The 101,292-nt window shown below is 40.9% G+C and overlaps 5 protein-coding genes across 6 annotated transcripts; 4 read left to right on the top strand and 1 right to left on the bottom strand.

The window, feature by feature from the left end:
- Positions 1–499: 499 nt before the first annotated feature.
- Positions 500–14,193, bottom strand: LOC111217552 (serine/threonine-protein kinase 17A-like). 2 transcript variants are annotated; one of them, XM_022739469.1, is made up of 7 exons: positions 13,847–14,193; positions 10,012–10,224; positions 5,433–5,577; positions 4,548–4,674; positions 4,395–4,443; positions 3,884–4,063; positions 500–3,083 (listed from the first exon to the last, which is right to left on the bottom strand). In XM_022739469.1, exons 1-7 carry the CDS (start codon positions 13,957–13,959, stop codon positions 2,783–2,785), a joined length of 1,128 nt encoding a protein of 375 aa, XP_022595190.1. In that variant the 5' UTR covers positions 13,960–14,193; the 3' UTR covers positions 500–2,782. The 2 variants fall into 2 exon arrangements, with proteins under 2 accessions (XP_022595190.1, XP_022595191.1); XM_022739470.1 differs by lacking the exon at positions 10,012–10,224.
- A 20,283-nt stretch (positions 14,194–34,476) lies between these two features.
- On the top strand, positions 34,477–37,790 carry hsd17b1 (hydroxysteroid 17-beta dehydrogenase 1). The gene is made up of 6 exons (XM_022739590.1): positions 34,477–34,637; positions 35,319–35,480; positions 35,559–35,738; positions 35,905–35,998; positions 36,121–36,304; positions 37,058–37,790. Exons 1-6 carry the CDS (start codon positions 34,541–34,543, stop codon positions 37,211–37,213), a joined length of 873 nt encoding a protein of 290 aa, XP_022595311.1. The 5' UTR covers positions 34,477–34,540; the 3' UTR covers positions 37,214–37,790.
- A 1,758-nt stretch (positions 37,791–39,548) lies between these two features.
- On the top strand, positions 39,549–43,558 carry LOC111217533 (coenzyme Q-binding protein COQ10 homolog, mitochondrial-like). Its single transcript, XM_022739447.1, has 5 exons — positions 39,549–39,764; positions 40,063–40,215; positions 40,689–40,881; positions 41,507–41,608; positions 42,317–43,558. Exons 1-5 carry the CDS (start codon positions 39,661–39,663, stop codon positions 42,464–42,466), a joined length of 702 nt encoding a protein of 233 aa, XP_022595168.1. The 5' UTR covers positions 39,549–39,660; the 3' UTR covers positions 42,467–43,558.
- Positions 43,559–43,659: 101 nt separating this feature from the next.
- LOC111217534 (complement C1q-like protein 2) lies at positions 43,660–44,778 on the top strand. Its single transcript, XM_022739448.1, has 3 exons — positions 43,660–43,931; positions 44,036–44,170; positions 44,270–44,778. Exons 1-3 carry the CDS (start codon positions 43,706–43,708, stop codon positions 44,554–44,556), a joined length of 648 nt encoding a protein of 215 aa, XP_022595169.1. The 5' UTR covers positions 43,660–43,705; the 3' UTR covers positions 44,557–44,778.
- A 440-nt stretch (positions 44,779–45,218) lies between these two features.
- LOC111217535 (ADP-ribosylation factor 1-like) lies at positions 45,219–54,057 on the top strand. The gene is made up of 5 exons (XM_022739449.1): positions 45,219–45,317; positions 49,699–49,908; positions 50,029–50,139; positions 50,282–50,406; positions 51,883–54,057. Exons 2-5 carry the CDS (start codon positions 49,764–49,766, stop codon positions 52,042–52,044), a joined length of 543 nt encoding a protein of 180 aa, XP_022595170.1. The 5' UTR covers positions 45,219–45,317; positions 49,699–49,763; the 3' UTR covers positions 52,045–54,057.
- The last annotated feature ends 47,235 nt before the right edge of the window (positions 54,058–101,292 follow it).

Consider the following 101,292-nt stretch of genomic DNA (forward strand, 5'->3'; position numbering starts at 1 on the left):
GCATGAGCGTGAAAAGACAGAAAGAGACAAACTTTACGACAGTGGAAAACATTACTCTGTGTTCCTCTTCACAGGATGCTGGCATTTCCTGTTCTGAGAGACTGCTGGATATTTGTGGAGGACTGGCTCAAGAGAATACTTTTTATTTTCTTTGTGACACACTGTTTCTGTAAATAGATACACTGAGAGCAAAAGCAGATGCTTCAGCAGCAATATGATGGCATGGGTAATCTGTTTTGGTATGAGATCTGCTTTTCTACTGACTACGCACACAAAGGTGAACTATTAAAGTCAAGCAAACAAACATCATCAGCACTGGGCGCAATGAGAAATGGGATCACAAGACACAGGGTTTATAGAGGGATGACAGCATAAAGTGGCGTGATACAAAAATGCGAGTAATGGTTTCCAGGGATCCTCCAAAGGGTCGTCAGATCAATCTTAGGGATCTCAAGTGATTGACAAGAAAGAGCTTTTTTTTTTCTCTATTGTTGCTTTTTATTATAAAAGATTTACCAAGTCAGACTTCTGAAAACTATTCAAATAAAGCAATCTGTGCTAAGAATATTGATCTTTGTTTAAAAAACCCACCAAGTGTGTGATGAGGGGTCACTAGAATACATTGCTTCACTTTGATCACAAGCCTGAAAGGTTGCGAACCACTATGTGTGTATATATTTCAGTCTGCAAAGCACATGCATGGATTTTGGCGTTTCATTTGTAAGCGGGAGTGAACAAGGCACAGCCAAACAGTTTTGAAGCTGCACTTACGGCACAACTGAGTTTTGAGCTAAATGCTAACATCAGCTATGCTAATACACTGTTGCTAAGCAGGTATAGCCTAATGTTTGTTATAGTTTAGTTTAGCATGTTAACATTTGCTAATAAGCACCAAACTTGGCTGATGGTGATGGGAATGTTGGGATGTTACATTTTTGATCTGATGATGGTGCCACCAGAGGAAAGTCATTATGATTCATCATTTGAGGGTCATGTATACATGTGTAAATGCTCATGACAATCCATCTATCCGTTGTTGACATATAATCTGAACCAGAATGGTTGACAAGTGACACACAAAGTGACAGACGACATTAATTTGCTGCTTTAAAAAGAATCACACAGACATTAGAGTTTGATACAAAATGCACATGTATTTTTTTTTCTTAGTTACATTTTGCAATGCATGCCATCATCATTTATTCATTTTAACATAACGTCCAAAAAGGACAAGTGCAAACCGGCCTGAAATTCATAAGCAGAAAACAACAAGAATAAGTAAAATTTAACGTACAAAATAAGACAGGATATAATGCTGTTAACATTCATACAATGGTAAAAAAAAAAAAAAAAAAAAGACAAAAAACAAAAACAAAACAAAAAACCCAAGTTATCTTTACAGATTAATTTTAATACTAACTCACAATATACATTTCAGTACTTTTGAGAAATTCTTATTTCTCTGCTCCCGAGTATCTGAAGGCAAATATCACATATTTATACAACTCTGGGCTCTTCAGTTGACCATGTCATTGTTCATCTGTTACAATTCAAATAACAAAAGTGAACTGTTCTGAACTTTCAGCCCCGACTGTTCCCTCTTTCCATGACTGATGTTTTCACAATATTTAAAAAGAGCATGTAATCTAATGGCAGCATCGCAGTTAAGTACAAAAAAAAAAAAAAAAAATTGTGCAACTTGTGCAATAGCCAAAAAAAAAAAAAAGATCCAAGTCAAACTTTAAACTCCAATATGATCACAGAAGTGAGGTTGAAAAAGTGGCACTTTGTGAAAAAAACAAAAAGGTCATGTGACAAAAAACAGTGGATGGTGGAGAATGGTGGTTAATATGTACAGTACATTGTGACAGCTGACTGTGCTTAATGAGCCTTTGGTTTCTTACGATTACACGGAAGTTCCAATAACAAAGTAAAAAAAAAAAAAAAAAAAGTGCTCAAGATTGTCCTTAAAAAAATAAGAATGCTACCATGTCCACCTCAAACTCAGGCACTGATGTGGCTTTGTGTATGTAAGGAGCTGAAGTGGTAGAACAAACACACATAAATAAACACACAAAAGAGTGGGACAGTTAACGTCCGACTTCAGCGTAGGTGCTGTCCATCGCTTTAATTCCTTTGTTAAGTAGAACCATCTGTCAAAACCCTTTACTTCCTTCAAGAAAACTCATCACAGAAGGTATGTCTGGGTCAGCTGAAGCATAACTTGTTTTGATGAGAGCACACAGTGAGTGAAGTCATTTCCCAAGGAAGCAAGAGGCTGCCTGTCCTCCTTAAAAGGCTAATTGGGTAAGAAAGAGAAACCAGTGTGCGTGCAGGGTTGAACTAGTCACAGTATTAAGCCGAGTCCGGTTCAGTTCTGTCACTTTTTAAGGCAGCAGTGCAGTCCTGCGACACAGCCCTTGTGTGTCTTCTCCCACTCTTTTCCCCTGCATCCTCATTCCTCTCACATTCCCGCCGTGCAATCATAAATCAGCATGGAGTAGCATGTATTATTTCTCTCTCACACACACACACACACACACACACACACACACACACACACACACACACACACACACACACACAGACAGAGGTATCAAACTACACACAGCCCAGCTCACAGACATCACAGCAGTAGAAGCAGCCAGCAGCAGGCATACAGCATCCATATAGCATGGCCCTGTGTCCGATCCAGACCAAGAAGCTGCAGGCTCACTGGCTCTCAGCGTCTGCTCCGTTCAGTTTGAATTTGTTCAGTTTCTTTCCACCTGTGAAGCGTCATTCAGCAGATCAGCTCCTGCTGTATTTCAGGCAGCGTGGGGAAGGGGGGATCGCTGAAGGAGAAGGTGTCACGGCCCGTCTTCAGCCCACCCTGGGTGAGGTATGACCCGATCAAGCCCAGCTCAGGGGAGGGAGCCGGGCTCTCGGGCTCCGACTCGGACTGGCTCGTCTCTGGCTCGTCCAAGGAGGATGCCGGCCTGGTGTGGAGGTGCGGGTGGGAGTGGGAGTGGGAGTGGGAGTGGGAGTGGGGGAGCGGGTTCAGCCAGGGGTGGTTGAGGCATTCTTCTGCCGTGGCTCTCTTCCTGTACACACAAACACAATAACACTGGATGAGTGGAAATTCCCAAAGAGTTTACATAACCAATGGATTGCCTGGATCTTCCGATTCACTCAATCCATTCTCTTGCAGATGTCGGCCATATTCCTTTTCAACATTTGGTTTGGAAAACCACAAAAAAAAAGCACTTTTTTTTGCTCTCAAGATTTTTCCCCCCTCCATCTCTCGCCGATTACTCAAACTCTGAGGAATCTTCCACTTTTTCCAATGCCACCACTAATCTGCTGCAGTTAAATGATACTGACTGGAGATTATGGCTCTGGATGCGAGACAGAGGCTGCTGCTACTTTACATCAACAAATTGTGCTGATGAATTAAGGACTCAGTGTTGGAGCTCTCAATCAGAATTAGGGTTAGAGTTCATTAGAAGTAGTGTTACATCGCTTCCCGTGGAAATCACTTTAGTTTAACAATGTTTTTTTTTTTTTTTTTTAACATGGTGACACTTAAAGCTGATGCGTCAGTGTTTGGTGTAACATCAAAATGAACACACAGGCATCATTTTTGTAACGAGGTGAGCTTGCAACCACCATTTGCAAAAAAAAGGAAATGTTTTGTTGCCTAAGTGACGCAAATCTTCTTACCACACACACACACACACACACACTCATTTAGACGCACACAGATGTACTTCCGTGCTGTATTAACCTGACTCACATCCTTGGTGTGTAAATCAGCTCGAAGTGATGCTGATGGAAATTTTTGCAGCTTTAGCTACAATCAGAGCATCTGATCATTTTCATTACTAAGGTAAAACAGCCTCACCTGGGGTTTTTAACTAACAAGGACTTGATGAAGTCAACAGCCAGGGAGGAGATTCCTTCAAACGTGTCTTGCGAGTAGTCCACGTTGACTTGGGAGATGTTGAGGAATGTCTCCTGCTTGCTGTCACCCTGGAAGGGAGACTCGCCTGTCAGCATGACATAGGTCAGTACCCCGATACTCCTGGCAGAGAGGGAGGGAGAAAGGGGAGGGAGGTAATGAGGTAATGTGTCATATTTGATGGTTACAGAATTTGTTTTGTGACACACTGTGGCACAACAGATCTGGCTGTCTTACACTATGCTGCCGTCATGAATTAACTAGAAGTATGAAGCAAAGACGATCTAATGGTCAAAGGTCTAGACATAAAACTGTTGTCTGCATGCGAGGGAGGTGATGTCACTGTGCTGAATATGTCTTTATTCCGGGTAACAAAGCACAAACTAAATGACTTCTGCATGGCATCCATGAAAATGGGTGGAAATAGTCTCATTAACTACAGTAGCACACTTACCACATGTCTGTAGCAGTGCTGATGGGTTCATAGCTCAGGATCTCTGGTGCTGCAACACAAACACATGGCTGCAATTAGTCATGATAAATGAGACTCAGATTGAAAAGACACAGGTGATTCTCTGTTTTTTAAGGACTTAAAACCAGGACTCACCCACGTACTCTGGGGTACCAAGGATCTCCCTGACCTCTGTGATGTTGTCCATGCATCTGGACAAGCCGAAGTCCACGATACGAATGTCACCGATAGGCCTGGCGCTGGTCAGCAAGATGTTCTGGGGCTGGAGATGACAAAAACACAGGTTAGACAGAGGTACGTTACATAAGGACTAATGATTATTCAAGAAGTCTGAGGTCATTAATTATATGTTACTGTGACTGAGTCAAAGCCTTTGAGGTAACTGGTCCCAAGAGGATCCGGGCTCTGGTTTGTCAGTGAGCGTACTAGTTGCTCCTCTGAGCTAAGATCATCCATTAAGCCTATCAGACGAAACTGAAAACAGGTAGGGTAGTCCTGCCAACCACTTGGTTTGAGTGTGCAAATACTCTAGTGTACGTACAACTGTGTTAATTCTGGGTCAGACTGGCTTAATGCCAGAGCTGGTTGGAGCATTTGAGATAAACACAAGAGGAGAAAACAGGCCTGGGCCACTTAAGTCTATCAAACCACAAGAGCGACTGAAGAGAACATGAGATTCACCTCTTGAAAACGCTACCTCACACTACAGCGTGTCATTATACACCTACATGTTCTACAAAATTGTGTAACGTGTAATGAGAAACCAGACGCTTGGTTAATTTTTCAACACACTTCGGTAGACTGAAAGCCTCCATGATGGCTTCCTTTTTTACTTCAGGGTCTATTTAAGAAAACACGATAGGTCAGTGACGTTCCTTTGCCGAATGATTCCTTGTGGGAACAGGGTCGTAACACACTGAATGAGCTGTTCTTGCATAACAGAAATCATATCTCCCTCAGTCTCCCCCCTCGAGGGAATACGTTGCCCTATATTGTCATATAATGTTTCGGTGTGCTTACTTTCAGATCCAGATGCACCACATTGTTTCGGTGCAGGAAGGCTACTCCGTTGAGGATCTGCTTGGCCAGCCGGATCACATCTTTCTCTGTGAAGGCGTCGTCGTTATCAGCAACACACTGGTCGAAGATTTCGCCACCGGCGGCGCTGGAAGGAAAGCACAGGAAGGGAAACTGAGAAAACAAAACATGGATAAGATGTGAAGAAAACAAGTGTACATGGATAGCCACCAAGTGGAGTTTAGTTTGGCTCGCTTTCATTTTTGATTATAAATTTTAACTTGTCATAATAAATTGCACCTTAAACTGTACATATACGCCCTTCCTTTCAGTTGACAATGGTAAATTCAAACCCATCCCATAAGTACAATTTTAGTGAACAAGCCTCAAAATCATTTCCAGTTCCTTTATAATTACAGAACTGCCCGTCTCCTCATTAGTGTACTTTGGCTTGGAGGAACAAAGTCTGTCCACATCTACACACTGCATGTGAGTCCAACGTGAATCAATATCATTTTTGGTACTCCGCCTTTGCATGTACTTTCCCCTCCTCAGGAATATTACTGGCGATAACAACGGCCATATCTGCTTTCAGCACATTCAGATAACAGCTTATATATCCTGATGTATTGCCAGTTAACTTAATAAATCAAAACAGGGGAAATAAAGATGCCGGAGAAGGTGCATAAAGGGCGGCAGGGAAATAGTGTCAGGTTGGTAACTAAATACTGTACCGTATGAGCCTCAGCCTGAATATTTTTCTGCTTGTTTGCACAAAATAAATTACGCATCAGGGATTATCCTTTTTTTGGAATTTAGTAATCAAACATCTCAGTGGTGACTTCTCACATTTTTGCGAATCAAATAGTCGGATTCATCCTGCCCAGTCTTGCTGCGCTTGTGTAACAGCGTTAGGTTAAGTGGAGACATGGTGGATTTACGTTAGATACTCCATCAGTCAGATCGATGCCTGAAGCTGACAGTTCGCTTAAAAAAAAAAAAAAAAAAAACTAGAACCATGTGTGGGGGATTTAGATGGCGCACATGCTTTTTATCTTCAGAGGAAAACTTTTTGTGACCAGGCCCTAGGCATGTATGTTACATAACCAGCCCCCCCCCCCCCGTTAGCCTCCTAACCCTGTGCTCTTTACTATCCTCAGCTGTGAAAATAGCACATGTTTTGTTGGATTTTGAGGATATCCGTCAATGGTCCTTATAATCTTTATTTTGCTCGCAGCACCAAATACTTGACCTGCCACCTACCCCACTTGTAACAAACATGCTCAACCCCACCTAACAACCCCCAGAGAGTCCCAGAGCAGCAGAGACTTACAGTGAAACTCTGCACTTAATCTGTTTACATTGATCTGCTCATGTATACCAAATGTAAGCAAGCCGGGTGTTAGTGTTTTCATTTGGGAGAGGAAATGAAAGAGGTTTGATGGACGCTTTTGATTTTATTGATGTTAACCTTTAATGCCTCATATTGAGTCTGTGTTATATCCAGAATGAACTTGAATCTGTCAACTTAACATGGATCTGACCTGTAAGCATTTAGCGTACCTGTCTGAGCAATTAAAGACTTGACGTGACGGAGTATTTTAATAGCTTCATTAAGCTGTCAGCAGAGTGTCTGAAAGGATTGAAAATCTCGATAAAGACCATCTTGTTTAAGTTCACACAGACTGCACACATTCTGGCCAAGCACTTAAGAATGATCCGATACTTCCCTGAACTCTAAATATTGTCTCTGCACTCACCCTCCCTCCCTCCAGGAGAGTTAATGTACTCACTACTTCAGTGTGTAGACAGACATCCTCCCCTGCACCAGCACCACAAGATTGAACCCACTGGAACCAACATGAGTGGGGGCATAAAGATTCGAGAACAGATGAGCCTCGATCTCTTACCTCGATCTATTACGTGGGAAAAACTATTTTCTCTATCTTACAATCAAACTCCTTTTAGTTATTTTATCTGGTCCAAGCTATTCTTGGCTATCCACCAAGCTTAGGTGCTCATTGACGTCACCTTAACAGCAACCTGTCAACCAGCTTCCGCAAGCCTAACCTGTCTGTTGGCTGAATTTTCTGGACAGCACTTCTGCTCCAGTGTACTAGTCCAATTATAGTCCACTGAGGACATTAGTGCTCTGGGTTAAAGCACACGCGAGGAGGGATTTTGAAACAAAAATTTACATGAAACATGGCTCTCTAAAGAAATTTAAAAGAGGAAATTATATGAAATTTAATGTTAAGGAGAATCATGCAACTTAAAAGATGCAAATGTGGCGAAAACTGAACACAGATTTTATGATTGTGAAACCCTTTAGCTTTACAGAACACCTGACATTTAAAGAGCTGGGGGTTTGTGATTTTGTCTTAGAGTTTCAATTCCTTTAGCCATACAGCTGACTTCATATTAAACCTTTTAGGCAGCTGAATAAGATTCATCACTTTCCTGCAGTACAAAAAAAGCTGGATAAGTAGGAGTATGCCTCATGGTGAACTCATCGTTTTTAGCTACTGTGCACAAAAAAAAAAAAAGTTTCAGAGGCTCAGAGGTGATGCATGTTCATTTTTCATCAAAGTGGCCATCTCTCAAACTAGTCATTATGCTGGGCTGTTCTGTGGTACTGACGCACGCCGGAGCTTCACTTTAAAAGATGATTAGAATTCACTTCTCGCTTCCATTTCTCTGACAAGAGAAGGATGTGGTTGTGGCTACAAGAAGTGTGTGTGTGTGTGTGTGTGTGTGTGTGTGTGTGTGTGTGTGTGTGTGTGTGTGTGTGTGTGTGTGTATGTGTCTGTATGTATGCGTGCGTGCGTGCAACACTTTATACCAGCGTGGTGGTGTGCTACTTTTGGGAGCTTTGCTTGCTGCTCACATTTAAACCCACAGGAAATGGAAAATGGTTTGCAATTTCTTGAAACTCATGCTGAGGTCAGACGGTTTTTGAGATGCAGCCTTTCAGTGGCCGAGGGTCTTGCTATGAGTAGCTTTTAAGGGCAAATACAGTACAATATATAATAACTGACAAAAGCATGAGCTGGTATTTTAAAACCGAGCTCGTTTGAATATTGTGCGCATGCAGGCTGCCTGATTTGACGCTCAAAGACTGCAGCTCCATTTGGCAGCTGGAGAGGAACCGTGGACCAGTGGTGACTGACCTCCTGCTATGTTTTCTCTGCAGGCATGCAGGGGTGAACTGTGGTGCTACTTCCCCTTTCACACTTCAGTCAGAGGTCAAACACAGCCCCACAGAAAGGCTTTTGTTCTGCAGAGGCATTCCACGTCTGGGGTGAGGATGACAAGCGAGGAGCGGGCAAGGAGAGGGTTTCCTGCCTGAGCAGCGACCGAGGGTCATGGTAACGTGGTTCAAGTGTAATTGCCCGGTGTTATCTCCCTGTAATGAGGCGAGCGAGGTAATTAAGATGCTAAGTGTCCCTTCCAAATCCTAATTAAAGGCCGTCACTAGATGCATCATGTCATTTAACACCCAACCCACGACAGACCAGAACCAGACGGCCAGGATGACCTAACAGCGTCACTGAACGAGCAGCTCGTCTCAGCCAGTTCGCCTGCACTTTCAAAATCGCAACAGTCAAACAAACCGTCCAGAGTACTGAGCAATAAGTTCTCACAGTATGGTTAAACTGACTCATTTACGGCTCTATATTGTCATTTTCACACAGTGCAGTTATGCCACATTGGTATTTAAAGTGACACTTCCTGACAGCATTGAGCTGAGGTGTTGAGCAGAGCCTGTTTTGAGACGAGCAACGAACCACAAAGAGACGAGAGAGACAATTTCCATTTAAGGCAGAGTTTATGTCACAATAGCGAGAGGCTCTGCATTTCATTTCACACATGTATGTTTTTTTTTTTTTCTTTTTGAGGTGAGACAGAGTCAGTGAGTGACATGCAGTGACATTCTCAGCAACTAGCACATAACTCTAAGCCGGGAAGTAATTAGAAGTTGTTTTCTTTTTTTGGTTTTTTTTGCCGTTGCTCTCAGATCAGTTAAAAGCTGACGATTCACATGAAAAGACGTAAGCAGTGACATTCTCATCATGCAAAATGCAGGATGTTGCATGATGTGATTTGATGCGTGGTTTTCCCCAGTCAAAGACTTCTTAAAAAAAAAAAAAACATCAAAGTTGCTTATCAATTAGAAATGAATGAATGTCAGAGAAAGTTCTTTGGAAGCCAGATCAGTGGGTTAGAGTCCCTCAGACACTCTGCATGAGAGAAAAGTTTATGGTGAGCAATAAAAAGGATATTCATCTCCCTAATGATTGAGAACCTAATCATTTTTATTCCAGTTTTCCTGGCATGGGCCAAACGCCAGGAAAGTGAGGAAAGTTTAAAAGGCCATTAAATGACCATAATGATTTTCTTCTCATATCAGTGGCGGTGCAAGCCAGGGCTGGGCGTGTGCATGAGGGTCTGAACACAAACAAATTCTGGAGTCTGACAGGAAGGACTGTTCAAATGTGATGTGTTTTTTTGTGAACTTTTAAAAGACTTTCATGTTTTTTTTTTTTTTGTTTGTTTTTTTCTGTAATGCTTAATGTCTTACCACTCAAGAACAAGGATGATTTCAGTGTTGGTTTCGTAGACCTCATGCAGTGCCACCACATAGGGGTTTGCCTTGGCCGACTCCAGCACGGCAATCTCATTCAAGATGTCCATGCGGCAGTCCGCGCCCTTCCGTCGCTTTCGCAGGAACTTGGCAGCGTACTGCTTCCCCGATGCCTTCTCAATGCACGTCTTCACTACCGCAAACTTTCCCCTGGGAAACAAAGAGGGGAGAGAGAGCGAGAGAGCGATTAGTGAGGAGACGGAGTAATCGCAACCACATTACTGGCTTTTTCAAATAGATCTGGTCAGAGATGGTTCTATTCTGTATCCAAGTGGTCCAATGGGACCACTGGATCGTATTTAGGTCATTTAAAACTGCAGCAAATGAAAGGCTAAAATTACTGGACACACTCATCACAGTTACACTGCTATGAGGTGAAACCCAGATTACAGAGCGAGACGTTTTGGAAATGCCCACCGACAAGCCACGAGTGCAACACTGTAGGCGAGGTTAAAGAACAGTTCAGAGATAAGGAGTTTAAGTGGCATCGTTTGAAAAAATACAGACACTGCTATTGACCACTGATATGCTCAGCTGAGGAGGCGTCATTAGACATTCGGTAACGATTTCCCCCACTTCTCCTCCTTTTCCTTTAGCCTTCAGGAGGGTCTGACAGCAGGCAGATAAGGCTGACAGTTTTGGCAAGAGCTGCTGAATAGTGGGCAGGGACCTGATAAGGCTAATACCACTTCACAGGTCAAGCAAAAAACAAAGAGATGCAACAGCGTCGTTGCTCAATGTCACTGGTAAAGCATGAGATGGAAAATAAAAAAAGAACATCCACTTTTACAACCACATCACTACCCTTCATTTTACTGCAAATACACTCATGTATACACTAGATTCACAGCAGGTGTTAAGGGTCAGCCGTGGGTGTGGGCAGGATGTCCGATGTGTGCAGAATTGCCTCTCTGTGTCAAGCAGACCATAATCACCAGCCGTCCCCTCCCAGGCTGATAATGAGGCCTTGTCCATTTCCCTTTCTTCACAGCTGACAGCAGCAGGGACAAATGGAATTGTGTTGACGCCTCCGCCCAGACCCTTGGCCAGAGCCAGTGCTTCTCCTTTGACAGTCGTACAAAAGCTGACCAGTCGGTTAACACAGCAGCCCCGAGACCAGGACCACCCAACCTGACCACAGCAGGGTAGGCCAAGCGGTGGGGGGGGGGGTAACTGCTGTTACAGTCAGATTGGAGCCTGAGCAGCATACCAGAATGGATATTGCAACCTCAACATCTATATCCAACTTACATCTCAGTGTTTTAATGAGCTACACAACACAGATACACTGCAACAGTCTTAGGAGCAGTGAACACAGGATGTGAAAAGATGACTGTGAACTGTGCAGAATCTAAATGAAGTCAGAACGGTCCAGTCAGCATGGTGCCAGTCATTTTCCCACACAGTGTTACTCCAAGCCCACTGTGCTTGCGGACCAAAAACAGCAACTGTTCTGGCCAGAGCCTGGTTCTGTTTTGGCTACCGCCCCGGCTGCTGTGGGGGCCTGTTCCTTCTCTTTTGCCTTTTCCCAGTCTTGCAGAATGGTGACGACTCATTGTGCAGAATGAAAAGGCAAAACCCGTCAGAGCCTTTTTATCCTTAATTAGCCAAGTTCAGAGCAACTCACTGTGGGCTGGGAACTACATATGGAGTGAAAAGGAATGAGCGCTGGCCACGGAAAGGAGCAACAGGAGGCCTTTCAAAGGCTGACAACAGGTCAGAGGTTACTTAACACGGCCATCTTCCAGCCGGCTATGTTCACACTCTGCTATGTTACTAGAAAGATGCACAGAGCGTCCTGGTTAAAACATCATAGGACTTTAAAGTATTTTATACTTTATATATCCATTTCATTTTTTGAGTTAAAACACACGGTAACAGTAGAAAAGCTCTCAGCTAAACTCTGACTAACACTGATGGATGCTTTCTCAAGCATCCTGTCTAGCTCCACAAATACAGTTATGCAGATCAAACAGCTCATTTGCAGGCTTATCCTCAATTGAATCAGTCTGAAACTAGCCTGTCATCATCATCATCACCATCAACTTTACTGTGACAAACTAATTCCTCCCCAGAGGTGGAGATGGTGATAATTTGATTGAGAAACCAGTTTCCTGTGGTGTCTGCGTTTTTTTTTTTTTTTGCTCTCTCAGTGGGGCACTGACTCATGTCTGAAGTGCAGTGAAAAATGACAACTCTCATTTGCCTGCTTCACAGACAGCCTGACACGCAACATGAGTTCTTCTTCCTGCTTTCAAGCTGGCCACAACATTTTATTGTATACAGTTCTGCAGGGGATCACAGCTCATGATGCAAAACTTGACAATGACAGGGCTTTTGAAAATGAGGCCGATGAGCCTTATTGTTTCTGCCAACTTCAAGAGAGCTGAAAGAAGCAGTGGGCGGAAGAATTCAACAAGTAATTCTAATATGATCAACATCCCTCCTAATGTACAGAGTGTATAGCTGATCTCCTGGCATGCAGCGCTATGTACATTCCTCCCCTTAATGCGATTATGAGGCCTGATCTCAAGATGTTGTTGGGTCGGAGTCATGAGAAGAGGAGGAAAGACGGATGAAGGGTTGAAGTATGAGGGTGAGGGGGTGTTTAGAAGCTGTTGTGGTCTAAACTACACAGGCAATCTCACCATGAGTTGTGGCTGCTGTCCCACGATATCCTATGGTGTCCTACAAGAAAACTCAACCCAGAGGACTCTTTATTTAGCCTGTCTTCCACCACAGAGCAGCAAATTTACAGTGAAAATGGGGAATTACAGAGACAGATGCAGAACTGGCCCGAGTCGTAATCAAACAGCTGTTGCATTTAATGGAACCCAAGACGTCCACTGTGGTTACTCGCCTTAATTCAAAAAAATGCCTTCTGGGGGAAAAAGTCATTAATGTCTGGCATGCTGGGGAATCCCAGCTTTCATGGCCCTGAAGTCAGTGTCTCAAATCTACATATCAATCAGCGTGACACCCAAAATGCATTAGGTTAAAGAGAGAGACAGAGAAGTGTCTGATGGTGCATATTTCATGCTGCATCTCCCAGGCAAACAAGTATGGGACAGAAAACTGTCAGGAAAGTGAATCCTTTGAGTCTATAAATCATATGTGTTAGTGTTAACATTATATAATAATATATATAGCTCTCTCATTTGTGCTCTTGCATATTTTCTCACTTAATATCACATTCAGAATATGACCCCAGACTAATACTAAAATTTGGAAGTAATTTTCACCACCACATGCGCCAGGATCTATTAGAGGTGAGCATCAACAGAGACAGTAACGCAGTTTGTGAAGTTTAGAGATACAGATACTAATATGATGCTTTCATTCTTCCTACATTCTCATACCCCCCCCTCCCCCCCCCCCCCCCCCAAATCTACCAAAACTTTCACCAAGCATCATCTTCACATAAACGTATTACTGTCCTCCTCACAGGATCAGAATGTCCTCAAATGTTCTCAGCTTCTTTCAGCCAAGACGCACAAGAGCGCGTAAAACATTGCGCATTCCGGGTGCCAGAGTGCGTTTCCATCAGCGCATTTACCCCGGGATGGAATGCGGGACTGGAAATGTTCACTTAACACGCTTTCTATTAACACGTGCAGGGAACAAATCTAACACGATTAACTCGATTTGACATAAGCTTATCAAGATATTGTGAGGGGAAATGCAGCCAGTCATCACACGAACAAACGCAGCACACACATTAGTTTTCTCATCAATGAACGCTGGAAACTGCTCATGCGATTAACACACTCACCTGCCCAGTTCTTTTCCGACCAAGTCGTAGCTGGCAGTGAACGGGTCAGCTCTTATCCTCGTGTGGATCTTTGTCACCATTCCTTTTTTACTCATCGTTGCTGGATCTGGCATTGAAGTCTCGCCTTGAAGTAAAACAATCTTCCTCCACCGAAAGAACAAAACAACTCAAGATACAACAAGGACGACTTTCTGATCCGATCAAGTCAAAACTCGCATGATATGGAAAAAAAAAGAAAAAAGAGTCGATTAGAGCCAACAGCAGCTGTGTGTCAAACCACCGGGAGATAATCCAGTCTGAGCGCGTCCCGAAACGGGAGGATGATGCCCTGCAGGAGCGTGACACAGTCGGTGCGGTGAATTAGTTTGAGTGCTACTACACATTCCTGACAATAAACTCCTTGTCAGGGCCGGCCCCCTGCGATGACGCTCAGCTGTGGAAGCCAATGAGTTTGCTGAAGAGGACGGAACCGAGGTGCGAGCCAGCTGGCAAGTGGTGCGCTCAAGTGACAGCGAAGGGCTTACTAGTGCAGGTACAAAAACATAAACAAACACCTTTATCAGTAGCTTGATAGTTATTAGGATGATTTAATAAAATTGTGATAATGAGTAAACATGGTCAAACAGTCTATTAGTTGTAAAGTGTCAGTTTAGATTTGTACACATTTGTCAACCTTAAAGCACTTAATGGTGACCTATCCTCGTCCTTGACTACATATATTAACCTTTTTCCTAACCCCATATTCTATTTATTCAACCCAATCTTACTCAGAGAAGAAACATAAAGTGCCAGCAAAACATAGTGTTCTTATTCGCGTGCACAAACATACCCTTACAATCAGTTTAGGCATTTCTGACGTGATCGCTGGTATGTGTTTTCCTGCTGCTTGTACTGGGCTTGGCTGTGCTGCAGGTGAGGCTCAACTGTTTTTCTCACACGACGCCCATGAATGTGAAGATGCCCTTGGGTTATGAGAGCTTTGTCAACTCATTGAACCTGCGTGCCATTAAGGAAGAATTCAACGCATGCCATTAGATAACTTGTCACTTGGTTTTTGATGTACGGGTGCTACAATTTCTTTTTCTGGTCAATATAAAAACAAGGCAATGAGGAAATGTTGGTGCTGGTATTTATGGCCCGCAGAGAGGGACCAGTGTGACGTTGACCTGGACTCCATGGGAAATGTGTCACCTAAGCTCCAGGGGCTTGCGAAGCTAAAAAAAAACCGTGAAGATGTTAGAAAGACCGAGGCCTGGAATGACCCCAAGCAAACAGAACAGCACCCCGCCATCCTCACAGACAGACACACACACACACACAGACACACACACACACACACACAAATACAGCAAACCGTCCGCTGCTGAGAGTCAATCCCACACACTAAGGGAACTAGTGGTGGAGTCTGTGGTTTTGGCCCATAGTTTACACCTCGTGTAGAGAAGACATGTGAGACATGTGAGACATTTGTCTTCCTCAAAAGCATTGTTGTGACTACTAGCAGTAGGTAATACAGCCTGACTCGTGCAGGATGTCATTGCCATCTATAGAGCTACAGCTAACAGTTATTTCCATTATGGATTATTCTTTAGATTGATCGTTTAGATCATAAAAGATTTGAGAAAATGTCTTCAGACATTTTTTCAGCAATCTCTTCATCATAATGGCAGGCACATACTAAAGAAGGGAGAGACTCATACCAGCCTGTGTTCTTCATGTTCCTAAATGAGGAGATGAGTATTTGTGCTGGGATGACAGTATGACACGTTGCTCATGCACTGGTTTTATGTCCCATGGCTGAGCACATTGCAAGTGTTCAGTCACATGCCCTACATAGCTGTTATCTATCGCACAGAGCAGGATTTGTCCGATCTTACCACACCAAAGCTAATTTTGTTGCCACAAACAGCAACTGATGTAAAAGAGACCTATTGAGAGTGGACATTCCTCAGGCCATACCGAGTCATTAGCGTCCAGCGACAAAGTTACATAACCTGTTACGCCTCCTCAAATTGTTACCTTAAGTCTAAGCGAGCCCTCTCTTGAAGCCTTGACCCTCTTTCTCTGCCAGCCTTCCCCTTAAAGCCGGGGGTCAGAGTTCAGAGGAGCCACGTTAGTGAGGGAACGCTACCGGGCCCCCGGAGACTTAATGAAAACACATACCAGTGAATTAGGCTGCCAGCCTGCAGTTAAGCTAACATAAATATGAGAAGTTCAGCCATGACCTGGGGAACGCGAACACTTTCCGAGCCACTAGAACAAATAGGCCTAGTCATGACTGGGTCAGAAAACATGGCTCTTATTTATTTATTTATTTTTTGTTTTTTTTTTAACAAGACCTCAGCTGCAGCTAAAGCCTGGGTCTGTTCCAAAAAAGTGTCCAAGATATGGATCTGATTGATGTGAACGGGGGAGTTTAATGCCTTTAAGTAGGGTAGAAGGGTATGTGATAATATTTCAACTTTTGCCTGAATTGTATATAGTGAAAAATTATCTTTGGCCTATCCAGTAATGGAATTAGATGACATTCATTGTGGTCCAGCGGGCATCTCATCCTTACACAGGCTGCATAATCAGAGGAGCTGCCATCATGACAGAGAGCCGCTGAAGAGCCGGAGAAGGTGAAAGGTTTGCGGGGTCGAGGAGCAGAGGGAGGCAGGTTAAAGAAGTGACGATTGCAGGATCAGGGTAAAAGTACACTATTAAACTCTCTTATGACTCCCTTAGGTAAATGTGTTAGAGAGACAGACAGTCTCTTGTCCGCAGTTTCAGAGATATCCTATCTCTCCTATCGTTTATGTTGCCCAAGGGAGTGTTAAAAAGAGAGGAGGAGGGGGGGATCTCATTATGTAAGTTCTTCTCCTGTGTCTCTGTGATACCGTGCTGTTAAATGTTTGCTGCTGTTCATTTATAAGGCTGCTTGGAGGCCTCTGCAGTTATGTTAAGATCTCCGACTTCGATAACATCTCAGACTTCTCCTTTCTGTTTCCACCCTTTGCTTATAACCCAGAGAAGAAAGTCTGCCATCATCCAGCACCAGCAAATGTCTGAGTGATGAGGTGTCCTTGCGAGACATGAGTTTTGCAGATGAGGGTGAATCAGCTCTCACTGATAAAAATGCTTCTGAGTCTCTTTCATCGCTTTCTTTCCCTTGTTTTGCTCCATTTCTGAGTGAGAACACCTGATGGCTGCTGATAGTCACTCTCACACAAGCAGCATTTCGTGAGAATGAAAAAGCCATCAACCTCTCATTGGAAATTTGCCTTGTTAACAAGGCCTGAAAGATGACATCTGCAAAGCTTCAAAATGCTGAATCCTTACAGAGCATGATTGCTAGCTGTCTCTGTTTATGGTTCTTAGTTATAAACCATTGTTTACGCAGAGAGAGGATTTCATTTAATGAATAGGTTCAGACTCAGGAGACCCATACTAGGTAATCTCACCTCAGTCGATAAGCGTTCCTCGTCTTCTTTGGCTGCTCATGCAGGGTATGAGTACATATCTTATCTGTCATGTGTTGTGCAATTTGTAATTAACAAGCAGCTGATGTGCTGGCAAAAAAAAAGAAAAAAAAAGCTCCAAGTCTCTGCACCACTGGCAAACGCTAATTTGCCCAGGTGCATAGCATATGTGTTACCACTTACAGGGTTAGGGAAAGCTAACAACATGGCGATTTAATATATGATGTCATGCATTCATTAGCTCTATAAATCATCTGTGCAGTGGTGTAATGGTGGTGAGCCTAGGTCACACACTGGTGTGATCTCTAATTCGTTTGCAGTGACCTCAGTGTAAAGCAGTCTGAATGGAGCGGCAAAGGTCCCACACCTCATAAAACTAAACAGCCCAATAGCTCCAGTTGATTTAGATGCTTAACACACCACCCATGTCTTAACCCCTTCTTTCCCCCTCCTACTACTACTACAACTGCTGCTGGTACTCCTGCCACAACAACCACTGTGGTTTACAGAAAAAGGACAAACATCCCCTCTGTGGCCTGATGGGAGGATCAGTGGGTTCCCAAACACTGGTGCTGGAAGTCATTCACCCTCGAGACTTCAGGATGACGTGCAGAGCTGATGCTCGAACAGTATTAGAAGATCAGTTCCTAATCCTTTTGGCAACAGAGAAACTCATTGAAGGAGGGATAAAAATAAGACATGAGAATAGGCTCGAGATCTCTTTGCCTTGTTTGTAATCTAAAGGCAACAAATGGCAAAGAGGCCTCAGAAGGGAAGCGATGTGTGGCCTCGCTGTTGTTGTCGGTTGTCATGTTATTTTATAATGGGAAGTTGGAGCTTTAGAGTCAGAGTTTTTCCATGATGTGAAGTCAATGGTCATTTATAATGTTTGTGAATAAAGATAACAAGATTTTTTTTTTTTTTAATCTAAGAAGTAAAGTGTGTTTTCAAATGGTGTTTTCAATCTTCTGCATAAAGAGTCATCATATTTTGTTTATTTGGATGCAGGGCACGTTATGATTTGTATTTCCTCTTTATGTTTTTATGTTTAAAGAAAAGAAAGAAGATCAGAACTGTCTCTCACATGTTTTCATTCATACAAATCACACAATGAAAAAATGATAATGAATGCATTTATAAATAATACTAACACTAACAAGTAGGAATGGACTGGCTAGAACAGACATCCTATAATATGACTTTCTCTTGACCACTGCAACCATGTAAGAACTTTGCAGAATGTACAGTAGGCTGTATGGCGTCAGTGAGTTATAGCGTGTGTTCAGTTTCAAATTGACATGTTTGGCTCAGCTGAGAAACAGTCAATATTTCTATACTTAATAAGTTCTCTCCAGGTTTCTCACGACTCACATGGCCCTGCCTCTACTTTAAACCTCTGTTCCAGAAGGAAACCTGCACCATGATGTCTCATGTGAGCAAGTGAACATGTTTTTCAACTCCTCTGGATCCCAGCAGAGCATCACTTGTCAAATGCCTCCCTCCAGGCTCACATGCATACATTGATGCATGCTCTGATTGCATCTCTGTTACAAATTAGCCAAAAAAAAACAACAGGCCTATTTGACAGCATTGGTGTTAAAATGAGCAACAGGAGTGAAGTCAGCTACCTCTTCAGTGTACTAATATTTTCAAAGGGGCGACACTTATGGATGTTAATCAAATGCGAGCAGCTGGTTTTGGTTCATCTCTCCTGACCAGGAAACCAATGGGGAAAAATTGACACAGTGCTCAGGATAAATGCAGCAGATGGGAAACACTGAGGAAAGACAAAGTAGGGCACTGGGAACGCTTGTGTTTAAATTGCAGGTCCACTGATTGCAGTGGAAAGCTTGAGTGTGAACTACACATCTTTTTTTTTTTTTTGCCCGCAAATATGACATTTTTTTCATTGCAGCAACTGATTTGATCTCTCTCAGCCCACGCTGTGTGCGTTGGTGCAAAACAGCAGCAGCACAGGAAGAGAGGGATGAGGCAGAGAGAAGATGAAAGCTGTTCTCAGGTAGAGGCAGAGGAGACGTTTTGCCACATCCTGCCCTTACTTTCTGGCAGGAATTCATAACTACAGCTGTGCACATGTCTGCTAGACACGGTTTGCACAGAAAGGCAGTGATTGTGGTGAAGAGCTTATTTCCCTCGGGCAAAAAATACACAAAAAGAGAGTAAACATGTACGACACTGGCAGATGAATTAGTAAGACTATAGCGTAAGTGATAGTGTGACAAAAGCACAAAGCAATCACATGGGATAAAAGGTATTAGATCTTCTTTATCACAACAACAAAGTATAGAATAGAAGAAGCATGTTGTTGAGCTCTGTCTGGCTGACTCCACATGCAAACAGCTTAACAAAGCTTTGGCCAAAATAGCTGCATGCATATTTAGATATAACACCACCCTAAAGACTGTAAAGGGTGGGTGTGGGCATTAACAGATGCAACCAGTCTCTGGACAGACACACAGCACGGACGGACCAACTTAGAAACTGAAAGGGCTTTCTCAGCTGTTGCTTCTGTCTCTGGCCTCCTACCCCCCCCCCCCCCCCCCCCCCCTCACAGCCACATCATTGTTTCATTAATCCATCCAACAACAGGCACATAAAGTCTTTCACAGCTCAATTCACTGTACATGCTTTATGCCAAACAATGCTTGCATTATTCAGATAGTATCAAAAGGGATTAAACACCACTTTGGCAATTGAATACCCGGCACCTTCTTGGAACAGATGAAAAAAACACTGGCCAGCGTGGCCCTGCACCCGTCGCCATCCATCAGACGCTTATCTGTGCAGGTCGGTTGCCAAAACAAATTACTGTTGTCTCAGTTGGGGCTTGATGACATGGGAAAAATAAAGTTGTAAAAAAAAAAAAATTTGCAACTGCAGTCTGACCGTAATGAACATAATTTCCCTGCAACTCGAGATAAAAACGGTTTTACTCCTTTCTGAGATGCTAAGATAAATCTAAAATTAGTCAGCAGGGGTCTGGGAGAATATTAAAACTGCTCAAACGTGAAGGAGAGTGATAGAAGACATGCCAGCTGGTAGAAGAGAAGATGAGAGAAGGAAACAGAGGAAAGGGGGGAAGCAGAGAAATCCTTCAGGAATGTCTGACTCAGGAGAGAAATGGAAAAAATGTATTTTAATTGGAAAGTGAACATGTGAGGTGGAGAGAGGTATTAAGAAATAAGGTTGTCTTCAGCTGTCAGACAGAAATAACAGAGAGAAAAAACATGACAAGAAACAAAGAAAAATTGAAGGGGAGAATGAAGACAATGGAACACTTATGATGCTTTATAGGAAGTCCTTTTGTAAACCCTTAAATTAAGAATTGTAAACAAGTATTTGAACATGCACAAAGAAAATGATTGTCTGCAAGGAAATCAGCAACGGTCATTCGATAACATTTCTGTGCTACTTTGTTGTGGCAAAGTCTTGCCAAGGGAATTTCCTGATTATTTTTTAATAGTGGGTTTGTTTAAAAGGAAATATTTCCCCACACAGTTATCGGACATGGCAGATGGACACATGATACCTCTGGGAAATATGTATTAAAAGTACAATATGTGCTCCTTCGACTTGAAAACCATGCTTTGCACTTAAACCTGCAGCCTCTGTCAGTGAGCCTCCAGTCTGAATAAAACAAATCTAACTGGTGCTGCATTTACGCCGCACTGGGTACAACCCACGGCCCAGCGACTCCAGTAGCAGCAGGTAGACGCAACCATATGTCATCTGAGGCATGGCAGGGGCCAAAGGTCAGCTTGCTACTAATGATTACCTGCTGAACCGTGCCGCTTCAGTTGTCCTGTGTTTGTTTGCGTAGCCGTGGTGACAGTGCAACAAGCCGGGGCATTGAAAATACACACAGGCACACACACGCACACACACCTCCCATCAACACCATGCCAGCTGCTATAAGAGGACAGAAATAAATAAATAAATAAAATTCTATGTGAAACAATATAAACTCTTGCTAAACGCTTATCAAATAAAACACACTGTTGGCTCAAGAGTTTCCTTACTTCAAAAATTTTCCTCATGTTATTCTCTGTGAGTGGGAGGAGGAGTTTGCTTTAAACCAGGCCAAGCAGATTTTTAAAGAGGCTAGTCTTGTCCTTATATTCATCCCACCACAAAGCCATCAGGGAGAGCTTTGTGGTTTTGGTTTATAGGAAGGTCTCAACTTCAAATGAGGTGAAAGACGGGCAGAAATCATACCAGACCTCATAAAACATACAACGGTAACGATTTTGTGAGGTGAAAACCGCACAAAATCTCATGAGCTGAAAGGTCACAGCTTTGTATGAGATCACCCACAGCACTCCACTGTGTATTAATTAATGCTTACTCTACCAGTTCACACTGCGCCGAATAAAGCCAGAGGTTTGTGCACCGGTGTGTGTTTGGCTGTGCATATACGTGTGATTTGTGTTTGCCTGTTTCCGAGTGTGCTCTTGTTGGTGTTTTGTGTTTGTCCACATGTAATCAGCAGGCAGCTTGCTTTGTCGCTGTGTGGCCTTTTGTGATGTGCACGAGGTAGGGGGCTAGGGGAGGTTTGGGTCAAAGGTCAGACAAAATGGATGATCTTCTCCTTTGCTGTAAATGTCACACTTTGTGGCCATTCTTGTATTAATACTGTGAACAGGTGCACTGTGTAATTCAGGAAATAATATCATTTGTTATGTGCTAAAAAGAACTGTAGCTGCTAAGCTTAGCTTTACTTAGCAGAAAAGCTGAAAACAGGGGGAAACAGCCTGGCTCTGCATGAAAAAGACTGTAGCTTTATATTTAACAGGCAGACATGACAGTGGTATCAGTCTTTCCATCTACTTCCTTTCCAAAACAGGAAGTTTTGCATTTTATTATGTTATGTTATTATTTTCATGTGTGTCATATTGTCATTATTCAGCCTTGTTTGTTTGATTGTTTCTCTTTTTGAGGTTGCTAGTGATCAAATAAGAGATGAACTCCATTGAAGGTTGTTCAACCAAAAAGATTTCTTTCCACAACATGACAAAGATTGACTTCACAAACAATATACTAACAATTACACTTTAAACTTCTAGTTAAAATTCACTGTCCTGAAGGTGGTGATAGAAATGCCATAGGTATAAATTCAAAAGTATTTATGAGTGTGAGGAAACTCAACAAGTGTCTAAAATGTAAATGGTTCAACCTCTGGGGAGAATTCATTTGTTGAATAAATTTTATGGGCCCTTAAGATTATGATATTTCTTCTTCTTCACTCAGAATCAAACTGTTGGAATGAACAATATATAAGGCAAATCCAGCCATAAGATTTTGATATACCTTGACTTGGACCAAAGCGAAACTGTGTCCTGACAGTGGTGGCAGGAGGTGAGGGGATCAACAGGTTATAGGAATCATACAGGGACCATGAATAGCCAAACCCGATTTCATGGAAATCATGGCCTGAACAGAAAGCAAAAAAAAAAACACAAAACACAAACTTGCATTATACAATGACCTTTGTTTATTTACCTGATCCACTGCTGAGAGATCTATCTTCTCAACTTCCTGCAAAGCCTCAGAGAGGTGAAATAATGATGAAGAGGCTCCTGCCCTCCTCTTCCACAGAAATCATCCATTCCATTCTGTTGCACTGGCTGTGGCCCTGTATCCTGCTACTGTTTTCCTGTGTTTTGATCTCATTCACACAAACAAATACTCATACTACAGCCTCACTAAATCCAGAGAGCAGCTTGAATCCCCCTTGAACCTAAATGAGAATCCGGCTGCTCATCCGCTCCCATAATTTTGTATTCTGTTTCCACTTTCTTTAGTTCTTTGCCCCAACAAGACCTCCCAGAGAGACACCTCAACTAAAGTGTGTAAACCCACATGTGTGTGTACGTGTCTGTTTCCACCAGCGTAGCAATCGCAGCTATGACTTATAGCTTGCGTTGACAGCCAGTTATTCATGCGTGTCACTAGGCCTCTGTGTTAAAACTGCTTTATTTATTGCCCACCTCAGCTTTTCAGCCGATCACATCACAAATCAGACAAGTGACTCAAAGCCAGCAATGAATTAAACATTTCCAAACATGCTTTTCTCTTACAATCTAATTTTCCCCAGGACGGGATTTGTTCTGCCTTTTAACAGAAGTGAACATTTTACACTCCTGTTTTACAACCCGGCGAAGGATTTTTTAAGTGCACATGTACAGCTGGCAACAGAAGATGTAAATGTAAAATAAATTGCCCTTTAAATAATATGTAAAGAGTTGGAGAGTGTCCATCTTTCAGTGGTCTGTAGCTCCTTCCTCACACTGAATGGGAACATAAAACACTCTGGCAGGCATTCAGATTCAGAGTTAGCCGCCCTCCAGCCCAATGTCTGTGGCCATGCTAAGGGCGTGTCCCCACTTTGATGGGACACCCACCCCTGACTGGCCCTCCTCTAATCCTAAACCCTGAAACCCCACAAATAAAAGCAAGGGTTAGCACCATCTGTCAGGTTTTAACACAATCTTCCTAATCAATTCCAGTCATTTGTCTGGGAATTTGAATATAATGTATATGTGGGGTTCATGATCTTTGCACGTTTTGTCTGGTGAAGTTGGATTTTCACATTTGGTCACAAATCTTACTCATCTTTATCTTCATTCATAGCCTTGTATTTATTATAGACAGTGCCTCTTGTGTTGACAGACACTGAATTGCCCCTTTGTCTCTCTTCCTCGTCTATTGAGTGAAGTGTCTGCTGGAGAGGGGACCATCATCACTGTGGGATGGGGTTATTTGGTTCAGTGCGACTATTCGCCTCTCTGGTCATAACTCTGAGCTCAGTGAACATGTTTCTCACACCCCTCACTCCAGCTGGGGGGGGGGGGGACAGGAAGCGACTCAGTCTGCCACTGAGGCCACTGAGCTGTTTTGTCTCGTGAGCGTCGCGATGGCAATGCGTAGGGTCGCCAAGCATGCAGCACCCAGATGCTGGACCTCGAGGAATCCCCCCGCTGATGCAAGGCCAGGCCAGAGGAATCTGCTGCCACATCCCTGTTAAACCAGAGGCAAGACTCAGACTCCAGCACTGAGTCAGATGACTTATTTGCAAACTGCAGGTCCACTTATCGCTTTACTGGAAAAACAACCTCAGGACATCATCTACTGTTTTATATCACATGATATCATTACAAAAATGTAAATCTAAATCTAAATAAGGAAGTTCTTTGTATAAACATTTCAGATATCATGATATATACATGTTTGCAGCAATTACTATGAAAAACAACCTTCCCTAAATCTAGTCTGACATCTCTCTCATCTTAGAGTTTTCCAGCACCTTTGATGTTGCTTCAACTTTGTCTGGAGTGTAATGTTAACGAGGAGAACAGCATATGTCCACTGCAGTACATGATCCGAAGCACTGATCAAAGACCCCAGAGACAGATCAGTCATAAGATCTGGCGGAGTTTACTGTGAGACTCAGACAGCCAGGACAGTCATGAATTAAATAGATTCAAAGATCACATGGATGAGGCTCAGAAGAGTGTCTCCTCATTGCATTTATGCATGTAAACTCCCAGAAAATTAAAATGTGCACATGTATTCAAAGCTAAATTTATCTCTTTTTATCTACTAATGATTTTCTCAGACAGTGTTTGTAAGTGCAAGTAGATCCTGATATGATCAGCTAAAGTAGACTCATGTTTTAGTCATCCATGACTTCCTTTGTCTTATTTGCAACTGCAGACTTGATAACTTATTTTAACATTTTACTCAGCTGCTAATGAGCCATCATGCCTTTTTCCATTTCCATTTTCTGCCAATTCATACTTCTGCTCTAGAACATTTCAGAGGGAAATATTTTTTTTACTCTACTATAGTTATCTGCCCATCTTGCCACTTTCTGATAGCGACTCACTGTAGCCTCCAACCTGCCCCTCAAGACGTAGCGCTGCTCAGAGGGCGTATTATAACCTCTTGTCTTGTAAAGGCAACAAGTGCCGAAGCTCTTGTCAAGTAACAACCACCACCACCTGCTCCTGGCAAGAAATCATGTTCGGCGGCAGACAAAATTTATAAATATCCAATATTTCACAATATAAGCAAAGATTAGAGAAATTTTTTTTTAAAAATGAGTACAAATGCATAATCAACCGTCTTCTACGTTTTGGAAGGGGCAGAACTTTTATTTTATATACTTTTAAATACTTTTAGCTGATAATACAATTGAAAGTTTGAATGTGGAGTCTTTTTACATGTTGGTAATCATTATGCATTATGCAACAAAGGAGCATTTGTGATGCAATAAACAACAAGTTAAAAAGTACATCAAAATGCTGGAGGGTTTTCAATAACCTGGCAACACCCAAATTTGAATAAAGACTAGTAATTATCAGTCTATGACACAGCAGTGATCTGTCAACATTGAGAAAGCCATTAGGTAGAATTTTAACCTTGTAACTTATGAGAAAAGTGATTCCTACTCTTTCCACAAAAGGTCATGGATATGTCATGAGTCAGAATCAAACAACAGCATTAATTGGCAGAACGGCTTCAATTTATTTTAAGTATCAGGGCGTGAAGGCCAATCGTACCACCCATACTGTCAGACAGACAAATCCAGACACAAGAATGAGCCCTAAACAAGGAAGGAATGTGAAGGTGAGTTCATACCAGCTTGATGAACAGAAACTAAGGGAAGCATTACTGAGAGTCAAACTGGCCCATCAGCTCAGTTTTAATGCCCATATTAGGCCGAAATGCCATGTGGCGTTCCCAACATGCCTGTCTTGAAGATCGTCATTCTTGTCACTCCCAGAAATCTACTTGATTTCTTGGCTTGGCATAGTCACAAAAAAAACCATCTTACATAACCAGCAGCTAATAATCATGTGTTTCGGCTCCGCTCCTCCTCCTGCTACGTCATTTGCTGCTTCCACAGAAGTCAGCTTTCTCAACCTAAATTATAGGCCAAAAAGTCCTTATGTAATAATTACTAAGTATGATAAACTGTCAGCAAAAGTGTTCGCCCCAGATACAGTTGAGTGACCTGCTTATGTTGGAGGACTTCTACAGTTCCTGGAGGACCATTGAGCGCAGTACGTTTCCCATAGCTTTCTTCTGACCTTTGTTCTGTCATCTCATAACCATATAATGCTGTCTACCAGAAGGATGTCTGACAAATTCACCAGCATGTCACAGTGACCCTTTCTATCTCTGTCGAAATGTACCTTAGCCTTTAACTCTCCCTCTAATCACTTTAAAAGACAGCAGCATTAGAGCGTGGGGGGACTGTTAATACAAGAGGAGGAAGACAGGAGAAGCTCTGAACCGCATTAGCAATAAAAATGAAAGGCCACTGAAATGACAAAATATGGAGTGATGTGTGATAAGCACGTAGCACCATTTACAGCAAGCCCTAGCACACTTAAGGGACTTGGCTCCCGATCGTGGTCATTTTTTTTATGAAGGAAATTATGTTGAGAGGTGATAAGAGCCAGATGGTCCTTGGGAATGTTTTGCACATGCATCCTCAGCTCAGACTGGGAGGCTGTGTAGAAAAAGTGAATTCACATAATCCACTGTTTATTTAAGATCAAAACTCTGTGCAAATATATAACTCTCTGTGTATTGTTAGATTTTAAGAGGCATACTAATCTTCTTTAATTTGCTATTCTTTTGAGCAATTATGCTTTTTGACTTTTACTAGCTCTTCCACATTAACAGCATCATATTTTACACAGCAGGGTGAGATAATGTATGGGATAACCACAAGGAGCCTTCAAAGTCAGAAAAGAAGAGAAATCAATCCAGGCAATGATAAGCATATTGTTGCCTATAATCCTTTATAAAAAAAAAAATCAGTGTGATATTCAGTCTGATTAGAAATAATAAGCTTACTTTTGTTTAAAATATATGTGGTTGTCAGACTTTGCTGGCATGGTTACCAGAATAAATTTTTGGCCTTTATACATTAAAAAACAGAAACATTAACCAATGCACAGTATCGCGTTGCTATATGAAATATTGCTACATACAGATATCTGTGCATTTTAATAACCTCAAATGTCACTTTAAACCTCTTAAAAATTTCCCTTAGTGAGTTTACTTTCACCATCTGTTGTAAATTGTAATTGATAGGAACCACAGCAGGAAGTGAAGAAAAGCAAACAACGCATACAGCATGTAACCCAAATACTCTAAGCAGGTGGATTTACAGTATGTGACAGATACTAGGTGGAGTTTTATCTTTAGCTTTTAATGCAGGGCAAGGCTATCTTTGTTTCACTGCAGCTTTCTCTCACATGTAGCATGAACCAAACCGTTGAGGCCTCAACCAATGAGAACACCACCACAGTATCTGAAAAAAGTAGACAGTCATGTTAGAAATGAAGACGGACAACATTTCTCTCCATTCAGGTGTTTGTCGAGGTAATAACAAGGATTAGCTCTCCACTGTGGGAGTGCGGGGCATACTGAGCTTGTGCCAAGAGCAGATGACAAAGGACGCTGAGGAAATATGAGCCTCCGAAAGCGTCAATTAGAGAACGTGGGAGAAAAAAAAATACAGCTCACAGTGATAAGCATGTAGCAGGTTTGCATGCCACAGGTGTAAAACTTTGTGTCACTGTGTGTTCTTTGCGAACTGCAAGTCGAGGCAGTGATTATGCAACCCTGGTACTGGCTGGCAATCTGGGGTGCGTTCTCATAATTTTCTAAGGGAACAGTCATTAACAGAGTAACTGCCAAGGTTTCACTGCAGCAAGCTTATGCAAGCTAGAAAAATAGGTGGGGTGTCTTTGACCAGGAGTAAAAAGAAAGAAAACAGCAACAATGGGGCAAGATGTCATTATCATCAGGTCTGAGGACTGAATATGTTAACTGCAGAGCATGCTACTTTCCTTTTGGGTCAACTGTATGCATTTGAGAGTCAAGGGAAGTGGGTTTGGTAAACATCTGCACATGTGAACAGATGAAAGCGCTTCGGAAAAATAGAGGCTGTGGCACGTGTGAGCGCAAAATGCAAATGAAAATGTTGCAGTGTTTTTTTTTTTTTTAAAGGTGTTTAATGTGTGGTGGTTGTTTACAGCATGTGTGTGGGAAGATCTGAGAAGGAAGTCTTACCCCTTACTCTCATGTATGCTGACACAATGCATCGTGTTACATCAACACACTTAGTTACAGTGTGTCCAAACCCAGCTGTAAACAGAGGGTATCCAGGTAACCAGGTGGTGGGTGGAGTGCGCCGCTGATTTCATCAGTGTCTGCGGGAAGGCAAGAATGCACATGGAGAAGCATTATTTAGATATGATTCAGACCAAAGAGAGAGAGAAAGGCAGGGACTTTGGGGCATAGACAGAAAGAGGAAGAAAGAGAAAGGAAGTGCTAACTGTAAGGGCAAAAATATACCTGTTAACATGAGAACTGTGCAAAGAGAGAGAGGTAGTGCTAAAGCATGACTGCATTTACTGCCGAGAAGTCTTTTTTACGCGAAATTGGGTACATACCAGAGTGGCTGAGTCACTTGGTGTGCCCCAACACACAACCCATCACTTGATTTCACCACATCACAGGTGAGGCACTGATGCATGGAGTGCCTGGCATTCTGCACCTGGAGCTAAAAGAGAGAGAGCCAAGAAACAAAAGATAAAACATTGGAGTGTGTGCTACTGGACAGTCTCAATACATCAACCGAATACTTTTTTTTAAGTATATTTTTTGGGCTTTTTTATGCCTTTATTTGATAGTACAGTAGAGAGACAGGAAATGGGGAGGTAGAGAGAGGGGGAATGACACACAGCAAAGGCCGTCCGATGCGGGACTCGAACCAGGGCCAACTGCAGCGAGGACTGTAGCCTCTACACATGGGGCGCCTGCTTAGACCACTATGCCACTCGACGTCCCATCCACTGAATATTTAAGGAATATAATGTACAATAGTCTGCTGTCTCCAACTGTTGTGTCCCAGCCACACCATGGATTTGACCCAGCAAACCTCTACTGATGAGATCTGCACTCAGACAGTCAAAATGTTCTTGTGTATGTTATCTAATGAGCTATATCTCGCAACAGAACAAGCCTCCGATACAAAGTTCAGATATGTTTGTGCCTGTCGAACAAACAAAGGTACCCATGATGGTGCAGCTGCAGGAGCTGTGTACAGACATTGAAATTGCCCTCCTTTGACCTCCAGCTTAAGTTATGACTAAGATATCAACGCTCTGAGCTAAATACAGGTCAGGTCTAGTCCCCTGACAGACTTGAGTGCCTGAAGGCCCAGATAGGAACAGGGACAGGACGTTCCCCCAGTATAACAGCGAGAAAGAATGCCTTGAGCGGTGGATTCAAAACAGAGGGGACATTTCCCATGACACAATCCCTGCCATTTCCTGGAGCTCTGAGGTTTTGTATACAAACGGGTCCTGAGGAATGCTAAACCGGCAGGTCAGGCAGTGGCCCTCAGGGTTACAGCTGACGTAAAGCCTCACATCCAGCAGAATGCTATAAACCCTGCACAACCTCATACTGTATATCAAAAGCTCTGGGAAAATATACATGTATAAAATATGATGCACTAATCCCCTCCCATGACAGGACCTGTGTGACTTTGCTCTGCAATAGATGTTTGGCCAGACCCCTCCCTTGTGCCCACAGCAATATTGTAATGTTATTGCACTTTGAAATATTGATGACTATATATTTGTGTCTCTCTGTCCTGACTTTGCACAGATGAATCACAGACTTAATAATGCTTTCAGACAGATTGCACCATTTCTCTCTTCCCTAAGAATAAAACTTGCATGTAAGTGCAGTTCTAATTTTTTTTTAATGTAGGAATGAATCTTTCAGCTATGATGCTTGGTGGTTTCAAGGAATTCTATTTTGTAGATCAGAAATTGAAAATGTGCTGATTCTGCCTCTGTACACTGTATGGCTGTTCAGAACCATTCATACTTTCCACACATCTTCTCCTGTTTCAGCCATGATGATTTTACCAGAGAGAAGCAAGCCCTAGTCCCTCTATGTTACCTTGTGAAAGATACACTGTGCATTTCTCAGGCTCTCTCTTTACACTTTATTGAAGTAAACCTGCCATATACAATCCATGGTTGTCACAAAAGAACGATTTGTCAGAGCCACATCTCTCATCGGTAGGTGGTTTATAATCAAACACATAAAGTTATAGCTCTTTGGTTTGGGTTTTTATCATTCTGGATTAGATTCTCAGAGGAGGGAATTCTTTCAATCTCACACTCCAGTCCCAGTTGTCCTGTATGCTGGATGGGTTTCACAGAACAGGGGATACTTTCTCCTTACCATATATCCCTGCAACATTTAATATAAGAGTCCTGTGTCTAATGGCAACACACATCAGCACAAAACCTCTCTCAAACATTGACAGTTTACTTTGGAAATTTACGTAGCAGATATGCATACATATAATAGTGAAAAAGAAAAAATTCTGGGAAGACACCAGAAATAACATGTCTCCAGGCAAATCATTTTGTAAGTAGAAGAGTTGAGAGACTACAGACTTGCATGAATTATTACAGCCATAGCTGAGGAAAGGGATATGGATTAAATGTATCTACTGCGTGATGAGAAGAGAGGCAGAAAAAGGTCACAGACAGTAACTCTACCTCATCAGATGCAGACACATAGTCATAATCACAAAATCCATCAAGTCTAGACCAGAGCAGTCAAACAGTGGTTTTACAAAGTGAAACACAACCTCTCAGACAGGTAGAGGGGAATCAATTTGATATCAGATGAGAAATCTGCAGTAACATGAACCAATTGGCATGGGGACAACATGAGACAAAAACACCAGTAAAAATATTAAGTTTATGTCAAATTTCTGTCTTCTAAGAGACACTAGTCTTATTGTTATTGTAGCATTCATCAGCATTTATTGTGTGACTTTAGAAATTGGCAAGAGTGGTTTCACTGAACAAAATGACAAAGGATAATGTGACCTGCTTAACACACAGTCACGGGATCTCAAAATTGGGTTACTTGTCCAATAGATGTATGAAAAATGAAAGATTTGGTGTATCATTTCATAATGTGAGTGATCAGGTGGTTTCCAAACTTTTGCCAGACATACCCCCACAGCCATCCAGTATCCTTTCATCGACATCAGAGTCATGTCCCAAATATGTTAAGTTGAACATTATTTAACTATCAATGATATGAGAATGTCTTTGGCTGGTTAAGGCTCCATATATGCCACTTGGCGTGGCAGAAGCTGGGTGTTTCAACCAAATAGCTATTTCAACCATTTATTCATTACTTTTAGCTACCCATTTATCCATAATTTGCTTCAACCAGTCCATTACACTTACTACCATATCCATTATTTTTAACATTTTAGCATTAGCTAACTATTTCAACCATTTATAAATTTATTTTAGCATTAGCTAACTACTTCCAACCATCTATCTGTTATTTTAACTAAACTACTAACTATTTCAATGATATATCCATTACTTTTAGCTAACTAACGTATTTTAACTTGTTTGGTAACTATTTTTCATGCATGCCAGTTGTAACTCAGTATGTAAATACGTATGACTGAGCTACTCCACAATCCCTTGTATCTGCCAAAGAAAGCAGCCTTGCTAAGTTATGTAGAGTATCTTGTTATTATACTCTCTTTTTTTTTTTTAGATGAGCAACAAGTTTGAGTTTACCAGATTCAAAAGCCCATTAAACTGACTCAGGCAAACATCTCCGATAAATGTAAGATCTGACATAATTCAGTTCAGTTGAAATGCCTCCAGTAAAATTAACCTCATATAACTTTGTTGCCAGGTATAGCGTGACATTTCAGGCTCATCATATCTACCACAACACGACTTCAGCTGTTTCACTTCTGCTCATCAGTCTCACATGGGACATCCTGTCGAGTACATCTGCTTCTTCAGTGTTATTACAAACCTTGCATTGTGTCTACGCCATGCACTTATTACATGTGTCTGTCCTGGAATAGCACAGCACAATGTGACTCACTTGGTCTGGTCCTCCACAGGGTGAGCACATGAACAGACTCACACCAGAAAGCTCTCATGCTTTTTTCCTCCTGAAGCAGTAGCAGATACCCTTTTCATTGTTTGCACTGCTGTCACAGAGCAGAATCCATGACTGCTCCATCTCATGCATTTCCCCCTTGAGCACGAGGCTGGCCTGCTGCCTCCACCAGTTCCAACAAACACTTTACTTTTCTCCCCAGAAATGCCACAAAGACACACAGCTGTGCACGTGGGATGTCCTTGCTCTTTCCCCTGAGCAGCTGTAAGGTCTTCATAAAGTCTGTTTACACTCAGTGCTGTGGGCCAAGCTTGCTCAGGAGGTGTTTTAAAGGCTTTTCCAGACCACTGTGCACCTCCACTCGACCTTCACTTGCTAATTACTGGGCCACAGGCACAAGGAAGGCCACCTGTAGCAGAAAGCAGCCCAAGCGCACAAGACCATGGAACCATAGACTAGACCATGCTGTCAGGACAGACTCAGAGAAAATGAATAGATGAAGTGCAGCCCGACAGATGTTTTTACTTTGTACAGGTAAGAAAGAGGAATTTAGAGACAGAAAGCTCAATATAGAATAAAATGAACGAAACACTCTATGCCATAAAACACTGAAAACTTGGCAACATCTTAGGTCAAGTAAGTTCAAGATTTGTAACAATGCTTGGGAGTTGTAGATATTTGAAAGAGGTTCAAGGCCTGCTGTTATCTGTCCCACAGACTCTGGGAGCCCAGCCAAGCTGATGCCATCTCAAGGGGAGGAATGCAACAAAATGGCAGGAAATTCCTACTTGGTTTGCTTCCATCTGCAGAACAAATTCTTTCAAATCAGGCCTCTGAAACGCATAAAGATGCAAGTGTTTTTTTTTAATGGTCAGAATCTTAGCTGTAGTGCACATGGGATGGTAACCAGTTAAATGCAGAAACAAGATGACAACAAGGCAACGGGAGAGGATTTACTGTTTATGAGGCATGTTCACCACATAAACATTGGCTTTAAATTGAAGCTGAGCTGAAGTTTCATGCAAGAAGCATCTTAACAGAGAAAGCACAGAATTACCTGAGAATGGTTAACATTTCTTTTACACAATAATTCATCCAAGCCCAGCAGAGTGTCAAGTATTTTTTGACAGCTCATAATACTAAGATGCTATGTTCATGATTACTACTTTTACACAAATTCTAAGACATCTGTACCAAAGAACAAAAGACTAAGCTGTGGTCAAAAGAAAAGCCAACTGTACCTGAGGCTTTGGCGCCACCTAGTGAAATCTCACTCACATGCACATGATGTTAGTGCCCTGTAATTGCACCACAAATTTTCCAGTTGCTCCTATGAACTTGAATGATGGATTACTTGAACTGCATAATAGACACTTCTGGACCTGGGCTTTGGTTGGAATCTCTTTACAATGGGCCAAGTTTCCTCTTAGTTCCCATTCTGTACAACTACATTTGATTTGCAGATTTGCAGATTTGCAATGCCTTTGTTTGAAATGTCTAAATCCTAAAACCCTGTGATTGCAGTTGACAAGACCTATTAAGATTCATTTAGATACTGAAACAGATCTTAGTTTAGCCCTTGAGTCTCCTCATCTTGAAACCATTGACCTCCCCGCCCTTTCTCTCCTGTCTCAAAGACTCTATTTTAACACAGTTTGCCCACTTAGCAGCTTTATCAGAGCTTTCATCAAATAAAGCAAATAAAGGCTGTGACATGCAATTGAAAACTCATTGCTGTCAACTGTTCTGAGCCTCTGTTGCCTGAAATATTTTCACTCAACTCAAGCCTGTGAAAAGGTCTTCAAATCAGAAATTGTTTGTGAGCAACATAGTGATTTCCCTCCTCAATCCCTTTAACTGTGCTTCTTGGTGGCCGCTCTCAGCCTCACTCTCTGGATGTTATCAGTGGAGCACTCAGAGGTCAGTATGGCTTTATTCATGACCGAGTACAGGCCTGGTATCTTGATGTTTTGTTGCCACCTGCTGCTCATGTCAGTGGTGCATGCACACAATGTTTCCCACACATACATAGATTAAAAAAAAAAATCAAACTATACAAGGTCATGAGAAAAACGGGAGGAGACCATCTGGCTGATAACAGACAGATTTTCACATGCCCCCAACCCATCCCATTATCTGGCCCAATTCAAAGGTGTCTTCCTCACTTTGCTCCTGCTGCTCTCTACTGAAGCAGAGTATTGGTGAGTCGGGCTCCATGGACAAGAAGGTGGTGCTGATCACAGGCTGCTCCTCGGGAATCGGTCTCAGCCTGGCTGTCCGTCTGGCATCTGACCCTGAAAAAACATTCAAAGGTAACAGGAGCTGACATCTACCCACCATGGTGTTTTTTTTATGTATTTCCAAGAGAGCTTGCACTGGGTTGATGTTAAGGACCTTTAAACCACACTGAGACACTCTATAGTATGTAATATTGTGCCATACACTCATGAAGCACTTTATTAGGAACTCCATACCAATACTGAGTGTTATGGAATATCTTAGTGTGATTGTATTTGTAAGTTGTCTTCTTATTGTAATGGGAAAAATTTTATCCATCATATGTGTGCTCTCATGTAACCTAATTTTAACCTCTTTGTAGTTCAAGGTAAAGGAGTAGTTCTTCATCTGCATTCAGGTTTTGTCTCCTGAGAATTTATAGCTAGATGCCGGATACTCCCAACTCTCAGCTAGAGGAGGATACTCCCATGTTTACCATAGTAGAAAAGACTGGGATTGTTCTCATTTCAGACTTTGTGGGGACCATTGATCTCTGTACTCAGCCCATTTGCATATGCTAAGTTGAATTAAAACCACAAAGACAGGCCTGAGTCTTTACCTTTTGTAAGGTTTCCACAACACTGGGTAGAGCCTTTCTTTGCTCTCAAAATAGCTTCAGTTCTTTGTGCATGCATGGAGTCCACATGATGTTGGAAACATTCCTTTGAGATTCTCTTCCGTGTTGACATGATTGATTCTGTTGATTGGTTCTGTAGTCTATGCCACAATGAGGAACCTGGCCAAGAAAGAGCGCCTTTTAGAGTGTGTGAAAGGCCTGCACAAAGACACCTTGGACATTCTCCAAATGGATGTGACGGACCGGCAGTCAATTCTGGATGCGAGGGACAGGGTTGTGGAGAAACGACTGGACATTCTGGGTATGACATAGTGTCTGTGTGTTGTGATTAGGATTGCAATTTGTGTGTGTTAATGAGCTTTATCCTTACTACTTACAGTGTGTAATGCTGGTGTGGGTTTGATGGGGCCCCTGGAGCTGCAGTCCTCGGACTCGATGAGGCAAATTTTGGAGGTCAACATCTTAGGTACCATCCAGACCATCCAGGCTTTCCTACCAGAGATGAAGGCTCAGAGCCAGGGCCGCATTCTGGTCACGGGCAGCACCGAAGGGCTTCACGGTGAGACAAGCAAATGGTTGAGGAGTCACTGAATGTCAACAGAGTTCCACGTGTGCAGTTTCTGTAATGATTTGATAGAAATCATGTAAACAAACCAAGTTAAGACTTGATGCCATGCATGACATTGCCAAAATAACCCATCTTGATGCTTAATGCACTCTCACAGGTCTCCCTTTTAATGAGGTGTACTGTGCCAGTAAATTTGCAATAGAGGGAGCATGTGAGAGTTTGGCCGTCCTCCTGCAAAACTTCAATATCCAGTGAGTTTTAAAGTTCGCTGCATCTTGCACCCTGAGTTTAGAGACTGTTGAGTGTATATAGTTTTTGAACAGTTATTATTGATGACAAGGAGAGATTATTGACCTCATCCTTCATCCTGCAGTGTCAGTCTCATTGAGTGTGGTCCAGTCAACACAGACTTCCTGGTCAACATGCAGAAGGCAGAGCTTGGGAATACTTCTCTCCAACAGGTTGATACCAAGACAGTCAGCCTCTATGAAAAATACCTGCAGCACTGTGACTCTGTTTTCCAAAACGCAGCACAGGACACTGAGGACATTGTAAAGGTATGTTGAACGATTACAGCAGGTCATAACTGCATTAGTAAAATGTATTGATGAAGAACAGTTAATTTCTGAAATGCAGTTTTAGCTACTTATGCACAGTTTTGTCTGCAGGCTGGCACATAATCCTGTATCTATAGCGTTTGACTTTTTGTTTTCAATAAATAAAAAAAATCCATAGATTAAAAACAAAATCTGTATTCTAAATCAATTGATGGGCTGGAAAAGATGTTGATAGTATAGTTAGTTGTAGTTCAAGATTTTATTAATTAGTATATATTAGTATATATAGATATATATAAATATATATCTATATATCTATATATATCTATATATGCTAATATATATACTGATATACACATATATAATCCACTTCATCCAGCTATAACATTAAAATACATCATTTAAATGCATTAATAATAATCATTTAATAATGTAAGAATAAATCACCAACGGGAGCTATTCTGTGTATTAAGTACTTTTACTTTCTATACTTGAAATGCTTACTTAATTTTTTTCTGCAAATACTTTCATATTTTATGTTAATGTTTATGTAAATATTTACTTGAATTTTTTTTTGAATAATGGACTTTTGTAGTTATAAATTTTTGTACTGTTACTTTTACTTCAGTTGAAGGCTAAGAATATAGATATACAGTATATGTAGAACAGGTTTATCACAACAAATATGTAAAATTCAGTGTCAATATGAGAACAGCTCTACATCTCACTGTTTTGTTTGTTTTTGTGTGCAAGGTATTTCTAGATGCCATCCAGTCCCCCAGCCCCACGTTCAGATATTTCACCAGTGGTGGTGTTCCACCTCTGACCCAATTGAAGATAACAGAGCCAGATGGCTCACAGTGCATCCGTGCTATGAGCAAAATAATCTTCTCAGTTGAGGAACAATAACTGCTATGCATGCAAAGCTCCACTTCATGCACTTCCTCCACTCTTGCTCTTCCTTTATTTTATGTGTAGATGTTGATATTTAGCTGTTTTAGTTTAGATTTCTGGGATAAAGTTGATGCCCTCTGATTGACTGTTGTTGCTCAACTGGAAAGGGCAGTGAGTTCACACAAGGGTGTAACTCAACACTTCTATGTTTTGTATGTCACTTATGAAAAGTTATATTCCTTATTAAAAAAAAGGATAAAAATGGAGATTATGTTTTATATTTTGAGTAATACAGCAGCTTCAGCATTCCAGACATTTGATAGTGCTCTCACACTCACACTGGGGGGCATATTTTCCTTGGGATGTTTCTGGACACATTGTTAAGTGAAAACACTCACAAGAATTTACTTATGTAAATTATAATTGGCCATTTTAAGCAAACTCCCAAAAGCATTGAAAGCAATGTGCTTGATTTTTGTATGAATGAATGATACTGAAAGTTGTCTTTCTTTTCTGTTGTTGGCTTTACCTCTTATCTTAAATTTCCCATATAGTCATGAATGAATAAAATGCTTCAAATGAACTAAACTTGCAGATTGTACTGTGCAGGTGTTCATGTTGTTGTCGCCCCTGTGACTTAACTTTCTCTGAATATTAAATAGTCAAGGTAGGTCTCACAAGGTATATGTCACAAGTATTTATTGTATGTCAAAAATTTATGAAACTACATAATAATCAGGAAATGCAGTATGTGATTGAAACAGAGCAAACCCTTTTTTTTTAGCAACCTTCAAACAGCTGGTCTAGTTTGAAAGTGCCCTCTCACCTAGAAATTGATTCTCTCTGTGTTCTCTGGTCCTTTGTACATACTGGAACAAAAAAGAGAGATGGCCTCATTTATTCTAAGGTGATTAGATTTCAATATGTCTTGATATGTATTTTTAATCTTTGAAAGGAATCCTTATGGGTCTTTGTCAGACAGGTTTTTTTAGAAAAGTCATCAAAAGTGATATTTTGTACACTGGGAGACATATTTTAAATCTACACATACAATTACGTTCATTGATCGCTTGGATGAAGACCTGTCAATGATTAATACATCTGTTAAAAAGCAAGTGAGCTAGAAACGTAGACTTTGACGTCCTCACAAACCAGTGACATCAATAGAGTGACTTCATCAAACGTGTAGGATAGTTAAGTGAATTTAGTGAATATCCCACAAAGACAAATAAGCATAAACAAACAAAAAAATCTAATAGAAACACTGCAATTCAAGATGTATGCAATTTAGAATGACCTCTACTAGCCTTCCTTTTCATTAGAAATCTAAAAGAGGTCATTTAAAGTCTATGGACCATTAGGAAATGTCTTTTAAAACTTTCTGAATTGTTGTAAGTAAGTTGTAAGGAGGATTTTAACCAGCTTCAGTTAGGCTTTCCACTGAATCACTGATCTGTTCAAAGTTTAAGGATCAAAGCTTGATCGAGCGCCAGCTGGAACAGTAGCTGTGTAACTTTTGGCTGGGCTGTTAAGCCCTCGAGTATGTTCTCTTACAACCTGAGACAGGTTATCTTGTCTGCACATCGACGTGTTACGCTTGCGGCCAATCTTTGATAGGATTAACTGAGGTTCTAAAATCCCCCATGAACAAGTGCCCTAATTCCAGTCTGAAGATCCTGAAATGGATCCTGCACTTCCAGTTCTTACTGTGTTACCACACAGCCACTAGTACAGCAGCAATTAGAGGTGTCAGCCTCTTAGAGCCTGTAGTATTATGCAGATCAATATAATGAGAGTTAAGTAAAAGCTGTTGTAAAACATACTAATATGAAACTTAGTTTTCCTAAACCTCTCTCCTACTATCAGTCTATGCTTTAAAGTGTTTCAGATAGGTGATCCTCCATTGAACATTGCTACAGTAAATTTTTTCTGTGCATGTGATGACTTTCATTCCAGTGTGGCACCAAAGTCCAGGTTGATCATGTGCATAGCGTGTGCTTGCTGGACTCATCGCTCACTACCTCAGCCACACACTATCATGTAGACTTTGGTTTGTTCACAGAAACATCTCAAACCCTGTGTACCCAACTGTCAAACATGTACTTCAATACTGTGTGTGTCCACTTCACATGAGGAAACAAATGTGTATTTTCTTTTCATTAATATCTGGATGGCAAGAGTGAACCATTTAATAAAGTCAGTGCATGACTCATATAAGTCCTGAATCACGTGTTCACCTATTACTGGTTAATCTCAACTTTTAAACTTTTTCGACCTTTCTCCCTGATTGGCCAGAGCCAATAGCGCCTCCCGTTACGTCACTACTGTCCTTAATGGTCAAGTGCAGCGATTTGTTCAGTCTGAACAACGTTGAGTTGCTGTTGTTGCTGCTGCGGTTAAAAACACAGTCGTCTCTCTAAAGAACTCGTATTAGCTTTTTTTGTGTGTGTGTAAACTTCACAATGGCGAACAAAACGACACCTCTTCTCTTCAAAGCGCTGCTGGACATGTCTGAAGTCCACTCCTCGAAAGTTGTGCGAGGAAACACTAAAGGAGCAAATTTCAGGTGAGTCACATTAGGACTTTCCCGCAGAGATGTGTACAGGTAGACGGAATGCTAAGTTAAATTCATATTCTTTAAATTGAGTTATTTTATTACTCAGAATGGTAGACTCAACACAGTGTTTTGAGAAAGGTGCAACACTTACACACTTAACATAAATTACATACGAGGTAAGCTCATAGACTGAATGCACAGGAAAATGCTGAACTGATCAGTCTGGTGGCTGGTACAGGTCCTCCTAAGTGAACCAGGGCACAATTCATCAATGTCTTCTCATGCATACAACTTCCTCCCCCCTCAGACACTTGGGATCCTGTGGGGCCCTGGCAGTGAGGAGGAGCAGCCTGCCCATCAGCCCCGCCACCTCCATCTGCATCCCCAGCCGCAGCTTCATCAACCTGGCTCTTCCTATCAGCTCCCGCAGGATGGAGTACACCGAGTGCCGGACATTAGGGTGAGTGCCCTGATGTAATATGTGATAAAACAACTAGAACAAGAAAACAGTAACTCACTAAAAAAAGAATTTAGTTTGACAAACTGAGCAATTTGAAGACATAGCCTTGGGCTCTGGGAAATGATGAATATCATTTTTCACTATTACTATTACTATCCTTAGGATTTATAGACAGAATGATTAATCAATTAATTGAGAATTTTTTTAAGATTCATTTTAATGAAAACAATTTCTAGTTGCAGCCCCAGTTGAGAGCATTATATATTAATAAAAAACACTGAAAATAGAGCTTTGATAAATATTAAACAAAAAAACATGTAAAGATAAACCTTAAAAATGGTACCAGAATACGCAAAACTGAGCATTAAATAGAAATGAAAAACAACTTTAAGAATTAAACTCACAACTCTATATCACCGTAGCAACATCATCTCATTGGATGTGCCTTTGTCTGCTTGTCATTGTGTGCTCAGGTATACTCCAGAGCAGATGTACAAGGTGGTGGCCAGTGTGGACCAGTACCACCACTTTGTTCCCTGGTGCAAGAAGTCTCGGGTGGCGAAGGGACAAAATGGTGATGTCCGGGCGGAGCTCGAAATAGGTTTTCCCCCCATCGTGGAGCGCTACACCTCTGAGGTCACAGTTGTCCCAAACCATCAAGTCAGAGTAAGTCCTGGTCCTGGTAGATCCAGAAAATAATCATTACAAATACATTCTTATTTCCTCAAACACAAAAAATCTACATTTAAGGCTTTAGGTTTTCACATTTTTGAACAGTGAGCAGCCCCCTCGTGCTGCAAAGTCTCTTCTCTTCCCAATGTTTGTGCCATTTTTGGCACCTGGATTTACGTGAATTACTTCCCATAATTCTGCAAATCACAGCTGGGAAGTGAAAGTGAAATTTGTGAAAATGCTTAAGAAAAAGTAGCTGTAATTTGTGTTGAATAGAAAAGTGACATCAATGCAGTGGAAGTTTTCTCTGGACCAGCATGAGCAGGCATTAGGGGAAGTGCAGCTTTCACATTTACATCTCTCAGCTGCAGTGGCTTCCTATTGGTCCCGCCATACCATCCTATTTCACGTTACAAATGTGTATTTCTTCTTATCTTTGCATCATGCACAGGATTGTAGATATAATGTCAGTTTTCAACAACAGATGTCTTGATTCTTGATTCTGGGCTCCTCCAGAGAGCAGAGAGATGAAAACCGCTTTGTCTGGACTTTGAGACAGGGTATGCTCATTGCCTTTTAGCAATCAATGATAAGTAAATGTTCATTTGTTTTGAAACAGGCTGTGTGCACTGATGGATCCCTATTCAGCCACCTTGAAACAACATGGAGGTTTGCCCCTGGAGCCAAAGACCTACCAGACTCATGCAAAGTGGATTTCTATGTAAGTGTATAAGATTGTATTATGTGATATTATGATTAAATTAATATCTGACCCTGAGAGCCACAAGGACATCAGGTCTTTGCAGCACCCACAGTAGTCGGAGATATTGAGACAAGGGGAAAAGTAGAATAATGTAAAGAATGGCTGGGAAGAAAACAGTGACAGCAAATCCATGAAATGAACAACCCAAATCAGGTTACATGTTTAAGGACAGACTAATTCCAAGTCTTCGCTTCTGTACTGTTGTGAGTGGATTACCAACTGAAAGGAAGTGTTGAGTAAAATCTCATTATGCTCTAAATTTAGCCTTGAGTAGCATGCTGGTGTTCCTGGAGGGCTGAAATAGCTGTCAGGGCAGGGAACAGTGTTAAAGAGCCGCTGACAGGAGTTAAACCCTAATGTTGGCTCAGATTACCTCAGGGTCAGCCAGGAAGTAGTTAGATTTCAATGGAACACGTTAAATAAAGGATGCTGTGGGAATGATTATCAGTGAACATTTAAAGAAAGTAAAGTCTGACTGTTAAAAAACAACTTTTAAATCAGACAAAGATGTTTTGTGTTGTGATTTTCACCTCAGACAACAACCAGAGAACTGACAGTGATGTGTCTAGATACTTGCAAGCAATCAATTTAACTCATAGGTGAATTAACAAAGAGTCTATTAAACAGTAAGGTAACATATTTTTCCCCCTCCTGTATCCCCTACAGGTGTCATTTGAGTTCAAGTCCATTCTGCACTCTCAGCTGGCCAGCGTGTTCTTTGACGAAGTGGTGAAGCAGATGGTCAGTGCCTTTGAGTCACGGGCGGCAACACTTTACAGGAACCAGCAGGTGTCACTGAGGAGGCGGTCTACATGAGGCAACCCTACCCTCTATCCACATCCACTCGGACCTTTAAACAAACCCTGCCAGCCTGCTGCTCATACCTACAGTCAACACTTGTTTTACACAGGAGACAGGATCTTTTCAGATTCTTTTTGCACTGACTCATATCCTATTCTTGAGTTGACATGCACAGGAAATATACTTAAAACTATTTATTTATAAGCCACAAACTAATTTATTTATTTTCTTGTACTTATATATTTATTTTACAGTTAGGAATAAATGCATTGTTTTCAATTATCATTTTGTTTTTTTTTTTAATTCTGGGATAATGTACAGTCAAGTGACTGCTGCTCAGTGCTGAAACATCTAAAAGGGTTCAGAGCTTTTTCCTGTCTGGCATTATTTCCGTCAGTGGAAATTAAAAAGCTCTTGTTGTGTGGTAAACATGTGTCCAAGCATTTCATCTGAAACTGCTTACTCCTTGTTATGTCTGGCCAAAGGTGTGGGAAAAAAAGCATGTGCTTTCAGGACCAGTTGTATAAGCAAAGTACCACTGACCTGAGGCTACAGTCAATACTTCCTTCCTAACCAGGTCCCTGTTAAAACTGAAATGCTGTGGCTATATGCAGCCTATATTCAAAAACTTCATTTAAACTACATTTAGTCCAGTTTTAAAATTTTCTTTTCAGCTGAATTACAATCACCCTCAAAAGATGTTGAAAAATCATTAGACCTATTTATTGATCAATGTCTTGTGTGTTTAGAGGTTAACACAGTTTTCTTTATTTTTATTTACAGCAATTAATGTACGTCATGGTCTGTTACATGTTGAGAAACCTCTAAAAGGAAATGGGGTGATTTTGCTTGTGCTTGACCATTTTAGCAGCACAGAATACAAACTACAAGTACAAAATCAATTGCCTTTGCCACAAAGTTGCTGCTGGTTTGCTTTTCTGCTTCCCCATAAGAAGCAGAAAAAATTTACTGGAGGAGCAAAAGTGCTCCTCATGTCTGGAATCCTGGTAAATGTGCCTGAAAATACGAATCAAGTCCGGCCCAGTGGTGTTGTTGCAGAAATCTCTGAAACACACTGGTTTGTTGTTTGGAAATATGTGAGTTTTCCCACCAACTAAGACATCAATAAAGAGGGAGGAGCATGGTTATTTCCCTAAACTGGAATTCCTGGTTTTGCAGAAGCTCAGATAGAGTATAAAAGGGGAGTGGGAGCAGAGAAAGACTGTACGGAGACTGAGATTCACAACCACAAGGATGAAGAAGATTGCAGTCCTGTTTGTTGCGCTCAGCTGCAGTCTATGTGACGTTCAGGTTAATGAAAACAAATCCAGCTGCTGTGAAATCTATTCCCTCACTTCCATAACCCACCTGGGAGCAGTGGAAGAGAAAATCACAAACATGGCAGAAAAAATAACACTCCTGGAGGCCAAGTTGCAAAACACTGAAAAAGAAGTCCTGGAGCTGCGGAGCCATACTAGAGGTGACATAGAACAAATGTTTTTATTGAACACAATAATGGGATGTAATTCCTCCGTGTAAATATTCTTACCTCTCGTGTGTTTGTGGTAATTTTTATGTTCTCAGGCACACCTCAGGTGGCCTTTTCTGTAGCTCTCAGGGATTCTGGCTCTGGAGACATTGGACCTTTCAATACTGCTATCGCTCTGCAGTACAAGAGGGTCTTCTCAAACACTGGCAGTTGCTACAATCCTTCAACAGGTAGTGTATTTCAGGGGGAGAGAGAGAGAGAGAGAGAACCCAAATGAGTGAAGAACCCATGAAATTTAAATCATCTTTTTATTCCCCTTATTTTGGCAGGCATTTTCACAGCAATGGTCAAAGGAATGTACTTCTTTCGATTCTCAATGTTCAACAACTTAAGTCCTGTTCCCAACTCTGTTGTAAGCCTCATGAAGAACGGTCAACGGCTGGTCTCTGTCTGGGACACCTCAGGTTCTGACATCAACGACATGGGCAGCAATGCTGTGGTCATCCCCCTCGAGCTGGGAGATAACGTGTATGTAGAGCTCCAGGCAAACAGGATTGTCTATGATGATAGCATGAACTACAACACCTTCAGTGGTTTTCTGCTCTTCACTGTGTAATTTAAACAACGTGATTTCAGGTCTGCATGGCTCTTCATGGTTTTACTGTAGAGGAAATATCTCTGTTCATACTGCTGAGTGGTAGCCCGGAAAGTGGAATCTGTGACACCATCTGCTTTGTATGTATTTAGCTGAACAAACAGCAAATTTGGAGAGGTTCATTTTTTGAGATGGGTTACTGTATTAGTCACGTCTGGGTATCAAATAAATATCAAGTTTCAATCTTCTTAATTCCATTTGGTGCCTGTGAGTTTTTCTACAATGGCATTATTGTTTTCCACATGTACACAGATACAATTAATCTACCCTTGAACAATAGATTTGGCTGTGCTCTAGGCCAAATTTGGCCCAGTTTATCAGCCTTCTAGAAATCATTTGGCCTAAATGAAACATCTGCAATAAGAAAAGAAAAACTGAATGTTGCTTGTAAAGAGGTGTTGTTGAAGACTGAAAACACACCACATTAAATCACAAGTATAAATACTCCGTATGATACTGTATAGTTACATTTTTCTCAAATAGTATTAAAAATGCAGATGTTAATAATGTCACATCTCAATATTATTTCTTAGGCCACACTCCATACCACTTGCTGGCAGTAATGCACCGTTTCGATGTTTGCAACCGTCTTTAAAAAAAAAACACCAGGAAGAAGACGAAGAGGCTGACGATGACGAAGAAGAAGAATACGACGACGCCGGAAAACGCCATTTTGTTGTTGAGCAAGAGAAGAGAAGAAGGATCGAGAAGCATTAGGAAAGGTATAAAACATTATTTAAAAACATTTACTGTCCGAGTGTCATAGATGCAATTTACATTTTGAATAAGGGTAGAGACAAGCGTGAACAAGTTAACGTCTGCGTGGTTACAGATGGCTGTAAGTCGTATAAGCTTGCAGTTCAGTTCGTTAGCTGTTTCCTTAGCAGTTTAACTTTAGCACAGCTTAAGAAGTTTTAACATTAGCTCGCTAAATCTGCTCTTAAACTATCAGTAGATTTATCAACCGTTATAAGCCTTTTACGTATGGAGTTACTTATATGCTTTGATAATCTAATATCGGTAGTGACTTCCAAAACAAAGCTAGGCTATGCTAGATTTCCTGCTGCATGCTAACCGATGAGTATTATCACTTACAACAGCATTTACAACACGTAAGTGTTGTAAGAATTAAGATTAAAGCTATATTAAACACCTAACATTTTGTTTTATGGTCGCTGGAATTAACTACACAAGTCAAGTGCAACCTTAACTGAAGGCAGTGCGAAATAGAAGATGCATTCTTTTTAAATTAAATAGACAAAAATATGTGTTAATTAGCATCGCATACGTCTGTATAAAGACAGAGAGATGCTAATGATGCTCAAAGAGATGCTCCAATAGCTCATTACTTTTAACTTTACATGGAGCACATAAGAAAAAAAAAAAAGATCCTGTCTGGTTTAAGTTGTCCGTCAGAATAATACCCCTGACTTATTCTAATACTAATTCTCCAGTACAATTCGAATTCCTCTTGCTGTTGAGTGCACATAAACCAGTCAGTCCTGTTTACTTAAAGAAGCATTTACTTAACAGGACTTCCTCGTTCATCTGAGACTGGACGATAGCCCCAACCCTAGATATAGGTAGTAGAGTGACATATGTCTTTATTAAAATTTTATCAGTACCGAAATTAATTCTTGCATCGATACTGGTAAAAAAATAAGCAGAACCAAAAAGATTTTCTTTTATACTTTGCATGCTTCCAGGGATGCACGTAATGGTTATTTGAATCATTCGTTGATATATATATATATATATATATATATATTCTTAGTTTGATTAGGCAGTTAATCACTTAATTATAAAATTGTCAAAATACTGAAAAATACCCATCATGTTTTCCCAGAGTTCAAGGTGATGTCTTCAAATTGCTTGCTTCGTCCAATCAGTCCAAAAACCAAAGATGTTTTCTTTACAGTTATGTAAAACAAAATAAAGCAGGAACAACCAGCATGTTTTTTTCTTAATTCATTGGCTAATCATTTCAGCACTATATAATTCTGCTTGTTTTTTCTTCTATCGGTGGTCTTTAATGTACTTCTCAAAGAGTTAAGGATCAATGGCAGCTCTTCTCATTGTCATTGGTTTGTTCTTTAGTCTCGGGTGTGACAAACCTCATAGTGCTCCATGTCTGTAATGTCAAATACACTGTGTTGTATTTGTGTCAGCTGATACATAATTGGTGTTGCCTTATTAGACCTTATTAGAGGTTTATAGTTTTTGAGAAAACTCTGTAATCCATACTTGTATCTTGCTACCTGCCCACAGATGTTAACTTTTGCTTGGGAATATTTTGGCTATCTTAAAACATAGTGTTGTATCCAAGGTCTTAGAGTTAGAGTTGGTGGGAGCTTTTTATTAGCTGATAAAACAAAATACTTTTATAGAGTGCGTCACTGAAAAAGATGTTTTTCTGAACATGGAAGTTATAAGTTGAATCTGAGTTGAAGTGATTGCACACATTTGGTCATATTACTATCTTACTATACTATATTATTATGAAGTGCTGTTTAAGAAGTAGAAACTACAATAGTGCTTCTTATTTTTGGTACATGACTGACTTGATTCTCTTCAAAATTCTCAAATTGGTCAAGATTATGAGGCCCAAAGACTATAATTTTGTCTACACCTACTAAATCTATGGATGGACTGTTAAAATGGTAACTTGCTGCTGCCTGCAGTCACAATTATAAAAATAAAAACAGTCTTTATTCATGTCTGGTTGTTTAATGGAAACATTATTGGTTAGGATTTGGCCACTGGTTAGGATTTGTGTTTATTGGCTTTGCAGCATGCCTGCCATATGATCAGTCTCAGCTGCTCGTCACAAGTACATACTGTAGCTGTGAAGGTATTTTGAAATGCTGCATAATGGAGTTCACACTAACAGTCAGTATTCACACAACCAGCTCTTCAGCAGCTGTATAGCTAGATTAAACCTGCTTTTCTTGTTTTATCCCTGAAGATTTAACAACATGGTTGCCATCACCTACAGTGGACTAGAAACGATCAGTCGATTCATGGATTTTTTTGACTGTATTTGACACAATTTTGATAAATAGTTTGATTCAGTGGTTCTCAGCTTTTGGGTTTTGACCCCCACAAACGGTGGCAAGATAAATCTGAGGGATTACAAAATGATTTTCAGGATAGGAAAGCAGAACAAAAAAAGATCTGAACATTTTTTTCAATCTTCTCTTTAAGCTTTGCAAGATATTTTAGATCTTCAGGCTTCCAAAAAATTGTCATATAAAATGAGGAAAACACTAACTTTTTGGTTGAACTAATCATGTCCAGTACCAAATATATGTGTAAAAATAGTGAAAATAATTAGAAGATGAATTGACAATTAAACTAATTATAAGTTGCAGCCCTATAGCAGACAAAGTGATGTGATGTCAATATTCCTATTGTAGCATGAGAATTTGTAACAGTCTAAAACATGAATAGTGAGCAGCAGATCTTGGTGCCAGTTCCTCAGAACTGAAACGAAACAAAAGGGCTTTTCTCTAGACTGGACATTTTGCATTGTCAGCCAACAATCATCAGCGATATCAGTTTCTTTTCTGACAATAGATGCAGTTGTCCACAATCCAACACTACTAGAGGACATGTTGTTTTCTTAGTTTCTGGCTCTTGCTGTTCCTGAGCTGGAGGAATGTGCTTTCTTTTTTATTTACTGGTGCTTATCTCTACTGTGCTCGCCACCTGTACAGACTGTATAATACACAGCTGAGCGGAAGAAGCTGAGGCACTTTGCCTCTAGTTGTCCACAGACAGTGTATAAAAACCTTAAAATTATTGGGTAAAGGCTGAAGAAAACATAACAGATATGTGATTATGTATATGATTTACAGCACTTGATCACTGAATTATTCCTGGACCTCATTGATTGTTTATGTCTGCAGTAATTTTCCAGTCATGAAGTTTAATATTACTAGTAAGGTTGCAGGATTTGCAGCATGTTGGGGTGAATAGACATATAATGTGATTATTGTTCAAATAGAGCTGTAACATTAAGTCAATGAATCAATGTAAATGTGAGAATTTGCTGTTTGCCTTAAATTATAATAAATGGATTCTCTTTGGATTTTGAACTGCCAGACCAAACATCACACTGGTCACAAGTAAATCTTGATTGCCATTGTTCACTGTCATAGATCATACAGTTATCATGCAATTAATTACTTTATTGAGCAAATAATCAGCAAATTAAGAAACTGTCAGTTGCAGCCCTGAAGTAATTTACCATGTAAAAACACAAATTCTCCAATGCAAAGAATTGCATTAATTTCTAAGTTTCACATCTTTGTAAACTAAATATTTGTGCGACATCTAGCCCTGGTTCATGACCTCCTGCCTGTGATGACAATGTCAGTCATAAATGGGAATTTCACTTAAATATATTGACATTCAAATGACTGCTTTTCTGTGTCACTGCCAACATATAAAATAAGAGGTAGAGAGTGAGCACACAGCAAAGACAAACTTAATTGTATTAGGTCATTCATTTCTGTAATATAATTACATGTATGTGAATGCTGTTTTTTGGTATTTCAGTCATGTTTATGAAATTAGAACTACAGGCAGGAGTCTGGTGATGTCATGTGACAATAGTCTCACATGAACGGGGTCAAATGCAGGTTGTAATCTTTTTCACAATTGTGCTTATTCCGCTGACCTGTGACAGAGGCTTGGCAAACTGAAGTCATAAATGAAGCTAAATGAAGCGACTTTACACTGCCTGAGTGGCTGACTCACCTCTACTTTTCTGTTTGATTAATATCAATATCATATTGTTGGTTTATCTTGTTTACCTCAGCAGTTACCATCACCAGCTTGTTACCATCTGTTACTTGCCTTTTTATTTTTTTTCCAGAAAAGGGTGAAGAGGAACTTGAGAAATAGCAGAAGAGCTTTTTATAGTCATTAAAATGTGCATAGACATTTGAATTTGGTTTTGAAGGGGCGGTGTTGAGGAGGTGTTGACAGCACTTAAGCTGTCTGTGGCAACATTGCTAGCCACAGTATATCTAACAGACAGACAACATCAGCTTTGAAAGGTGGAACATTAACTCTTTGATAATCTCTCTGTCATTACAGTGTGGTGCAACTTTTTTAGAGACGTGACTGCTCGATATCCTTTGTCCTTCTGCTGGTGAGCCAAGATGGGGAATATTGCTAGCCTGTTTAAAGGGTTGTTTGGCAAGAAAGAGATGAGGATCCTGATGGTAGGACTGGATGCTGCGGGAAAGACCACCATCCTGTACAAGCTCAAACTGGGAGAAATTGTTACCACAATCCCTACCATTGGTGAGTCCTGTCTTGCATCTTCATGAGCGTAACCCTTAGTGACTGGTACCTTGGTACTGATGAGAGAACTCAGACATTTTTAACTTGTGTCTCTCTTTGTTTTTTTCCCCTCATCCACAGGTTTTAATGTAGAGACGGTAGAATTCAAGAACATCAGTTTTACAGTGTGGGATGTCGGTGGTCAGGACAAGATCAGGCCGCTCTGGAGGCATTACTTCCAAAACACACAAGGTAATAGGCTTCCTGATGTTTCCACATCTCTCAGTCTGTTGCACAAGGATTAGCCCATTGTTGGTTGAATCCTGCATTACAATTGTAGACCTTTATCCACTTCCCTTCTATACAGTAAACCATGCCTTTTTTCCATTTTCAGGCCTTATCTTCGTAGTAGACAGTAATGACAGGGAACGAGTCGGTGAGGCAAAGGAGGAGCTGATGCGAATGCTGGCTGAGGACGAGCTGAGGGATGCCGTGTTGCTCGTGTTTGCCAACAAACAGGTAAATTTGTGTCACTGCTCTTAAAAGTAGAAAAGAAAAAAACAAAATCATTAGAGGGATTGGCACCAATCAGCTGATTTTAGTCAACCAGACAATTTACTAAGCAGGAGATTGGCCCATTGCCATTTGATGGTTATGATCAAAGAAAACCCCCATTTATGAACCCATTTGTAAATACAAATTATTTCTTTTCTCAGTAGGTACGATAATTGTAGATGAGAATTTAATTCAATTAAATTGATCTTATCTGTACATTATCCCAAGAGAACATGTAGATTGAGATCTGTTGTTTGAGTTGCAATTTAATTTTCACAGTAAAGAGTTAAATATCTATATATGATAACACAACATAATAATACAAAAAAACAGCCCAAGTGGTCATATCTCTTAAAAGACAACCAGAAAACATTTCATTTAAGTAATATAATTATTGATTTTTTTTTTTTTTTTTTTTTCATTTTAGCTGTGAAATTTATGAACTATAATTGTATCATAAGCAGAGATTATATTTATGTGGGTTGAAACACTCAATTAATTTTAATTTAGAATAAGTTTAGAAGCTAAAAGTAAATTAAATCTGCTTAATTGCGCTTACATCATCACTCAGTCTAATTGCATTTACTCATAATAACTAGTTATATAACAACTATGGAAGAGTGGAAACTGGAGACATGGTGGAGCACAGTGTGGAATAAAATGACACCAGCAGCAACAGTAACAATGCAGGGAGACACATAAAATAAGACATTTATGCATGAATCCGGGCTCCCAGTGTCACACTGGGATGCGTACCAACACACCCAGCTCATGTAACTGCAGTCACACAAGTTCTCAAAAGAACCAAATGAGCTGATATTACAGTTTTACTTTTTACCTTTATAATTCTAAAAAGTTATAATGAGCCAATAGTGAGTAATCAACCTATGCCAGTGCTCCTTCCTCAGTTTGAACTCGATATACCTCACTGTGCCACGGTGATTATTTTCTCAATTAATTGTTTGGTCCAAAAAAAAAGTGTTGTTTTATCTGAGCAAAACATGCAAAATACTCAGGTTACGGTCATAGAATAAAACTAGAAAATACTCACATTTGAAACTAAACAACTAATATATCTAATATATACTAATATATGAAAATATTAACTTTAACTTTATTTTGATGGATTAATCGACTAATTGTTGCGGGTGTAGCTGGAACTACTTAACTCTGGCGAGACGCTCATTCAGAAACTTTACAGGCTTGTGCAAATTTCAGTTATATTGTCGTTATAAGTCATGACTGTTGTGAATTTTATAAAGCTGCATTATTACATTTTTAAAATGGTGATTAATAACACTGATACAGATCCAGTATATTGAATCAGTCATCTGCTTCTGATATTATTAAGCAGTTGGTGATTGCAAGTGATCTATGCAAACCTTAACAGGGAATGTTTCTCTTCTCGTTTATTTACTATTGCATATTTTCTGCTTTCAGGACCTGCCCAACGCCATGAATGCAGCTGAGATCACAGACAAGCTGACCCTGCACTCCCTGCGCCAACGTAACTGGTATATCCAGGCCACATGCGCCACCAGTGGAGATGGTCTCTATGAGGGTCTGGACTGGCTTTCAAGCCAGCTGAAAAACGCAAAATGATCCATCACTCCCCCTCCTGTCTGTCATCTCTGTCTGCAGTGTAATGGGAGACTGCACTGGTCCTGGTCTGGCTCACTCCTCTTCTCCTCTCTTTCCTCTGAAGAGTTGGACCATTGGCCAGTGCTCCCCGCTCACTGCATCTGTGTACTGTATGTATGTTTGGATGAGTATTTTTTTTGGATGAATGAATGTATGTGTGAGCCGAGTGGGAGCAGCCCTGCTGTGCCTTGACCACAGTTAACTCTTAAACACCTCCTCCCACTTCCAATGTCGGCACACCCAAAGGTACTGGTTTCCACAAAGCAAAAGACAACACGAGACAAGTCATCTTTCAAGAATGTTTGTTAAAAAGATAAATATGATTTACATCTTTTAGCGGCATGAAGGCCTTTATGATAACTGTTTATTCACCAGTGATATTCGATAGAATAAAATACCTGACATCTAAAATCAGTTCAGATTATTTTGAAAATTGAGATTTTGCAGATTTAAGTTTCAACTCCTACAGCAAACACTGGATGTTTTGTTGATTCTCTTATAGTTGTTTGAACTCTCAAGTCCATATCCTGCATCAGCATCAGTCCCTCCTCCCTGACCCTGACCCTTTCATTAGGTCTCTTATTTTACACACACAGGCTTAAGAAGATCTGTCACAGCTGTGTCTGGAACAGGCAATAAATGTAGTCAGCGCATGTTTACATAAATAGAGGTGTGTTGAGTGTAGCTACAGCATCATTGGTGGATGTGTGTATCCTCTGGGTGCTGTGTGGGTGTCAGCTACATCCAGTCCATTGGAACGACGAGGCCTTTTTTTTTTTTTTTTTTTTTTTTTTTTTTTTTTTTTAAGAGTTGCTCCCACTCTGGCTTTTTATTTACTGATAGTCTTATTTTCGCTTGTATGTAGTTCTTTTGGTTTAGGGTCTGTACTCTGTTTTATTTTATAGTTTTTTTTTATGTTACTGTTGATGCATGCATGACCTGGTTTACTTCAGCATGAGCTGACATGCCAGGTGTGCAGTGTTTCGAGTAAAATGCTCTCGGGACCAATTGGTTGGATTCAGGAATGGCTCATTGTGTTTGGTTCAGCTATGGATTCGCCCGCAGAGCGTGAAGTCGCCTCCTCTGTTGTTTTCCGGAGGGCACACACGCTCTTGACCAAATTGTCAGTGTTGTGATAGACGGTACAGTTGATCTGTAAGTGTTTGCTCTGGCCTGCTGTATGAATCAGCACTGTAAATGCCTCCTCAATGCTTCAGGCTGTATGGTGTTTTCCCTGCATGTATCCAGGGTGCTTCTCCTGGTGTTATTTACATCGTGTCCCTGTGATGCCATTTGCATAACCTCATCAGCTTGCACAACACAGGCCTGTGTTAAGAAAGCAGTTTATCCATCAGCCTTTGCAATGAACCCATAGACAATAACTCTTCCCATTGCTCTACACCAGCAGACAGTTAAAATGTGCACGTGAGAATGTTACCCTAGATCAGCCAGTAATAGAATAGTTTCCCACACATGCATTGATCCCAAATGCTCCTGCAATTAATAAGAAAACAATCTTGAACAGTGCACACCCATTACTGAGTGAAGATGACTTTAAGGTCATAATATCACACTGACCTCTAAAGGGAAATTCACTTTCCCTCTTTTGTTTTTCTATAACTGGACATTTAGATGTTTTCTTGGAAAGTTTGAGTAACTGAATGACTAATCTTTTGGGCATTCTCCGCCCTTACGTTATGGTATTTCCTTAAACATCCGTAGATTTCATAGATGCATTACATAATCTGGTATGCAGAAAGAAATACAAATGTATATAATATTCTGTAAGAAAATGTATTTTAACTTGACATCGTCCACCTACCCTTGTTCAGATGTGAAGCTTTAATTTTCAAGACCGTTTCTGTACAAATAACAAGGTATGTGCATATGTATTTCTTAAGTACCTTTTATGCTTTTTTAAACTCATCTTGTAACATCTGATAAATGCACTATAATAAAGAGATCTCTATTATACATCTGCATTATTGCCCTTCTCATTTGCATAACTTAAAAATGAATTTCAGGGTGTTCATATCAGAAATGCATTCATTAAAGTAATGAATAAAATACATTTTAGGTAGCAAACGTCTCATAGAAACTGAATATTCAAAAGAAAGAAAATGACTGACGGTTAATGTAAATGGATTTGAGTCACAGTGTGCAGTCATACCATACACCATAACAGCTCTGATTAACTAAAAATGATATTCATTCGTCACTTTATTTTCTTAACCTGATAGCATGTTTTCTGTTTGAGTGTAGATCATATCAGCCATTTTCTGTCAGAAATCCACATACGTATATTTAATGCTTATCAAAGACCTGACAGGTGTCAAGAATGTGAGTTGCCTTTCGGATCTTATTTTCCTGCTCAGTCAAATGTGTAAACATGACACTTTCACCTTCCTCAGTGTGTTACCTGTCAGTCAGCAGGCTCAGAACCATGCGGATCTGTCCTCAGAGATGATTTTTTTTTACAGGCCATATGATGTTTGTTCAGCAAAAATTGTTCCGATTCATTTTTCTTGACAGTTGAGACATTTGTTTGGTAAATCCACAATCATGGTAAAGTTCTGTGCATCAGCTCTTCAGGTCTTTGCAGATGTTAATGAGAAGATTTTTTTTTTTTTTCTATCAGATTGACGATATGAAGAACATCTGGCAGCATCTGTAGTTTTAATAGCAATTCTCTGCCAGCTCCTCCTCTCACTCTTAATTTCAATTTCCTTCCAGTGTGCTATCAGGGGAAAAAATATGATAATGACTACTGATGTGATGATTTAATTAACTTCTTTAAGGTTAATTGCAGTATTAAAGCTTCAAATGAATAATTATTCTGCCTTTTCAGGAAATATACAATGAGCTTCCAACCAGCTAAACACTAGACTGTACCAGTGGATCTTTTCACACCATGTTGAGTCACATTTGCTGACACACCCTTAACCTGTGCATACACGGATGTTACCAACAGCTTTGCTCAGACAAATCAAATACTGTGTGTAGCTCAATATCAGATCCCCTCAGGTATTTGCGTAAGCAAGACTTTGAATCTGATTGGGGTGAATCTGGAGAAGCAGACATGTCTAAATGAAATATATTAAGGTTGTAGAGCTGAGTATGAGCTGAAATTTTAAAAAGTTAAACATTTGAGTTATTTTTCAAGCAAAAATTACCAACTTCTCCAATCTATGATTCATAGACAAGACAACTAATTTGCTTGCTGCTTTATTTACTAAATGACTTATTTTCATTATAGATTAATCCACCACTTGCTTTCTTGATTGATTGATAATGAAAATAATCATTAGTTGCAGCCCTAAATGGTTACATTAATTCTAAGTGTTAGCATGCTATTATGCTGGCCTTGGCACTGGGAACATCCTTAGAGTTGTTTCCACACTAGAAAACTTAATAAAACTGAGCATTGCAGTTCCTGAATGGGACCACTGGAGGGCAGCAAACACGCATGATTATGAATACACTCAGATCAACTGTTAATGAATACCTAGCATGTACACCTAATATTCTTTCCACTGTTAAGTATTTTATGTGTATAATGATATAGATTCTATTAACACAGTACTAAATCTTATGTCATAAGTATACTATCCATCTATAATGTCATCTTGATTTTCCATATTGTAATTCTACTGTTTTGGTCTATTCTGTACACAGGTCATCGCTGCATGTCTGTCTCAAGTAAAGGCTTGTTGGGGAGTTTTTCCTTATCTAAATGGAGAGTCTATGGACATGCAGTACACATTGTAAAATACTTCTTGAGGCACATTAGTGATATTTGGATATATAAATAAAATTAACAACTACTAACATGGTTATGAATATCCTTCTTAATGCATCTAAATAATGATAATATTCACTATAAATATTAATGCCACTGAAGAATGTGGAGAAGATCACTGTGTCCACTGATGAACAATGCATCATTCATGATAAGTATGTTTGGGCATTCACCAGAAGTGATACAATATCGTGCAGATTGCATGATTAGGTTGGTCTCCACCCCAGAAAACAGTTATTATAGCAATTATTATCAGTCTGAATGTCACCGCTGTTAATTATAATGATCACACTTGTACATATTAAGCGTAATAATGATTCAATACTGATATTAAAACTGTTAGTTAGATTAGAATTTAATTTAGTCTTGCAGTTTCTCACTGTGATGACTTGAGGGCTGTAAAAACTTTGATACCGAATACACTCACCATACACATACTTCCTATAGAACCTTCACAATAAAGCAACCAAAATAATTGGACTCTTTTGACCACAAGTGTTAGTATGCTATTTAATCTGCCTTGATGCTGCTATGAACATTTCTAGCAGTCAGAAACCAAATCCATTTTATTGAAACAGCCCTTTATAATTATTTTATACTATACTTCTGTTATTACTGATTATAATGTTACTGATATTATATATCAGTGGTGGAATAAGTATTTAGATCTCTTACTTAAGAAAAAAGAGCTCAGGTAAAAGTAACTATTATCAAAAAATATGCTTGGAGTACAAGGCTTTGCATTGATACATTATTATGTATTATGTATTATTATTATTATTATTATTATTATTATTATTACATTTATTGATGCAGTAACATGTAAGAAGCATTTTAATGTTGTACCCATTTTAATGTAGAGCTAATTTTACTAATTTTCTATGCAGTTGACTGGTTTAATTCACTGTGTAACAATGCACTATATTTTACATGCTCATATACCTTTTTAAAATCTTAATTCAAAAAGTAACTACAGGTACCACATAAATGTAGCATCGTAAAAAGTACAATACTTCGCTCTGAAATGTAGTGGAATAGTATAAATTAGTAACTGAGAACAACTAATGAGTTGGGTATAATATGCAGTTCAGAAATGTGTCTGGAGTTCAAATCTGCTAATAAGTAAGTCTCCACAGTATAAGCAAGATCTTGAGATCTATCACAAGAGATGTAGAACGGAATATGCCAACATTCTGGGCAGAGAGTTAAGATGAGATTGATATACAAATGATCCACTCAGCTACAGATCAGACAGCAACCGAATAAGCTGACAATACTGGGAATCATTTTTAGACAATGGGTTAATGATGACTGATGGTCCCCGGGGGTTATTGTGCAGGACAAAGATCGACAGTGAGGATGAGGGTATTTTCCTGGCAATCAGGGAGCCTGCGGACCAGTGTTCACCCTCCTTTTTCACTCCATCTAGATTTCAGGTGGCCAATTCTCCATAGAGTTGTTACCTTGGAAACAGCACCTTATGTATTTATAGAGAGGGACTGAGTAGACATGGAGACGGGAGAGCAAAGAAACAAGTTAGGGACTGTGATGGAGGTTTTCATTTAGCTTGGAGAGCACATGCTGGGGTGCTGGATTTACAAGGTGCTTGATGAAGTAATCTGGTCATATTTTTATTTTGAAAGATGCTGCTTTGTAATTTAGCTTGAGCTCAGGTTATTATCCCAGCGCTGTGGATCTGAATCATTTTCACTGCTTCAACTCATTTGCAATTTGCCCTCAAATATATCTCGTCTTTCCTGCCATAATCTATCCCAGTCTCTCACTCACCCTGACTAGCAAATAAAGCTGAAATGACCTGAAATAATTCTAATAAGATATGTAGAATCACACTCCTTCCACACTGTGCTGCTCTTGACCTTTGGTGGGTGCTCTCTGTGGATTCACTAAATCGCACCCTGATGTGTGACATCACTCTCTTTCACAGCACATTAACCCTTCGTTCAACCCAACATGATATCGACTTTTCAGCATCCCTCGTTCTCTCTAACCTCCTGTAGTAACAAAGCACATTTTGCAATTTTCTTGAGTAATTCAATTTTAATGCTAATTTATACTTAATATTTTAAAGAAATATTTTACTTTATACTCCACTGTATTTATTTGACAGCTTTAGTTACTTTATTAAAGGTTAAACCAGTGATGCCCAACCTTTTTAGCTTGTGACCCACGGTAAAAATCACTATCTACTTGGGGCCCATTGCCATGTTTCATAGGTAAATGATTTATTAGCAGTTCCATCCAAAAGTGAAAGGGAATCCCACTAAAATAAAAATCTGGGGGTGCAGAGTTAGAAAGAAGAGTTAGAAAGAAGTGAACTTACCAGACCTCAATAGTTTGCTCCTCATCTCCGCTTGAGGCTGGTGGTTTGAATCAACATCAGCCGCTAATGAATCTCTAGCTGAACTGTTGACAGTCAAGTTGTACTGTGGGGTAATGCAAACGCCAGTTTTTGACAAGGAAGAAAAATGCACGGAATAAAAAAGACGATATCTCTGGTTCTGCTGTATCAATTCTGATCATTTTTTAAACTGTCCACCATGAATCTGACAATGTTATAAGATTGAATGGAGGAACGCTAAACTGGTGGAGTACTCTTTGACTTTCCCTCCAGCCTTCTGAGATGGTGTCATTTAAATAAGCGTTTGATACTCAAAGGGGGTAAAATACTCCATTGTTTCACAAAAAGCTAAGATAAAGCATCTGAATATTTCTTCCGCCACTGATGACTTCCATCCCATGGGAGTTGTGGCACTCCACCATTGTTTGGCATTGACCAGCTGTAGCTGTATTTGCAACCTCTGAAGATCAATCAAATGGTTTTTGTAATGAATTGGTAAAGGGGAGGAGGAGTAGATGAAGCCATGATCACATGTACATCCAGTATCTCATATTAGTTTTAATTTTGCCTGGTGGGAATGTTTAGCATCAATAAACAAAAAAGGGTTTAAAAGGTTGTAGTACATCTTTCCTTACATGTCATTTGCTGACATGGTCCTGTGTACTGCAGTGATTAAGTCATTTGACAGTGCAGTTAAATATTCCATTACAACATTTTCTATCTATGTGCTTATATCATGTATATGTAAAATTAATGGCCACTTGCATTTCTTGGCGTGCAGAAGTCACAGAAGGTGCTCAGCAGTGTGCCTGTAGCTGGGGTGATATTTTAAATTCTGGCCATCCACCCACACACACGCCAAAGGAAACAGAGTTCACTACTGACTACACCTTTTTATGAAGACAAGTCTTCTCTAGCCTTTCACATCTCCATGGAAACACCGGATTTGTCCAGTTGATTGGCAACAGACTAATGATGAGGCCAGGAACTATTTGATTTCATAATAGTTAAAATAGTCCCCAGTTGGAGACAAATGTTTGCTGTATATGAAGAAAGAAAAAACTAGGTCCTTTAATATGAATAAAGCCTTGTCATTAAATGTAGTCATTATTGCACTACAGTCTATGCTTATGACTCATGTTTATAACACTTAATTGCCATTTTACTTTATTTTTTCCCATAACCCTCTTGTTGAGGTTTCAATATATGAACAGTCATATTGATTTTACTTGGGAGAGAGGCTCATTAATCGTAGTGTTGGTGGTTCGATCTGCAGAGACAGATGTGTCCTTGAGCAAGACTCAACCCCAAACTGCGTTGTACTGTACTTAAATACACTTCACTACATTTATCATTTACATAGATTCAAATTATTAATACAAAATAAATTCAGCTAACAAATTATAATGTAATATTAGGCCTATAGGTTAAGCTACAGTAGTTACAATAAGCCCCACCTTTACCAGTTGCAACATTTAAGTGATGATTACACATTAATGCATCCATTGTTATGATCCAATAATATAAAAAATGGATTATGCATAATTATGGCATTTGGAGAACGCTGATTGAATGCAAATAATTTTTTACTTAACCATATTTCTATTTCTACAGGGTGGAAATGCTACTCTTATCTGTCCTGCTCCAATTGAAAAAGGCTATATATATATGCCATCCATTTATCAATTTAATCAAGCTAGCAAAACATAACAACACAGCAATAGTTTCTGAAAGTATAGCATACGCTTCCAAACTATTGGTGCATTTACGCTGGCTGAAATCTATACAGAAGAAAATAAAAACACGTTTTCTTTAACAAATGCTAAGTGTGGTGTGAAGGTTTAATTATCAATTTGATTAAGCGAAGAAGAAACTGTCACATTTGAACTGGCATTCGGTACACGCCGTGACATATATCAAGCCCACCTTTTAGGATCAGGCGGTTTTTCCAAGCAGCACTCTGCTCACTGCTCACGCTTGTTTCAAGAGAACTTTGTGTTTAAGAGATGCCCCGTTTCCTGGGTCGTTTCCCTGGTCGTCCCTCGTGTCACCTGTCTGTACCAAACGCTACTCCAAACCAAATGGCGAAGTACTCACGACCTAAGGTAAGTATTTGCTATTTAGCTTACTGTCTGTCTTTGCTCTCTCTTTCTTTCGGTGAATGGCCATTTTATTAGTTACACCTGTACTATCTGATGTGTTAGCATCATAGAGGTTAGCATTGAGGTCATAGGTGGTGCTGTGCCATAGGTGTACGGGAAGGACAAAACACCTCTGAGTATAGGCTAACGTAGGCCTGTACAACATCACCGTCAGCTCTGACTCAAACAATAAACATATAATTGAATTCACAACTGAACATTATAAATGTCGTAAATTAACAAATTATGGCAGAGCTGCATGAGATTGCACAGGTGTACCTAATTAAGTGGAGACAGGTGTATTAGTATCAACTGACAATTACTCTGCTCAACTTGTGGGCAGTTTTTTTTTTTTTTTTTTTAATAAATTGCTTATATATGAGTACTCAATATTGCCAATCTATACACCAATGTGATCTGGTGTATAGAGTAGAGTTGTATTTGGAATGGATGTGTATGCTGAGACAGGCTTAATTGCAGCATTTTCCCTTGTAGCTTAGTGCATTTGTTCTGTTGGGTTGCTCAAAAGCTCACTGCAAACTTCAGTCTCTAGTAGCAAGTAATAATATATATTGGCTTTAGAGATGTAAACATGTCTGTTGTCTTATGCACAGCTGAGTCCGTGGTCTCTATAATTGTGTTTCCTTTTTTCCCTGTTTACATGCTGCTACAGTCGGCTGCACTCTTTGCTAGCTTTAAGCTTATCCATGTACTGATGGTCATCTGCTGCTCATCAATACATTGGTGGTAGAGGCGGTCTACTACTAGCCATGAATGTTTGTGAATCTTAGATTCCTTAGTTTTTTTCCTTAGTCGTGGTCAGCTGCTGTATCTCAGGTCTGATTGCCAACTTTCTATCCATCTCAGTGGGCAGCTCATACCCACTGCTCACATACAGTATAAGATGCTTACAGTGTGTCCCCCTCTTGGTAAGAGGTGTCTTCAAAGGAATGGCCACATGATAGTTACTGCCTGGCCCACACATAGTAGATTCTGCATAATAGCTTGTGTCAGACTGTGTATCTAATCCAGTTTTTGGCAGACATTTATAATTGTTCGCTGTGAGTTGGTGGACTGAATGTGGCTCATTGGCTCCAATAAAAATTTTTCTCTATTCTCGCCAGTAGAAATAGGGTCATAAGTACATTAGCGACAGTGACACTGCTGAAGTTTAAAATGGTTATGATGATAAATGTTTGTCATATAACTCGAACAGTCTTGGTTCACTGTGTCATGCAGGCTTAGTGGACATAAAGAGTAGAGGTATCAATCATTGTGGACATTAAGGCCCATACTTTTCCTCTTACCTCTTCTCTCTATATTCAGAGGATCCTACATACTCTACTGCGCTGCTCTGAATGAGCAGTGACATTGGGTAGCGCTCTCAAGGTTACAACAAGACATATGCAACTGTGTGCATTAGCCCATGTATGCGTACAGTGTTTATGCATGCTGTGAAAGGAAGGTTGAGAGATGATGGATGTGTCATGACAGTTACCTCACATACAGTATGAGCACCTCTGCCCCTGCCTGGCCATGGTGTCTTGTCTTCCTGCATCCAAGTCACACTGTCATTGACATTCCTCCCCAGCCCCCCTCTAATAACCTCAGATGGCTAGTTTCCACTGAAGCGAGGGCAGATCTATTGTGCCACTGAATGTGCTGAAGGGTTTCTGGGTCGATGAGCTCGCACAGCTGAGATGGAGAGAGGGAAGGAGGACAACAAGGACAAACTGGGTTCCTTTAACTCCTTAGGGATAACCAGAAATTTCTTTCAAGACCATGACTTTAAATCTTGTAAAATGACATCTAAAAAAAACAAATCAGCATCCTGATAAATCGCTCTGAAATATGACAGTTTCAGAACCAACTATAAGGCAGCAAGATGTCATTTTATTAGAAAACAGTGGCAAAGTGTGCTCATCAACTCCACGAAGCTACTTACTCAGCAAATTGCACTTCTGCAACGATCAGCTTCCTTCTCTGGAAAATATATAAACCCTGAGGCAAAACATGCCATTAGCCCTTCCTAAACTCCACTATTGTTTTCTTAGACAGTGTTTCAGTGCTATGGTAAGCTGTTTCACAAATCATAGCAATTATCTCAATATGACAACTACAGCACCCTTGGACTGATAATCTATGAGACCTACTGCAGCAGTTTTATATTTGTTTGTTTACTTGCAGTACGCAGACATACAACATGAGATATAGCCACAGAGTAGTGGTGTAAAGGAGTTATTACATTTACAATCTGCATATATAATGCATGTCAAGTGTGAGGTGAATATCACATCAAATAATCCATGGAAGAAGGCACAGCAGGACGTAATTAATGGAAGCTAGGGACATAACAAATAAAATCTGTTCTTGTTAGCAGCCTGGTTATGTTAATAATAACAGCACATTACAGACGAAAGAAATTTATATTGTTGTATGCTTCTTTTGAGATGACCATGATCACATCAATGCACCACTGGTTTTGGTCTCTGTGAGGTTGGACATGGCTCACTTGGGACGCATCTTTCAAAGGATATTTTTTAAAAGTCTAAACGAGGCAGCCCCAAGACAAAGGTCCTTCAGCTGTGACTGAGGTCGAGTCCTATGTTCCAAGTGTGCATGAGTGTTCGTGTAAGATAATACAAGTTGTGATTTCATTTTAGGTGTGGGATAAATCAAATACCTATAAATATGTTTGAAATGATAACTTTTAAGAATTAGTCTGTCTCTAGCACGGACTGTACCAGCTGTGCTTCATTTATGCCATAGTGTATAATCTGCTAAAACACACCTGTGGTTTCATCACAGGTGTGTTTTACTGATCAGCAAACCTATCTACTTGTATTACTTATATTGTATTATTACTTGTATTATTATTGACAGTAAATCAGAATCGCCGTTTATTTCCTTAAACATTTGTTGAATTTAAATGCAGTTATTGTGGCATATAAGGTCATGTTTTTTGTGCAGTTTCACCTGGATTTGCCAAATGTAGTGACATTTTGATCACCAAGGATGCTTTCATGACATTTGTAAAGGTTGTTTCTGTTTGTACCATAAAGTAGACACTGACCTCATGAAAGGAGTCTTGTAAACTTCCCTCACCTTAACTTTCACTTCAGGAAAAAGGCAATAACTTTGTGCTGTTGCAGGGATTTGTCGGCTTGTTTTTAGCTCAGGTGGTGAGGTGCCGGCTGACAGGCGAATGTATTCCCACCCGGAAACTGTGAACCAGCTGGACATGACGGACAGGCCAGTGTGCTGTGTAAGTCATGAGCAGCCTGCCCATACATTATTCATCGCTCTCATCATGAAGAGGCCCTGTATCCTCTTTTATCTCTCCATCTCCTGGCATTTTACTTTGTCTCCCTCTCTTCCCCCCTCTTACTTAATTCATCAACAGCCATTAGCTACTATAAGAATAGCCTCACTCTGTTTGACAACAACACTCTGAACCTCTCTCTCATCCACGACACCTGGCAGTTTCGACTGGCCTCTCTATTTGTCCTTGATTTCAACCCATCTGTTTGCTTTTCTCAGCCACTTGTGGCTCATTTTTTGTCCTTTGTCTACTATCAGATACAGTATAATACATGATTGATTTCAGTTTGGATTTTTCCTCACTGTCAGTAGCTGATATAATGCTGGGCTACGTCTGGACTGTGATTGTTGGTCACTGGAGTTGATAGTTGCCAGGATTCAAAAGAGTAATAATTTATGCTTGCAAACAAACATCCAGCAGGGAAGAGCCACAGGCCACAGTGATGCTGAGGTTGCCCTCCTGTGGCGTCCTTCTCGTCATTATCACCTTCCACTGCATTCCGGTTGCCATGCCAATCCGCTACAACCTTGCTTCGGGTCCAACACAGCTTCATCATTAGCTGCTCTTGTCACTAGGGGATATTTCAAGCGTTCAATCTTGTCTCTCCCTTCCACTCTCTTACTTGCATCACCAGCACCACCCTCCCCCATCCTCCCCCTTTTCCTGGTACAGTAGATGCTTCAAGCATTTTCCCCACCCGCCCCCCTGCTAGCTCAGCTGCTGAGCCCCATGCAGGACCGTGTCCCTGGACTCCCCTTTATTACCATATCATGAGATGTGCCCTAGGCGTGTAGCAATGCAGCGTGCAGCCTGTGTCTTTAAGAGAGAGAGTATAATGTGTAATGGGGAGGAAATAAGGCATGGAGAGAGCAAGTGAGAGAGTGGGTGAGGGAGAGTGAATTTATCATGGGCAAAATTTGTGCTTCATTCTTAGTTGTGTGCTGAGCATCCCTGCACCGGCATGCACAGTCTCTTGAAGCTCATCCTGTTGAAGAGTACGCCCCTCTCTCTCTTCCATACACACACACACTCAGGCTCTCCCACCCAACCTCACCCTCAAACACACATACACACACACGTGCTCACAGTCACACACGCGCAGTGCTGTCAGGAGCGCCGCTGCTGGACCACAGCCATCTCGCGAAGGAGGTTCCAGCGGAGGGAAGAGAAAACCAGAGTGAGAGCGAGACAAAGGGAAGGAGGACGGTAGAAGGAGAGGAGCGAATAGGAGCACGGGGACCGGCACAAGGAAGGAGAGACCCAGCGCTTTGTGAAGAACAGAAAGCGAGGGACAGGAGGAGGGAGGAGGAGAAAGGGAAAAAAAGAGGAGGGGGAACAGGAAACGCGATCACTTTCAGCTGCAGCGGTCCGTGTCGCAGCATGGGCAATGCACCATCCCAAGGCATGTCAACCCTATCTGAATGCATACTTATGTAGCAGGTATTTTTTTGATTCTGCGTGTTGTGCTATCCAACCAGCTGGCTGTCCTCCTGTCACACTCTGTGAGAGCAGAGGATGGGGGTTGGGCTGAGGGCTCGTGGAGAGCGGCATCGCTTGCGGAGAGTGATGCTGTGAGGTAGCATCAGTTAATGGGTAGCAGGTTAGGAATGAGGCACCTGGGGAGAGGCTTGCAGGGATGTTGAATACGAGGATAAGGTGCTGGAGGTGCTGGAGACACTGGGTGGAGGCACCATGTGTGGGAGCAGCAAGAAATGGGAGGGGGCTGGTGTAGAGCAGAAGTACCATCAGTGAAGCAGGTGGTGCTGGTGGGTGTGAGCCTGTGTGTGTGTGTGTGTGTGTGTGTGTGTGTGTATGTGTGCGCGCGTGTTTGTGTGTAAGAGGTGATGAGTGAGAGAGATTTTTGTTGTGTGTGTAGTTGAGCGTAAAGTGTGAAAGTGTGATTGTGTGTTGCAATCACCGCTGTCAGCCACATGGACGACCTCTGGGAAGTGAGGCGCTCCAAGGGGTGTGTGTGTGTGTGTGTGTGTGTGTGTGTGTGTGTGTGTGTGTGTGTGTGTGTGTGTGTGTGTGTGTGTGTGTGTGTGAAAGACAATAAGATAGAGAAGGACCAAAGATGAATCAGACAAATAAAATAAATTATGGTGTATGAAATGATGCCTTGAGTGAAATGGGGGGATGGTATCGTAAATGGATGATCGGGTGGGTCAACTCCTTCTTGTAATGCTCTCTCTTCCCCTTGGGCCTCTATCTCTCTTTTTTTCTTTTTTTAATCTCTTCATCTTTCTTTTAATCTCTCAGTTTCACTCTCTTCTACAGTCCCTTTGGTAAATTCTATTTGCGAGCTTTGCAGCCTGAAAATGCTGCGCTTGAAAATTAACTGAAAGTCTCTGATTCCTCATGAGAGGCAGGCGTATACTGTGTGTCTATATGTGCATGTCTGTATAATGTTATTCTGCACGCAGTATACTGTGTATTTGCATCCATGTGTGACACCTGTGTTTCAAGGAGTCAGATGTAGAGACAAATGATAAGGAGAGGGTGGGAAGGGCATGGGGGTTAAAGTAAGAAAAAACTGGGGGGAAATATACTTGAGGCGTGTTGAAACACTCATGGGATTGAAAGGCTTCTGACAGAAGAAAAGTATCTAGTATCAGGATGCAAAGGAATAAAGAAAGGAGAAGAGGGGGTGGGGGGTAAACACGCACTTTTCATAGAATAAGGCAGCACCACACAGCTCGGGAAATTCATCCACCTACTTTTCCCTCCTCATTCTCCCTCACCTTTTTTCTCCCTGCTTTCTTTCTCCCCTCCCCTTAAGCCCTTGTGTGCTTGTCACCAAAGGACAGTCTGGTAGCTAGTGGGGAGTCAGGGGAGCGAGACAGGAGACAGAGGACATGAAAGAAGGGGAAAGAATGAAAGGAAGTTTGAAAGAACAAAAGACAAAAAAAGGGTTGGCTCGCAGATGGACAGGTAAGTTGTAATGCTGATGTGTTGCAGAGGCAAACTGCAACATAATTCTCTTTAACAGCGTTGAGTGTCTGAATAAGGTCATTACTTGAAATGATTGCACAGGCTCAACAGTGGAATAGTAAACAGCTCTTTAAACTTGTTTGCTTGTAAGATGGTACGTTTGCTGTAGAATACCGATGCCTTCAACTTGTCAGGTCAATTTTTGGCTGCTGTATTTTGCTTTTTTGGGGGTGACCTTTGGAAGTTCTCATTTCTCCAAGTTGATATTTGAATTCTCCTGTCAGATGCTCCAGGAAATAAGTTTGAGGCTCAGGTGAAGGCAGACTAAAGCTGCAGTGGCATGAGACCTTTTACACTAGACTTAGGTCTGTGTATATTGGATTTTTTTGCTTTATCACTGTAAAGCTTGTCCAAGGAGTTCTGTCTGTTTTAGTGTGTCTATTTTAGAGGGATTGACATGGATTAGGCTGAAGAGCCACGGGTGTCTTTTATTTCAAAATGGAGAATAGAGTCGGCTGAATGTTGAAAGTAATGAGTTTCTTTCCTATAGGAGCAGAGCAGGTTTTAATAACCAGAACAAAAGATTACCAGGTGTGTACACATGCAATATTCAGGATTGCCATTGCTGGTCGTGGCAATTCAAGGCACCAGTTTAACTTAAAGAAAAAAAAAAATGGGACAAAAATCAGAGTTCAATGTTGTACTTTGTTAGTATGCAGGTCACACTTACATGAGAGACGGCTAAGCTGTTACGTACAGATGTCAGGTGATTTGCCAAACTGGTTGTAGATTTGTGATATGCCAGTTTCCTCGGGCATATCTGGCACTCGACATCTTCAAAAATTCCAAGTTATTCTGGGCGCTTGACTTTTTCTACGTCTTGCTATTATTAAATTGTTGAATTGCTAAATTGTAAGCCTGTCACATGTCACTATCCCAGTGTCAGTAAGATTAAATGTCTTTCTCTGTGAATAACTAATAATAATTCACGTTGATGCTTAATGAATAATGTTGGATAACAATTTCTTATTTCATGGGCTATTTGGGATTTTTGTGATAATGCATATAAATAAAAAAACAGAAGAAGATTGCAGCATTCGAATACTGATTTGGATGTTGATTACCATGGCAACGGTTGAAGCTTCGAGGCATTCGGGTCAACCCTAGTATGGCATTTACATTTGGTTGTCACCGTTTAACCGCAGCCTATCATCGCAAATAGATGCATCTTTATAAGCCCATTACAGAGTTGTACCAGTTCACAGTGCTGGGCTAAACCGTAAAGAATAGATTAAGCAGAGTCACGCATTAAGCCCAGTATTAGCCTGCTGGAGAGTTAATGCTTATCGTAATGTTGCCATTGTGCAGAGACAGCAGATCCTCGTAGCTTTATGCCTCCATGTTATACCTAGTATGCTCAGCTGAGGTTTATGTCAACACGCATGTCTGTCTATCTGCTGATCCTCTGTGGTGAGGCACAGCCAGAATCGTGTCTGGGAGGGGCCTGCGGTGTTTGAGACGCTGCTATGTTGCATGTCTAAATGATGTTATACTATTTGAAAAAGACATGAGCATTGACAGGCTGTACATGATGTGGTGATGAATAGCATGATATAAACCCAATCCAGTACCATTTGGACTAAGACTGAAAATGTGTTATCTTGTACGACAGTGTGATCACAGAGAAGCGGATGTTGTCTTGACATTGTCTTGAGACATGTTGGCAACATTACAACATGCTAAGTGCAGCTGGGTGGATGTACTATACTGTAGGAGTTTGGATGTGGGAGGATAAACCTTTGTGAACTTCAAATTCAGTCATATTTTGGTCTGACATTGATCGATTCATGCTTCTATCATAGTACTTACTTCCAAACTAATGTAAGCTCCATGAAGAATGCATTAATGGAAATGCTTTTCTGACAGTACAATAGATTTTGTTTTCAAACCAGCTGAGCTCTGCTGCTCTGTTTACCATCTTTTCATTTCAGAGGACAATAGTGAAAGCAGTAGACAGGTGGACTGTGCTGGGTCATGTCATCACGTACCTGGTAGATATTTATCTAACATGCAAGGACACAACTTCAAATGATCCACGTTATATCCTTGCCTTTGTTCGGATTGTTTAAATATGATAAGAGTCGTAGCACAACTAATAAGATTTTTTGGTAGAAATGTTTATCACCTAATCCACAGTTTCCCTGCTCTGCTCCGTGTCTGTTATTGACAACAGCACACAGTCATGTGTGGCTCTCAGTATGTTTGTGGAGTCATTGTTTTGTACCTATGCACCTGCTTATTCCCTAGGTCTGTGCCACACAAAGCCCCATGAATGCCGCTTTGTGATTGGCTGATGGTGATGCAATGCTTCATGGCAGAGGAGCTGCATGTTTTGAGGGCATTTCCGATGTAATTGACCCTGCTGGGAATAGCGTTACCAGAGTCGTACTGATATTAAAGTAAATCAGCTGAACAAAATATTAACATGATATACAGCCTCCACATATTCTGGGGCACAACCTCTCGTGCATAAAAAGGGGCTGAGCACATAATGATTTTGTGATGGGAAAATGCCAGACTTCCCTGTCCAACCCAGCAAGCTGTTCTTTATGTTAGCTTTGCTTCATGCTGCGTTCTTGTCACAGCAAGTTGTAAACGCACCAGGACTCGAGCTCACATACGTACAACCACATGCGTGTGTGCAAATATGCACTTTCTATTAGCATACAGAGGGACAATTTATATACAGTGCATGCAGCACTGGGGCATTGTAGAAGAAAAGTGATCAAAGCATGCTTCAATAGAATATAACAGATCTGTGAAAAAGTGGTTGCCACAGAGCTGAGACTGTCTTCACATCTCATTCAAGAGTCTTGGCATTTTGTCAGCTTTCTCATGCTTAGCAAGGATTCCTTAATGTGAACTGAGGTTGCAAGTCAGAAATCAAACTCTCTGTGAATGGTTTGGCCTTTTACTCCAGGGTTTTGTGGTCTATATGATGTTTCTCTCACAGCTGCAGTGGTAAGCACACTAGTAAGCTCTCAAGGTCATTAATGATTTAAGAGTTTGAATATTACATGCATTTATCAAAGGTCCTTGTTTCCATGCCACAGTTATGTGCATGGCCGGGTTTGATATCGGTGCATAGTGATGGACTGATGTAATGACGACATTTAATTTTTTTGGTTTATGAAAGAGATAGATGTACAAATTATGGCAAAATCAGTGCAAATGTATTTTTAAGCCATTTAATTAAATGGAGAAATCCTCCTCTAATTTCATTCAGTTTGACCTTTTCAGAGAAAATTGAAAAGAAAGGAGAGCTATTGAGCCTCAGCTGTTGTTAGGAAGTCTATGACCTTCTGTTCTCTAAAAGCATGCTGGTCATTCTGTTAAATGTTAAAGTTATTTCTTCCATTCATTGACCTAAAAACATGTCACAACAGTCTAACATGCCATGCTTGGACGAATTACTCTTAAAGATCAAAAGGTTTGTTTTTTTCATATTTGATCATATCACCTCCCTGGTGAAAAGAGTTTTGTTGTGCCAACATGTGAATGATTTTACCTCCACCAATGGCTCTGGTTTGAGGTCAGTGTTCAGAATCAGCAGATACATTGAGTTGAGGAATCACAATCTGTATCTGATACGAAGAGACTAAGGTGAATTGGATGAATTCTAGGGCTGAATGATTAATTGCTTTTGCGATAATATCGCAATATGATAAAAATGCGATTAATATATATAAAATTTCTAACCACAAAGGCCGCTGGCTAAAAGAGGGAGCAACAACTTGACACGCTACACTTTGACCTTTTGTGTGATGGCCTCGTTCTTGACAGAACCTGGCACTGCGGAAACTTCAGTGTGAAAGAGGAGCAGTACGTTGGTTGTGTGCAACCATTTTGGCTTTAAAAAAGAAGATGAAAAAAAAAATCGCAATTACATTATTTTCCCAAATTGTTCAGCCCTAATGAATTGTGCTTACACATGAAAATAAACAACAGTCCAAAAACCAACAAGTCCTCCTGTCAGCTGATTAAGTTTGCGTGTCAGAACACAAATCAAATGACTACTGAGATGGCTGCAGCTGTTGGGTAGAAAAAATGACAATAAAATTACTCCCCAGCAGTTCATGTTCAACATCATCCTGAAGTGATTGCACTGTGGGTCCAAGAGGCCAGTATTTACTTCATTATCCTCTAGATTTTCCCCTGCTCACAAAGCTTTAGTTGGTCCATTGTGATATGTTGGAAAAGTCTTGCTGCCCTAATGTGCTGCTTGAAAGCTCCTGCCTGTGAGTCATAAAAATAACTTGTCGTCTATTAAGGTGTTCTGAAGTGAGACATAACAAAATGGACTCTAAATCAAAAGTAGCTCTCTGCTGACTCTTTGAGAGACCGAGCTGACCAGAGCTCTTCGCACTGCAGCAGGAAAAAAAGAGAAAAAGATCCATATGTGAGTGTTGAAATGTAATGACAAAATGTTCATGAGAATAACACTTATTGACTTAAATGGCATGCAAAATTCAACTTTTCCATGTTTTGTCTATTTGACACTTTATTACATGGTAAAACCCTACCAGTAATTACAATGCTTCTTAACAGATTTTTAGGCAGCATCTGTTTTCTGCTTTACTGACAGTTGGCACACTACAGATGAATTTTTTAAATCTTGAGATAATTAGGTTAATATTCAAATTTGATAGGCAAAAAAACAGTTGCTTGGCTTCAGAACAAATTAGTTGTCACATTTTGCCCTTTTTGGTTCTTTGAAAAACTTGTTCTGATTACATTTTAAGTGAAACTGCACTGGTTACATTTTATTTTGAGATGCATATGTATTTTACCAGTATGTTAAGCTGAGCAGATAATGACAAATTTTTCATTTCTCCTCTCTTTCCACTACTCGCCCAGCTTGTGGCAATCAGTCCACACGTGACTGACAGCATGCACACTAATCCTGCTCTCAGGATTTCGAGGATGGTGACATTTTATTATGTTTCCCAGTGAACGTCTGCTGAATTTAGACATCAACTTATGAAATGTAAAACTGACTTTGAGGTCATTGGAGAGTGTGTGCATGTAGATTTTGTTTTCAGTTTTGTAATGAACTCGACATTGATTCACTGGATCAACCGTCTGACGCAGTCCTGCTGTACAAGATGGAGTTTTTCTGCACTAGACAACCCCTCCCTGTGACTTTTAACAAATCTAAATGAGTCATGTGGTAGTGAATTGATGAATTCAATAATTGAGCTCCGTTCAGGTTAATAGAACAGTTTGATATTTAGGGAAATGCATTTATTTGCTTTCTTGTCAGGAAAGAGATTGATGCCACTCTAGCGACTGCACAGTTAATATGAATATAGCCAGCAGCCAGTTAGTTTAGCATTAAAAAACAATGGGAAACAGTTAGCTTGGCTCTGTCCAACAGTAACAAAATCCCGTAAGAGCAGCTCTAAAGCTCACTAATTAACATCTAATATCTTGTTTGTTTTAATCTGTGTAAAGATGAATATTTGCTGTTCATTTTGGGCCTTCTCTGTATGCTAAGCTAAGCTAACTGGCTGCTGGCTCCACTCACATATTTATCATACAGGCATGAGAATGGTATCAATCTTCTCATCTAAGTGTCACAACATTTCCCAAAATGTTGAACTAAAATGTTAACACTTTGTGCATTAACTACAGCAACCATGTATGTGTTATTGCAAATCAAAAGTTCAACTTGTGTTCTCTGTTAGAGTGGAGACAGTCTGTCCAGACAGGCAGACAATCAGCTAAAAACCCCAGTAAAGAAGGGAAAATTAAATACCTCAGGACTATGTCAAGATTTAGATCTTATTTGAGCTATTAATCTATTTAAACTATTTAGCAAACAGTTGCTTATTTACACACCCAGTGGTTACAGAGCAACATTATCATTCATTTGGAGTCATGTTTGTGTCCACCTGAATATAAATCCAAGAGTTATATCTCCTTTTCCTCTGTTTTTGGTCTTTACCAACTCCTAAGTGGAAATATCTGGCTCTTTACTCGCTAAATGCTGCACTATGTTTACCAGCTAGTTGCTACCTGTGTCTGTCTGCTGTTTGGTGCTGGGCAGGTAGCAGACCGTGGATTTTTAGAGGATTTTTTGCTCTGAAAACAATGCTATGAGGGCTGTTAGAGTGAACTAAAACAGGAAAGTTGTTTGCCAGGCAGCTGAACAATGAGCTGAGGGGGAGGTACAGATTTGGGTCATAATTCTTTGTAAGTTCATCATTGTTGTTTTGTCACATTGTTTTCACATTGTCACACAGTATAAATGAAATATTGATTACAGCTACTTTTAAATGTTTTTTTAGGCAGAAAAGAAAGACCTGGACATATGAGTCCACTGACAAAATTTATGTCCCAGGAGGCTACTTTGTCTATGCATCTATACAGTATCTACTAGTACACCGTCTGCACCTTCTTGTGAAACAAAGAGGTATAACATCCACACAAGTCTCACCTGGTGTTATATCGTACCTGAAATAGCAGCATGCATATACTCTGCTTTTAATATTCAGTAGAAATGGGGCACACTGTGTCAGATTCAAATGCATATGCTTCCTCCCTGCACAGGACAGCAGTAGTCTAAACACAGGAGATGCAGATCATGTTGCACCATTCTCCTTTCTGAAAGGTTGTGTTTTGTTACATGCTCATGATTTTGTGGTTATTATTAAACATTTAAAGCCAGGTGAATGCTTAAAAGGGTTCAGAGCAAGTTGAGCCGAATCACTTATGAACTCCTGAGTGTAGGATGGAATGCATTTCGTATTGGAAAGGGCCTGATTTAGCTTACATTTCAGATACCTCTGGGCTAAAGACTCATCTGTGTTACTTCATGAAGGGGGCTGAACTGTGAAGCAACTGAGAAACCTGAAAGAGGGAAATAGTCGTTCCCCAAAATGTTCCTAGAAGAAAGAAAGAAAGAGAGGAGAGTGAGAGGAAGTGAAGATGATGGTGTTATTGGTGTGCTAGAAGAAGAAGCAGTAATAGTCTTCTTTCTTCTCACTTAGACAGTTTCCTCCTATCTTCTTCTCTCATCACTTCTGATTTTCACTCCCAAAATGCTCAGGCAGGAATACAAAGCAGACAGCGCAGGCTCTGATGATTTTGGGCAGATTAGTCTCCTTCTGCTCCTGAATAGATCCAAATATCCCTCATCTCATTCTGCTCCTGGTCTCAATAGACTCCTTCACCATCTCCCTCTTTGCCCTTCTTCTCCACGCAACTCTCTACTTTCAGACTAAAGGTTGATTTATCAAACTGCGACAAGAGATTTAGAATCGGTTTGCAAAGCATCAGATATGTTTGCACTGCCTTGGGGTTTGGCTAAAATTTAGATTTCCATCTTCACTCTGCCTCAGTCAACATTTAAATCCCTGTCACATTTACTGTCCTATGTGTTCTAGTCTCAATCTCGTTACTGGCTTGTTCATTTCAGGTTGTCCATGTCCTTGTGTTTCTGTTCTATGTTGCACTTATCCATGTGACTGCAAGTCTCTGCCGTAAGAAAGGCTATGCTCCGCTGCAACCCTGTGGATCACTTTTCATTTCCTTCCTCATTTTCCCCACTAGGAGCTACCCTTCTCACAAGGAAACCAATTCCCATGTTATTGCTCACTAATATACATGTAATGACTTGTAACCGGCTGAGGAGCAGATACGGACTTGCATTATCCAGTAATCCAGCCAAGCTTAAAAGATGGATTTTCTGTAATGTGGACCACTGCAGACACAAATATTACATGTGGAATCCATGGATGAGGCCAACCTCACTGTCATAAACTGTTAGAGCAGTGAGTATGAAAAGGTCATATCTGTTTTCCCCTGAGACAGACCCGTATCCCTCTGGTTCATCCGATGCTTCCTGTGTTTTGTGTCTGCTGATCAAATTGCTGGGTGGCATCCATCTCCTATACATAGTGCATGACACATGAAACACAGCCAGTGTGCAATATAAACACAAGAAAGGCAGGAGAGAGATGAGCACTGTGCAGAGATGGTGCTTTCTGGATTGTAGTGAGTAGTAGGTGGATAGGAGAAAGAGGGACGAAAATGGCTGTGCCGAATATGACTGGATGGGTTCCTCTGGTTTTGCGCGTAGCCTAGTTATTGTTGCTGGTTGTAGTGAGTCACGCATTGGTCATAATTTCAGCAGCAAGGAAAGCAATTGCCTTCTAATGTTTGACCTTGTTCAATAACATGAGCTCTTTTGAGGACGGCAAACAGAGGTAATCACTGCCAAAGCCAGAGCTCGGACTGTAGGTTATAACAAGGTTGTTTGAGGGTTTTCATGGTCTGGATGTGTTCCTCCTTTTTAGGTTTAATTTCTATTTTTCTGTCGGCTGCTACAAGTGATTATTTTCATGATTGATTATTTTGTTTGTTTATATTCTTTTATTTATCATTTTATTTGAGAAACTGGAACCAGTCATGATTTGTCATTTGCTCGATTAATTACAATTAATCAGTTATCTAAATTGTTGTAGCTTAATATCTGTCAGTAGGATAATTGATTAATTAACTATATTATGAGAATCAAAGCCTAAATTTATTCCTGTGTTACTGTAGACATTAATGAATGAAGAGGACTGAGAGTTTCACCATGATCACCAACTTAGTTTGGTGCCGCATGCTAACATTTGCAAATTAGTACTATACACCAAGTGCAGCTGAGGCTAATGGGAATGTCATTATTTTTGCAGCTATTTAGTCACAAACCAAAATGCCAGCCAGATTGAAATTTCGACCAGAAGATGAAACATTAAAGGCTCAACATCTATTAAAATCCATCCTGAGGCACAGGAATGTACTAAATGCAATGACAATCCATCTAACAGTTGTTTTACATTACACTTCAAACCACAAATGTGAACCTTATGTTGGCACAAAAGGAGAAATTATGGGAGCACCAAATTCATTAAGATACATTGTCTGGGGACCATGAATGTCTGTACCAAATGTTGTGCCAATCCATCAAGCAGATGGTGAGATACTGTATTTCACTTTGAAAATTGAAACTTTTGACCTTCAGGTGGCGTTAGAGCAAGAGTCCGAGGATCATCAAAGTTATGAAGATTTATCCATAACCATATCCATAACCACGAATATCTGTACAAAATATTTGCAAATCCATTGAATAGTTGAGATATTTCAGTCTGGACCGAGGTGGTGGACTGACCAACTGACACACCCTTGTCATCCTCAGGGCCTCGCCACTGGCATAGCTAAAAAATCATTTTGTGTACACATGTAGTCGTGTAATCATTTGGAAATCATTGCATGCATGCACACAAATGACAGACACTTGATGATTAGAGAAGCTGCTGAGTTCACCAAGCTCTACATTCCTCCCACAGTTACTAGGAAACAAGAGAGGCTCACAGAGCCGGTTGCTTTTGTGGAGGCCGTAGAAGCGCAGTGAAGAAGCAGACCGGCAGCAAAGGGTAATTATGAGAAGTGAGGCTCAGGGGTTAAATGCTATGAAAATGGCAGATGCTGTATGCATTTAAGAGATCACTGCGTCATCTACTGTGTTGGCATGAGTACAATGACACCTGTGCACATGCTACACTCTGTTTTAGAGACAAACACTAATGATGAATATTTTTCATCACACAATCACTAAGCTCATATATTATCTAATTTGTTTCCCCAGCTCCAACACTCCACAGTCATCTAGAGTATTTTCTTGTATGTAAACACATCTTCAGAGTCTGGGATTGTAAATTCATGCTATCTTTGTGTGATAAATGTGTCCACACCACTAATGACTCCATATATGAGTTCATTTACACTGATAAACAATGTATTGACCTCATTGTGCATGCATGTTGTATCGCACAGTCATACATCAAACAACTGATCTTCCTGCAGGTGTTTGGAAACTAAGTGCAGCAATCCTGACCTTTATAATCTGTCTTTGCATTGGCACACGCCCATGTGCATGTTTATCTGTATAATTAACGTGTATATGCCTGCCTTTATTATGTTTTTGTGTTGGTAGATCTAATGCACGATTCTAATGTTTCTTCAGCTCTATTATTTTACTTTACTTGCAGAGAGGTGGGTCTGGCACTTTGGCTCCCTCAGCCTGCTGCTTGGGTTTGGCAGATGTTTTTTTGCTTGGCCAGAAACTGGGGACTGGCTTGTGTTGCAGCTTTCTCTCCTATGTGCTGCCTGTGGGCACACCAGGATGCTAAAGGCCATCATGGTAAAATATCAGCTCCACTTTCTAGATGGCAGCAGGTGTCCTGCACTGATGGTTGCAGAGCTGCAGTGAGAAGCTCCAGGGTTTGGCAGCAGGGCTCATCCAGTCTGATCCACTCTGTCCCAAAAAGACGCTCTGGAGATGGAGAAGTGTACACAGAAAGGTCACAGCGACCTCTCTGATATTTGTTAAATGTTGGCAGGAATGCAGTGATGTATTATGAAACAATGGGCCCCCACCTCTCTTACATAAGAGCCATTCAGACTTTGTGGTTGTTTCTTGTGGGAATTTTGTGTCAGACATTAGTCGTTTTATGTCTCTTTGCAGATGTTTTGCATCTCTTTGAGGTCATTTTGCACCAGTCTTTGGTATTTTGGCAACTCTTTGTGGTCCTTTTGTGTCTCTTTGTGTACATTTTGTGTGTCTTTTAATGAAACTTTACAGGTCTTTGAGCCCCTTCAGTAATCCATCTATACAGCAAAGTGATTTCTCAAAATGAGGGATGGTGCTGTGTGGGTGGTGTCAGAGACGGGGGTCTATGAAGATTATTGTGTACGGTATTTATTATGCATTTATTCTTTATTAGATTGCTTCTTTTGCGATATGTGATGCCTGCTCAGGTTATGCAGGCAATATCTGGGCATCAGATCATCACTGATTTCTTCAGTGCTCACACACTGACACTCACCCTGAAACACAGCTTCAAATATTCATACTTTTTTAGAATTATTAATGCATCATGTGCTCTGAGGGGAGTTTGTATTTTACCGGTTTCATTAAAAGACATTCTGTTTTTCAGCTGTAGAAAATGCCAGAAAAAGGGGTTGCTTAGGCCACTGAGGACTTCACCTTATTGCTTTGTATCTTCCACAGTGTTTTTCTGAAATTGCACACCTGCTTACTTTGCTTCTTGTGTCAAGTGCAGCTTGAGAACAGTGAAACCACATTTGGAGCGAGGAAGATCATCCTTTGATATAGTTTGAAGGTTTGCTGGGAGAAACAATGATGATGTGATTTTATGTTGACATCAGTGCACATGTGTTCATATTGCACTATATACAATAACACAACATTAACACTTTTGGCTAAATTGTATTGCAGACATTGGCATGTAAACACGTTAGCTAAAGTTATGCTTTAAAATGATAGAGCCCTCAGTAGATATTAGGTGCGATGTGTTTAATGAATGCTGACTCCTCGCTGAGTCCAGCACAAATTGACAAATCCGTTGTAGCTCACTGGGTTATCATTGACTGTCCTGTTGTTTGTCACAGCACAGTGCTTGTTATAATGTAAGCGTATAGATAATCGATGTCAAGTATGGTGATGAAATGTCGAGGACACAAAGTTGTTGTGCCTTTGTAGTTTTGCATCTCCACTGAGCATGTGCACTCTGACTCACTCGCACAAACAGAGAGAGAGAGGGGAAGCGATGGAGAGGAGTATCTTTATTTGAAGTTGATCCTTCCTGCATTAGTAGTCTGCTCTGGTTTAGTGTGTAAGCACACTTACCACAAACAGTTGTTGCACTGCATGCAAATGGGGTTCTGTAGGAGAGAGGTCTCACCTTGTGCAGGCACACAAAGAGCTTTTTGTGTGTGTCTTACATGTTTCTTCATCATACTCCAGTGTGTTGCTGTTTGTATGGACTGTAAAAATTGACATTTACCTTTGGCATATAAGGCAGCAACTATCTAAAGTATTTATTGATGAGTCAGTTGGCATTGATCGACCACTGATCTGAAGACATCTTATAATTACAATACTTTTGATAATTGATTTCTGATTGATTGTTATTTGAGTTTTTAAGCTAAAATGCCAAACATTTAATAGTTTTAGCCTCATATGTGATTTGCCTTTTTCGCTGTTTTAGAGACCAAATAATTTATTTTGAAAATAATCAACAGGTTAATTGATAATGAAAAATTTCTAGCTACATCCAACTGTAGACGTCACCTTAAGCTTTAGGACATTGTGTTAAACATTTTTAATTGTTTTCTGATGTTTTATAGACCAAACAATTAATCAATTAATCAAGGATATAATTGATAGATTAATAAATTATGAAACTAATCCTTATTTGCAGCCCTAGCTGCAACCTCCATGATCAATGAGTCCATTGTTTTTTTTTTTAATATTATTCATTTAGTCTCTAAAATGTTGGTAAATTGTGAAAAATGGCGATCACAATTTCAGAGAGCCTCATTATGTGTTTTCAGATTTCTTCTTTTGAGAAGAGAAGCAGAGAAGCTGAAAATCCTCAGATTGAAGAAACTGAAACCAGTAATTTTTTTTGGGTGTTTTTGCTTGATAAATGAAAATGAATTTTTTTTTTTCTTTCTGCTGATCGACTCGCACTGGCACCACTTTTCCTCCATATTGGTGCAGATTTTTGTCTGAGCATTTTTCTGTTCTATTTTTTGTTTGTGCCCCCAAGTATGTGAGAGTGTGCGTGGGTGTGTGTCCCCCTCTTCTGCTGTTTGTGATAATGGCAGCCGGCTGTGTTTGAATGATTCATAGCTGAATACTAATGAGACACGCTGCAGATGTCTTGGAGAAGCCAAGCTGTGCCCTTTAGGTGTCACTCAGCCCTCAGGGATGCTGGTCACCTGCACATCTCGCTCGCACGACTCCAAACCAACAGAAGCTTCATTGAAAATGCCAACTGATGCAGCAAGTTCTTAATTTCCTATTTGTTCCAGGCTTAATTTAACCTTTCCAACTTTATGTGATGTTATGGTAATTTATGACACTTGCACAATGCGTACATGATTGAAAGCAATATGAAAACCAGATTGAAATAGATTAATCATTTTTACAGACGCTCCACCATAGATGAGTTGTTTGGGAAAAGAGTACAACAAAATCTTACAGAAGAAGGTCACAGGGAGAAAGAACATCAGCGTTGTGCAGCTGAGGGAGGCTAGGGAGCTATCTAATAACAATAGGGAGCAGTGTTGGCCTTCAAAATGTGCCTCATTGCTCTCTTCCTCTCCTCATCTCTTCCTTTGCTCTCTTTCTCCTCTTTTCTTGTTTTGTCTTCACGGTCATATATACCTGATGCTGCCTGGGCATGGCATGAGTTGGTATTGATTTCTCTTCCCTCTGCTTTGACGCAGGAGTTCAGGGACACACAGGGCTTTGTTGTGGCCCTTTGTTCCTTTTCCGCAGCCTCACTCTGGTCCATCCTATCCATATATCACAAAAATGCCCCGTCTCTGCGAGCCGCCCACCTGACAGGATGGCCTCTGAATGTTGGCCTTGCTGGTGTCACAGTCTGGACCGCACGGGGCCTGCAAGACTTTCCACAAGAGCAGCAGGATGCACTAAAATCTCAGCAGGGTTTTCAAATGGTGAAGAAAATATCCCAGTTATTGATTCCAGAGCGCCTTGGAAATTCATGTATATTAAACAGTTTGAAAATGCAGAAATTCCACAGTGGACTAATGGAGTTTAAAATGGTTGTCGATATGGTTACCTGAATTGAGATTAGAGCCAAGAGTACTTATAATGTGTTATTTACAGCTATAAGCCAGGATATGGATATCAGAGCTTCAAGATGGAGGATGTGGTGGTTGTTGAGCGCAGCACATACAGGCAGGCACCACACTGTGCATGTATAGTGCTGTATTTCATGTGAGGAAATTAGCAATGCTCTGTGATGCATGGTAGCAAAAGTGGTGCTTAAGATTTGTAGACAACATCATTTATGCCACTTTAACTTTGCAACGCAATACATGTAGTAAAGCCAGGTCAATACTGGAATTTTGAGGCTGACGCTTATATTAATGTTTTAGAGATCATTTAAATCTAATAAAGAATTTCGGTCAAAAAATACATTGAGCAGTACATTTACATTTATTACTTTATATTTTTGGCCTCTCTGCACTGACATTTTTTGTTGGTAAGTCGCAGTCAGCAGCCTTTAGCACAGCATTTTGAACATTTCATCCATGGCATTTATTATTCTGCAATGATTAGATAATTGATCGATTGGTCAATTGACAAAAAATTAAAATAGGCTAAAACAATAATTTTGATCATCTTTTCAGAACAAGCTAGCTGCAGGAATAATTTATTATGCTATATTTTGGCTGCTAAATAACAGCAAATTGCAGTACAGAAATGATCAAATTTGGGGCATTTTACCTTTTATTATAGCTGCAGTAAGGGAGAGACAGGAAAGTAGGGGACAGAGAGAGTGGATGACATGCAGCAAAGGGACTCAAACACTGGCTGCTGCAGGAAGGACTAAGCCTTCCTGGTGAGCCACTGGGGCACCCCCAAAATGTTGAAATTTTTCAGAAAATTTACAAATAGCGTTGTTATCCACCAGAGGGCCCTGACAAGTTCATTTTTCAAAAGTGAAACTAATATTTTGGTCATAATTTTAAAAAAAACAAAAAAAAAAAAAAAAAAGTTAAATATTTCTGCATGTTATGGATTTATGTGGGAAAAAAATGAATGTCAGTAGATCTGTCTTTAAGCATATTTTTTTTATATCTTCTCAGGAGGTAAAATCCTATGTTGGTGTCTAAAAAAGATAAGTGAATTGCGATTTTTAAACACGTGACATTTTATAGACTGACAGATTAAGCGATTTTAAAAATAATCATTATTTATAGACTTATATGTGGATGGGTTTTCCCGCCAACCAAAGTGCTACATCAGATTATTATCTGATGCTGATTTGACTGATATGGTCAAATCTCTTAAAGCACTGTTAACCTTCTAAGCGTTAATTAATATCACAGTAGTCAACCATCATAATGAATTCACTGTCACTGTTCGAACCCTGCAGACCCCTTAAATGGAAGCTGCTGGTGTCAGTCCCTACAGTTTGTGTTGTAAATCAGCCTAAGAGCAATTAAGAGATACTGGGCTGTGACACCTGTATCTCCTTTTCACGGTGAGTGTGTATTTTACGGTCTCTCAGAGTTCAAAGGTCGGCTTTTATCCCTCACCTCTTTGCTCTGTACGGTAACAATTCCTGGCTCTAGTGTGCCAAGTCCTCTGTCTGGGATAGAGATGCCTGGGTCTAGTTTTGCACCTGTGCCTCTTTCACAAAGAGTCACGTCTGACTTTCACTGTCATTATAATCATCATTTTACGCTTCCCTCTCTGACACATAATCACTTTAATTGGAGCCGAAAAAGAGGCAATTTTGTGATGGATGGAAGATGAGAGAGGCATTTAGCAGAATTGGTCTGAAAATCCTGTGTTTCCTCTCAAATATATGAATAGGTTTAGGGGTTATGTCTATGTGTATGTGTGTTTGCATATTATTTTTGGGATTAAGAGGGGTAATTGTGTGTCTTTCTGCAGATTTGACAGCAGGCTTTCGCTGTAGCCATTTTGTGCAGTGTGACATCAGTAGAGCTGGGCTGTTTGAGTGCTCGTTTTTCTCTCTAATCGCCTGTCACTGCCTTCTGGAAATCTAATTCACTACCCACTACAACTCATGTCTCATGACGGAGACATGTTTACTGTAAATCTGGCATGCCGGTCAATTCATTTCAGTCACATCCAATTCATTTTAATCACTTTCACCATAGCACCTTTGGCAGATCTCAGCTTTTTATATCCACCCTGATGCTGGAGAAGAAGTAGGTTTGTGGTTACATTACAGCAACATCATTCTGCATTATCGATCTGCGGCCCTGCCTTGCCTTATTATAGAACAGAGAAGGGTGCGCTATTCTTATAACCAAGACATATTGAGGAGGACTCTCTGTGCTTCTTCGTGGTTCTGTTATGTGACTGAAGGATACAATTAAACCTATCTTTTTTTACCTTTGAGTTCTTGTCTTTAAAATTTGCAAATATCCAGAGCTGATTTTAGGGAAAAGCACGTGTAAAGCATGATTTAGCATTGTTGAGTCTCTGATTTGTGAAAAACATACTTCTCTCAGTTGTGGCATCTAAAGATACTAGCCTCAGATCTAACAGTAACTTCATGATTTCCATGGTATCTGTACTAAGTGTGTCATGATCAGTCCTGTGCCAAAGTACCAAACCTAACGTGCCGTGGTTTGACTACCGAAGGGCGCCCTTTGCATTGATTTCAAACTCTGGCTTTTCTGGTGGGTTTTGCCCACAAAAGCCTCAGCCTCAGCTTTCTGTAAGCAGATGTTTGCGTCTCCGGTTGCTCTCTGCGCCAGTCCTTTAACCTTTTGCTATTAGATTAGCTGATTAAAAAAGCACTTTTGTCATCACAGAAAAAGTGTTTGTGTGTATATGCTCAACATAATTGCATTGTCACAGAAAGCACCAGGTGTTGTGCAGCAAGTGTATCTACATTTTGCTGTGTGTGGCTAGTATTTATCTCATTGTGTTTCTCTAGTGTGTCATAGCACATTACATCTACTCCATAAGATTTGACGTGCACATTTTTGTGATTTCCTGTGTACAAATAGTCTGTGCGCTGCTAGAATATAAATATGTGTAAGAAAGAGACGGTTAAACTGAGCATCTCTCCGATGTCGCACATGCACAAACTGTGGACAATGGCAGTGTGCATCTTTGTGGGGCGGAGCGGCTCTGAGTGAGCAATTCTGCTAGCACCTTGGGCCGCTAGCGCTGTCTCTGCAATCACGCTTCCACTGAGGGCAGCCTTTCATCTCGAGCCTTTCACAGAAACCTTTCAGACGGAGAAAGAGAAAGATGGAGAGAGGGAGATCAAGGGAGAGAGAGAGTGCAGAGGAAAGGAGAAGGGAAGTGCTTCTGCAGCCCCAAGCGCTTGTCTCCAATCCTGAGTTTGAATAGGCATGCTGCTGATGAAGAGCGCAGATGTTGAAAGAATGTATAGTAGTGTGTGTCTCTGTGTGTATGTGTGTGTCTGTTTGTGTGTGAAGAGGAGAGCAAGAGGTGCAGTTAGTGAAGCTTTCCTATTGTGTGTGCTCACTGTGTAAACTGTCAGCCTGTTTAGGCCTCTGCTATATCCGAACTTCAGTGTCTCTCATAAACATACTCATTGAGGCGAAATGTTACTGTGGGAGGAGAATAGCGTTGTACAGTTTCCATACAGTAGATTACGGTACAGTACAGCACAATACAGTACAGTACTGTGATGCATAACTGAGTCGGCTGTAGCTGAGTGAAGCTGTGCAAGTTGAGCCGATGGATAGAGGGTGTTTGCTGGCGGTGCAGGGGGAAGGGATGTTTGGTGAGGACTACCAGGTGTTGGTGTCTGATGGGCGGGCAGTCGGCCAGGTGTTGGTCCTGGGACGCAGGGATCCTGCTGCAGGGGGTAAGCGCGTCCAGCCACAGGGATCCATTTCACTTGAGATTCAATGCCAAGCACTTCCTTTGAAAAGCTACCTTTTTATATGTATTCCACTGTTACAGAAACCTTTGTCTGTGCCAAGGTTTACACAGCCTGCAGGTTTGAGTTTCAGGCCGCTCCTGAAATGGCAATGTTGAGCTCACGAAAACTAGGTGCTTTTGTTTTTTTTTCTTTTGAGCCAAAAACTTTCATCTTCCTTTGTTTGCCATCATCAGGTTTGTTAGTTTTTGCTTTGTGTAGCATTTATCTAAAACAAACAATTGGCAAGCTTTGTTGCCTCTCATAAATCATTTAGGCCTACTTTGTCTGCCAAGTGGAGCCTGAGAGAACATTTCACACAGGAGTGTGACACATTTTTTGCTTTTGGACTCCTGTGTTCATACCCCTCTCTCTGTCATTGTCATTACTGCATGTTTGTGTCCGTGTGTAAATTTGGTGTGGTCTCTGACACTCTGGCAGCTTCTCTGTGTGCGCTATGGAGCTCATTTGATGTCCGCGAGGATATTGTGCAGCTTGAACAGGGGCAAACGGAGGAGATGCTGTAAAAATCTGAGCTGTGATTGATCATCGGAGAAGGAACGGGAAAAGGGGTGTACAGCTCTCTGTTTTCCTCCCTTTCGTTTTAAAGTTGCCGTCTGCCTCCCTCCCTTTCAAAGGCCAGGATTGTACAGGCAGGGTGGCTAATTAGCCTGTTCCATCCCATTCAAAATGTTCAAAAGACTTTGAAATGAATGGAAAACCACTGGCTGCAGTAAAGAGTCGGATATCTTGTAGAAAAATGAGAAAACTATTGTGTCTCCTTCCACTATGATAATGATAAATGTGAAAAGTGTCATAAGCAGGGAAGGAAAGACCAAGCAAATGCCACTTCATGTGTCTTTGCATTTAATCTCTCTACAGTCAGTCAGTTAATGTCATGTTTCCTCAGTACGATTGGAACATAGGTGTGACTGAAGCTCACCTACAGTGCAACCACATAACGGAACATCTGCTATAGACAGTATTCTGCATACACAGGGAAGTATGATGATAATGACTTCCTCTGCAGCAAGACGATCAAACGCTGATAATAAGTTCTGGTGCTATAGCACTCTCAATAAGGAGAACTTCTCTGCAGCCATGAGCTGTGATAGAGAAAGTCCAGGTGTGTGCGTGCTTGATGATTTTGTTAGATGATGATTATGTAGAGATTAATCATGATTATCAGCCTTGATGATTAGAACAGTGGAATTTCATCCAGCATGTTATATCAACAACACGAGGTATTTTAGAAGAAATAATATATTTCATTGTAATTAATATAACTGAAAATGCTAATGTGAGAGGATACCCTAAGAGTGGAGACAGTTTTCTCACATCAACCTGAGTAACCTCCCTGCCACTTGGATGACAGCGATTTCATAGCAACGTAAAAACCTTGAATTTCTATGACAAAGCATTGTCAAGCCATCAAATGTAGCCATGGCCTGTTAACTAAGCAACGAGGAATCACTTACAAAGCAATTTTGGAGGAATTAAGGCAACAAATGCCTCAATTCCCTGTCAGTCTTCATCTGGGTGACAGACTGAGAAATGTCCCTTTGTTCGTAAAACAAAGTGAAGCAGGGCAGAGATAAATGAAAGTGTGATATTTTGCTCCGTGTGACAGCAGAAAGAGAGAGAGAGATTGGGGGACAGTGGGGAGGGGAGGGATGGCAGGAGTGTGCGTGATTGAGATAAGCGACAGATAGATAGGGAGCCAGGCAGAAGTCCTCTCCCACACACTGGGATCCCAGAGATGCCTCCCATAGAAGCGGTGAAGCACGCTGCAGTTGCACTGTCATGCAAGGACATTTGAAGGACACAGGGAGGGAGAGGGAGGGTGGCTGTACCTCCGTGGCAGAGAGCATTCAAACTGAGAGAGAGAGAGAGAAAAAGATAGATTTCCCTGTACTGAATGATACCATTGAATACCATTGAATGTAGCTCATGTCCTCCACCAGGAAAAAAAACTATTATTGCTCAGTTTAAATGACAAATCGAAAAGGAGTTTTTTTACAAATGTGAGCAAAAGCACTTCACACTAGCTTTTAAATCAATTCTGCTGTACATAGTAATGGCTACTGTTGTTGGTGATGGCTCATCAGTATAATTTAGTGTGCTACACTGCAGGGGATGGACAAAACAATGGACACTCAAAGCATAGTTTGAATATCACATAGGAAAGATGACCTTCCTCTGCCTGGAGAATGGGTTGAATTCTCAAACAAGTCCTTAGATGTGGATCTAGCCATGTTGGACCCTTTTTCCAAATGGAAAACCTTTAGCTCTTGAGGAATTAAGAAAGTGGAAAGATGTCTTAGCAGAGTTTAGATCTGCTCAGACTTTGATTTTATCTGGAACATACTTCTGAGTGGTATTCGACAGAACAGTTTTCAACTTTTCAGCTACATTTTGTAATTGGGTTTCAGATGCTTCAGTGTCAATTTTTTTATTTATTTGCTTGTCCACCTGCATGCATTTATCTGGGTCCAAAAAGCAACTTTGTTAATGTGAATTAATTGACTGCATAACTTTGCCAATCATGCGCTAATTTTCATTACACTAACAGATCAGATTAAATGTCTGAGATTCAAATGAATAAGATTATGTTAAACTAAAAACTCCTTCATTCCTTCCTTCCCATCTTTCTCTTTCTATTTCCTGCATTGCTCTTACTAGTTCTCTTCACATGGCCAAACTCTTAATCCTTGTGAGGTGGCCATGTGATGGTGAGATACTGTATCAGGGTCGTTGCCGAAATAACTCTTTTTCTTCCCACTATTTTTAGCGATGCTGGTGGTGTGGCTTTAGGGATGGCAGTCTGTCAGTCCAGCACTTCCACTTCTGGGTCCAAACTGAAATATCTTGACAGCCATTGGGTGGATTGCCATAAAATTTGGCACAGATATTTATTGCCCCTAGGGGACACATCCTAATGACTCTGCTGATTCCCTGACTTTTCATTTATGGATGTATTTGAAACAGGATGTTGGGGCAGGGTGCAGTGAGGGATGTTGATGGGATATTAAGAAGAGAAAGAATGAAATTTCCATCTCCAATGCACCTGAGACTTGGTAGTTTTGTGACGTAAAATGGCCACTGTATAGAGGAAAACACTTCTTTGTTAACAATGTGGCCTTTCCTATACTGATTCATAGTTTCCATTTTCAGCCGTTTTTTCGTTTTTTAATGAGCGTTACAGCCTCATGGAACTTCTATTATGGCTATAGATTTTAGTCTTGTTATTTCTTTTTTTTGCCCCCACTGCCTTCTCTCAGCGCCGCTCTCTGTGCTTCTTCTCGCCTGCCTTGGTAACTGCATCTATGCAGCAAGGTGGGCAGGGCCACAGGAGATTTTCTCTGATTGGCACACATGTTGGCATTTTTGATCCAGGATCACATTTGACTGTGGACTACAAAGTTCAGTGGTTTTTGCCTGGCACACACCAGTAAGCAAATTAACTATGTCTCAGCGGCCTTTAGTCTGTGGAGCTGTGCATGAATAAGTCTGCACCCTACCATGGGGTACCAGCCTAATGAGCTGGTTGCTGCCGGTTTGCATCGCACTTCAGCCAGCCTTTTCCCCGGCAGTAGCACAGGTCGAAGACGCTGGCTTGACTGCGCCCTTAGCTTTAGGAGGCAAGAGATTCTGACTGGGGAGGATCAGTCCCATGGGTGAAGGGCTGAGATATCCCCATCACCCCACTCCCTGTCCTTCTCCTCACCAAGTGAATCTGGGTCAGACCTTGCGTGACGGACAGCCTGCCATTATCACCACTCAGACACACAAAAGGGAAAGGCCAAGAGCTGGAAAGTGCTGGGAGGGCGGAGGGGAGGGGGTTAGTTGAGAAGAAGAGGACAGAGTGCTTTCCTCCTGTTTTCTCTGCCGCTGGGTGACGGGATTAGACGTTCCTCCCATGGGTGTCTGCTCCTGCCTCCCTCTGCCATCATCCCTGAAAGTCGAGGAGTAGATGGAGACATGCACACACATAATAAGATCGCGGCACGAGCCAGGGTAGTCAGTACGGGGATGAGTGTATGATGTCTTACTTTTCTTTCGTGTTGAACTGGGTCTTCTAAGGGTTTAGAAAGTGCAGGCTCTCATTTGTCCAATTCTCACTCTAATAGCCTTGACTTGTAGTCATTCTGTGGTTCACTTCATGGGCTGTCATCATCGTGATGCTGAGATGACAAGGGCACGGGCCCCACTCTATTTCCAGACTGTCAGCAGATGACAGGGGTCGCGCTCAGACCTAGCCTCGCCTCTCTGTTTCCCTCAGTTCTTTCCCTCACCGTTCACATCTTCATCCTTTTTTCATGCCTCAAATCTGTCTCTTTCACATTTACTAATCTTTCTTTTGATTCCTTCTCCATCTCTTTTCAACCATGTGAAATGTCTCGTCTTGTACCCCTGCTTCTATTTCCCCTCATTCAGTCATTATTAACACTTAGCACACTCTACATGCTCCCTAATTTGTTCTGCCTATGACACTGATGTGCAGTCAGGTAGAGGAGACAAACAAAGTAAATGTCAAGCCATTCCTGTGACCTAAAGAAGTGAGAGCTGATTATACCCACTTTGGTGTTCCAGGTGAAAACACACAAACACATAGACACACATTGTTGCTGTGTGCTTCATTATTCCTGAGGATGCCATTGCATGCATGAATATCTTGGTATCCGCTCCATGGCAGGAGCTTCCGTGTGGTAACCTGGGAATCAGATCCTCTGTTTGATATTCAGTCAGGTGAATAAGCCTATCAGATCGCATGGAGACCAGTGTGGTTTATGGAGACGAATGAGGAATCTCTGCAGCAGAGAGGAGGATTAACCAGGATAGATGGCAGCATTTGATTGGAGTCCATTAATTCTGACTCGCTGAAGGTCTAGATGGCCAAAATACAATGAACCTGGAAAGCTGCAGGAGATCTGCTCGCATTTTAAGCATCATGATAGCAGTACACAAACATGACCTTTATGCATCCTTATTTTGGCTCTATAGGCGTGTGTAGTGAGAGAGTTGCACAAAACATCCAGGAATTCACTCTAAATGCCGCTAATATTTATGTATGATTCTCTTGCTTTATCTTTTGGTTCATCAAACAGAATGATTGACAGCTAATCCACATTGTTGTTTCAGTATAGACCAGTAAAAATTGGATCATTTGAAACACTGCATTCCAAATCACACACCATTTATGTCAAATGGAAAACAGGGCGCCCCCTAAACTGTATGGACCCACTATGGGTGGTTAGGCTTGAGGAGTGAAATGATTACCTCGAGTCCAGGGTCAGGCTATGGCTGAAAACAAGATTTTAGTTAAAGGCTGTGAGTTCCTTTTTGAATTTGTGAGGCTTAAAGTAATAACTTGACAGAGGCCAGGATTACTTATTCTTTACCCACCTGTTCACAGGGGTAGTTGTTTACTTTGCTGTTGAGGAGTAACAGGCTGCTTCAGTTGTGTACTTTTATGAAATAATTACAAGTGTCATCACAGTGGTAAGAAGATCAAAATCACAAACAGTGACCTGCACATGAACTTATTTGTTTCTGAGACAGTAGCTCCAGAGATCCCCTGGGACGCATCAGATCTGAGAGCCTAAAAGGGTTTCTTTAGAAAACAGAACGCCGAGTTTGGTGTGTGTGTGTGTGTGTGTGTGTGTGTGTGTGTGTGTGTGTGTGTGTGTGTGTGTGTGTGTGTACTGAGCTGAATCAAACAATTCCCTTTCACAATGCAGAATACTTCCTGCATTAGGGTAATGCAGAGGCAACCTCTTCCTCAGCTCAGGGTATCTGATACTGATTCCCAATGCACAGATGCCGTGTGGAATCCACAAGAACTATGATTAGTCAAATTAGGTTACCTGTATTTTTCCTACACATTTCTTATGGTGGCTTTGTCTCTTAATTCAGCCAGTCCTGTTGACTTGGTGAATCCATGGTAAAGCAGAAATGCAGCAGCAAAGCTTGAGGAACCATTAAATTCTTCCAGAGCATCATGTTTTTAACAACGTTGAGCTATCAAAAGGCAACGTAATGACTGGAGTGAAACATGCAGACAATTTTGTCAGTGGAAGATGGTTGTGTTTTGGATTTAGCTCATTTTGTTACAGGCAAAATTGACAACTGAAAAACTTTTTTGTCAGTTCTTAATTGCACGCCGCACTCTTCTGCAGTGAAGCGATGCAGATTTTTCTCGCAGATGGCTGTACTCGCAGTCAGCCACCAGCTGAAGAGACAGAATCTCGGCCCACACTCAACAGCTGATCTGAAGTGCCAGTCCACACACACACACACACACATTTTTAATACTTTATTTGAATCCAGCAATAACATTTACAATTCTCAGGTCTCATATATGCTTCCACATTTAAGGGTAAATTAAAAAGATCACAACACAGCCAAGGTAGATGGAACAATATTTCACTGTCTGGCACTTTTCTTTGGTAAGCCTGCCATTTATAACACACTTAAAGTTGTGAACGTGTCAAAGGCTGCCAAATATCCGTATAACTAATCGACATCCATATCCCAGCTCACTGATAGTTGCCACAAGGTACTGGTAACTGATCAGTTAGGGTTATCCACTGTATGTGTCTTTGTTTAGGTCGAAAGTGCAAAATACAAACAATGACATGGATGAATTATTGAGTTCATTGTTATCGAGTGGTGAAACACCTGTTCTTGCATTAGTCTTAGTAAATCTATCTGATTTGAGTTAACTTTATTTTTGTTCAGGGCAAACTTTTGTTTCGGGCTGCTGGTTGCAGGACACGTGGAGTCGGTAGGATTTAGTTTGTTGCTCAGGGACACTTGAGCTGGTGCAGCTGTCTCTTGAATGTGTCCTTGTCTAATTAGATGACTTGAGCAGTCATTAGCTTATCCCTGTGTAATATTTAAAGAGACCATTTATTCATCCATTTATCAACATTCTAAGTACAGTATTGTCAACACAATGCCACCGTTAACAGTTATCATAAAGCTATTGATTAAGAAATATGATTAAAGAGCTGAATGTTTTACAGTTAATTTAATTACAGACCAGACGGGTGTTGATTAGGATAACAAATTGGGCATATGAGATTAAATTAATTTAAAAACATCTCTCATTCTACAGTGGCCAAATAATTTTTGAACAATAACTACTTTGCTTTCGTAGCCTATTCCAGTTTCCTTTTGCCCTAACATAGGTTTTTATGAAACTGAATCATGCTTTGTAGATGTACTGCTTTGAGTGTGTTGATAGTTGACACAGACCCAGGAATAAAGAGCCTAAACTAAATTTCATCAAGGGTCCCCAGAAGACCCGGGGGCTGCCCTGTTGAGCAGATAGAGCAGAGGATCAACCCTCCAGTCCTCTCCATAAAACACACATTTTATCCCTCATGCACAAAATAGGATGAGCAAAGCACACAAGTGGTGGTTTAGCTTTAAGCCTTTGTATTTTTCCCTGTTTCGACATTGTATCCTCCAATTTATTATCTTGTCCTCTCTCTTCCCTTTGCCCCCCTGTGATAACCTCGATCCTCTCTCATACGGTATTCTACACTTTCACATAAGGTATCATCAGATATAGCAGCTCATTACTGCTGATATTTTAACTTGGTGTTTGATACAGATGTCTCTAACTGCAGCCAATTAAAGAGCCAATTAGTGGATTCATTAGTGATACAGTCTCTTCCTCTGCACACTTATTATCCAAGTCAACATCTGCACAAAGACTCAACAGAAACTTAACTTTTACAGTGTAAAACTCTTGTCTGGTTGTCTTATTGTCAGCAGAACCTTGTTTTTATTCCTTTCAAGGACGTCTGGATTTGCACTGATAAGGTTGAGTAGAACAGTTAAAAAGCTGCTTTCTGAAGCCGTAAAGCCTCTTAAATAAGAAGCGCTCATAATTTGCCACTCTGGATACAATGCAGCACATCAGCATCAGGGTGTCGGCTATAGAGCAATGATGAATGTGTTTAAGTATGACATAACAGAGCCGGAGGGGTGTATGAAGGGTAACGGAGAAGGACAGATATTTCGGACATATAGTACAGAGGAGCAAATGCATGTGAAGGTACACACAAATCCATGCACAAACGCATTATTGTGGATTTGTGCTCTGCTATTTCAACCTCCCGAGTAGTTAGAATTCCTGTCGTCATAGCAGCGGTTTGATGTAGTGGTCCTCTCTTGAATGTGATGGCTGCAAGAGGAGGGCAGAATGTTAAGATCCAAAGTACCACAAATTAACAGCTGAAAAGAGGGAGTGACAGAGTGTAGCCGTGATGGTGATGGAGCCCACAGTGCAGTACTGCGTAGCCAATAGCCGATCGATATGTCACATAGTCCTGTCCGGCTTCCTGTTGAAAGAGCTGGCCTACTCCCTTTGGATCTCCTTCAGACCTCACTGAGTCTTTGTGTCTTCTAGTGCTGAATGCTAATTCTTCCACTGTGCCAGAGGCCCATGTGCTCTCTTGAACAGTCATTAAAAGCTGCTTAGGACGTCACAGAAGACTGGACTCCATTTTTTCTTTCTCCAAACCTCATTGATGCTAATTTGGACGTGAGTGTTTAGTCTTTTGTGCAACAAAATCTACATTAAATAAACTTAACTGTATCATGGGGTTTAGTGCAGTGACAAATATGGATAATTCCGCTCTCTCAGTAAACTGCAAAGAGAAGCTTTCTCCTATTCGCTCTGTAATAGTTGTGGGAAACACAATGACAGCTGTATCTGGGCAACCATCCTCTATCCTAGCATTTAGTGGATTTTTGAAGGATGAAGACTGCCCTCGTCCTCGTCAAAGAACGGGACGGTCATCAGGGACAGAGGATTGATGGATAGACCTTGAGAGGGCAGCTTCACAGAACTGCTGACGTAGTACAGCAACATGATTAATGTAAAGCCCTGTCCATGTTTGGATGGTGGATCTGAGTTCTTTTGTATTGGTGTATATATAAGGGTCCTTTTTCTTCTTACAACACATTCATTGCTCAGTTTGGTTAAAAGAAGAACATCCAGGAATTCTTTTTTTTTTGTTTGCCGGTTTTTAAATTGTAAAAAAAAAAAAAAAACACTGTATAAAGAAATTAATCGCAAAACTCTGTAACAATTGGTTCTTAAAAATACGATCTGCAGTGAAAAAACTCTTTAATCCAACAGTTTGTTTTTCACTTACTTAGAGGGACTCTGGTGCATAATCAGCTGCTCATTTGTATTTTCTCCCCCTTTTTTACTTTCTATTAGTGGATTTTTTCACTCTTCAACATTGCAAAAGGAACTCATTTACTTTAAACTGTGGCGAGTCCTCTTGCAAAAGAAAAACCTAGAACCAACTTTTGCTTTCTCTCTGCCTCAGAGACGTATGACAGCTGTTTACTGTCGCTCCTGAGGACTCTTTCAGACCTATATTTTCTTTTTAAAATAACAAACTGAAGCAAACAGGGAGAATCTGATGCTGACCTCCTTCCTTGTACAGATTGATTCTCTCAGTGATAGATCCAAGATCAAATAATGCACTTGAGTTGTTTATAAATGGTATTAGCACATTGTGTTTTTCCAAATCCCTCGACTGCTGTTGTTTGCTTGCTTCTCAGAGAATGGTTCATGCGGCGAGGGAATGCTAATAAACAAAATCCAAGGCCTTCTTACCCTTGGCATAGGGTAAGAGTGAGCAACGACAGGCATCGTTCACATGTGTTCGTTTTTGCTTTGCCGTGTGCCTTTGCAGAAAGCCTTAGTTAAGTGAGAGGAAAAGCTGATGGGAATTTCCCTCAGTGAGAACAGAATAAACAGACAGCTCTGTGATTCACTTGTGCTCTTACATTGTACCATTTTAAAGAGCTAACATCCCAACATGGCTCTGCTGTCTGTTTTGGATTCCTGGTGGACTGATCACATCTAATGTTAATGTTACACTACAGCTCCAGAAACTCACCCACACAGTGACAAACGCTGACTGACACACATTCAACAGCCAGCCTGGAAAAAAAATACAAAAGTTGGTTTCATCACAGCCTTTCAGAGTGGCTGACTCATTGATGCCATTTCTGACTTGAGTCATTTGTCACAAGGTGCAGTAGCCAGGGCTGTGGGGCTCCTGATCACATAACACTGAGTTATAGCACCCCCAATAACATTGGATTACTGCAGTGTGGGCCACAGTACAGTCAGCAACACCTCTGAGGGATCCTCTGAGAGGTACTGAGGGAAGAAACAAAACCCTAGATGGTGTCAGGGATAAGGAGAGATAAAACCCAGATTAGTGGAAAATATAGAAGAGGGACAAAGTCATTGAGAGACATTGAGGGAGCAGGATACCAGAAACAAAAGTAGTAAGTGCTGACGTACAGCAGTCCTCTACTTAAGAGTGTAGCAGAGTGTAAAGGGCCAAACTCAAGGCAATAATAGTGTTTTGTGTGTGTGTGGATAGTTGGGTATATGTGTGAAAATCCCAGTGAAGGTTGTTCAGGGTCGCTGATGTTCATTCTCCTATTCTGCCTCCAGTTGAGGATCAAAGGAGGGCAAAACTCAGGAGACACATTTTGAGTTTCTTCTGATTCTGTGTGCTGCCGTCACTCCATGTTAGCTCAGAGACTCAGAGACGGATGGAGCCACAGTATTCCTGCACAGCTCACATCGTCAACATCGGGTGCAGTGCTAAGGTCAGGCACAGAATAGTAAAACACATACAAGAAAACTCTTTGTCATTTGTCTCCAGACCACTCCGTCTCCATGACTCAAATCCATTGTGAGTGCGTCAGAGAGATTACCTAAATGATACTCGAGTGTCCTTAAATGAGGCAATCTGGACGGCCCTGCCTATCCATTACTGTTAGCATCATGATTAGCTTTCAGCCATTTACTCAGCAAATCCATCCATCCATGCTCTCTCTCTATTGGCTCTCTTAACTCTCCTTCCCCTTCACACTTGTGTCGAGCTCTTCTTCCATTTTGTCAGTGTCTGTGTTTTTTAAGACCAGTTCTTATCGGCTGAACATTCTCTTCAAGCTTCCTCTTATCTGAGGCGTAGCTTGGCCCTGCGGCATAGAGAGTTGTCCTGTGTGGCCAAAAATGGGGTATAATGAGACAGATGCTTCGTCTTCAGCCAAACTCTCTCACTGAGATACCAGCTTCATCTCTCCTCCACCAACCCTTTTTATCTCTATGTGGAAAGGACTGTTTATGTGCACCATCAAAATAAGATCTGGTCCAAAAGGTCACGCTTGTTTTTTTTTTTTTTTTTTGCTGTGCTGTCATTACAGTCTCTCTCTCTCTCTCGCTCTCTCTCTCTATCTCATCTCGTGATGCTGAAGACAGTACCATGGAGATTGTTCAACCAGAACGAGGCAGCCTTAATTAGCTGCAGTGTGGGAGCGATTCTAGGCAGCAGGTTGATCTCCTCCCACTTAGCCCACAGCTAGACACCAGTCACCCTCACCCATTCCTGATAGGTATTCTTTCTCGTCTTTGGTTCCATCGGCCAGTGAGCCGACGCCGCCTTCACTTTGTCCTCTTGAATGAGGTGCTTCCAGTTAAACTGTCACACAGTTTTTGTTAATTAGATGCCTGCATATTGCGACCACCCCTTTGCTCGGTTCAATCTGCTGTTAACGTGCTTTGTGTCTCCAGGGCTGCAGAACAATTAGGAGTTAGCACACCTGGGCCTGGTGTGCTTCATGCATATAAGCCAGAGCAGTAGTCAATCCGTGGGGGCAGATCACCTCACTCCATACAACTCTGCGTTGTGGGTTTTTGTTTCCTTTTCTTTGCTTTTGCAGCACAACATCAACACAGCACATTTCATTTTAATTCAGCCACTCCCTACACTACCGACTTTACAGGTTCCTTCCATCTATTTCTTCGTTTAGATAATTTTCCTCTCACTTTGTTGTTGTTATTCAATTCTTGCATTTAGGGTTTAGAAATATTACGATATACTGTATACCATGAAACAATATAAATTTTCCTACAATATATATTTTGCTTTTTTGTATTGCTCTACTGTTAAATATAGATACATCCAGTTATCCCTTATATAGCTATGGTGTATTAGGACATTATAGGTTGTTGCAATGCTGAAAATCAATGGGCAGGTCTGCTTTATGGCAGTGTGTACTGGGTATTGGGAGTTTTGCATCAATGTGAAGTGCCTTGTGTTGTAATGTGAATGTAATTCAGTGGACTAGCCACAAACAGACATTTCCGTCTTGTTAAGTATATTGATGATATAGATATACTGTATAGTGTAATAGGGGATTTGATCCATATTATTCACCGCTACTTGCATTGTTTTCCCCAGCTCTGTATGCCTCTACAGCGCTGTATCGCGTTGCTGTCCTCACTAAGCCACAGCCACTTTTCAGTGATCCAATCGCATCTAAAGAATTTGATTTAAATCCCTCTAGCAACTAAACCCTGTCCACATATTAAGTATTACACAGAAATATGTCACAATACAGAAGCTTAAGATGCTCTAACGTCTTCACTTTATGGCTGACACGGATGGTTGCACTCCGTCTGTTGTGCTCATGTGGTGCAGCCTGCATCTACATTGGTGTACATTTTTCTACTTGCATCAAAAAAGGAGCATTGTTTTCTGGGAATGGAGGTATACACCTGCAATTTGATGAGAACTGAAAGCATTAGGGAACATACTATGGATCGAAACAACAGTAAACAAGTGCAAAAAACAAACTAGTCAGGGTAGGGCGACAGAACTCGGGGTTAGACTCAAAACAAAGTGTGGAAAAAGCCCTTAGGTTATTGCATGGAGCAATTACAAGCGAGCTATGGTTTAGTTTTTTTTTTTTTTTTTTCACATGTTCTTTTACCCCATTGTAGAGATGAACCTGTACAAATAGAGGCGCCTTTACACAGGATTGCTACCTTCAAGCTTTCCTGCATCACATGTGAAGGAAAATATCCGCTCAGACATTACAAATGGTGCAGCATCTTCTAGGACAAAAAACACTCCGAGGCAGAGAGGAAATGTAAGAGGAAGAGGCATCAAGCAGAGGCAAGATGGTGGGGAAGAAAACAATTGGAGGGAGATAGATAGAAATGGAAAGATGCGGGGCTGCGATAAGCGATGCTGTGTTTAAAGAGCCGAGATGTTGCAAACGCGGAGAGGAAGGCAGGTGGGACAGGAGGAGGGAGAAAGGGAGGTGGAGGGACAGTGAAAAGGGCGGGAGAGCTGTATAAACATCGGGATGATTGAACGTGATGGAGAGAGGCGGAGACGGGGCCTGCTTTCCAGATGCCTCATTCTAAAGATAAAGGGAAGGAAGGGAGCAGTAGTCCTCTCCAGGGAAATGCTCAGAGGAAGGAGAAGAGGAAGTGGGGAATAGGAAGAGGGGGCAAACAGGGGGCAGGCAGAGTTCTCTGGTAATACAAGCAGCAAAGAGAAGGACCGGGTGTTAAACAACTGAAGAGAGACGGACAATATATTGTACCCTTTGTTCCATAACCAATTATGGCCTGTAATGGCCAAATCATTTATTTGCTGATAGAGCATAATTGCACGTCAGAGGGTTTGACTAGTGGTAACTGAGCTAATAAATCTCAGATGATTTACTGGAACCACACAAGCACATGCGTACACACACACACGCACACACACACACACACACACAGTACATCATTTAGTGTACACAAAAAGAAGAGTGTGTTATCCTATCTGCTTGCTGAATCACAATTCCCTCTTTACTGGAACATTAAGTAAACCTGCAGAGATGCTAATGCAATTACTGCACGCTTGCGCTGTACACAAATCAGAATAATTAAAAGGTCAAAGAGGACACAGTAAGCCATTAATATCTCATCTGTATGTATTTGTAGGTGCTAAATTGCTTGGTGGGTAGAGGGTTGTTTTTCAAAGGTAGAGGATGCGCTGTTTTGTTTACTTGTTGTTTACTTGTCCTTGTGAGGCATTAGTGCTTTACGTTAGCTTAACAACATGCTTTTTTTCTGTCACTTATCCATACACACATGCACAAACATAGACGGTGTGCACACCAACACACACTCCTACACAACACATAGGCTACACATTCACAGGCTGATGCAGTGATATGCAGGTGTGTGTTTGCATGTGTCTTTGTGTGTAAACTGTGAGGGGAGAGAAGCTGCATGTTCAGCAGTTGTCAAGCCCTATGTGGCCATTGTTAACCTTGCACCGCTCAGCAGGTGTAGCCCTGCAGAGGGTAAATATCTGTGGGTGTCATCCTCTGCTCTTCAGACTGCTGTACAGGGAAAGTGGTGGGTGGGCCTTTGTCCCACAATCGCACACACTCAGTTAGACCGCAGCTAATAATGTTAATATCTGCTTTTAAACCATATACATACAATAGCCAATGTGTGGCAATGTGACCTCAGTCCAAACAGTCAATTAACATTTCTGCCACTTTTACAACTCTTCAGTGTAACATACATTATGATTTGGTGCTGGTGGAGGTGATCATGGGAGGGACAGTGAGCTCTTAAAAGTTTGGTTTGATCCGTTTTAATATCCACTCCACATTCAGGAAAGCCTCACAATTTTTTAAGACTCTCTTAAAACAATAGGTGCTCGGATGAACATTGAGGTATTTTGCTCACTGTAGTCCGCTCCCCCATTTATGCTGCTCATTAAAAGGCCCTTTCCCAACACACTTCCAATGTAAATGGTGAGATGAGGAAGTCCACAGTAACCCCTCTGTGCTGTATTCAAAACTTTATTTGAAATTAATAGGAGGCTTCAGCAGTCTGAGTTAGACAAATCAAGACATAGTTGCAGCCTTTTTGGTATAAAGTTCCCTGTTTTTGTTACTGTCCTGCTACTATAGCTCAACAGAGAAACACTACATAGGGAAATGAAAAATAGGGAATTTTACACCAAAAACACAGTAAATTTGGAAGATATCTGCTTAACTAAATCTGATGAAGCCTCATATATGCATCAGATAATCTTTGTAATAAGTATTTGCTTTTTATCTCTTACAATGATAATGCATAGGAAGGAATCTTTTAATGGCCAGTATGAAAAGGAGAAATGATTACACCAAGCGAAACCTGTTTCGATCTTCATATGGGACTGACTATTGTTGTAAGACAAACTTCAAAGATTGTGAACATATCCATTAAAGGTGCAGTATGGAGGTTTTTACCCCTAACAGTAGAGAAATATTTTTTGGAGTGCCTCCACATGTTGATTGTATCATTCACGCAAAACGACCCACAATAATGCACGTAATACAGTCATGCAGCCAATTTCTTGCTATTTCACTAATCGACAGTTGGGGACAGTAACCAACAACGAAACAAAACACTGCAAGCTGTTAATATGAATACATTGAATGACAGAAAGGTGTTTAACAGATTTGTCTCTCTCAGGATACACGCAATGTGTTTTGGACCTTTTTACGGGTACCTTTTTAAGACACCCAGTTGCATCAGACACTTCATTTAATTTAATTTGATTTAATTTAATGACTTCTCTCTGATTATGTTTTTGTCCAAATTAATTATTTCAAACAAATTGTAAAACTTGTAAAAACTAATTCATAATTCATATTTTCTAAGAGTTTTGTTGAGGAAAGTAACAGTGGAACATATCATTGTGACACTAATGTGACTGTTTTGAGATTTTCCACACATTGTGTAATAATATTTGTCAGTTTGGAAAATTACGAAATATGAAATCCAGGGCTGCAACCAATGATTATTTCCATTATCAGTCACTCAAGCATTTTCTTAATTAATCATTTAAATATCAGAAAAATAATGATCCACAGATATTCAGTTTAACCAAGAATGAATTTTAATATTTGCTTAAAAATGACTGAAACTTTTATCAGAACAGTACCCAGTTTTGATCTCTGTCAATCAACTCGTCAGTTAATAGGATAATTGTGAAAAAATCACATTGCACAGCCCAATCACGTAACAAAAACTCTCAGCATTCATTTTGAACCAACCCTCACACACAGAGAAACACACACTCACTCAGAGTAGATTCTCTCGCGATGCAGAGATTCGTTCCCTGTGTTGCATTCAGTCGGGGGTCTTCACCTCGATGGCTGCCTTGACCTCTCACTGCTTCTTATGAAGGCCTCTCAGGTGTAGATGTGGACTGAATCTAACATGTTAATTAAACACCATCGTTATCTCAGAAAAGCAGAGAGCAAAGTTTTTGCCTCTATCCACCTCTGATTTGTAACCACCATGGTTAAAAATCAGAGGTGTGGTTCTGAGCTTCTCTGAGTGTTGACAGGGACCTAAGCCCAGGCCCACTGGTGTTAATTACTGCACGATTCCTCTCGCCTCCCCAGCCTGTGATTGGCTATCTTTATCTGAGAAAAGAAGCACCCTGGGGGCCATGTGTGTGTATATACACCACTTTGATGGGGCTGTTTTTATTAGAGCAGGTCGGGCTGCAGAGATTTACAATCTTTACTATTCCTGTGGGCTGCGTGGAGTTAGCTCTTCTGGTATAGATTTCGGAGATGGATGAAATTAAATTTAAAACTCTTTCTCAGGTTACCTCAAGAGAGATAGGGAAGGAGGGAGGTAGGGAGGGAGAAGTGGAGGCCGATGGAGGAGAACGGGGAGGTGGGGAGGGTGATGAGCGGAGGACGGGGGAAGTAGGCAGGGAGCGGAGGTGTTGCCGGGGTGACAGGAGAGAAGGATGAAGTGGGACGTGCCAGTGAAGCGTCAGTAATCTGCTGCTCTGGCTAGCTGACAGGACACACACACACACACACACACACACACACACACACACACACACACACACACACACACACACACACACACAGTCCTGTTCAATCCATGGCCTCCAGCACACAACCAGTGTACACAGGTCCACGGTCAGTGGCCAGTAGGAGGTGGCCAGTCTGCAAGGTGTTTCAGGGCCGTAACGAGTCATGTTTTCTCCTGCAAGCTTGGCACAACCACTCAAATCGACATAATGAGGGAAATGGAGTGAGAGAGAGAGAGAGAGAGAGAGAGAGAGGAGTGAGCAAAACAGACAGCCAGGGACACACAATCAGACAGAGAGAAAAGAGACAACGTTCAGAACTGGCAGTCTTACTTCTCTCTCTCTCTCTCTCTCTCTCTCTCTCTCTCTCTC

This window comes from Seriola dumerili, unplaced genomic scaffold (genome assembly GCF_002260705.1).
Source record: "Seriola dumerili isolate Sdu_G_001 unplaced genomic scaffold, Sdu_1.0 BDQW01000044.1, whole genome shotgun sequence".
NCBI lineage: Eukaryota > Metazoa > Chordata > Actinopteri > Carangiformes > Carangidae > Seriola > Seriola dumerili.

Excerpts from the sequence above, each read along its gene's own strand:
- LOC111217535 (XM_022739449.1), top strand. The coding sequence starts at position 49,764 with ATGGGGAATATTGCTAGCCTGTTTAAAGGGTTGTTTGGCAAGAAAGAG. Across the intron at positions 49,909-50,028 it reads TACCACAATCCCTACCATTG|GTTTTAATGTAGAGACGGTA; the intron begins GTGAGTCCTGTC and ends CCTCATCCACAG. Across the intron at positions 50,407-51,882 it reads TCGTGTTTGCCAACAAACAG|GACCTGCCCAACGCCATGAA; the intron begins GTAAATTTGTGT and ends TTCTGCTTTCAG.
- LOC111217534 (XM_022739448.1), top strand. The coding sequence starts at position 43,706 with ATGAAGAAGATTGCAGTCCTGTTTGTTGCGCTCAGCTGCAGTCTATGT. Across the intron at positions 43,932-44,035 it reads GCTGCGGAGCCATACTAGAG|GCACACCTCAGGTGGCCTTT; the intron begins GTGACATAGAAC and ends TTATGTTCTCAG. Across the intron at positions 44,171-44,269 it reads TTGCTACAATCCTTCAACAG|GCATTTTCACAGCAATGGTC; the intron begins GTAGTGTATTTC and ends TTATTTTGGCAG.
- LOC111217552 (XM_022739469.1), bottom strand. The coding sequence starts at position 13,959 with ATGCCAGATCCAGCAACGATGAGTAAAAAAGGAATGGTGACAAAGATC. Across the intron at positions 10,225-13,846 it reads GTCGGAAAAGAACTGGGCAG|GGGAAAGTTTGCGGTAGTGA; the intron begins GTGAGTGTGTTA and ends TTTGTTTCCCAG. Across the intron at positions 4,444-4,547 it reads TGGTACCCCAGAGTACGTGG|CACCAGAGATCCTGAGCTAT; the intron begins GTGAGTCCTGGT and ends TTTGTGTTGCAG.
- hsd17b1 (XM_022739590.1), top strand. The coding sequence starts at position 34,541 with ATGGACAAGAAGGTGGTGCTGATCACAGGCTGCTCCTCGGGAATCGGT. Across the intron at positions 35,481-35,558 it reads GAAACGACTGGACATTCTGG|TGTGTAATGCTGGTGTGGGT; the intron begins GTATGACATAGT and ends TACTACTTACAG. Across the intron at positions 36,305-37,057 it reads ACACTGAGGACATTGTAAAG|GTATTTCTAGATGCCATCCA; the intron begins GTATGTTGAACG and ends TTTGTGTGCAAG.
- LOC111217533 (XM_022739447.1), top strand. The coding sequence starts at position 39,661 with ATGGCGAACAAAACGACACCTCTTCTCTTCAAAGCGCTGCTGGACATG. Across the intron at positions 39,765-40,062 it reads ACTAAAGGAGCAAATTTCAG|ACACTTGGGATCCTGTGGGG; the intron begins GTGAGTCACATT and ends CTCCCCCCTCAG. Across the intron at positions 40,216-40,688 it reads ACCGAGTGCCGGACATTAGG|GTATACTCCAGAGCAGATGT; the intron begins GTGAGTGCCCTG and ends TTGTGTGCTCAG.